General features: G+C 39.8%; 3 protein-coding genes across 7 annotated transcripts; all 3 read right to left on the minus strand.

The window, feature by feature from the left end:
* Window positions 1-9,703: 9,703 nt before the first annotated feature.
* CASP6 (caspase 6) lies at window positions 9,704-22,910 on the minus strand. Of its 2 annotated transcripts, none has more exons than XM_027599944.2 (7): window positions 22,537-22,910; window positions 16,951-16,993; window positions 16,270-16,396; window positions 15,772-15,848; window positions 13,876-14,051; window positions 10,941-11,100; window positions 9,704-10,329 (listed from the first exon to the last, which is right to left on the minus strand). In XM_027599944.2, exons 3-7 carry the CDS (start codon window positions 16,383-16,385, stop codon window positions 10,091-10,093), a joined length of 768 nt encoding a protein of 255 aa, XP_027455745.1. In that variant the 5' UTR covers window positions 16,386-16,396; window positions 16,951-16,993; window positions 22,537-22,910; the 3' UTR covers window positions 9,704-10,090. The 2 variants fall into 2 exon arrangements, with proteins under 2 accessions (XP_027455745.1, XP_027455744.1); XM_027599943.2 differs by having other exon boundaries at window positions 16,270-16,416.
* Window positions 22,911-25,754: 2,844 nt separating this feature from the next.
* On the minus strand, window positions 25,755-42,489 carry PLA2G12A (phospholipase A2 group XIIA). Of its 3 annotated transcripts, XR_003520627.2 has the most exons (5): window positions 42,139-42,489; window positions 32,563-32,639; window positions 31,208-31,373; window positions 28,533-28,980; window positions 25,755-26,941 (listed from the first exon to the last, which is right to left on the minus strand). XR_003520627.2 is itself a non-coding variant. In XM_027597910.2 (4 exons), the coding sequence occupies exons 1-4, from the start codon at window positions 42,347-42,349 to the stop codon at window positions 28,862-28,864; spliced, it is 573 nt and encodes a 190-aa protein (XP_027453711.1). In that variant the 5' UTR covers window positions 42,350-42,489; the 3' UTR covers window positions 28,437-28,861. The 3 variants fall into 3 exon arrangements, 2 of the variants coding, with proteins under 2 accessions (XP_027453711.1, XP_027453713.1); XM_027597910.2 differs by lacking the exon at window positions 25,755-26,941 and having other exon boundaries at window positions 28,437-28,980; XM_027597912.2 differs by lacking the exon at window positions 25,755-26,941 and having other exon boundaries at window positions 28,844-28,980; window positions 31,183-31,373.
* Window positions 42,490-50,173: 7,684 nt separating this feature from the next.
* Window positions 50,174-116,577, minus strand: CFI (complement factor I). Of its 2 annotated transcripts, none has more exons than XM_027597906.1 (14): window positions 116,392-116,577; window positions 95,713-95,754; window positions 87,535-87,814; window positions 85,741-85,894; window positions 81,886-82,067; window positions 80,928-81,041; window positions 80,717-80,827; window positions 70,207-70,248; window positions 68,981-69,016; window positions 67,025-67,128; window positions 66,756-66,859; window positions 57,124-57,401; window positions 53,039-53,143; window positions 50,174-50,924 (listed from the first exon to the last, which is right to left on the minus strand). In XM_027597906.1, the coding sequence occupies exons 1-14, from the start codon at window positions 116,527-116,529 to the stop codon at window positions 50,707-50,709; spliced, it is 1,908 nt and encodes a 635-aa protein (XP_027453707.1). In that variant the 5' UTR covers window positions 116,530-116,577; the 3' UTR covers window positions 50,174-50,706. The 2 variants fall into 2 exon arrangements, 1 of the variants encoding a protein (XP_027453707.1); XR_003520626.1 differs by lacking the exon at window positions 50,174-50,924 and adding an exon at window positions 54,912-55,035.
* Between the last annotated feature and the right edge of the window lie 599 nt (window positions 116,578-117,176).

The raw sequence follows: 117,176 nt of genomic DNA on the forward strand, positions 1-117,176 counted from the left end.
AATTATGATAAAATGTCATTTGAAATGTTTCATCTTAACTAGTACTCACTGAGACAGATACTGTTTATATGTCAAGTACTGATACATTATTTGTAATCCTATAATGCTATGAGATTAGCTATTTTTAATCCCAGTTTAATAATAAGGAAATGGAGGCATGGAGAGGCTAGTTGGCCCAAGTGCACAGAGCCAGATTTCAGCACCTACTCATAGTAGATGATAAATCTTTGTGCATTACAACTAATGGTTTTTAGTCCATTGTCCAGGATTTCACGGCCTGTGGGCCAGAAAGGGTAATGGTGATCCCCTGATATTAGAGATTTGCTATTAAAAAAAAACACCCCAAAGCCCCCAGTGTTTTCAGAGTTTATCTTTCAGTCAAATCAGATTCAAACTTCCTTCACCTGAACTGGAACAGCATACAGTGACCACTTGCTGTTTGTGTCAGTGTCTCTGCAACATGGAGATTTTGAATTACTTCCATTTTGGTGTCTTATTACTAAGCTAAGAATATGCACTAGTATGTTTTTATAATGAATATCACCAGGTTAAGCATTATGCCGAGTCCTTAGGACATGTTCTGCCGCCTTTGAACTCTATTCCCAGGGAGAGACAAGACATCAGTACGATCAAAGTTAAGAGAACAGCTTGGGAAGGGTGGGCCTTGCCTTTGGGGTGGAATTTGGAAAGAGGGGCAAGCATCGCAGGCAGGGATCTAACATGGGAGGGGTGGGGGGTCCTGAACTGGGTCTTGGCTCTGTATTGGTGGAATATTTCTCCAGAGGATACACAATGAAAAGGAGTAGATATCTTTTTTTAAATTTTTTTTATTGTTATATTAATCACCATACATTACATCATTAGTTTTTGCTGTAGTGTTCCATGATTCATTGTTTGTGCATAACACCCAGTGCTCCACACAGAACGTGCCCTCTTTAATACCCATCACCAGGCTAACCCATCCCCCCACCCCCCCTCCCCTCTAGAACCCTCAGTTTGTTTTTCAGAGTCTATCGTCTCTCATGGTTCGTCTCCCCCTGCAACTTATTCCCCTTCATTCTTCCCCTCCTGCTATCTTCTTCTTTTTTTTTTTCTTAACATATGTTGCATTATTTGTTTCAGAGGTACAGATCTGTGACTCAACAGTCTTGCACAATTCATAGCACTCACCATAGCACATACCCTCCCCAATGTCTATCACCCAGCCACCCCATCCCTCCCACCCCCCACCACTCCAGCAACCCTCAGTTTGTTTCCTGAGATTAAGAATTCCTCATATCAGTGAGGTCATATGGTACATGTCTTTCTCTGATTGACTTATTTCACTCAGCATAACACCCTCCTGTTCCATCCACATCGTTGCAAATGGCAAGATCTCATTCCTTTTCATGGCTGCATAATATTCCGTTGTGTATATATACCACATCTTCTTTATCCATTCATCTGTCGATGGACATCTTGGCTCTTTCCACAGTTTGGCTATTGTGGACATTGCTGCTATAAACATTGGGGTGCACATACCCCTTCGGATCCCTACATTTGTATCTTTGTGGTAAATACCCAGTAGTGCAATTGCTGGATCGTATGGTAGCTCTATTTTCAACTGTTTGAGGAACCTCCATACTGTTTTCCAGAGTGGTTGCACCAGCTTGCATTCCCACCAACAGTGTAGGAGGGTTTCCAAAAGGAGTAGATTTCTTGAAACAAGGTTGGACTGGGAGAATGGATTCAGATAATGGAATCAGGATTCTGGATTTAATATGGAAAACAGCAGAGTAGATCCAGCGTGGGCTAGAAAGTGTGTGCGCTTTAGGGTCAGGCAGGTTCTGCCACTTACCAGCTGGAGATACTAGGCAACGAATGTGACCTGTCCTCATTGAAAGAAGTATAAAATACCATTGACCTTATTGAGAGTGAAGTGAGATAAAATACTTTGAACATGCCTAATCTAAGCTGCTCTATAAATGTCACACCCGAATAGAAGTTCCAGGAGAACAGCAATTGTTGTTTGCTTTGCTCACTGATGCATCCATCCCAAGTGCCAGGAATAATGCCTGGCTCATGCTAGGTACCCAGGAAGATGGTGAAAGGCTTGTGGCATTTTCAGGTGTGGCACTGGGCAGAGTCTAGACTGGGAGAGTAGAAAGGTTGGCTTGTGAATCCTTGCAAGTAGTCCACGGGCAATCTGGGAAGATGGGGTAGACTAGAGCAGACATTGGCAAACTCATATATATATGCCTGCTTTTGTAAATGCAGTGTTCCCGGAAGTCGGCTGTTGTTCATTTACGTATTGCCTTCGGCTGTTTCTGCACCACAAGCAGCAGAGCTGACCAGTTACAGCAGAGACAGTGTGGCCGCAAAGCTTCACGTATTTACTCTCTGGCTTTTTACAGAAAAATTTGGATGACCCCTGAACGGGAATATGAAAGATAATTAGCAAAGAATACTATGTTTTTAGGGCTTCAGAAAATTTGTCATGTGAAAAACAAATTCTTAGAAAAGATAGCTTCCTTTGATTTGTATCTTCCTGCTTGAAGTAAAACAGAGTTTAATTCTTCAGATAAGGGACTGTGTGTAAGTCACCTTGTACTTTATGACTGGTGGAACTCATTTCTGAGTACCGAGGGGACAACTCAGTGATAAGAGGCAGGACACTCCAGCCTTTTTAATATTTAAACTGTAGTTTCTCTAAAGGAGACAAATGTCCCATTAATGTTTATGTTAAAACTTGCTGGATCAGTTAACTCGGAATATAAACAAAGTGTGCTCTTTCTACTCAGTTCCAAGTTGTAAGTCCAAACAGATTGGAACCAAAATTAAAGGAATCCAAACATTACATGTTAAATTTTATTACAAAAATATTGTCATTTAGAGACAATGGTTAAAATTCGGTTGTGTCCTGATTACTTCCATAGCTCAGATTTGATGGCATTTTGATACCCAGATAATGTCACCGCAGTTGGTGGGTTTGGTACCCACCGATCTCCCTGCATCTGAATAAGAGGATGTTACTCAGATGAACCCGTCAACTGATCACATTCAAGGGAAAAAGTGATTTTATTTTGCTTTTAGAGCTTTTTAATAACATTGGCTACTTTCTCTTAGGTAAGCAGAATTGTGTCACCGTTGCCTAGAGGGCCAGGCCAGTGTCCATGAGGTGAGCTGAGGAGCAGTTCTGTAGTCAGTAGCTCTGGAAGGTGGAGCCACAGTGGCGGCAGCGTGGTAGGCCCTGTCATGACCACACACAGAGGTACACACGTCCCGCTCACCGAGCATCTGGTTGGCACGCTCTTCGAGCCACACCTGAAAGCGTATGTGCAAATGACTGCTGTTTTTTTTTTTTTTTTAAGATTTTATTTATTTGAGAGAACATGAGGGGGAGCACGAGGGGGGAGGGAACAGCAGACTTTCTGCTGAGCAGGCCCACGAGGGGCCTTCGTGCAGGGGCTCGATCCCAGGACCCTGGGATCATGACCTGAGCCGAAGGCAGACGCTTAACCAACTGAGCCACCCAGGCGCCCCCAAAATGATTGCTTTTGAACTGGCAGGTCATAAGTTTCAGTCCTCAAAGCACAGACATTTTACCATCTTCAGCCTCTGGCAGGCTACTGACAAAGTTACTCCAGTTTTATAGATCATACGAGTAAGAATGGAATCTTGAAAGTAACATCTGTTATTCCATTAACACGGAGGCCCGTGAGTGGGACTGATGGCTGCCGGACAGGGTACAGTGACTTAGCGTGGAAGAGCGACGGATTCCGATTCGCGGGTGCTTAGCCCACCCTGAGAATTTAGCATGTTTTGTATTTCTTCCTCAGAATGCCCTACAGCAGTTCTTGAAGGCAATTTTTTAAAAGTTGGGTTTATTTGTTATTGAAGTGTAGTTGACCTACAGCACTAATGTTATATTAGTTTCAGGAGTACAGCACGGTGAGTCAGAAGTCTTGTGCATGAAGTGTTTTCCGTGATAAATCTAGCTGCTGTCTGTCACCACACAATACATGGTATTACGTATTATTAATTATATGTCCTGCGCTGTACATTTTGTTCCCATGTCTTAATTTATTTTGTAACTGGAGGTTTGTACCTTTTAATCCCCTTGCACCATTTTGCTCATCCCCTCGACCCTCCTGTCAGGCAACCAGCAGATGTTCCCTGGATCCGTGAGCTCGGTTTTTTGTTTTTGATTTCACATATAAATTAGATCATACAGCGTGTGTTTTTCTCTCTCTCATTTCACTCAGCATAATACCCTCTAGGTCCTTCCCTGTTGTTGCAGATGGCAAGATTTCGTCCTTTCTTACGGTTGAGTAATATTCCATTGTACATGTTATACAGGCGTACCTCAGGTACTGCGGATTCAGTTCCAAACCATCACAGTGACAGATATTGTAATAAAACAAGTCAAATGAATTTTTTGGTTTCCCGGTATATTAAGTTGTGTTTGCACTCTACTGTAGTCTGCTAAGAGTGCTGTGGCATTATGTCTAAAAAAGCAATGTTATAATTGAAAAAAATAAATATCGAAAAAAAAAAAGCAATGTACAGTTGACCCTTAACGACTCAGGGACTAGGGATGCCGCCCCCTGTGCAGTTGGAAATCTGTGTAACTTTTGACTCCCCTTAAACTTTAAAGATTAATTTATTTGAGAGAGTGTGCGCGTGCATGAGCGGGGGCGGGGGTGGTAGGCAGGAGCAGACTCCCCGTGGAGCAGAGAACCTGATTGGGGGGCTCCATCCCAGGACCCTGGGATCATGACCTGAGTTGAAGGCAGACCCACTGAGCCACCCAGGTGCCCCAACTCCCCCCTAAATTTAATGAATAGCCTACTGTTGACCAGAGCCTTAGTGATAACATAAAATGGTCAATTAACACCTACTTTGTATGTTATATGTATTATGTTACTGTATTCTTACAATAAATTAAGTTAAAGAGAACATTAAGGAAACCACAAGGAAAATACATTTATAGTACTGTACTTATCAAAATCATCTTCATGTAAGTGGATCTGTGCAGTTCAAACCTATGTTGTTCAAGGATGAGCTGTACCGACTTTTAAATAAAAAATGCTTCATTGATAAGTAAAATACTGTCTGAGCTTTCAGTGACTTGTTAGTCTTCTGTTGGAGGGATTTGCCTGATGGCTGCTGACTGATCAGGGTGCTGGTGGACGAAAGTCAGGGTGGCTGTGGCCATTTCTTTAAATAAGAAAATGACGGGGCACCTGGGTGGCTCGGTGGTTAAGCGTCTGCCTTCGGCTCAAGTCATCCCGGGGTCCTGGGATTGAGCCCCACATCGGGCTCTCTGCTCAGCAGGAAGCCTGCTTCTCCCTCTCCCGCTCCCTCTGCTTGTGTTCCCTCTCTCGCTGTGTCTCTCTCTGTCAAATGAGTGAATAAAATCTTTAAAAAATAAATAAATAAATAAAATCTTAAAAAAAAAAAGACCGTGACGTCAGTTTGCTGCATCGATGGACTCTTCCTTTCACAAACGATTTCTCTGTAGCATGTGATGCTGCTTGACATTTTACCCACAGTAGAACTTACTTCAAAATTAGGAGTCCATTCTCTCAAACCCTGCCACTGTTTTATCAACTAAGTTGGTGTAATATTCTAAATCCTTTGTTGTCATTTCAACAATCTTCGCAGCATCTTCACCAGGAGTAGATTCCATGTCAAGAAACCACTTGCTTTGTTCATCCCTAAGTAGCAGCAACTTATCTGTTCAAGTTTTGTCATGGGGTTGCATCAGTTCAGTTCCATCTTCAGGGTCCACTTCTGATTCCAGTTCTTTTGCTGTTTCTACCCTAGTTACTTTCTCCTCTGAAGTCTTGAACCCCTCAAAGTCATCCATATGGGTGAGAATCAATTTCTCCCATGAATCACACATGTTCTTAATGGCAGCTAGAATGGTGAATCCTTTCCAGAAGGTTTTCAGTTGACTTTGCCCAGGTCCATCAGAGGAATCACTTGTCTATGGCGGCTACAGCCTTACAAAATTTATTTCTTAAGTATTAAGACTTGAAAGTTGAAATGACTCCTTGATCCATGGCCTGCAGAAGGAATGCTGTGTTAGCAGAATTGAAAACCTTAATCTCACTGTACATCTCCATCAGAGCTTTGGGTGACCAGGTTCATTGTCAGTGAGCAGTCATATTTTGAAAAGAATCTTTTTTTTTTCCTTTGAGCAGTACGTCTCAAAAGTGGGCTTAAAATATTCAGTAAACCATGATGTAAACAGATGTGCTGTCATCCAGGCTTTGTTTTTCCATTTACAGAGCAGAGGAAGAATAGATTTAGCATAATTCTGAAGGGCCCTAGGATTTTCCGAATGGTAAGTGAGCATTGGTCTCAAAAATCACCAGCTGCGTTAGCCCCTGACAAGAGAGTTAGCCTATTCTTTGAGGATTTGAAGTCAGGTACTGACTTCTCCTGTCTAGCTATGGAAGTCCTAACTGGCATCTTCTTCTTCCGTCTTCTTCCAAACTGATGGCAGTTTCATCTACACTGAAAATCTGTTGTGTAGCCACCTTCATTAATTATCTTAGCTAGATCTTCCGGAGAACTGTCAGCTTCTCCATCAGCACCTGCTGCTTCATCTTGCACTTTTACGTACGGAGATGACCTCTTTCCTTAAACCTCAGGAACAAACCAAACCTCTGCCTTCTCTTCGGCAGCTTCCTCATTTCTCTCAGCCTTCATAGAATTGAAGAGAGTTAAGGTCTTGCTCTGGATTCAGCTTTAACTGGCTTAAGGGAATGGTGTGGTTTATTCTTCTATCCAAATCACTCAAACTCTGCCTATCAGGAATAAGGCCGTTTCACTTTGTTATCACTCCCGTATTTACTGGAGTACTAGTTTTGTTACTTTCCTTCAAGAACTTTTTGCATTCACAACTTGGCTCTGTGGCACAAGAGGCATAGTTTTCGGCCCATCTTGGCTTTTAACATGCCTTCCTCACCAGGCTTCGTTACTTCTACCCTTCAGTTAAGTGAGCAACCTGTGACTCTTGCCTTCACTTGAACACTTAGGCCAGTGAATAATCCTACAGTGGCCTCTAATTTCAGAGTTGTGTCTCAGGAAATAGGGAGGCCGAGGAGGGGAGAGAATGCCTAGTCAGTGGAGCAATGAGAACACACACATTTATTAAGTTTGCTGTCATGTATAGGTGTTATTCACGGCACCCTAAAACCATTACAATTGTAACCTCAAAGATCCCAGATCACCATAACAAATATAATAATGACAAAGTTTGACCTATGAGAATTGCCAAAATATGAGAGACACAAAAGGAGGAAATACTGTTAGGAAAATGGTGCCAATAGACTTGCTCAGTGTAGAGTTGCCACAGACCTTCAGTTTGTTAAAAACAAAACAAAAACTGCAAAGCACGAAGTATATACCACATCTTCTTTATCCATTCATCTATTGATGGATACTTAGGTTGCTTCCGTATGTTAGCAAATTATAAATAATGCTGCAGTGGGGCGCCGGGGTGGCTCAGTCGTTAAGTGTCTGCCTTCAGCTCAGGTCATGATCCCGGGGGTCCTGGGATCAAGCCCTGCATCGGGCTCCCTGCTCCACGGGAGGCCTGCTTCTCCCTCTCCCACTCCCCCTGCTTCTGTTCCCTCTCTCGCTGCGGCTCTGTCAAATAAATAAATAAAATCTTTAAAAAAAAAATTCTGCAGTGATCATAGGGATGCATTTTTTTTTTTTAAAGATTTTATTTATTTGACAGAGATGCAGCGAGAGAGAACACAAGCAGGGGGAGTGGGAGAGGGAGAAGCAGGCTTCCTGTGGAGCAGGGAGCCCGATGCAGGGCTCGATCCCAGGACCCTGGGATCATGACCTGAGCCGAAGGCAGATGCTTAACAACTTAACGACTGAGCCACCCAGGCGCCCCGGGGTGCACATATTTTTTTAAATTAGTGGTTTTGTGTTGATAACCCCAATAGTGGAATTCCTGGATCATACGGTATTTTCCATTTTTTGAGGGACCTCCATGCTATTTTTCATAGTGACTGCACCAGTTTGCATTCCCCCAAGCAGTGCAGGAGGGTTGCCTTTCCTCCACATCCTGACCAACGGTTGGAATTTGTTTTTTTTGATACTAGGCATGCTGACTGGTGTGAAGGTGATAGCTCATTGTAGTTTTGATTTGCATTTCCCTGACGAGGGATGTTGAGCATCTTTTCATGTGTCTGTTGGCCATCTGTATTTCTCCTTTGGAACAATGTCTATTCAGGTCCTCTGTCCATTTTTTATTTAGATTGGGTTGTTTGGTGTTGAGTTGAATGAGTTCTTTATATAATTTCAGTATTTTTTATCAGATAACCTGATTTGTAGATATCTTTTCCCTTTCAGTAGGTTGCCTTTTTGTTTTGTTGGTTTCCTTTGTTGTGTAAAAGCTTTTAGTTTGATATAGTCCGTTTTTGCTTTTGTTGCCCTTGCCCGAGGGCGGGTACTCAGACCAGTGATGAGAGCTAACTACCCTATATTTTCTTCTAGTTTTATGGTTTCAGTTTTCACATTCAAGTCTTCAGTCCACTTTGATTTTATTTTTAAAAGATTTTATTTATTTATTTGCGAGAGAGAGCACAAGCAGGGGGAGCGGCAGGCAGAGGGAGAGGGAGAAGCAGGTTCCCCACTAAGCAGGGAGCCCGATGCGGGGCTTGATCGCAGGACCCTGGAATCATGACCTGAGCCAAAGGCAGGCACTTCACCGACTGGGCCACCCAGGCACCCTTGATTTTATTTTTACATATGGTGTAAGAAGTGGTCTAGTTTTCCCAGCACCATTTATTGAAGAGACTTTCTTTTAAGATTTTATTTATTTATTTATTTATTTGGGAAAGAGAGAGGGAGACTGAGAGGGAGGGAGAGAGAATCTGAAGCAGACTCCACTCTAAGCACAGAGCCCGACTGGGGCTCGATCCCCTGACCCTGAGGTTATGAGCTGACCTGAAACCAAGAATCAGACACTTAACCGACTGAGCCACCCAGGTGCCCCTTTAAGAGACTGTCTTCTCCCCCTTTGTTCTTGCCATCTTTGTCAAAGATTATTTGATTGTGGGTTCCCTATTTTGTTTCATTAATCTGTTTTTGTGCCAGTAGCGTATTGTTGATTATTATTGCTTTGTATTATAGTTTGGAATCAGGGAGTGTGATACATCCAGCTTTGTTCTTCTCAAGATGGTTTTGGCTATTTGGAGTCTTGTGTGGTTCCATACAAATTTTAGGATTCCTCTAGTTCTGTGAAAAATGCCATTGGTATTTACATAGGGATGATACTGAATCTGTTGATCGTTTAGGAAGTATGGACATCTTAATAATACTAATTCCTCTAATCCATGATCATGGTATATCTTTCCAAAAAGCCCTTTTTTTTTTTTTTTTTTTAATGTGAGAGTTGAAGTCCTGTATAAAAAGTGATAATCCAGGGCCACCTGGGTGGCTCAGTCAGTTAGCGTCTGCCTTTGGCTCAGGCCATGGCCTCAGGGTCCTGGGATGGAGCCCTGCATCCGGCTCTCTGCTCAGCAGGGAGTCGGCTTCTCTCTCATGTGGCCCCTCCATCCCCACTCATGATTTCTCTCTAATAAAATCTTTTTTTAAAAAGTGGAAATCCATATGTAGATCAACTTGTATGACCAAGTAAAACAAATCTACTCTGAATTATACAAATGAATGTGAATTAGAAAAATTAAAATGAATTTCAAATATTTTATTAAGGGAAAACAACTAATTCTTGGGTTTCAAAAACCTTTAAAAACATTATAAAACTTTTATAAAAAACCCTAACAAAATACAAGTTAAATCAGCAAGGTATTTTGAGTAACTTTGTGATTTACTGTAAAAATCAAGTATTACAAATGCTTATGGATTTTTATAGTAATTCCCTGAGGATTTCATTTCACATATATTAAACCCTTTCACCATGTCTAATACCAATATGAACTATTTTTTAAAGTTCTCGTTAAACCTTTTAAGACATTTTAAATTGCTGTATCATAAATTTCAACCTAGTGATATTTACTGATATAAAAAGATAGAAAATCTGTTTTGAATATAGATACATAAAACAAAATAGTTCCTATCATTTAGATTTTGGGAAAAAATGCAGCTTTTTAGTTAGCATTGAGGCAAAGCAGGGAACCTGCTTCTTTCCAATTGCATTTGGGTCTTTGCAGAAGTTCACTCGGCGCTGAGAAACTTTCCTGTTCACCAGGGTGAGGAGTTCTGTGAACTCTAAGGAGGAGCCGAATTTTCCCAGCATCTCACACAAATCTTGAATGTACCATGAGCCATTCACAGTTTCCCGATGAGAATAATAACCTAAAAAGGAAGGAAAAGGGCAGGGTTTTTTGGCTTTCAGTTACTTTGAGTTTATAATGCACCATTACAGAAATATAAGTGCTCAAAAATTCTTGAATTCTTAAGATGTGCCCCTGACGGTTCAGAAGTTTTCTCGGTTGACTAGTCTCCTATGGGAAAAGGGATTCATTTATATAGTTTTATAAAAATGGGGTTAATTCTATGTAGTTTCCTCCATTTCCTAAAAATGCCCAAGACCACAGGAACCAGGCAGTGATTCTGACACAAGATTGGAAAGAAAAACATAGTTTGCTGCACGAGCAAGGAACATGGTAGTCGAAGTATTTTCAACAAAGCTTTCCAGGAATGTTATCATGACACTGTCACAATCAACTGGTAACAGGCAGCTCATATTCAGTATAACTTGTAACCTAACACGGTTCTCAGGAATGATTTTTCTCTAAGTCACTCTACACTTCAGAGATCACCCTGTGCCATGTGATCAGAGAACTCTTAAGACTGAACTTCAGGATCAAATCGCGGTATCTGACAGAAACACCAGTCTTAATCTCAGGTGAAACGTACAGTCAAGTCAGGGAAGCCAGTTCTGTTTGTATTAAACACCCACCCACCTTCTGCAACAGAGTAACACATGAGGAAGTCGGCTCCGGCAGGCAGTGTGTGCACCGAGGCCGCATCCACCTCGGTGATGTTGGCCTCCGGCTGGTCCGTCCGATGATCCACTACGTCCAAAGGAATGACGGGCACGTCGTGCTGGTCTCCCCGACACGCCTAGGAGATGAGGAGGAAACCCACTTTCCTGTCTTACCTACTCTCCTCTTCCCAGTGCTTCGTGTTTACTGTGAATGTGTCATTTCGCAGCAACCCAAGCCACTTTATAGGTACTTCGGAAACCATGTCCAGTTTCGGAGCAAATGAAGCTGACCGCTTTTGCCTACCTTTAATTAATGTTTTCAAAAAAAAAACCTGGCATCCTCAACTGTACACCAAATTGTGTTGATTGAAACGTATGCTATGGAGGAGAAAGCCTCTGTGGTTTTATTTATTTATTTATTTTTTATTTTTTATTTTTTTTTTTAAAGATTTTATTTATTTATTTATTTGAGAGAGAGAGAGAACGAGAGATAGAAAGCACGAGAGGGAAGAGGGTCAGAGGGAGAAGCAGACTCCCTGCTGAGCAGGAAGCCCGATGTGGGACTCGATCCCGGGACCCCAGGATCATGACCTGAGCCGAAGGCAGTCGCTTAACCAACTGAGCCACCCAGGCGCCCAAGCCTCTGTGGTTTTAAAGTTTCTTCTGGATTAATAACCACGCCATAGCACCAAGATGCACCTCTTATTTAAAAGCTATGGTCTTTGCCTAGTGTTACTAGTGAACCAGGGAATCCATGCCCCAAGTGGGTCGTGCTTGCCCAGCTGCTGCCAAAAACTGTCAAAAGGACACCACCTAACCCATGGAGACATCTTTCACTGTGGCCTTTCTTTTTGCTCGTGCTTTAGAGGGAAGTCTCAAAATTCTTACCCGCTAATCCGGACTCACACAAGGGCTGACATAATTTCTACTCTTAAATGACTATTACGGGCTGATTTTTGTCACCCTCTCCCATTTATATGTAGGAGTCCTAACCCTCAGTATCTCAAATGTGACTGTACTTGGAGATAATGGCCTTTAAGAAGGTAACTGAGGTAAAAGGAGGTCTATTGTGATTTTAATCTACTATCACTGGTGTCTTAGATGAGGACACAGACATGCACAGAGGAAAGACCGTGTGAAGGCACAGGGACAAGACAGCCACGTCCAAGCCAAGGAGACCTGATACCTTGATATCAGACTTCTCACCTCCAGCACTGTAAGAAAACGAGTTTCTGTTGTTTAAGCCACCCAGGCTGTGTACTTTGTTCTGGCGGACCTAGTGCACTTAATACGATGACCTAATAAGATTTGGTGGTGGTATTTTAAATGCAACCCTCATTCTGAAATGCTTAAAGAGTTATAAGCTATCTACTTATTTATTGTGCAAAAGGTGGTTCTATTAAAGCACGGAGACAGGGGCGCCTGGGTGGCTCAGTCCGTTAAACGACTGCCTTCGGCTCAGGTCATGATCCTGGAGTCCCGGGATCGAGTCCCGCATCAGGCTCCCTCCTCGGCGGGGGGCCTGCTTCTCCCTCTAACCCTCCCCGCTCTCATGTACTCTCTCATTCTCACTCTCTTAAAATAAATAAATAATCTTAAAAATAAATAAATAAAGCACGGAGACAGGATCAGGGCAGAAAGTGCTGCCAAGACTTACAAGCTTTGAAAGAAAAAAGTCGTGAGTGATTTCAGTTAAAGATCCCTAATATTCCATTTTTACAGGGAGATTTTAATCTTATATTAGGCTTCTTTTCAGAGCTTACTTTCCACTGTCTTCCTTTGTCTCCTGTAAAACACCTAGAATCTGATGCTCTCACCTGCCAACTCAGTTGCAGTCAGCTGAGAGCTAGCCTCTACGGAGGGCTTGCGTGTGCTAGGCACTGTTCCAAGTGTGTTCATTTGTTAGGTCGTTCATCCTCACAGCCACCCCATGAGGCAGTGCTCTTTTATCCCCTTTCACAGATGAAGACTTGGAGGCACAGAGAAATAACTGGGCAAAACATTTTCCTCCTTTGTGACTATCCCTGCGTAGTAGCTCGCTAGTTATTTCTGTTGTCTCTGACAGGGCTGGCTGCTCTTTTCATGAAGCAGTCATGTCATTATTTTCCCTGATTTTTCCCCTATTTGCTGGACCGCCCTCCTCAGTATCTTTCCTCTGTGCACGCTGTCCCTCAGTTCTGCTTTGCCCTCGTCTTTCAAGCCATACTTGATACTTGTAAATTCATCTACTCCCGTGGCTGCCATTACCATTCATCTCCTCATCATTCTCAAATGTATTTCTCCAACCCAGGCTGCCTAAGTTCTAGACCTGTAACTCCACCGTATGTGATGGATACTCCAAGGCAGTTGTCCCAGCAAGAAACGATGGATCATCCTTAACTTCGTAGAGACCCCCTGCTCCCTCCTCTCAAGGCTTTATGGCAGGTGGAATGTGGCCATGCCCCCATGCTGTTCATGGAAATACAGAACTGCTGCACTAGAACATTGTTCTGATTCCTTACTGATGTGCCAAATGTGCTCTTTCAGGGCCAAACATATTTTTACCCCTACTACCAGTTTGGCTGAGGGGAAAAGGTACCCACTGGCCTCCCTGCACGGTCTCTTCCGACAGAGACCCTTCCTCTGGTAGCTGCACCTGATGCTGGGCCCAGCCGGAGTGTGGCACACTGGGTATTTTAAGTCCTTTCAAATGTCAATCTATTAGTAAACTGATAACCTTTATTATTTATTCCTTGTTAAGAAGGAATTACTACTAATAGGAATTACTATTAATTGCAACTCTGACTGGCTGGGAAGCCAAAAGGCCTTTCCAATTATTGGAGAGTTACTTTCAAAATTGGCTTTAGTTCTTTATAATCACGTGTGCAAAACCATGGACTTTACAATTAAGATTGTAATATAATCAGTCTTACCTGAATGATAAATATCTTGGGTTTTCCAACTAGGCTCTGACATTTGTCTCCTTTGAACAAGCCAGTCAGTGTCTGAATTTCAATTTTGGCATCATATGCGTAAATGTGATTGCCTTCGCCATGACTCAGGAAAACACATAAAAAGCAATCGGCATCTGTGTGGCTAGTGGTTGACGCTATAAAGGCCACCAAAAGTTCACAGAGAAATGAAGATAAGATGTTTATTATGTACATATAAAAATTCAGTTTATTAATATGAGAATAAAGTTACAATGATGGAGGAGGAAAATTTATTACAATAAATGTAAAATGTAATGAAACAACCTAGTCTTTAATCAAACAGAATAATTTATACCATACTGTATCTGATTTTTAAAAACCTATTAAAAGTTCAAAGAGTTGGAACAAATTTCATTAGCTTTCCTACAGTGACATGGGAAACATAATGGGATGATTGTGGCAATAAAAGTGTCATTGAGCAGAGAGCTTCTGAGGGCCATCTGGAAAGCCCCCGCAACTACTCTGGGGGGGCTGCTGCTGAGGGGCTCCTGGGGGCTGCTGCACCTCCAGTGAGCATGCCGGCTTCGCTCTACAGCTGCAGCACTGACCGCAAGCAAAGCAGAAAACCTGCTAAGCAGCCAGTTAAAATGATTTACAGGTTAAAGAAGTCTGGTACGGAGGTTCCTCAAAAAATTAAAAATAGAGCTACCATGTATGATCCAGCAATTCCACTTCTGGTATTTACTGACGAAAACGGAAACGCTAATTTGGAGACACCTGCATCCCCCATGTTCACTGAAGCACAATGGCCACGATGTGCAAAGAACCTGTGTCCATCAGTGAATGAAGGAAGGAAGAAAATGGGATATAAAACACACACACACTAGATTATTATTCAGCCATAAAAAAGGAAATCTTGGCCTTTGCAACAACATGGATGGATTTTAAGGGCATCCAAGAAAGACAAACACCATATGATCTCACTTATATGTGGAATCTAAAAAAACCAAACCTGCAGATAGAGAACAGATTGGTGGTTGCTGGTAGGTAAGGTAAAGTGGATCAAAAGGTACAGACTTACAATTATAAAATAAGTCCTGGGGATATTAATATACAGCATAGCACCTATAATAATACTATATTATATATTTGAAAGTGGCTAAATTTTTAAAATGCTCATCACAATTTTTTTTTTGTAATTTTGTAAGGTGACAGACGGTGAGGACACTGGTGAACATTTTACAATGTATACAAATACTGAATCATTGTTGTACCTGAAACTGATATTTTTCAGTTACCCCTCAAATTTTAAAAAGCTCTGCAGTTTAAATACATAAATATAATAGTCCATTGCAAATGACTTGAAAACCGATGGCACGCAGTAATTATGATAAACGTAAGTTAGATTACCTACTGCACAGTGATGTAGAAACTCAGAGACAATATTTGTAAATCCACAATTAATATTTTTTAATATTTTGAAACCAGTAAAAAATTATTCCAAGATAAAAATCTTAACATATAAAAACAGCTTCTACTGATCTTTGTATATAATTTATGACCACGAATTAAATATTTCATAGAATTAAAACATGACTGCCCAGCATTTGTAGTATTTGCATTTTAGACTTTTAATTCCCAAATGAGAAGGTCATTTCATTCATTTCTAGAATAACAGATTGTAATGAGTGGTATATGCTAAATAAAAACTGGAGGCATAATACTTTGCAAGAGTCTCTGAATCTGGTGGGTAACATCCAAGCAGAGAGGCACAACCAAACCTGTAACCCACGCTAAATTAGTTGCTAAGACTTTTTTACAACACAGTTAATTATTTGGATGCTTTTATAGATAGGATGCTCAATCCCCTCAGAAGATAAACAGGAAACTACTTACCCTCATGAATTTTGAGCAGTAGTTCTTCTGCTTTAAGATCATTAAAGCATTTCACTTCAAATCCTAGTTCTGAAAACCTGGTGATAAACTGGATATTAGCTTAGGAGCTACTCAAAGTTGTCACATACCCATATTTACTAGGAGTACGTCTATACAGGTTTTTATGACCTATAAATTGACCTTTAGGGGGAAAGAAAAAATGAAAAATGACAATGATGGTTTTCCTTGATCACCCACAGTGGGAAAGGTTTTGCTCATAACTGATTCAAGTTAGAACGTTGCCATCTGCTATGCAAATACACATGTAATGATGCAGAGCCTGTTAATATTTAACGGAAGAGGGTTAGGAAGAAAATTCAGGCAAGTTCTCAAGGGACTCTGTGCCCAAGTGAGGCATAGCCTCAGATACTCTTGCTCTGTTATTTCCTCAGCAGGGACAAGTTTTGAGAAGTATCACTTAAATATCCTGTTCTCCTGACATGTAGATAAAACTAGTACCTGCGTCTAAGATTGTCTCTGTCTGCGCTGGTGCCCCGCCTTTCTGGCAACGTCAAATGCCAGAAGAACCTCTCGTGATTGAAGATTAAAGCAATCCCTCTCCTCTTGTGGTCCATTTTGTACTTTTCTGCCGGATCAAATATTTCACTGTTAATGAAAAGTTTTAAACAACAATCACTTTAAGTCCTATTGAACAATGAGCTCCTCCAAGCCCAAGATCATTGTGGAAGGTAGACAAAGGTCTGCTGTTTGCGCCTCATCTACCAGGCTGACACGCTTCTGCTGTGTGCTGGGAAAGCCTCACGGCCGTAGTGCTAAAGAAAACCCCAAAATATTTCTGTACTGACTGGTAAACGGCAGCCATCCTGAGCACCCCGACCCCCAGTCCTTCCAGGGGCGTCTTTTCTCCAGGATCCAGGAACCAGGGACAACAGCCTGCCCAGGCCCCAGCTCTGGCTCCAGGGCCTGCACCACACCAGTTACTAGATATTCTGAACAGCACTGTTAGGTCCGGAAACGACCAAGGGCAGCAACCAGTGTGCAGGTCGACGAGCCCCCTGTCCCAATGCTAACACGTGCGCTTCTCAGCTCTACTCGCTCCCTGGTGCCCTTCTTGCTTCTTGTAGACTGATCATGATCGGCAAAGGAAGAGGCCTTCATTAGGAAAGTGCACATTTTTACCTTTTATGGAAGGCGTCCGTTTCTGTCATGTTTTGTTCCTCACCTATTTTTAAAAAAAGTTGAATTTTGTTAATTTACTTTTTGACTTGCAGTAAAACACAGCAGGCCTCCCGCACTCTAAGCCCTTCAAGTTTTGCTTGGTTTAAAACTCAGAGTATATGGGGGCGCCTGGGTGGCTCAGTGGTTGAGCGTCTGCCTTCGGCTCAGGTCATGGTCCCGGGGTCCTGGGATCGAGCCCCGCATCGGGCTCCCTGCTCAGCGGGAAGCCTGCTTCTCCCTCTCCCACTCCCCCTGCTTGTGTTCCTTCTCTCGCTGCGTCTCTCTCTGTCAAATAAATAAAATCTTAAAAAAAAAAAAGTATATGAGAACGAGAAAAAGGAAGGGAAACTGCTTAAAAATAAGTGAACTATAAATTAACAGCTCAATTCTTTCTCACCCTGAAGTCTTATTTGAAAAAATAGGAAAAAGCATTATCAAGAGAAATGGAGAAAATATTATGCAAATGCATTCATTGCAAAATATACCTACAGTAACACAGTTCTGTGATTATGGACCAACACAAATGCAATATGGAACTGTTCTGCAGAAACTGTTTTTACAGATATTCCTTGTAACTGAGAAGGAATTAAAAACACAGGAAAACTGACACACAGTGTGTGGATAATACTGGATTACCCTATGACCTGGAAGAAGTTGAAGTTTGGAGCAGGGAAGGGCCAAGGGCAAAGGCTTAAATTTTAGATCTCCCAAATGACACATCTGCACTTACAACCCATCCCATGATGGGGACCCTCTGTTCCCAACCCATGATCAGACTTCCCCACCCTCTGGGCCACCCTTCACTGGACCCTTCTGCACCTGTGCTGTCCTATATACTAGCCACGGCCGCGGGTGGCTGCTGAGCACCTGAAATGGGGCTTGTGCGGCTAAGGAACTCCATTTTTAATTCAATTCAATAACCACACGTGGACAGTGGCTTCTGTACTGGACAGCACAGTCCAGCATCTTCTACAATAAAGGCCCAGACACCTATGACTCTGTTTTTAACCTCATAAACGTAACAGCCCAGAGGGGAGGGAAGGGAAGGGATAGTTATTAACATTATTAACAGCATAGCAAGAAGCTCCTCTCCCTTGAAGTCACCGAAGGAAGCACGACAGACCCTCCCACCCATCACCTTGTAACCAGGAGGGTCCCTTCTCTCCCCGACACCCGACTCTTCTAGCCTCACACCCCCTCACCGACAGCAATCTGCCCTGGGAGGGAGAGGATGGAATTCAACTCCGTGCCCTTCACCGTCACTTTCGGCCTATTCCTCCTGGAATCCACACAGCATCCACATCGAGCCAGGACTCCACAAAGGCCCTCTGCTGTCCAGGAGACCCCAACTCAGTTTTTCTCATCGATTTCTGCATCAGTTCCTGGCCTGGGTGATAAAATGTCCATTCCTGGATCCCAACCCAGATTTACAGAATCAGAATCCCCGGCGAGGGGAAATCTGCATTTTTCACAAGGTGATTTTTATACCAAACCTGTGGAGTCAAGAGCAGCCTCCCTAAAGCATCCTCCCTCTCCCAGGTTTCCTTCCTGCCCCACGCACTGCTCTCCCTGTATACCCCCTAAAGCCAGCCGCTCTCTGGAGGACCCCTCCGCCCCCACACCCGGCTCTATGGGTGATCCGCGGTCACCCACACGCCGCTCTACCAAGGTTACCTCGTACCTCATGCGCTGTTTTACTGAAAGGCTTACCATTCACACATCGATCGACCCGGGACACCTGCTACTCTACGAGGAGTATGTTCTACTCTTCCTACTCCATGACCTACTCTACCCAGAATACTGCCCACTCCAGGCCCTGCTCTGTGAAGGACACTTCCTTCTCTATGCACTTTCCTACCGGGGATACTTCTATTCCACAAGCTGCCCACCTGAGGCTACACCCTACTTTTCCTACTCCACAAACTGCTTTACACAGAAACTTCTACACCACAGCTGCTCTGCAGGGGATGGCACACTCTTCGTGCTCCCCGGGACCCCGTCTCCACATTCTGCTCTACCTGGGATACTTCTTCTCCACACTGTGTGCGACGGGAAACGCTTCCTGCCAAGACTGTGCTCTACCCAAGGGCAGTTTCCTTCGCGCTCGCCTCTCTGCGGGGCGATGGGACACTTCCCACCAGCCATTGCCGCACCCGCCGCCCCGCACACTTCCTCCCTGCGGGCGCCCTTCCTTCCTGCACACACGCCAGGGCTCCCCCGGGAGACTGCCTACTTCACTCCCTGCTCTGCCAAATGCACTTCCTAGTCTACGTGCCGCTGCGGGCGTACTTCCCACTCCACAAGCCCCTGTCGGGGTACCCTGTGCTCCGTACACTGCTCTACTGGGGAGTACTTCCTACTCAGACTCCCTCTACTCGGGGATACTGCCCTCTGAACTCCCTGCTTTACTGGGATACTTTTTGCTCCACACATCATTCTACTTGGAATAGCCCGTACTCCACACACTGCTCTCCCAGAGATCCTACTCCCCACGTTGCTCTACAGGGAATCTGCCTTGTAAGACAGTGCACTACTTGGGATACTTCCCTGGCACACACCTACTAGGACACTTTCTACCAGACATTGCTTCACCCGGGATACTTCCTCACTGCATACACCATTCTTCTGGGGAGACCTCCTCCTTCACACAGTTCTACCCAGGAAACTTCCTCTCCCTCCCCACACTGCTCTATCCTGAATACTTCCTACCGCACACCCCAAATACTGGGATTACTTTCTACTCCCCACACTGCTCTACTAAGGCAGAGGAATTTTCTCTCCTTCCATTTTCAAAAGTGGTCCAGGATCCACCTCCTTTTAATAACCTCACCTCTTTATCTTTAAACCAGTTATAATGATAAAGAAATAGAACATCTCAAACTAAACACATTCAATCCCCGTGTGAAGGACAGTCCCCTCATTCATTCCCCCAAAACCTGCCCAATTAAGAAAGCACTGATCTCTAACATGGCGCACAAAGGAGCAGACCCAGGAGCTCACCTCTTCTGGCTTTTGCTCCACATCGGTTAGTGAGCTGAAGACATCAAGTGTAGCGGATGGAAGCTGTGCCAAATGGCCGGTCACCAAACTAACTCAAGTCATCAAGGGTGAAAGCATTGGGAGATGGACACTTGATCAGGGGGGTCTTTAAAATTCATTTTTTATATACATGAGAAATGTCCTTGAGTTTCTCTCAGGCTCATATGGGACACAGATATGTAAATAAATAACATCCATGCAAAAGAAAAATACTCATTTTTTATAGTCTAAGGAAGGAATTGCACCCTTCCTCCTGGCCAGGTGTAATTTCAGCTGTGCATCTGGATGGTCTCAAACCCTGCCCTCAGCTTAGACGTGACCTCTGGATATAGGAAAGATAGCTAGTTTCAGGTAGCTCCAGATAACCTAAAATAACATTCAAAGTTAACAGATATGGCAATCTCTGAGGGATTTTTAAAGAGTGTTTTGTTGTTACTGTTAACACCATGGATGCGGAAAGAAACTGGGCTCTGAGAACTTTAGTTCGGACCCTTGCCATCTCAAAGCCCACTCTGATATTAGCGTGCACCCTGCCTCCCGCAGGAGCTAGTCAATGGCCAGGTTCTATTCTAGCAGTCTGTTCAATCAGAACAGAAAGCGATGGACACAGCTGTTAGAACCTAAGTTCCAAAACTGTACTGGAGTTGATATATTTGACCCAGGTTCCATCTACATAATACACCGTGACTCCGCTGTGGTCACTCTATAGACTGTATGTCCCCAGCAGACAAACTTTCAGGAAGGGCACACTTAACACGTATCATCATTACATGGCAGAAATCCAAATGAACTGCCTACAAGGGTAAAGGGTTCTGTCTTCATGGGAAAAGTAAATTTCAAGGGAGATACCTTGTAAATAACAGATTTGTAAATTCCTATGCATCTGCAATCTATTTCTCAAAAATGGTTCTGTCATTAAACTTGTCTGTTGACCTCTTTTCACTTTTCCTTGCCTCTCTGATTTAGGCAATTTTCCTTTTCACCATGATGCACCTACCATCTCTTTGCTCCTCGAACCAGTTTAATTTTTACAAAACTAATCACTTCTTTTTTCTCCTCTCCTTAATTTGATAATGCCTCCAGATAATCCTGCCAGCGCACATTTGTTGAGGGACTGACACTCCAGACTTTCTCAATCTCAGCTCCACAGCCCATGAGGCAGAGACAGAGTACTCCAGGCTTGTCCAACGGCACTGCAGTGGAGCTGGGATTCAAAGCCAGGTCCGCCTGGAAACTCCAAATCTCTGCACTCTGGTCACCAAGTTAAACCCCTCCTACCAGAGAGGCCAGCTCCCTTCCTAAACTAAGTGTTCATTTCTCCAACCTTCTCCATTAACCACGGTCATCGTCTTCATTCACTGCAGTACCTATGAAAACCCACCTATATTCCCTTATCAAAAATCTGTTTAATAATCCTATATTGAGTAAGCTATGTCGGGCCTAGAACACACTAAAAAGGGGGTGGGGTGGAGAAAAAGGACGCAGGTAGGAGAAGGAAAGCAATGAGATAAAGAGAATAGAGGGGCAAGTGCCCTGACTAGTGGTGGGCATCCTGGAGCCCTGCCCCTGCTGCCCACCCGTCACCACGGAATCCAAAATGGGAGTGGCCACCGGACCCTGCCCAGTCCGTCCAGGGCAAGGCCACTCCCTGAACGGCCAAGGTGACTTCCTACAACTTGCCTCAGGGGCAAGCCTGGTTTCATGGAGCAAGAAACAAAAAGCTCTGAAATAAGGTATTCTGCATCAACCGCTAGTTTCAACCTTTTCTTTCTTTCTTTTCTTTCTTTTTTTTTTTTTTTTACTATGGCCAGGCTCCAAGTTTCTAAAGCTATCAGTGATATAATTAGTAAGTGACAGGGAAGAAAGTTCTAAACGTACGTTTAGACGTTGATTATTTTGTAGAGAAAGATGTGGCTTCAACTCAAATCCACAAACAGTCGTGGATGTGGGAGAGACACTGGGGCTACCCAGCCCGCCAAGGCCTGGTTTTTGTCCCCAAGTAGGGGCATAACCAGGGGCCCCTGTCGGGCGCTCCTGCGGGCTGGTTATGCTTCCATGATGCATGCAACCACTTCTTTTTACTTTTAACTCACGAGTAGAAAACAAAACCAGATCCACCCTCCGAAAGTTCCAAAGGACCAGGTGCGGGGGGGGGGGGGGGGGGGGCGCCAGCCCCGGCCTGGCCAGCCTTCCAAGGTTTAATGGCCCGACTTCTGCAAGGGGATAACCAACCGCCCTGAGGACAAAGGCGGCCGGGGCACGCCCCAGCGCCGGGCGCCGCTACCCGGGGCCGCACCGAGCGGCGGCGAAGCTCTGGGCTGGTTTTCTAGACCAAAAAGCTGACAAGCTGCCCCCACCGGACTTGAGCGCTTCCCTCCAAGACCCGCAACTCTTTGGGGCCGTTCAGCAGAGAGAAAGCCCGCGTCTCGACTCCCGCCCGCGCGCCCCGCGCCGCCCTTGGGAAGCTCTCCGTCGCCGCGCGCCCCCCACCTCGCCCCCTCGGCCTACCTGCAGGGGGAGCCTCGCGGAGCTGCGGCCCGGAGCTCATCGCGTCCCCTCGCGCAGCGCCGACGCCCAGGCGGCCTCCCCTTCCTGCAGCCCGGAGCCCGCAAGCCCCCGCCCCTTCCTCCGCCGCCTCCGCCCCCGCGCCGTCCACGGCCCGCGGCCAGCCGCAGGCCGTCCTGGGAGTGGGTGGGAGCCGCGCCTCGGTTCGGTGCCTCCTGCCCGCCGAGTTCAGGCTCCTGCCCCTCACTCCGGAGCTCGCAGGGCCCAGAGCGCCCGGGGAGGGCCGAGGGACGCGGTCTCGTCCGCCTGGCGCCCGGAGACGAGCCCGGCCCTCGGGTTATGCCGGTTGCCACCCCGAGGAGACACGGCGGGCTGTTTCAGAGCACCTGTGCGGAGCCAAGTGCTCGCCGGCCCCGCCTCCAGGGCTCGCGCTTCCCGACCGCCTCCAAGGTGAAGGGTGTAGTGTTTTCCTGTGTCACGGGCAGTCCTTCCCCAGTGACGGTTACTTTATTGGACCTGTAATGATTTCTCTTAAATTCTCTTTGGGGAATTTGGGGCAAAGTAAAACTGGAGGCAGGCCTAGGATTTAAGTCTGGCTTTCATAGGTAAAGTTAATTCAGGGAAGCAATCATGCAGAAATTCGGATCCCGAGCTTAGGAGTGTACAGGTGAAGATTTGTAGAGCCAGAGCCTGTTGTCCTCACTCATAAAATGCCCGAACAGTGCGCTAATTGGGCGCGGCGGGGAGCTCAAGGCTGCATTTAACCGAGCTCCGCCTTACGGGGTGGTTGGCTATTGTGTAAATTTGCTTCAAGGAACAACTCAAGTTCGGATGAAAAGGTGGCTTCATCTTTTCTAACTTCTCTGGGCCTTGTCATTTAAAAAGTAACCATCTTCAGACTGAGAAAAATGTGTTAAGGCATCATTTCTAATACATTAAAATAAGTATAAGAAATCCGTCTAAATATTACCCTATTGGGGAGAGAAAAATAAAATTTAACGTGATAACTTTTCCCACGTGTGCGCGGTCATTAACAAGAATATGAAATCAGGATTTTCCTCATCCCATGCCATTTACTACTGTTCATTTCGCTGTATGCGTATTTCAGAAATCTATTTTAGTAACTTATTCTGTAGTTAAGATAGGAAATAACATTCTCTGCCTTATATGGTTTTGTAACGATAAAGTGAAATGACTACTTAAAACAGTGCCTGGCTTCTGTTACCACCATCTTTAGCTCATTGAAAGGATTGGCCTTCTTTTGGTTTCCCCATTACCTGGCACAGTTGCTTAGCATGTAGGAGGTGCTCAGTAAATATTTATCCATTGTATGAGATCCAGGATTTCAGCATTTGCACTTTGGACTTTATCCAGTTTGAACGTGTTATCTGACCACCAGAATTTCCTGTCCTTTTGCCTAATTTTCAGGGTCTCCTCTGCTTGAGTCCTGAAAACACTCCCTTTATAGGTGTGGAACAGCTGACCCACTTACCTGAAAGGAGCAGATGAAAGGAATTTGTTACCCCCCCCCAAGTATCTTATCTCAGAAAATTTTATTTTTATAGCATATGTATGTGGTTATATTTTAAAGTAAGATTTTGTCTATCTTAAGACGTAAGTACAAAGCATTTTGAGATACTTATTTCAGAATTATAAATGAGTGATTTTAGCATTTTAAAGCAATAGCTATCCCAACAAAATGGGTAAGTGCCTAGGACTGGAAAACAGGCTGCCTAGATTCTCACCCTGGCTCCATTTTCTTAGCTGTGAAACATTGTGCAAGTAATGCAACTCAATCTCCCCCAGCTTCAATTTCTTCTCTGTAAAATGGGGACCAAGCTTACTGAAATTTGGAGACAGTAACTGTCAAACTTCTAGAATAGTACCTGGCCCACAGTAAGCTTTCAGTACATTATTTTTAGCTACTGAAGACTACCTAGACCAGTTTTCAAACTGTGGTCCCTAAGCCAACAGTATCAACATCATCTAGGAACTTACTAGAAATGCAAACTTCTGGGACCTATAGAATCAGATCTCCTGAATGAGGAGCTAAGGGTGGGGCCCAGTAGGTGTTTTTATGCCAGAATCCAGTGATTCAACTGCACACTCATGTGCACTGACATAGACATTAGAATCCTACCAATCCTACCTTCGCAAAGAAGAAAAAAAAATCTAAAGCAAATCCATCTTATTAAAATAATTGATACCCTAAAGACTGAAAGTTACTTGACAGATGGCTTGAAATGTCCTTTCATAGAACTTACTGAAACTGAAGGTCTTAGCTGTCACCTATCCTAGAAATGAAACATATGGAATAAAAATCAGGGATGATCCTCAAATTTTGGTCATTTTTTTCTCAGTTTACCCCACTAAACCTTCTGGTGTTCCCTATATAAATCACAGAAATGTTAGATTTCTATTATCCTGACTCCTACACTTACAAGTTGAAAGCGAAAAAGGTTTGTAAAGTTGTCAGCAAGGGGACTTGAAAGGATGTTTTGGAAACCTATAAGCCTGAGGCAAAAAACCCTAACATCACTATGGCTTATATGCCAAGAGGATACTACTGATCCAGTTTTAGTTATTTTTATTAGTAACTATTAGTTATTTTTTGTATACTGGTTACACTAACTCATTCTTGCTTTTATGATTTGAGCAGATGGCTGGTTTTGTAAGGTTAAGCTGTGAGGAAAAACAGCAAACTAAAGGGGCTACTTCAATTATTATAACAAGTCATTATACAAGACCCAAATGAATAGTGCAAGTAGTATCTGTGAATTTGAGCAATGCAATGAAATATATGTGGAAGAATCTTACCTAATAGGTTTCATTCTACCCCAAAGTTACTGAAGTCAGTCTACTAAATAGTTGTTCTTACAGAGACTCCATTGTCTTCATTTTGTTAGATGTTATTCTTGTTTTGTACCAGGGTAATATACATTTTGATTTCCTGATAATCTTGTACTTCTATAAAGACTGACAGAAATACCACATTTTCATCTTAGGGAAAATTAGAAGCTAAGAAAACAACTATTTAATTAATATTACTAGTTTACAGGTTCACTGAAGGAAAGCCTGTCCCAGATGTGTTTGCTTTTGTCCTATTTCAATTGTCTTCCTTAGAGCTTCTTGGTGCCTCAGTTTCTCCACCTATGAAACGAACACAGCCTTATCTGTTGCTGGAAGAAGTGTGTCAAAAGGTTTTAAAGACATAGGCATTATTTGAAGGCAATATAGTTTTATTTAAAAATATTAGTATTGTATTTCTTGCAGAGAGCTGCTGAAAGCTAGTTTTGGGGTTTTCTTTTTGCTTGTTTTTTTTAATGAATTTATTCTACGGATAGGGAAAATACCATTCTCAAAATCTAAATACATGTCCTGTGGTACATGATTCAAGTGAAGATATCAGTAAGAACTCATGCTCAGCTTAATATATATATATATATATATATATATACACACACACATACACACACACACACACATACAGAAATCATTATAGATTGTACATGGGTTAACATACATACGTATTTCCTAGCTCTGTTTGCTGGGAGGGTCTAGCAGCAGTGACACCCCAAGAGCAACGAGCACATCCAGCACCCAGATACTGGTTTCTAAGTTCCACTAGAAACCATTCTCCAATAACAGGAACCAGTGCTCTTTGGAGAAGAGGCTGATTCTAGTGCTGGAAATACACAAGGCAAGCCCAGAGCAACATTCCTACTTTCTTGCCAGAAAGTATGGAAGTGCTCAAAAATCAAAAGGATGGGGGCACATTAAAGACGCACAGGAGCCAACCTGACATAACTCCCAATAGCCGAGCTGGAACAACTTGAGCAATAAAATAAACATTACCCAAAGTCTAAAAGAAATATACATGAGTCCATACTAATATAAATAATTGAATAAATGGGAGGGGTGAGGAGACAAATCCTTCTTACAGAAAAATACCAAGTACTATATAAAGATACTCCCCCTTCCAGGAGGTGGAACAGAGTCTTGTGCACCCCCACCTCCCACAGACTGACTGACTTGGGGACTGGATCCCAAAGAACAGAAGTATGGAAACGGAAAAACAGTAACTTCACGGTGGAGAAACCTGACAGACACTACTTTAACCAAGTATTCAGAGTTAACATATCAAGTTGATAACATTCAACTACTGATACAATTTGCTGAGAAGAACCCTTCATCACTTCTGTGGTTTTCTTCCTTAAATATCCATAACCGCCGTCCAATTCTGAGGGGAAACATCAGACAAGCCCAAACTGAGGGGCATTCTACAATACACCTGACCAGTATGCCTCAAAACCGTCAAGATTTTGAAAAACAAGCCTGTGGAACCATCGCAGACCAGAGGCTTATCAGACATGATGACTAAATGCAATGTAGTATCCTAGATTGGATCCTGGAAAAGAAAAATGACATTAGTGGAAAAACCAGTACAATCCAAATGAAGTCTAGAGTTTAGTTAATCGCAATTACCAATGTTGGTTTCTTAACAAATGTTTTCACGGTTATGTAAAATGTTAACATTAGGGGTAAGGAGTATACAGCAAGTCTGCATTATCTTTGCAACTTTTATGTAAATCTAAAATTATTCCAAGATAAAAATCTTAACATATAAAAACAGCTGCTACTGATCTTTGTATATAATTTATGACCATGAATTAAATATTTCATAGAATTCTGAGTCTGTCCTCTTGAGAAAGCCAATGCTGCCAAGAAAATCCATGAATTTATTGTAAGTTTAAAGTTACCTGGTCAAGTATTTCGATAGTAAATACTGGTAAAGATTACGGATAATGGCTTAAACTGTTACCTTTTAAAAAGTCTGAAAAGTATCAATTAAGGGTTCTAAACATTTATGTTAGAGCCCAGTTTGCTCAATTAGTCACAGGGATACCCTTGCCTTGTCTCACAGAGAACACATCTCTTAGCAGAAAAGCTCCATCATCTCAGTTTGGGAAGTTATTAGGTTTTTAGCAATGGTATCTATTTCAAAGTTAGGAATGTGGCCCCTTCTCCAGAACATATTTTTCTCTCTGCCCATTTCTGCCTGTACTGACTTAAAAAAGAACCACTTCTTCTGCAGCTGTCCTTCTCTGACATTCCAAGCAGTTATATTAATAACTGTGGCTATAGGTTACCCACAAGCTTTCTGTGGCTTGGGATCGTAGGCAAGGGAAAGTGGACAGCCAGTGGTAGGCAAAGAGCAGTAGAGGAGTACAGCTGTGCTTTCCAAGGGGTGCAAAAGCTTCCAACACATAGAGACGTTTTCAGAGGCAGCGGAGGTCCTGGGATTTGCTTTCAAATATCTGCTAGTAATTTTCAATGTAAATAAGAAATCTACAAAAGATAGTTCTTTGCATCTTGCTTTACCATCCCTTCTGACTCCACAGTTAAAAGACTTAAAAAAAAATATCAAGAACAATATTTATTAAGACCACTATTAGGAAAAGGTTACAGACTTTTTAAAAATATACCTGAATCTACTATGAGGACCAAGTGCTAGAGAATGAACACCAAAGCATAGCGGCATATAATGTTCTAATGTGTATGTGAAAGAACTTTTCATTTGTCTCATTAAATCCACCTTTTCTTCAATTTAGGCAAAGGTTATAGCAAAATATGATATTTGTCATATGGATGGTTCATAAAATGCAAGTGGCTGTGCTTCCGATTTTTGTTCATGTCACCTTCTAGACACATTACATAATAGCTAGATATCCTGGTTTGCTCCCTAAGAGGCCACCAGCTGATGGTTCCAATTTTATAAGAAAAAGAAACATGGAAACTCTGTCCTTATAACTAGTCTGGTCATTAATAGAAGTGCTCAATTGGCTACGGGAAAACAGCATGTTATGTGTTAATTAAAACAGAGAAAAAATAAAGTCAGAGCCTTCCAGGAATAAATGTATATTTAAATTTTTATAGTAAACAAATACTTCTAAGTGAAGATTTTCCCATATTTCCAAATAAGATAACGTTCAACATACCTTGTAATCAGTTTTACATTTGACTTCATTGTTTTGGTAAATACAGTTGTGAAAACTGAATTACAGACTCCTCCTTTTAAAATATTCTCCCCTTAACATGCACCTCTTTCTGAGGTTGGTCAAGACAATTCGGTACACTAAGGCAGCAACGTCCAGGAAGATCACCTCCCCCACTTTTTTCTTTAGTTTGAAGTTTTAATGTCAAAATAAAGTCTTAAAATAATCCTTTCACAAAAATAAGGCAGCGTTATGCTGTAAAAACAGTAGTTCTTTGTCAAAGGCTATCTTCTTCTGTCGTTATCTGCTGTCACCAACTGTGAGCATCGTCTTTAAAGATCACTTTTTTCTTCGTGGCGACACCTACATGCGGCTCCTTGGCTGTCCAGGTACGGTTTGCAGCCTAAATGTATCACACTGTCAAACAAGAGCTCCACTGTGGTTTCACAGGCTGCAAGGTAAGAAAGTGCTGTTACTGCTGGGCAACTGCAAAGCCCTGCTCTCCCTCCACATACATTACATGTTACAGCACAGTGTCAAGCACATCCTCAGTGGGCACTTAAACATCTGTTACGCCAACATCCTCCCAAACCCTCATAGGCCCGAAGCACACACATACAGACTTTCAGTGTCAGCATCTTGAGCATGTAGCTACTTTTTTGTTTGCCCGCAACTGTTCAACCCATTTTTTTTTCCTACGAGGCAAACGAGTCTCTCTCAATAACACTGATTAGTTCATCACTGTTACTTGCCCTTTTATCTGAAAAATACCACTATAAAGATGCCTTAGAACACTCTTAATTTTGCATTTGAAGGAAAGATATTTAGGTGTAGAAAAAATAAAGGTTAAAAACAGAGAAACCTCAAGACATTTAATTACGGCCAATGACTTCTAAGAACTGATCACACATCATTAAAGATGCTTAAGGTAAATGGACCCTAGTCTCTTTCTCTCTCTCTCTCTTTCTCAATATCCCAATTCGGCCTAGGAAGGGAGACCTAGGAATCAAAAGTGTTTTTTCTCTAGCAGGGCTTAAAAATTTTTTTAGGACTATAAAAAAGATAATGGATTTACTTTTCTTATTCTAAGAAGCCTGGAACATCCAGGTGAGATTATCTTCATACACTTCACTTCCAGAGACACAGCACAGAGTAGCTTTTAGTCACCCAAATACTTCCAGTTTCAAATATTCATGTTAAGGAAAAAACTCTTCGGGGTGCCCGGGCGGCTCAGTGTCTGCCTTCAGCTCAGGTCATGATCCCGGGGTCCTGGGATCGAGCCCCACATCGGGCTCCCTGCTTGCCAGGAAACCTGCTTCTCCCTCTCCCACTCCCCCTGCTTGTGTTCCCTCTCTCGCTGTCTCCCTCTCTCTCTGTCAAATAAATAAATAGAATCTTAAAAAAAAAAAAGGAAGTAACCATTCATTGCAAAATCCTGACATTTTCAAACTTTTCCAAAAGGCTGTGCCATTAAGGAACACAACCACCACAGAAGTGTAAAGGCTATAATTATTCAATAGGGCATTGAAAGGAAATTGGCTTCATCATTTAGCCGCATTGGTATGTCCTTAGATCAGAAGACAGGAAATACATCCATGTACGCTTCTGCTGTGCAACTAGTCTGCCTCAGCCCAAAGCATGCAAAGGATTCAAAGGCTGGGGGGTTCAAGCTGCACCTGCAGCGGAGCCTTCTTCCTTGACAGTTATTACTAGGAATTCAGAATCAGACCTATGACACTGTTTGGGGAATACTGCAGTAGACAGAACACAAGTTTTAAAATCGAAAGTATGCAACTTAGGACAAGTTACTTCTTTCAACCTCCTTTTCCTTTCTTGAAAAATGAGTATACCACTACCTACTTCTTTGGGTTTTTGGGGACATTGAGGAAAACATATCTAAAATATCTAGTATGGTACCTTATGAAAAATACTTAAAAATGTATAGTTTCCTTTCTTGCACCTTCTCTTCTGATTTCGATGTATGATAAATACTTCGGCTTGACAGTGAAAAGATTTTGTAACTTCTAGTATTTGTACAGTGATTTGTATTTCCACAAACATCTTATTGTATCTTTATGACAACTCTATGAGATGGGTAGTATTTTATAAATGAGAACATTGATGCACCTTTACCCTTTGCTGACTTTGCTTCATATCCCTTTGCTCTGAGTAAGACTGTTATCCTGAATCCTGTGAGTCCTCCTAGCAAACCTGGGAGTTGTTTTGGGGACCATCCTGACACAGATACATATGAAGAGACAGTTAAAGCTCAAATCTTCTAGAACTTCCCACTATAAATCCTGTGTTATACTTTTAAAATCACTGGATCCAGGGTTTCAAACTTTAGGTTCCGGATAATTAGAGACAGACTACAGGGCACAAGATCTCGGATAAATTCTTCTCTGCCTCGCATATCCTCTTCCCAAGGTTTCCTAACACTTTTTGATACCATCTTCCGAAGGTTTCCTAACACTTTTTGCTTCCATGACTATAAATCATTTGGAGATGACAAAGTCAATGACTCCTCACCTCAAAAAATTGAAGGGGCTGTGTCACAATAGATATAGTAATACACAGCGAAAGATTTCCAGTGGTAAATCCTGTACTGAAACATAAAGCAGTCAGGCAATAAAACTTGACAAACTGCTCTCACCTCCATCCTGCTGGATCATCCTTACCCTGAACATGCTGAGCTAGTCCTAGTGTCTTCTGCACATCCCGGCAGATCTTAGAGAGGCAGTACTGGAATTCCTCATCACAGTCGTTCTTGCTTTTGCCACAGGTCTCATAGCACCTGTCGTGTTGGTTGCAGCACTTTGTCAGGGAAGGGATGCCAACATTAAGCTGAAAGAGGCATTTGGATGGATTATTGTTGATGAAATTCAAAACTCCTCTGCGGAAGTACTGCATTCAAGTAGACTTAGAAATCAAGGACGATGACTGCTGTGTAATTTTCCAAATCCATTTCTGTCTACAAATATTTTCCATGTTATTTATACATCTGCCCATCACTCACCCGCATGCACCCATGTTCTCTCCCTCTCAGCCATGCCTCAAAACTCCCTATTTTGCAATATTCAGTTATCTGCTGGTAACAAATGTAACTTCCAATTGTCCAAAACACAAAACACAGTTTCAAAAACACAAAGGTCAGGCTAAGAGCAAAGATTGATTTTTGGACATTCCAATGTATTTTGTACCTCTCCCCCTGTAAAATGTACTTTATATGAAATATCACTGAAAACTTAAAAGTTTTAAGCTCCTACAACTTACAGTTTATGTTATTGTGGTTCAATCTTTAAGTATCTATTCCCTAAAGATACTGTTCCTTCAAATCTATAATTTATCTTTAACTGTTTTAAATAACTTTATATTGCAAAACCTGTGTCTAGGAATCACTCATAAACATTTTTTTTCCCACAACAGTTGGCTCAGATTCAGCCTCGTCTACAAAACAAACACAGCTACCTTCCTTAGCTTTCCTTTAATACAGAAAATATTATGCTTTATCTATACTTTTTCATCTAAGTAGCATTACTTCTATACTCCAAACTTTTAAAACATGTTTGCAACATGAGGAAATATCTTTTCAATAGTATTAACATCTACAAGATTAAAAAATAAAACATGAATTTTATTCCATTTAGTTTTGTTAGGACTTATTAAATGTGTTTTAGCTATAAAAGAATATAATAAACCTAATTAACATTATAAGCAAAATTATTTGTGACCCTGAGAACACACTGACCATCTTGAATTATTAGGAGTACTACGTAGTTGGGGCACCTGAGTGGCTCAGTCGGCCGAGCAACCGGCTCTTGATTTTGGCCCAGGTCACGATCTCAGGGTCGAGCTGCTTGCTGGGCTCCACACTCAGCAGGGAGTCTGCTTGAGATTCTCTCTTTCCCTCTCTCTGCCCCTCCCCACCCTGCTTGTGCATGCTTTCTCTACTAAATAAATAAATCTTAAAAAAAGAGTACTACATAGCCTACTGATCATAAAACTTCTCAAATAAGAAAATAATAATATTTACATGAACACCAAACAGTGGAGAGCCACATCCATTCGGCGGGGAGGGTTTATAACCATAACGTGGGAAGGGCTTAGATCCTATAAAATATAAATGGTATCATAATTAATTTTCAAATATAAAAAACATGCAAAAAGGTCTATGAGGTACTACTAGACTAGCCTTGGAAATATTTAATATTTGGGTACTGACATAAGTGAATGTCATTATTCTAAGCCTATACCATACAAAACACGCAAAAGCTTACTCTGGACTTCAGGAGATTTCAGAGGTTATATGCCAGACTGGGTCCATATGTATGAAAGATAAATCCACCCTCTTTCCCTGTACATTTTAACACTTACATTTTTTGGTTAAAAACTTATAAGGCAAGAACTGTATCTTCCCAGTCTTCAGCCAATACTCCACTGCACACAAACCTCAATAACCATTAACTAACCAGTTTACTCATAGAGCTTAAAGCTAAGGAAGATAAGGTCATCCAACAAACATTTAATTGCCTCAATGCCATTATAAGACATTACAGAACCACACATTCTAGCCTGCACTCCAACCAACCATTTCACAAATACACCTCTTTGCCAGCTAAGGAAAAAGGTCAGGAATAAAGACAGCTTGGTGAGCCATCTTACTCCAGCTCTATTCTCCCTAACAGAGACAATGGTTCAGTAACCAGGAGAAAGATGACATTATCACAGCAATCTTAACTGCTGCAAAGTACTTCAAAAATATCTGTCCTCAAGAAATATACAAATCACTTCAAGATACCAGTCACCTACTTTCTCTTGAATGTTTCCCACAATCCTCCTACAGTATCAAGAAATAGCCTATTCCATTGTGGAGTGGCACTAACTGTTAAATTCTTTCTTGTTTTCTTATGAGCAATCCTCTACCCCTGGGGAACACAAAACAAACCAATTACATATTTTACATGATAAACCCTCCAACATTTTGGACTACTGTTCATCTTCAATTCTAAAAGCAAAACATCCCCTGTTATTCCAAATATCTCCCCATAGTTCCTTACTTAGGAAAAACACAAAGTATCTACCAACTTTCAGTCAACTAATAATTATTACTAGAAGACTTAAATAAAGATGTTTACCCTCCAAAAGTAAAGTGAGGGGGAAAAAAAGCAACCCTTCCAGTAATCAACCATCAAAGTAAGTAACCCACTCAAAGTAAGGATCTAAAAATAGTTTGAGTTGCTAAGACTCACATGCTCGGCTGAAGTGATGAACTAGAGCCTAAAGAGAGTATAACTTCACGAAGCTTTAGCTGGCTCCACCCAGTCTAAAGAACAGTATGTACAAAGAGAATGGTTATGATGGATTAAGGAATGAGGAGGCCAATGGCAGAAGTTGGTTTTCTTTCTCTAGCACTGCCCAAGAAGGATGGTTGTTTCTGGGCCCTTGGAAAATGAAGGTACATACCTCAAGCTATCATGGATGAGTCACTGTGATCCTTCAATTCCTGCTTTTGGTCCTTCATTCTTAAGAAAACTGTTTATGATGGGGCGCCTGGGTGGCTCAGTTGGTTAAGCAACTGCCTTCGGCTCGGGTCATGATCCCAGGGTCCTGGGATTGAGCCCCGCATCGGGCTCCCTGCTCGGCGGGAAGCCTGCTTCTCCCTCTCCCACTCCCTCTGCTTGTGTTCCCTCTCTCGCTGTCTCTCTCTGTGTCAAATAAATAAATAAAGAAGTAAAGAAATAAAGAAAACTGTTTATGATTTGGCTTTCCACTTAAAAGGGCCCACAGAGGGAGGATATACTAACTACCTGAATATCTAATGGGCACCTCAGACTTAAGAGGTACCTCCTGATATTCATCCCCAAATCTGCTCCATCCATAGTTCTGTCTTCTCAGATAAAAGCAATTCCAACATTCCCAGTGCTCAGGAAAAAACCTTAGCCATCTTTAATACTCTCATTTTCTTATATCCCACATCCATTTCCACAGCATGTCCTGTTGATTCTACCTTCAAAATATTCAGGATCTAATCACTTCTTCCCACCTCCACTGCTACCATCCTGCTCCAAGCCACTGTGGATTATTGCCATAACCTCCTGATGTCTCCCAACTTCACTTTCCCCACTCCACAGCACCCCCACACACCACCTCCAGCCATTGTCTATTCTCAATACCAAACCTGAGTGATCCTATTAAAATATGTTAGATCAGGGCGCCTGGGTGGCTCAGTCAGTTAAGCATCTGCCTTCAGCTCAGGTCATGATCCCAGGGTCCTGGGATCGAGCCCCGCATCGGGCTCCCTGCTCCGCGGGAAGCCTGTTTCTCCCTCTCCCACTCCCCCTGCTTGTGTTCCCTCTCTCGCTGTCTCTGTCAAATAAATAAATAAAATCTTTAAAAAAAATAAAATAAAAATGTTAGATGAAGTTTTTCTTCTGCCAAAAGCCCTCCAATGGCTTCGCATCTTATTCAGAATAAAAGTCAAACATTTTCCAGTGCCTATAAACTCTATATAATCTGCACCCACACACAACACACTGTGACTTCTCTGACCTCATCTCCCACAGTCCTTTCACCTCTCTTCCTTTCTTTCTCACTTCATCCCATCACATCTGACCTCTTCGTTGTTCCACAGACACTGCAAGTCCGCTCCTGGCTTAGCGCCACTGAGCCTGCTGCTCTTCTATGTGGATACTCTTACTCCTGGTATCTACATAGTAATTCCTTCACTTTCTCAGCAATGCCTTCTCTGACCATACCATTTGTAGCACGCATTATAACCTTCAAACATTATATTATTAACCTACTTACTTTTTATCTGTCTCCCCATACTAAAATACAAATTCCATGAAGGCAGGAATTTGTGTTTCATACCTTCAAAGCCTCCAACAGTGCCCGGCATATGGTTAGGTTCTCAATAAATATTTGTTGATGAATGAATGAATGAATGAATGAATGAGCAGGTGACTTGGAAGGCAATTCCCTGTGGCAGTTCTAATACTCATGGTACTGCTGCTTATCCTTCAGTCTCCTTTGAGTTTGGCGAGCATTAATCAACCTCCAAAGACTGATCACTTCTAGTTTGTCACATCTCTTTAAAATGTGCCATCCCAAACTGAACACCAATAGGTGTGATGGGCCTATTTTGAAGTAGATAAAGTACTTGTATTAATAGAACCTAAGATGGTTAGCATATATTTTAGCTGTGTCTCAGTTCTAAGATACATTGGACAGTAGGAAAAAACCCATCAGTTCTTTCTAAAATAAACTCTACTGCTAGAGACTCAGCACTGCTACAGTTTAAATTTTGAGCCTAAATATTAGATTGTGAAATTCTGTCTTGTTAGTTTTAGCTCATCATTCAAGACTATTCAGCACAGTTTAAATTTAGGGCTATTCACCCAGTATTAGTATTGCTCCCAGACATTCACAAATTTGAGATACAGATATTAACCAAGGCAGAGGTCCGCAACACCCTGCCATAGATAAGCCCTCTCCATAAGCAGCCATGAAGTCATCAACCCAACCTTTTGGGTAGACCACTCAATCAGTTGTGACTTCATTTAAATCAAGTTTTACCCAGCTTACATTTCTCATGGGAATGTCATGAAAAACTAGCCATCAGATTTATGGTTTTCTTTGTCCTACCACACCAGAAATCTCTTCATTGAATGGGAGGGAAGCTGGATCAGCATGATATTCTTGGGGAAGCCATTCTAGTTCCTGGAAGCTTCATCATGATGCTCTCTCGTCAGGGGTTTTTAACAATCGACCGTTCAAAATGTTTAGAAACTCATCTAGCAATAGACATTAAGGAATGGGTTGAATTTTTAATCTGAAAAAAGTACAATAAATAAGCCAAAGAGTATTCAAAAAGTCTGGAAACAGGATAAGTAGTGTACTTACTAAACGTTATTTTTCAGGTTAACGACTGGACTTACTGCTATCAATTTAGAAGTATATCACTTAAAAAGGTATCTAAAGGTTGAAGCAACACATATTGGGCACATTACTTGAGAATGTAACTAACATACTGTTTATCTTGTTTCCAACTTTTTGGATACCCTATATGTTCCCCATCTGCCAGTCTCCAGATTTCTGGTACCTATCCCTCTTCCATGAGAATCAAAGATTACCTCCCTCAGACAACTGATCCAGGCCTAGAGTTTTAAAGGCATGTGGGTTTCTAATATCAAGTGTCTACTTTTTTTTATTGGGAAGATATTTCCCTCAATGTTTTAATATTTATACTACAGGAGCAGTTCTATTTTTCCTTCCCTTTGTATTTTATATAAATCTATGGATTCTTCCGATTTTGAGTCTATACAACACTTTTTAACATTTTGATGTATGTAATGACAATGATACATAGGTATGTACATATATATGTACTAATATACATATTTTCTCATTTTGTAAAAGATAATTACCTTTGAGTGGGAGAATGATCAGAAGCAAGTGAAGTCAGGGAGAAAAACCAAACAAATCAAAGCCTGCCTACTACAGGAGAATGGAGACGAACAGAGATGGTACAGAAGCAAATGTGTCAGCAAAACTGAAAATGGAGGCGGGAGGATGGGGGAGGCAGTTGTTTCAAACAGAGCCAGTGTCTAAAACTGCTCTCAGGAGGGAAGCTGATAAAATGCAGTGAGAACCAAGACCTACTGCACATGAACTACTGAATAATAACACCATAAAATAAATGCTGATAAAACTGGCTCCCGAGAATAAGTGGCAAAGGGGGCAGGTGACTGGTTTTTGTTTGGCTTTTGAAGGAATGTGCTAATGTCACTTCATCAGAGAGGCCTTCCCCGCTCACTCCATCTAAGACAGTGCCCCTTCCCCCCTTCCACAACCATTCCATACACCGTTGGTTGGTTTTATTCTTCTTTCTAACATTCATTGACCAAATTAACATAATAGGCAATTTCTTTTTTGTTTTTTTTTCTTATTATTATGTTCAATTAGCCAGCATATAGTACATCATCAGTTCTTGATGTAGTGTTCAATGATTCATGAGTTGCGTATAACACCCAGTGCTCACTACCAAACATGCCCTCCTTAATGTCCATCCTCCCACCCACCCCCCCATAATTAATCAGTTTCTATGAGGACAGGAACTTTGTCTTGCTCACCTAGAAGATGCCTGGGACATAGTAGGCACCTGTGAAATTGCTGGAGAAAAAAATGGGGAAATTCTTTCCTGAAATTAAAATATTCTTTATCTACAGCAAACAAACCAAAAACCAAAAACCAAAAAACCAACCCCCCAAACCCAAAAAACCCCAGAGAACTGGGAAATAACAGATTTCCCAAAACATTTTAAAGTGTTTTGAAGTTCTAAATTCACCTTTAAATTGAAATTACTATTTCTGAGCAAGACAAGTTACATAGAAAGTTGTTTATTAAAGATTAAGTTGCTATACACTTCAAAAATTATAAATATGTTAATATCATTTTAAATGTTGTTATAACTGTTGTTGTAAGATGCTAAACATTAAAAAAATTTAGCATTTCTACTGAGTGCCAATTTTTACGCAGTGCTTATGAACTGAACTGTGTCCCCCCAAAATTCCTATGTTGAAGCCCTAACTCCCAATGCATTTGCTGATGGGGCCTTTGGAAGATAATTAGGTTTAGATAAGGTCATGAGAGTAGAGCAAGGAAGAGACACCAGAGAACTTGCTTCTCCGACCCCCAGTGTAAGAAAACAGTAAGAAGGCAGTTAGTTGTCTGCAAGCCAGGAAAAGAACCTTCACTATAGAACAGTATTGGCCAAACCCTGATCTTGGACTTTCCAGCCTCCAAAACTCTAAGAAATAACTTCCTGTTGTTTAAATCACCCAGTCTATGGTATTTTGTTACAGGAGTCTGAACAGACTAATACACAAAGCAAGCAAAAACTGAGTAACAGAAGAAGCAATATCAAAGTCAAACCAAAATCCATGATGTATCAGAGTCACTAAAATTTGTAAGCAAATGCAGAAAGCTAAGAAAAAAATGAGATGAGAAGAATTTAAAAAACAAACCAAATCCACTGGGTACAACTACATGGAAATACTATTCATTGATTCTACTTTTTGACTGAGGCAAATGCTCCTCTCTTGATGCTTTATCATCTGTATGGACAGATAAAATCTAAAGATTTGCCTGGACTGAGGTAACGATAGATCTTTTCTACATATTTTTAAAAAAAATTTGATGTAAATACTTCCCAACAGATGAATTTCTTTCACATGATTGACACTGAAGCAGATGGGAAACAGAAAGGGAAGGCTGTTGGGTCAAAGATCTTAGCACTGTGCTTTATAGGAAATGCAGTGTAGAATTCAAACCTGCTTTCCTAAACACTTGAGATTTTAATTCATGATTTAATCTTCGGAGGGCCCTTGTGCTACTTCATTTTTCTAGTCCATTCACTCTCCTCATTTCCTCAAACCTCCAACACTTCCATTCCCATCTTCGCATTCAGCTGATGACCTTGATTCCTACTTCACTGAGAAAACTGAAGTGATGGGAAGAGAACTTGGACATCTATCCACCTAATCAGCATCTGTGCCCATATCCTCTACCTCTGTTCCTATTAATAGGGATAGGCCATCCGTGCTCTTGGCCAATCTATTTATGCACTGGAACCCACTCCTCTCACTTACCTAAGGACCTGACTCCAATAATTCTCCTTCATTTCTCCTTCAATAGTGTTTTCATTCTCTACCGAATCATTCTCAAAAGCATACAAATATGTTATTATCTTTCCTAGTGACTTTTTTCCATGGTCTGCCCTATTACAGTTAATGGCAACCCCATCCTTCCAAACATTCAGGCCAAAAACTTTGGGATCATTTTTTTACCCTACTCACACCTTCCTTCCAAGCTATCAGCAAATCCTTCAGGTTCTTCCCTCAAAATATATCCCCAAATCCAACCACTTCTCATGACCTTTCTTGCTATGAACCTGGACAAAAGCACCACCATCTTTTGTCTGAATTCCTGCATCTGTCACTCTGCCTCCATTCTTGCTCTCCCACCTCCCTGGACTCTTTTTATCCTTTGCACAACAGCCAAAGGGATCCTGTTAAGACATAAACAGAAATCACTGAATGAGTTACCTACCTATTCATAATTCTAAAGCATTTTACAAGCCAATTTTGTTTTCTATTTTTCAAAAGAAAACAGAAAGTTTTCTTTCTCAAATCCTCAAATCTTCTTTGCTGTCAGGGAGAAAAAAAAAATAGAAAAAAAATAGCAACCATCTAATTTGTTCCCCTAAGTAACTTTACTTCAATCTCAATAAAGTGTTGTTCTCACCAGAGGGAGGATGGCCAGAAGGGAGCAAGTCTCCATAAAGCCAATCCTTTTGATAAAACAAAGATAACTGAATGGAACAAGTGAGTGCCCTTTAATCTGATCACCCTCTCCCTACTACCAAGTCTTTTTTAAAGATCCCTTTACCTTTTATTGCAACTATTAAACACTCCTTAATTGCCATGCTCCTCTAGCTTTGGGATTTGTCTGTTTGTTTGGTTCTGATTTGATCACTTGCATTCCAAAATCTGGGAAAGGTTGAAACAGTGTTCCAGGGAGACTTCTCAAGTAATAGCAATTAAAGAACAATTTTCATTATGTTGGAATTATCAACATGGTGACTTGGAACCACACTCCTATGAGAAGACAGCATTTACTGACACAAAAGGATGTTCACTGAAGCATACCATTTCCTAAATTCTCAAGTTCATTTATGTTTTTTTGTGCTGGAGATCTTGCTTGAGACTCCACATGGTAAATTTAGTGAGGCTTGTTGAAGATAAAAAGGGTTAAGTAAAACAAAAGATTAAAGTCATCTTTATAATAGGAACAGTATCCATTCAACTTCAGAGCTATTTTAAATGTAAATAAACTCTAGAACCCCTGACTCATCACAAGTTAATGAAGACTACTCCTTCTAAGCCTTTCCTATCTCAGTAAATGGCAACCACATCCTTCCTTTGGCTCAGGCCAAAATCTTCGGTGTCATCCCTGACTGGCCTTTCTCCTCAGGTCCTTCACACTGGCCATTCCCTCTGCCTGGAGGGTTTTATGCCCAGATCATCACAGTGTCACCTTCAGCATTTTCAGATTTCTTCTCAAATGCTGTCTTATCAGTGAGACCTTCCCTGAACAACCTATTTAAAATGAGTAAACTGCCTCCCAACACTGCCACTGCTGTTTTTACTATTGTTCTCAAAACACTGGCAAACTTCAGACCTACATATACTGCATATTTGGCTTATTTTACTTGTTTTTTAGTTTACTGTCTCTCCCCACCAAAATGTAAGCTCCATGGACAGGAATTTTATCTGTTTTGTTTACTGCTCAATCTCCAATTGGTAGAACACTTGAGACGTAACAGGCACTCAGATATTTCTATAACGAATGGGGATGACTAAGTAAAATTATGACATCTGCCTCAGAAAGGCAACCATTTAATTTTCAAATAATTCACTTATTTCTCATAACAACATCCTTCCCGATTGCATACTGGTGGTAACATTTAGGCATAAATTTAGGAAGGAAACATTTTGCACTTCATAGCATACGAGATATGGCTCATTCTTTACCTCAATTAACATAAAACTAGAAATTATTTTGAGAATTACAGGCAGCAAGTGGCATCCCAGTTTTACATGACATAGATTTCTTTTAAATTCACCTCCATGCAATCTGGTTTTACCATTAGTCACTGAGTTCCCTATTACTTTAAGGTGCCAAGCACTAAATGAACTAGGCCCCGACTTCGTCTACTCTTACTGGAAACATGACCTCCCAATCAAAATCTTAAAATTTTGAATTTCCAAAGAGAAGCCTGAGTACTTTACCTGAGCTGCTACAATATTTAAACATTCAAAAAAAGCAAGTGCTTGAAAAGATCTCTGCTAAGACCTTGAGTTTATTATTACCAACGATGGCACCAAACAAGTTCTCAGATTCAAAAAGAATTAAAGTTAAAAAATATGAAAAGTAAATCAAAACAATTATAGTAGTATTAACCAAGGAAAGAAAATTCCTATCAAGTGATAGACAATTTCTAGAAGAATTATCAGAACTCTTTCTCAACAATAGAGTACACCAGAAGTCTGTACAAAGGTCGTAATTCATTTTCTGTGGCCCTGCAGGGAAAAAAAAAATTAAAACCAATTCTTGAAAAAGGTAAAACGTCATGATTACAATTCTCGGTATATTCTGCATGTTCGGCTGACTAACGGTGCTAAAATATAGGGCTAAAATCGTTCTGTTCCACTCCATTCCCATGATGCGTACGTCACAAAGTTCTGAGGCAACTTCGTGCAATAGCAAAAGAAAAAAAAAAGAAAGAAAAAGAAAACGTAGTGATTCAAAAGCAATGAAAACAGAACGGAGAGTACACCTCAGGTGACCTCCCACAGGCTAACAATAGCGGTGCGCACTTCTAACCTGATTGCTCAATCACAAGAATGGTAAGACCCTAGCAGTGGTTAAGTCTTTCCACGGCTAGAGGACAACGTCAAGGTCTGCCTTGCCTCCCAACACCTCCACGACCTCCGTCCCCGCAACACCCTGAAAGCGAGGACCTCGCAGGACCTGGGCTCCCTCTCACCGTCACTGCACTTATACTGGCAGAGCCCATCCTCGCCTCCCAGGAGGTCCAAGGCGGCGTTCAGGTACGTGTCTATCTTGTGAACGCCGTTCCGGATGGTCTTCAGGGTGGCCCGCCAGTCGGTGGTCTGGGCCTGCTCCTGGCACCTGAGAGCGGCGGGCAGGAAGAGGAGGAGGACGAGGGCGAACGCGGGCCGCGGGAGCAGGGCCATCCGCGCAGCACCGGGCCGTGCCCCCAAGGAGCCCACGGGGCGCCCTAGGCGGCGGCGCCAGCCCCCGACTCCGCGTCCCCAGCCGGCTCCATGCCCACGCCTCCTTCCGAGCTGGGAGGCGGGCCCTCACCGCCTTTACTCAGCTCTGGCTGGGAGGCGGCGCCGTCGCGAAGACGCGCGGCATGGCGCACGCGCTGGCCTGGGCCCGCGGCCCCCACTGTGCGCCTGCGCACAAGTGTGGTGCGTCAGAGGCCGGCGAAGCGGGAGCGCGGCGTAGGGGCTGCGAACTCCGGTCCAAGCGCTCCCCGCGGCGCGCCTCCGCCCTGCCTGAGGGCGCGCCTCTGCCCGAGGGGGCAGCCAAGTGAAGACCCCCCCCGCGACCTGCCAGGGTTCAGCCCAGCAGTCCCCACCCCCGCCCGTTCGTAGCGACAAGCTTTTCTGGGTGTGGACGCCGTGGAAGAAATGAGTTCCCTTAGCCCCTTACAGAGAGCGCTGCGAGGGGTCCAGCTAAGTTTCGGTTTGAAAACGCGAATCTGCGTGACCCGTGGACCGGAATCCGGAATCTCACCTCGTCGCGTGCTCGCCAGGTCCTCTGCCCGCAGTGGCCGCGGCTGCGGGGGCGGGACCCGGACCGCTCAACCCGAGGACGAGGTGGTGGTGCCTGACTGGCAAGCATGAGCGAGATCTCGTTTAGAAATTCTGGAGGAAGACACTGGTTTGACAATAAAAACTGTAAGTTTTCTTTCTGGATAAGGAAGAAACGGTATTCTACTCTACACTTGAATACAGTTTAAAAAAAACTTAATTGGAAATCACTGCTTTTCTGCTGACCATATTTTGAAATTTGATAACTCCGGTGAAGTTTCTCAGTATTTTTTTCCCTGCGCTGTGCAGAATCCTTAAATAATTATTGCAGTAGTTTTTTACCAGAGCTATAAATATCTGGTTATGTTAGTATCCCGGAAATTTCCTAGATTTTTACGGTAAGATCCAGGGCAGTATCGCAAGTCTTGGGAATAGATGCATCCTTTCTTATTAAAATTACCAATAAATTCTAGTTTGGCGTTTTGTGTTTGTTACAAGCTTCATAAGTATAATAAATGTGCACTAAAGAGTTCCTAAGAATTCTGTCCCCCTGTACTGAGAACTTACTCTGTGCCAGGTACTTCACATCATCTCACATTCAGAGCACCGCTTTACTGGGATGCAGACTTAAGGTGAGTTAGAAACAGGAAAAGAAGTCTCTCCTGGCAGACACACAGATGTAGCCCAACCCCAGGCTGCGACCCTCAGCCAGGCGCCCTTGGGCTCTGATCTGCCTGCTACAATGGGGGAAGGGGAGACCTGTGCCCTGGAGGTATTGTCAGCCTTCTTCGGTGAAGGAGTCAGAGTTCGGAGGAGTCATATGGCGGTATCCAGTCAAACTAGGGGCTAATTCTACCTTCACGAGATGCCAAAGATTTTTTTCTTCATGTTTGATAATTTTGAAATGCACATTTCAAAACATTCAGAAAAGGGACCATAGAAATTTTTTTATGTGTTCTGGAGCATTGGTTTTCCCATCTCTAAAGTGTGGGTGTTCAATTAGATTACCTCTGCGGTCCCACCTAATTCCACCACCCAAACCCTTAAACCAGGTTTGGTTCTTTCAAGTCTTCAGAGAAACTCTCCCATATGTGAATAAATATTCCACAAGAAAAGAGAGAATGTAGTAACTCGATTCCAACCCTCAGTTACTGAAGCCCCAAAACCTTTTTTTTTTTTTCTTTTTTCCTTTTCTCTATACATTAACTCCTTGGTGATCTCCTCTAATTTCTTATACCTTAACTACAGCCTCTGCTCTGAGGATTCAGATTTAGTCTTCTCTGTCTCAACTCTCTTTAGAGATTAAATTCTCAAACTCCAGTTCCTTGGACTGATAGAGTTGTTCTCGTTTTCTCTGAAACAAATTTCCTTTTCCACTGTGTTCCCCATAGGAATCATCACCATCTTTCCAGAAAACAAGAGTCTAAGTTTTATTTTTACATTCACTTCATATTCAGTCATTAGATATTTGTTGTTCTGCTGCAGTAATTCCAAGATTTACTTTTCCCCCTTAATTCCTGCTGCCAGATACTAGAGTTTGGCTATGTAACTTGCAGGGCTCAGTACAAAATAAAAATGCAGGACTCCTTGTTCAAAAATCATGAAGAATTTCAAGGTGATGACAGGAGAGCATTAGAGCAAATGTGAAAGACTTCCGAGTTCAGTGCCTTGTACGTGGGCACAGGATTCATGGACATGAAGCCGGCCCTGACTGGTCATATGATGTTAACTTCTAGATGACCCCCTTCCAACCTTCCTTCCTAACAGCATAAAAGGTTTGAAAAGAGCCTCTTTACAGGGCACTTTTCATCTAATCAGCAAATCTTGTTATTATTGTGACAGACACTGTTGGTTGCAAACCCACAACTTCCAGGTCTCTCCTGCTAGCAAATGGCTAGGTTGTCTAGATATACTTTGACTGGATGGGCAGGAGCTGAAGCCAGGAGGCCAGTTAGGATGTAATGAACCAGGTAAGACATTATTGTCTTACCGGCCCGGGGAAGGAGTAGTGGAGGTGTGAAAGTGGTCACATTCTAGATAGAACTTGATGGTAGAGCCAACAGGAATTACTGTTGGATTGAGTACGGTAAATGAAGGAAAGAGAAATCAATGACATTAAGGTTTGGGTTTCAGCACTTAGGGTAGTGAGTTCTCACTAAATGAAATGGGGAGGATTCTAGGAGTTGATTTCAGGGAAAATTTAGGAAATTAATTTCAGACACATGTTTGAGAAACTTGTTCTGAATTTGTAGTTCAGAGATGGGGCAAGGAATAGAAATTTATTTAGAAGTCATCAGCATAGAAATGACTTTTGAAGCCATGGGACTAGAAGAGATCCTCTAAAAAGTGAGTATGTGGAGAAGCAGAACCAAGTCTAGGTTGTAGGAGGTCGGGGAACTAGGAAGTGGCAAAAGAGGCTCAGAAGGGTCCTCCAAGTGCAGCTAGAGAGTGCTTTGTTGCAGTGTGTCTAAGAACAGCAGAACCGTCGATTTGGCTGGTGTGGAGGGAGATGAGGACCTGCTGTTGATTACTGAATTTAGTAACGGGGAGGTCACGGGAAACTTCATAAGAAAAGTGTCAGTGGAATACTGAGGACAAGACACATTTGTAGTGAGAGGAGGAAAAAAAAGGAAGAGGAATGGGGAAAAGCAACTTTGGTCAATATTATCCACACAAAATTATGAAAATATAAAATATGCTGTGTTTGTGCTAATTCTTGTCTGCATGATACATGTGCCTTGGAATGGGATCTTCTGGGTGGCTGAGACGAGGCTGTGTTTTCTATACAAAGCTTTCCAGTCCAGTTATGAGCTTAGTCAGTCAGAAACACCTTCTGGACACCCCGAATGGTCTCTTCAGTGTCATGGACATCAAGGAACATGGTGATATTAATGAGTAAGAATGCCAAATGTATTGGGGTTAAATGTAACATATTAACACAGAATGCTTGGAGGGTGGAATCCTCTGTGTTATTTGAAACAATACAAAATCAACAAAATACAAATGATCAAGGGCAGTTTCTGTTTTTTAGCCTTTTCCAATGTCTCATCAAATGGCCCAAGCAGTGTTATTGTGATGAAAATAAATGCCAAGCAGTGAAACCATTCCAGCCATAATGATCAATCTTTGCCCAGTGTAAAGGCGAGAACATTGGTTTCTAAAAAGGGCTCAAGTTAAGGGGAAATAAGTGCTAGTTTCCAGGCTCTGCCTTTAAAAAAAAAAATAAAAAATTAATAGCATGAATAGCTTTCAAACTAGGGACAATGTGAAGGACAAGAGATGGCTGCACCAGATCTATAAGCATGGGCTGGTTCCGTGATATATTCAAGATAACGGCTTTCCATTTCAGGTATTCTATCATCAGGCAAATTTGATCAGTGTTTTAGTCTGCTTGGGCTACTCTTAACAAAATACCACAGACTAGGTGACTTATAAACAGCAGAAGTTTATTTCTCACACTTCTAAAGCCTGGAGGTCCAAGATCAGGGTGCTGGAGTGGTCAGGTTCTGGGCAGGGCTCTCTTCCAGTTTGCAGACAACTGACATCTCTCTGTGTCCTCACATGATGGAAGGGGGGTGGAATTTCTGGGGTTTCTTTTATAAAATAGTAGTCCCCCCATCTTAAGGCCTCCACACTCCTAAGTACCTAAGCACCTCCTGAAGACCCCACTTCCTAATACTATCATATTGGGCATTAGGATTTCAACATGAGTTTTGGGGGAACACAGTAGTCAAAGCACAGCAATCAGGGAAGAGACTTTCAAGTGATCTTTGTGGGTAGAATGTAAGATCACTCAGCATACAGAGAGAATGTGCTGGATAGGATGGAAGGAACGCATTTGGGTGGGACTGCAGGGTTTTAGACCATCAGGATAAATTCAGGTGTGTGGTCTCTCTAGGTTGGGTTTCTGGCTACTTCCAAACCTCTGACTGATTTTCAGTTTCTTGTTCCCTACTGCATGCTATGTACATCTTTCCTAGGCTCCCATAGACCTCACAGCTTCAAAATATCCTTAACTAACGAAACCTGCTTCTCTTTCTCTGTTTCCTTTATTTCTTCAATCAATGGCAACAGCAATCATCTCATTGTCCAAGAGAAAACTTGGGAGTTATTCTAGACTCCCATCCCTCTCTCTAGTGCCCTGTCCTCTCTTTCTGTCCCCAGCTGCCATTCATTCTACTCCTTAATATATCTGGGATCAGTGCCATCCTCTTTAAAAGTGCCCTGCTGTAGTTTCTACCTTCACCGTTTTTCATTTGGATTGCTCCAATAGTCTCTTAACTGTCTCTCCTACCCCATCTCACCCCCTCCAGTACATCTTCCTCAATACCTCCAGGGTGAACTTTCCAAAGTCTTTCAGTGGTCTCAACTCTTTGGCATGAAGCCCTCTCTGACCTGCCCTTTTCTCCCTCTCCAGCTCCTCAGTTGCACCCTGTACACCCCCACCATCATGCTGCCCTGCTCTCGGTCCCCTTTCGTGGTTGGCTCCTCAAGCCACAGAACCTTTGCACTTACATCTGCCTGGAAATCTCTTCTGTAATTCAGGTTAAGCTCACCACTGGGGAGGCCTCTTTGACACTTCAGACTGATTTATGCGTCTCCCTTGACTTTTCCTCACCGTTGTCCCTGGCAAAGTGCAGCTTTATAATTTTTTTCTGTCTCCCTCATACCATAGTGAACGCCGAGGCCAGGGTTAAATGTAAGGTGATGGCAGCACTCCACATCTCGCGAGCTCGTGGCAGAGGGTCAAGCAGTAGTGCCCAGTGCCCTGCCTCTGCGTGGAGCCTGGGACCCGAGCTAGTGGCAGCGGGAGCCTCTGATGAGCAGTCCTACTGCGCTCTTTGAGCATTATTCCCAGATGCATAGCCAACTCTCTGGCTTTCCCGGAGATTCTGTGAACTGCGTGATATCTTTGAACAAATCTTTTTTTTTTTTTTTTTCATTAAACCAATTAGAATGGCTTCTGTGGTCAGCAGCCAGTCACTTCACTCCTGCTATTCCCAGGCTCTGTCACATGGAGTCACTATGGAGAAGCTGGCTCTTCATTCTTCAGGCCCCGATTCTGGTCCACTCTGCTGTGAAGCCTCCAGGTCCCAGGTCATGTGCAGACTGGCTTGGTCTTTCCAGGGGCCACGACGCTACCTTCTCCCAGCTTGCAGCCCTTAGTACTCATATCCGGGCATCTTCGGAGATGCTACATGCTCCAGGTTTGCTGGGCCAGGACATGGTGGAGGTTTTAAAACATGCCACAGATACTTTGACACCCCTCCCATCAAGAGATGGATTATATTTCCTCCCTTCAACCTGATCAGGTCTTGTGATGGAAGCAAAGCTAAATGACTTTCAAGGCTGGGTTTGTAAAGGCTGTTCTAGTTTGCGGGCTCTCCTGGGACACTTGTCAGCTGTTATGTAAGAAGTCTAGTGCCCCTGAGTCCTCATGTTGAGAGCCCAAGTGGAGAAGACCACATAGAGAGAGATGCCTGAGAAGCCCCACTGTTTGAGTTCTCCCAGCCCAAGCACCAGACGCATGAGTGAAGCCTTCCAGATGATCCTTGCCCCAGCCCTCCCTGTCTGATAGTAGCTACGCTAGAGGATGGAAGAAATGGCCAGCTGAGCCCCAGTCAATCCCCAGACACGTGAGCAAAATAATAAACAACTGCTATTTAAATATATATGTGGGGGTTCTTTCTTACACAGCCATAGATAACCAAATACTCTCCTGCATTCAATGACAAAAAGCATCAAAAATCCGGGCAGTATGGGAGGGGAGGAGGAGTTAGTATGTAATGGGCACAGGTTTTCAGTTTGGGAAGATGAAAAATTTCTGGAGATGGTATGGTTGCACAAGGGGAACGTACTTAATGCCCCTGAACTGTACACTTCAAAATGGTTAAAGCAGTAAAAAAAAAAAAAAAAAAATTGTATGTATATGTTACCAAAATTTTTAAAAAGAAAAAAAATCTGGGCAGTAAGCAACTTTGGAATGTACATAGAAATGGGCATTTGTCTTATTAAAACAATTGGGCTTTATCCAGGACTGAACCACAGGTATTGAAGGTAATACTTATGTGAAAAATATACCTGTCTTCAGGATGATGAGAACTGCATTTTAAATCATCATAATAAAAGCAGCTACTCTTTATTCACTGAGCACCTCCTCTGAACCAAGTGCTAGGGATGCAGACAGGAGGAAGACAGACAGTCTCTCTTCTCTTGTGTCTTACAGCATAGAAAGCAGAGAGCAGTAGTGGATATGTGAGCATTGTGGGGAAGAAGTAGACAAACCAGGGTCACGTGATAGAAAGAGATTGGTGCCTAATGTACAGTGGGCGTGCAGGAGAGCCCTGAGTAAATGCCATTTACTAAGAAGGGAGGAACTGGATAAAGAAGGGGCCATTTTGGATTGGCTAATGTTTCTTTACTTTTTTTTAAAGATTTTTTTTATTTAATCGACAGAGAGAGACACAGCGAGAGAGGGAACACAAGCAGGGGGAGTGGGAGAGGGAGAAGCAGGCTTCCCGCGGAGCAGGGAGCCCGATGCCGGGGCTCGATTCCAGGACCCTGGGATCATGACCTAAGCCGAAGGCAGACGCTTAACCAACTGAGCCACCCAGGCGTCCCTGTTGGCTATGTTTCTTTTGAAATGCTATTAGATGTCCAGATGGAGATGTTAAGTGCTCAGTGAAATACTAGTCTGGGATTTAGGAAGATCAGGGCTGGAGATAGGATTTGTGGGTCATTGGACTGTGGGTGGGATTTAGTAAGATCACTAGGAAAAAGACAAAGTGAAAGAAGTGACCAGAAGGAAGAGACTGGGAAGGAGGTGGAGACCAGCCAGGGAGGCTGGGGGCCAGGCGGAGAGTGTGATGTCCTGAGGGGCTGACTGTGTCTACTGCAGCTGGGGCAGGGGGAGAGGAGAGTAGCTAAGTGACTGTGGGTTTGACACCAAGGAGGTCAGTGGTTGTGTGGCAGTATCTGTGGAGGGGTTTAAAGAGAGGGTCAAGGAGGACTTGTGAAATGGAACTAAAGACAAATCTTTCAAGAGAACTTTTTTTTTTTTAGATTTTATTTATTTTTTTTGAGAGAGAGAGAATGAGAGATAGCACGAGAGGGAAGAGGGTCAGAGGGAGAAGCAGACTCCCCGCTGAGCAGGGAGCCCGATGTGGGACTCGATCCTGGGACTCCAGGATCATGACCTGAGCCGAAGGCAGTCGCTTAACCAACTGAGCCACCCAGGCGCCCTCAAGAGAACTTTTAATACTTTAAGAAGCAGAGAAATGGGACAAGAGGTGTGAGGTCAGTTATTTTCCTGTGACAGGTACTGTGCAAACATTTCATTTAGTATGTGGTTTTATTTTTTCAAAATTCTAGTTTCCATTTTAAAGGTAGAAAATGAGACACAAAGAAGATGGTAAATTGCCCAGGGCCAAGTAATTAGTAGATGGTAGAATTGGGGTTTGAATGCAGGCTTATGTGAATCCAGTGTCATTCAACTAGCAAAGCCTTTGGTATAGTCAATATATCCTTCCTATATAAAGAGATAATTTAATCACATTTTCTAATAAGTAAAGTATGTATGCCCAACTAAAATATTTCTTCAATAATTACACAGCAAAGTTCCAATATGGAAGAAGCTTTGTAGAAACCTTTAAAAATATCCAATAAAATGTGCTTTATTATTTTTTTTCCTAGAGAAGTACTAATTATGCAGTACCATTTCAACTAAAATCCAACTCCCAAGAGAAAAAGAGCAGAAGAGGGAGATCACAATTTTATACATTGTACTGAGAAATAAGAGACCTTCCCACATGATGGCTAATCCAGTCAAAATAATTGGCCACTTTGGTGTAAACACCTGGGTACTCTGGTCTTCCGCAGTTTTCACCCCAACTCACAACACCCCAAACATAAGTCACATTGTTGACATCCTTACAGACTAAGGGGCCTCCGGAGTCCCCTTTACAGGTGTCGATGGAACCATCATCTGTACCTGAAAAAGACAAAGGAAAAAGAAAATCACACACGTACTTCCATCTGTCGAGGCTGCCATGCTGACTTCCTGTCTCCTCCAATGTGTGTACCAACTTTGGCTTTCTTACACTTTGCTAACGGGGAATAACGCATACTCTCCCTCACACCCCTCTGGGCCCATAGAGGTGGAGAGATGCAGGTTGGGACACACTTTGTCTTCTGCTCATTCTCCATATTTAGTGAGGGCTTCCCGTGCTTCCTCTGTTGTGTATGCAAGTGTATATTCTTGACGAGATTGCAATCTGAAAGTAGCATCCAATACTCAGTGGGGGAAATAATAGAAATACTTCGTGCTTATTGAGTGCTTAATATGCATTAGTCAGTCATTGTTTTGATCCTAAACCACACCCCTAATGAGATAAGTATCATTATTATCCTTATTTTCAGATGAGACAAATAAGGCCCAGGGAGGTTAACTAATTTATCCAAGGCCATACAGCTACTAAGTGGCAGGCTGGACTTGAACTCAGGCAGGCAGAACCCTTCGAGCTTTCCCTCTTAACTGTGATAATTGCCTCCTGGTAGGTTTTGTGCTAGTCTCCCCTTTTGTCCTCTGTCATCCTGAACTCCATTTAAGAAGGGAGAGCACAGGGAATGGTCTGTTTACTTTCTTCTCACTCTTAGGACTTTCTAAGGTTTTTTTAAATCACTGATCCCAAAAGTTATAGGATGTCAATTACTTTGCCTTTTTCTGGAATACACTATTTATAAGTGGTTTTAATAAAGCATCCTAAATGCATTACCCTGGCTGGTTCCCTGCCTTTGCGTCACCACCAAAAGCAGGAACTGACTTGTAGCTGTGTAACTGTTGTTAGCGATATGGGAAACAAAGGCAAAAGAAATGTAGCTTAAATTGAAGTCTCCTACAGCTTGCCACCCACTGATAGATAACCTGAAAGTAATTGACATCCTATAACTTTTGGGATCAGTGATTTAAAAAGACCTTAGAAGACGGTGACCTTCCTCAAGAAAAGTGTGGTCGCCTCAGTGCCTTAATGTTTAAAAGTAACTTCATCTTGGCAGCAGCGGCCCCTCAAGGTCCTGAAAGCCTTGCTTCCAGATTCCTTGGAGACTGGTGCTATCCCTCACCCCCACTTATTAAAAAGTAAACAATCAGTCATTCCTCACAATCCTAGTACAGCTCTTTCTGCCCACGGGTTCTGTCTTATGAATAGGGAAGGGGTTAAGTTCTAGGCAGGAGAGATAGGAGGGCCCTGACTCCCCTGACTGGGCTCTGGAACTATTCCTGGCAGGTGGAGACGCTGAGACAGAGAGAAACGAGAGAAAGCAGCAAACCAAGACACAAAAATCTCAAGGCCACAAGCTTTCCGGTCAGTTCTCAATTAAAGACTGCCACTAAAAGCCCTCCGTGGCAACCCATGTGGGACCCCTCTCACTCTAGAGAGCTTCTTCTTTCCTTTCTGCTCTCACCTTCACTTAATAAACTTTCACTTCACTTCACCCTTTTGTGTCTGCGAGATTCCTTCCTCCTCTCTGTGAGACAAGAACTCTGCAAGCTTGCAACATTGGGTAGGGGCACTAGGGCCACTATGAGAGTAAAGGAGATGGTGGCAGGGGTCATCAAAAGTGCCATGGGATTGCTGAGGAGGGAGGATTTACTTCCAAGCGGACATGTCTGAAATGAGATCATTCAGATTTTTATTCAGAAAAAGGTTGGGTTTTGATCCTGGATCTGCCAGTTCTTATAAGACTTTGGGCAAATTATGTAACTGCTCTGCATCTCAGTTTCCTCATTTATGAAGATCCCCAGTTTTGCAGATGGGGAAGACTGCTCAAGGCCATGTGAGTCGTAACTGGTAAAAATTGGGATATAAACCCAGGCAGCCTGGTTCCAGAGTCTGTGCTTTTAGGCGCCTTTCTATACAGTGGCATAAGGAAGATTCTTCCTCTTTCTATTAGCATGAGGGATTGAGTGAAGGGCTGAGGAAGCCCCAGCCAGGAGGCCCGATGAAAGGGCCCAGGGCCCAGAGCGAGGAGGCAGATTTGGTGAGGAGGGGAGATGTTTGGTAGGGGGTATAGGTACAGATCTTAGGGAAACCACCCCGTGCTTACCTGCACAGTCCATTTCTTTTTCAAAATAGCGACCCGGATAAAACCTGGAGCAGTTGTTGATTAGACTAACTTCACCCCACTTAAGTAAATAGACTTTTTGGTTATCTGAGCAAAGGGAAAGAACAGACATTTAGAAGTCACCAATGAGAAATCTAAATAAATACTCTCATCATTTAGGAAACCATGAGGCATAGAGATTATATATATTCCTTAACACATACATCAACTTTTGAGGAGAGCTCATTAACATATTTAATCACACACTGCTCCTATGTCCAGTTTCTCCAACTGTCTTTCTAAAAATAGTTAAGGGGCAAATAAATAGAATCTTTAAAAAAAAAAAAGTTAAGGGGCATTCCTGAACACATGCCTGAAGTTGTTCCTATTTCACAAAGACCTGGATGCTCTGAGCTGAACAAGATAAACTCCCTCCCCTTTGATTTCTGAGTCCAGCGTGGGAGCTGGGTAGGAGTCAGTGATCGGCATTTTCTCACATGAATAGGTCCTATCATCTTACATCCCGGATTTCCTGGAAAGTGCTTGTTAGAGTGAAAACGGCCTTTTGATAGAAGTTAAGTGAAGAAAATATATACGAAGTTATCAGTGTGTATGTTTTTGTGTGTCTGAAGAAGTTCATTTCCTAAGTGATTTGAAAGAGGATTTAGGATTTCCTTTTCATCTAAGTTAGAGATGTGGGGCTTGAATGTTTTTCATCTAAGGAGAGAGAAGTGGCAGATACTGTTGCTGATCGACTGTCCAGGAAGATAAGAAAAACTTAAGAATATGAGGTGAGATGTCTTGGGTGTAAGGAGCGAGTCTTTGCCCCATCTCCCCTCCTCCTTTCCCCCAAGCTTTCAGCAATTTTTATGCTCTAGGAGAGCAAGGACTGGACCTGATTGATGGATTGCTATGCTAGCACCCAGCCTCATGCTAGCACAAAGTAGTTGCTTAATAAATATTCATGTAATTTATTCATCCATGAACTCCGTAATCCAATTATACGCTAAACAACTTATGCCAAATGACTCACCCCCTAACTTAATGTATAAACTATCAGGGGGCAGAGGCTTCTGGATATCTTGAGAGGACACCTCCACAGACCCTAGCACTGTAGGGGGTATGTAATAAACTGTGAAAACTAGTATTATTCTCTTCTGAGAAGCAGGGGGAGACAAAAATCCACCCAAGTATAGGGCAAATTAGGAAAGAGTTTCTTTTTTTCTCCTTCAAGTCTTACTTCAAGTTAGTTTTAAGATGCTATCTTCAGGTTAAGAGCTTCTTTTTTTTTAAATTAGTAATTTATTATTCCTTCTAACTCAGGAGAAGCATTTAAAAACTGGGAACTCCTGTACCGTGTGAACAATTTTTTTTTAAAAGACAGTCTTTTATTTCTTTTTTTAATTTAAGATTTTATTTATTTATTTGACAGAGAAAGAGACAGCGAGAGAGGGAACATAAGCAGGGGGAGTGGGAGAGGGAGAAGCAGGCTTCCCGCTGAGCTGGGAGCCTGATGCAGGGCTCGATCCCAGGGACCCTGGGATCATGACCTGAGCCGAACGCAGATACTTAACAACTGAGCCACCCAGGTGCCCCCTGTGTGAACAGTTTTTAATGGCTCAGGAAATTACTCCCTCTCCAGAACTCTTGTTTTGTATACTTCTTTTTTTTTCTTTTTTAAAGGGAGAGTGTGAGTGGGGAGGGGCAGAGGAAGAAGGAGAGAGAATCTCAAGCAGGCTCCACACTCAGAATGGAGCTTGATGTGGGGCTTGATCCCACAACCCCGAGATCTTGACCTGAGCCACAGTCAAGAGTTGGATGCTTAACCGACTGAGCCACCCAAGCACCCCGTTGTTTTGTATATTTCTCGAGGCACCTGTCACATTCTGCTGTCCGATGGTGGCATTCACATCTGATGGCTCCTCTGTACTCAAGTCCCTTGAGATCTGTAGTCTCTATACTCCTTGTTGACCTGGTCCATATTGTTCATCAGGGAAATCCTAGCACATTAGCATTATTATCTTGCAAACATAGTAAGGGCTCAAAAATGTGTTAAACTATATTTGATTAATAAGTAAAACAATGCATAAGAACATATCTACCAGTTTATAGGAAATACATGGAATAGAAGAATATGTGAAATGCCACATCAAGGATACAATCAGCCAAATTGAAGGTGTGAAAATTCCAAAATAAGAATGACCCAGTTTCCTTAATAAATACATTTTAAATAAAAGGAATGGGTAACTGAGATTAAAAGAGACTTAAGAAAAATAGCCACCAAATGCAATGTGCAGACTTTGGATCCCAATGGAAATAATCCTGATTGTAAAAATACTTTGTAAATAATTGAGGAATATTAAACATGGGATGATGGTTATTAGATATTATTATGGGATCACTTTCATTTTGTTGTGTATGAATGGTGTTGTGTTTTTGCTTTCATTTTTGTTTTTAAGTCCTTACCTGGTAAAGATATCTATTGGCATATTCGTGGATTAAATTACTTTATATCTGGGTTTGATTTAATATGCTCCAGGAAAGAAAATGTATGGGGTAGAGGGAATATGTTCAATAGCTCCCAATTGTCCTTCAGATCCACTCTCCACCCTTCAATGCCCTGCACCCTACCCAAAGAGCCTGATCTAAGGGACTGCCTCAGTAGGAATCTCTTAGCCTCTGGTTTTCAATAAAAAACCCCAGCAGAAGAAGGGAGGGTAAGGAGAGAGGATAAGGAGATTGGGGTTGGCCATAACCTTCGATCCAAAGTCATTGCTTCTCTCAAGGCAGCCTGCTCTACCTGAGGTTCTTTCTCTTGGTAACTTCTTCCTTTCACGTCTTCGGACCTAAGAGAGGCTGTTCTGGTACTGTTGGTCCCAGGTTGCTGCAGAGCCCTTGTGGCTCCCCGACCCCTATCCACATCCCTGTAATTAATCCCTTTATAAACAACCCTTCCTAATTATCCTATTGAGCTTGTGATTGATTCAGAGAGATAAAACAAGAATGGTAGAGTGCTGATAACTGGAAACTGGGTGGTGAATAAGTAGGTTTATTATACTCTTGTCTCTACTCTTCTGTATACTTGTAAGTGTACATAATAAAAGCTTTTTTTTTAAGGAACAAATGTAAGGATATATGCCTTCTGGATAAACTAATTACTAATAAAATTTAGTCTTGGGTATTCAAACATACTACAAATCCAGGTTAATTTATATACATATTTTATACTTTTCCATGTGGCAATTTTAAGTAATGTGTTGGAGTATGAGTCTATAAGACCAATGTAGTGAAGTTATTTACAAAGAGTATGTAGGAGGTCAAAAGGAAGCTAAATTTCAAAGTTAACTCTTCAAGATAAAGGAAAAAGCATTGGCTAATTTAATTCTAATCTAACTTCTTCTTTAGCCAGTTTTTCTAATAATTTGTCCCTAAGTGTCTACATAGCTTATTCATACAAATGTTCACCTCAAGTCTTCTTAGAAGCTCAAGAAATAATTCTTTATGTTTTCTTCCTCTTTGTGGGATGTGATGGGGAGGGTGGGGCAAGGAGAATGGGGGAGTAGAGGAAAGAGCACAGGGTTGTGGGATTACTGACTCACTTATACTTTGACTGTTCCTTTGGAAACCACTTTATCTTCCATCCATGTCTCTCTAACAAATCCAGAAAGTCCATGTTATATATGTCCCCCGTCACTCTACTTTTTTTTTTTTTTTAAATGTTTACCCCTCAATGTATGCTTCAAGATCACAGACTGTAGGTGTCCTTTGAAACTCTGGATCAGGATCAGCTACATAATTTTCAGGGCCCAGTGAAAAATAAAAACGTGAGGTGGGGGCTGCTGCAAAAATTATTAAGAATTTCATGATGATGACAGCAGAGCTGTACACTAAGCAAGGGGCCCTTTGGAGCCTGGGATGCTGGGCAACTGCACAGGTCTCACACTCATGAAGCTAGCCCTGGCTGAATGCTCATTTTTCTGGATTTGCTGCTATGTTTCTCCCTGAGTACTAGGAAATTAGCTCCTGTCCATTTCTATTCCCACTTATTTCAACCCCTGGATTCTGATCAAAAAATTTAAAACATATACCTTTTTCTCGACCCCAGCCAGAAACAATGCATTTGTCGTTAGGTTGAAATAGATATGAAGACCAGGGGACACAGGCAGGGATGGAATTAGGCAGGTCACATTCTTTTCGGTTTGAGTGTTTTTTCAATTCAATCAAAGCTATGTCATTTTCATAGGTGGTTCCGTTGTACTTTTCATGAATAATAATATTCTTTGCAAAGTGAACAGTTATGTCCATCTCAGGTCTTAACGAATCTAGAAATGATGACCATATTTGGTAATGGTATATTTTACTGATGCTATAACAGAAAAGAAAAGGGAGATAAGATATATTGAGGAAAAATACCAACTATAAACATGAACATCTGATGCTTTATCTTTATAGCCTCCCTTTTAAAGGACTTTCTTCCTTTTTCCAGATTTTAAAAATTCTTGCTGTCATGAAGCAGTGTGATTAAATTTATGGGGTAGAATTAAAGTCAGTGGGTAAATGAAGAGAGGAATAATCCATCTTAACTGCTCCATATCAGGGACATAAAGAACTCACTAACAACCAGAGATACCCAGAAGTGGAATGAGTTGGCTGCCTCTGGAGTGAGAGCACCATCACTGAAGGTGTTCAAGCAGAGACCAGAAAGCATGTAGCCAGAAATGTGGTTGAGGAAATGAGGAAATCAGGACACACGTTCTCATTACTCTGCCAAACCCAGAGGTTCTCAGGATGAAGACCATAGCAGCCATTATCCTGCGTTTAAGACTGACTTCATCTTTTTTTTTTTTTTCATCTTAACATTGCATTGTAATTTATTTGCTCACAAGCTTTCTTCCTGTTGGATTGTGCTACTGGAGGTCAAAGATGGGATCTAATTCATCTGTGGATAGATGGCTGCAATCTAGTATTGTACCTGGCATATATTCGCTGCTTTAAAATTTAGTTTAGATGGTTAATGAGCTAGATATTGCTTGTTCTTATGCTTCACTCAATTTTCATACTAATTTTCACCTCATGGGTTCCAGCAAATTGGCATTTACCATCATTATCTCAGGTCATCACCTAACAGTTAAACAGTGTTGTTCTAGGAACCAAGGAGGTGTTCAGGATGCTTTCATTTATACTTAATATTCCAAGAATACTGTGCATCATATTAATTTTGGTTGTTTTTTTAGGATCAGAGGTCATGAATATTGTTTAAAGGTTAACGCTGTTTATTTCATTCAATTACTAACAAATACTTAGTGTGCACCTACTATTACCAGGCACTGTGCTAGCCACTGGGATACTGAAATGAACAAAAACAGAAATAGTTCCTGCCTTCATGGAGCTCAGGATCTAAGGAAAGCTACAGTATTAAGTGGATAATGACAATAATGAAGATACTGTATTCTAAAGTGAGAGGAATGAACAGCACATGGGGTTCTGAGAACTTATCAAGAAGGCTTTGACTTAAGGGAGTCAGGGAAGAGTCTCTGAGGAAGTGAAGATTGAGCTAAGATCTGAATAAAGAGTAGCACTAACTAGAGAAACAGGGTAGGAAAAATCATTTCAGGCATGAGAAATAACATATGAAGGTCTCTCTGCAACAGGGAGCAAGGTGCACATGAGTAGCTGAAAGAAGTCCAGAGCAGGTAGAAGCAGACAGCAAGAGTTGAAGCTGTGGGGCAAGATGAAATTGGCAAACGTAATTAGGGGTCAGATCATATGGAGCTTAATGGGCCAATGTTATTTAGATACTCTAGAAGCAAACAAGCCTGGCAAAGCAAGTGTCTGACATTTTCAGTCTCTCTAAGGGAGAAGTGGGCCCTTCCTCCCACCAAAATTCATGAGGACTATGCATTAAAAAAGTAGAAACAACATAGATCAAGACTACTGAGAGTGGTGGTCCATGATGGCAGTGTAGGAACTCACCCTGAACTCACCTTATCCCATGGACACACCAAATCTACACCTACATATAGAGCAATACTCCTGAGGAAGAACAGAAGGGCTAATTGAACAGCTCTGCACAACAACAGAGGGACCACATAGAGAATGGTAGGAGAGACAGAGACATGGTAATGATGGGAACTCCAGACTTGATTCGATGACCTGGAGATGCTGGTGAGTGCCATTGTCTATGTTTCCCCTCCACCCTGATAGCACAGATGGGAACAGGGGCCCTACACTCTGGCTGACCTACAGCCTCAGTGACCCAGATTCCTAGCCCTCACAGCTCCAGCCAGCCCCTTTATGTGGGCCCCTGCCTGCACCCATCCCATCTCCAGCTATCTCACTGAGGCTGCCCCAATTCAGTGCACACCCAGATACCCCCCTGTTTGTGCCCACTATATCTCCAGTCATCATACCAAGGTGGCCCAGGTGGAAAGTACTTGAGGACACCTCCAGCATGCACCTGCTTCAGCTCCAGCCATCCCGCCAGGGCAGCCCCTATATGGAGGGGCCAGCCTGCCTGCCCCAGCTCCAGTTATCCTGCCATAGTGGCCCTGGTGCAGAGCACCCTGGAACCTGCCAACCCAGGCCAGTTCCAGCTCCAGCTCTCCAGCCAGGTGGTTCCAACATGGAGCACCCTGGGACCCCCAGACCCATGCCCACTCCAGCTCCAGCTGTTCCTGTAGGGTGGCCCCAGTGCAGCATGCCCTAAGACCCCCCTGGCCCATGCCTGTTCCATCTTTGGGCAGTCAACCAAACCTCCAGCGCACACAGTCTACACAGGGAAGCACCTACACAAGACCACTCCTTCAAGCTAGTAAAGGTAACAGTTCTGCCTAATTCACAGAAACAGAAAAAGTCAAACACAATCAGGAGACAGAGGAATATGTTCCAAATAAAAGAACAAACAAGATAAAACCCCAGGGCTTAAAAAAAAAAAAAAACCCTAATGAAATTGGAAGTGAGTAATTTACTGATAAATAGTCAAAATAGTGGTCATAAAAATGATCACCGAAACTTGGGAGAAGAATGGAAGAACACAGTGAAAACTTCAACAAAGAGTTGAAAATATGAAAGAACCAAAAAGAAGTCACAGAGCTAAAGAATACAATAACTGAACTAAAAAATACTCTAGAGGAAATCAATAGCAGATTAGATGATCCATAAGAACAGATCAGTGATGTGGAAGACAGAATAGTGGAAATTACCCAAGCAGAACAGCAAAAAGGAAAAAAAATTTTTTTTAAAGTGTAGTTTAAGGGATCTTTGGACAACATCAAGTATACTAACATTCACATTTTAGGGGTCCACAGAGCAGAAGAGAAATAGAGGTGGGCAGAAAATTTATTTGAAGAAATAATAGTTGAAAACTTTCTTAACCTGGGGAAGGAAACACACATCCAGGTCCAGGAAGCACAGAGAGTTCCAAAACAAGATGACCCAAAGAGATTCTTACCAAGGCATATTATAATTAAAATGGCAAAAGTTAAAGATAAAGAGAAAATTTCTTTTTAAAGAATTTTATTTATTTATTTGAGAGAGAGACACAGTGAGAGAAGGAACACAAGCAGCGGAGTGGAGAGGGAAGAAGCAGGCTTCCCATGGAGCAGGGGAGCCCTATGTGGGGCTCAATCCCAGGACCCTGGGATCATGACCTGAGCCCAAGGCAGACGCTTAACGACTGAGCCACCCGGGCGTCCCTAAAGAGAAAATCTTAAAAGCAGCAAGAGAAAAACAATAGTTACAAACAAAGGAAGCCCATAAGACTATCAGCTAATTTTTCAGCAGAAACTTTTGCAGGGCAAAAGAGAGTGGTAGGATATATTTAAAGTGCTTGAAAAGGAAAGCTTACAACCAAGAATACAATATTTGGCAAGATTATCATTCAGGATTGAAGAAGAGATAAAGAATTTCCCAGACAAGCAAAATCTGAAGTTCATCACCACTAGACTGGTCTTACAAAAAATGTTAGAGGGAAAGCCATAACTAGAAATAAGAAAATATATGAAAGAAAAAAATCTTACTGATATAGGAAAATATATAGTAAAGGCAGTAAAGTAAATGGCTACTTGCAAAGTTAATATGAAGGTTAAAAGACAAAAATAGTAAAATCAACTATAACTAAAATAAGCAGTTAAGGGATACACATAAAAAGATACATCTTTTTATTTTAAGACATCAAAAAATTTAAAATATGAAGGAGGGAGTAAAAAAATGTATTGCTTATAGAATGTGTTCAAACTTAAAGTGACTATCAGCTGTGTGTGTGTATATATATATATGGGAAGAGAGAGAGACTTTAGGTTAATATATATGAGCCTCATGGTGAGCACAAACCAAAAGCCTACCATAGATATACAAAAAATAAAGACAAAAGAACCCAAACATAAAACTAAAGAAAACCATCAAGCCACAATGGAAGAGATGCAGAGAATAAGAGGGGAACAGAGAAGAACCATAGAAACAACCAATAAACAATTAACAAAATGGCAATAAGTACATACCTATCAATAATTACATGTAAATGAATTAAATGCACCAGTTGAAAGACATAGAGTGGCTGAATGAGTTGAAAACAACACTCATCTATATGCTGCCTATGAGAGACTCATTTCAGATCTAAAGACACACACAGACTGAAAGTGAAGGGATGGAAAAAGATGTTCCATGCAAATGGAAACAAAAAGAAAGCTGGTGTAGCAATACTCACAACAGATAAAATAGACTTTAAAACAGAGACTATAACAAAAGATAAAGAAGAGCATTACATAATGATAAAAGGTAAATCCAAGAAAAGGATATAACATTCATAAAGATTTATGCACCCAACATAGGAGCATCTAAATATGTAAAGCAAGTATTAACATACATGAAGAAAGGTACAGTAATACAATAATAGTAGGGGACTTTAATATACCACTTACATCAATGGATAGAGCAACCAGACAGAAAATCAATAAGGAAACATTGGCCGTAAGTGATACATTAGACCAGATGGACTTAATAGATATATACAGAACATTTTATCTAAAAACTACAGAATACACATTCTTTTCAAGCACACAGGAATGTTCTCCAGAGTGCATCATATGTTAGGCCACAAAACAAGTCTTAATATATTCAAGAAGAGGGCGCCTGGGTGGCTCAGTCGTTAAGCGTCTGCCTTCGGCTCAGGTCATGATCCCAGGGTCCTGGAATCGAGTCCCACATCGGGCTCCCTGCTCAGCGGGAAGCCTGCTTCTCCCTCTCCCACTCCCCCTGCTTGTGTTCCTGCTCTCGCTGTCTCTCTCTGTCAAATAAATAAATAAAATCTTTAAAATATATATATATATATTCAAGAAGATAGAAATCATATCAAGCATCTCTTCTGACCATGTAAGTATGAAACTAGAAATCAACTACAAGAAGAAAACTGGAAAAAACACAAACACAAGGAGGCTAAACAGCATGTTACTAAACAGCCAATGGGTCAATGAAAAATCAAGAAGAAAAAATAAAAAACACCTTGACACAAATGAAAATGGACACACAACAGTCCAAAATCTATGGGATGCAGCAAAAACAGTTTGAAGAGGGAAGTTCATAGTAATAAAGGTCTACCTAAAGAAACAAGAGAAATCTCAAATTAACCATCTAACCTTATACCTAAAAGTGCTACAAAAAGAACAGAGCCCAATGTTAGTAGAAGGAAGGAAATAAAGATTAGAGCAGAAATAAATGAAATAGAGACAAAAATAGAAAAAAACCTATAGAACTAAAAGCAGATTTTTTTAAAAGGTAAAAAGTTTGATAAACCTCTAGCCAGACTCATCAAGAAAAAGAGAGCCTAAATAGGTAAAATCAGAAACAAAAGAGAAGTTACACTCACCGCAGAAATAGAAATGGTTATGAGATTACTATGAACAACTATACACCACCAAATTGGAAAACCTAAAAGAAATGGATAAATTCCTAGAAACATAAACCTTCCAAAACTGAATCACGAAGAAATAGAAAATCTGAATCAAGACTGATTACAAGTAATGAAATTAAACCAGTAACTTAAAAACTTACAATACACAAAAGTTCAAGACTGGACAGCTTTACAGGTGAATTCTGCCAAATATTTAAAGAAGAGTTAGCACTTATCCTTCTTAAATCGTTCCAAAAAATTGCAAAGGAAGGAATACATCCAGATTCATTCTATGAGGCCAGCATTACCCTGATGCCAAAGCCAGACAAAGACACTACAGGAAAAGAAAACTACACACCAGTATCTCTGATAGACATAGATGCAAAGACCATCAACAAAATATTAGCAAACTGAATTCAACAGTACATTAAAAGGATCGTTCATCATGATCAAGTGGAATTTATTCCAGGGATGTAAGTATGGCTTAACATCTACAAATCAATCAATGTGATACACCATATTAATAAAACAAAGCATAAAAAATATGATCAGCTCAATAGATGCAGGAAAGAAAATTCAACATCCACTTATGATAAAAGCTCTCAACAAAGTGGATGTAGAGGAAATGTACCTTAGCATAATAAAGGCTACGCATGACAAATCCACAGTTAACATCATACACACTGCACACTGGTGAAAGCTTTTCCTCCCCTAAGTTCAGAAACAAGACAAGGATGCCCATCTTGCCACTTTTATTCCACATAGTACTGGAAGTCCTAGCTGCAGCAATCAGACCAAAAAAAAAAAAAAAAAAAGAAAGAAAGAAAGAAAGAAAAAGTAAAGGCATCGAAATTGATAAGAAAGATAAAACTGTCACTATTTGCTGATGGCATATATGTGTGTATATATATATATATATATATATATATATATATATATATATATATAGGAGAAGAACTCTGAAGACACCACCAGAAAACTATTAGAACTAATAAATGAATTCAGTAAAATCTCAGGGTACAAAATTAACATACAGATATTAATTGCTTCCATACACTAATAACAAACTATCAGAATAAAAATAATCCTATCTACAATTGCACCAAAAAGAACAAAATACCTAGGAATAAATTTAAGGAAATGAAAGACTATAGGACGTTGATGAAAGAAATTGGAAGTGACACAAATAAATGGAAAGATACACCATGTGGATTGGAAGAACCAATGTTGTTAAAATGTCTATACTACTCAAAGCAATCTACACATTTACTGTGATTTTTTTAAATAAAAAAACCAATGGTATTTTTCATAGAACTAGAAAAAAAGAATCCTGAACTTCTTATGGAACCACAAAAGACCCTAAATAGCCATAGCAATCTTGAGAAAGAAGAACAAAGCTGGAAGTACCAAATTCCCTGATTTTGAACTATACTACAAAGCTATAATAATCAGCACATTATGGTACTGGCCTGAAAACAGACACATAGATCAATGGAATAGTGTAGAGAGCCCAGAAAAAATCTCACACACATATATGGTCAATTAATCTATGACAAAGGAGCTAAGAATATAAAAGCTAAAATAAACATGGGATTATATTAAACTAAGAACCTTTTGTATGATGAAGGAAACTGTCAACAAAACAAAGAGATAACCTACTGAATGGAAGAAGAAATTTGCGAATCATAAATCTGACAAGGAGTTAATATCATATCATATATATATGTATATAACTTACACAACTTAATATAAAAAAACAATTAAAAATGGGCAGAGACAAACTGTAAGAGACTCTTAATCTCAGGAAGCAAACTTGAGGGCTGCTGGAGTGGGGGGCAGGAGGGATGGGGTGGCTGGGTGATGGACACTGGGGAGGGTATGTGCTATGGTGAGCGCTGTGAACTGTGTAAGACTGTTGAATCACAGACCTGTACCCCTGAAACAAATAATACATTATATGTTAATTAAAAAAAAGAAAAAAATGAGCAGAGTGCTTGAATAGGCATTTTTCCAAAGACATCTAGAGACATACGGATGGTCAACAGACACATGAAAAGATGCTTGACATCCCTAATCATCAGCGAAATGCAAATCAAAACCATCAGAATGGCTAGTATCAAAAAGAGAAGAAATAACGAGCGTTGGCCAGGATGTCAAGAAAAGGGATTTGTGCACTGTTGGTGGGACTCTACATTGGTGCAGCCGCTAAGGAAAACAGTATGGAGGTATGGAGGTTCTTCAAAAAATTAAAAATAGAACTACCATGTTATCCAGCAATTCTGTTCTGGGTATTTACCCAAAGAAAATGAAAACCAATTTAAAGGCATATATGCACTCCTATGTTCACTGCAGCATTATTTATAATAACCAAGGTATGGAAGTAACCTAAGCGTCTATCGATAGCTAAATGGATAAAGAAGATGTGATGTATGTATACAATAGAAAAGTTTTCAGCCATAAAAAAGAATGCGATCTTGCCATTTGCAACAACGTGGATGGAACTAGAGAGTGTTTTGCAGGTAAGATAAGTCGGACAGGGAAAGACAAATGCCATATGATTTCACTTATGTGTGGAATCTAAAACACAAAACAAATGAACACAAACAAAACAGAAACAGATTCACAGAAAAAGGGGGAGGAATTGGGAAGCGGGCAGAATAGGTGATGAGGATTAGGAAGTACAAACTTCTAGTTATAACGTAAATAAGCCAAGGGGGTGTAATGTACAGCATAGAGAATATAATCAATAATATTGTAAAGGCTTTGTATGGTGGCAGAGGGTACCAAAAATTACGTTTCTGCTGCTGACTAGGAGCGTAACTTTAGCCAATTTATGTACCTTCTCAGTCTCAGTCTGCTAATCCACAAAATGGGAAGACTAATATTTACCTCTTAGGGCTGTTAAGAATATTAAAACAAAATAACATCTGTGAAAATGCCACACCCATTATCTGGCCTGTTAGAGGCACTCAACAAATGACATTTCATTCATTCTAAAAATCAGCACTGAGGCTGGAAGCCCAAACTCTGTCCTTCAGCTGACCTTGACTTGTTATCAGCACCTTTTGTGTATTGCCCTTAAGCTACTGGTATAGACTGAATTGTGTTCCCCTAAAATTCGTATGTTGAAGACCTAACCCCCAACATTAGTAGATTTGGAGATAGTCTTTAAAGAGGTAATGAAGTTTAAATAAGGTCATAAATGGAGTTCTGACCCCATACGATTGGTCTCCTTATGGGAAGAAGAAGAGACATCAGTGATGCCCGCATGCAGCAGACGAGCCAGCCAGTGCTGGAGCAGCACGTGAGACAGTTAGCGTGGAGCTTTGAGCAGTTCCTTTACTGTCTGGAACACATATCAAATACATTTAAGGGTATGTGGAAGGGGCAAAAAAGATTTGTGCATTTGAAGCCTTTAAATGCATGAGGCTCTTTAAACAACATCCTTGTTGAAGATAGACCAGAGAAAATGCCAGGTAAGTATCAGCTCTTCATAAACTTTTCAGTCATAAACTCTTCTCAACAGTTTGGTCCTAACTCTACAAAACGTAGGTAGTATCTACTTGCTTTCCCATCATGCAAATGAGTCACGTGACATAACTTGATACCTATGGGTTTGATCTGAACTTGCCATCTGGGATCACAATTTGGTCTGGGGGCGGGGTGGGGAGAAGAACACAGATGGCCTCTGGGGTTCTGATCATGAATGCTGGAGGGGATTTAGCTGTCAAGAGAGTGGAATTTGTCACGTTTTTATCTATCATCTGCCACAATCTCTATTACCCACTTTCATTATTTCAGGGAATCCAAAATCTTTTTGGAGACATTTTTTACCTGACACAGTGTGCAGCAGTTACAATCCAACACCCTCCGATATAAATTCCTCCACATTTGATTTTCTCATTGTCCTTAATTGCCACCTGCCACGGGAAGTCTCCCTGTAAGAGACATTAGTGTGGTCACTGTCATTCGACCAGACGGTGATAGACAGGTAGCCCTAAGATATGCCCATTGCAAGACTCCCAGTCTCTTATCATTACATATCTCCCCCACCTTTCTTTGTTTTTCAAACTTGGACTGCTCCTGGGAAGTAACAGGTTTACCATGTGTGCTGGCTTTCCTCCTACGACTCGTTTCCTTCGAATGGGCACGCTGTTTTTAACTCCACAGGACACTTTAGGGAGAATTGACTTTATCCGTTTTCTTTCTTCAAGAAAGGAAGAGATTGTATCATTATGATTTTGAACCCATTACTTCTTGCTAATTTATGCCACAAAACCAGCAAAGTCACTGCTAAAACAAAACAGCCTGAATTGACTAATAAATTCTTTTAGATGCTAATTGGTACTGTTGACCTTGTTCAAAAATTCTGGCTTAATATGAAGATTGCTTGATTCTCTGAAGTTCTGCCTAAAGGTACACTGGTGGCAGAAAGAGGCCAACTTGAAGGGTTAAACATTTTTATCTCTGCCTTTGGCAGAGAGATAAAAGATGTCAAATGGCCAGGCATACTCAGGATGAGGGTCTCATTCAGAAATCATCAGAATGAGCTGACAACATGGGCACCTATATCTTCTCACTTTCATAGTTTTTACTTTACAGAGGCTGTTCATATGGAATTATTTTCAATAATATTAACATTAATGATGTTAACATTTGAGCACTTTCTGTGTCAGTCCTCGTGCTAAATATTTTGTATGTAGTTTATTTAATCTAATCATCATATTAACCCTGCGAGGTAATGTGCCAGGGACCCATGGACAATCCAGGATCAGTGGGCGAGGGGGTATTCTTTTGGTCACTTGACACATGATGATATTTCCTTCCTCTGTGAACATTTAGATGTGGCACACTTGTCACAGAGACACCTGGCAGAACAAGGCTTGAGATGGGAATTGGCGGAAGAACTCATGAAAAAGGAAGAAAGTGAAAATATAAGCTGTTTTCCTTATTCTTTCTATATATTTTAGTACATCATGAGTATCTTTACAAACTTGCTCCTTAGGCCCAAATGAGAAAGGAAAATTAATATCACTGTCAATTACTTTGGGCATATAAGAAGGAGGTGGGTCTTTAAGGGAGAGAAATCGTGAGTGAATATGGATGGGTTTTTGTCTGTTCGTTTTGTCCCACCCATTCTAAGAACCGGGTTGGGGGAAAAATGTGATGGTAAGTTTTAAATTTGTGCTTGGACCTTTAAAAGAAGAAAGACCTCATCTACTGAGGATTGTGGAAGCAGCTCAGGCACTATCTGAAAACCAATGCTACGTTGAGTAGAAAATAAAGAGCCTTTGGTGAAAAATCTCCTCGGACTGATAGCTGTATCTTCAAAATCTAAATCTTTCAATCATTGCTGATGAAAAAAAATTGTTAATTAATTTTGGGGTCTGGCAATTAGAAGAGAGTCTGATGTGAACTTCAGCTTAAATTCCCCTAAAACAGGGAGCTATTTTATTCCCAATTTGTAGTTGAGGTTAAGTTATTCACCTAAGGTTACACAGTTAATAAATAAATAACTGAGTCAGGATGACTCAAGTCTGTCTGACCCAAAAACTCTTATTAATTACTGTCTCCTCAGGGACTTAATACTTAATTTAATTTAGCTCTCAGTGCACAACTGGCCGGGATACAGATCTTCACAGACCTTCTGTTATCAGGATTGAAAACATTGAAAAAGAACCAGCTCAAGTAAAGTCTATTATTTTTATATTTCAAAATGTCATGGGTCATGCTCGAAATCTGGTTGTTTTTGACAAAACTGACATGACAAAGCTCATAGCAAATAAAAAAATGTTATGTAGCTCTAAAATATTGTTTTCACTTCAAAATTAGCCTTGTGAATTAACCCATTTTTAAAAGCAGTTCTCAAGAAACATTTATGTGTGTTTTTCTTAAGAGTGATAAGAAGAGTAATGTTATTTTTTTCTATTTACATTGATAGCAAAGGTAATTGTTGCTTGAATTAATTATATATACACACATACATACATACACACACAACATTAAAATGCAGATGTAAATCAAGGAAGCACTCGTAAAAAAGAATAATGTTAATTTACCTTCATCCATATCAGCAGTCAAAAATTCTGTTTCTTCTATAATAAAACAAAAAGTTCCAATGTTTATGGTGTGTTTATAATAGAAATTAAATAATTAAAATTATTTCAACTTTGATCATAATTTTGTCTTAAAACCTGTTGTCTATTGATTGATTGATTGATGAGAGAGAGAGAAAGCGTGAGCACACACACATGCATGGGCATGCATGAGTTGGGGAGGGGCGGAGGGAGGAGAGAATCTTAAGCAGTCTCCATGGACACAAACTTGATCTCATCACCCTGAGATCATGACTGGAGCCAAAATCAACAGTTGGATGCTTAACCCACTGAGCAACCCAAGCACCCCAAAAACCTGTCTTCTGTTTAAAAAGGACAGTACAAATCCACAAAGCATACCATCTTATTTCCTTTCTATACCTAGGTAATTGTGAAGGCTCAGGATGAACTATGTAGAAATTTTGCAGGTACCAACTAGAGGTGTCTCTTGGTACAAGTGAATGGTGAGACTCATGGTGCTGTAGTTTTCTGCATTTAGAATAGGCAAAATGCTTGGGTCAGAGAAGGAAAGCTTCTTTTTCAACTCTGATTCACAAAGTCCTTACATAAGGCAGGGAACAGTTACTAACACTGACTGAAAGAGAACTCAGCTGACATTAGAAAGGCCTCTGTGCCTGCACTAACGTGAAAGCTGAGTTATTGCTCACACGTGGTTATATCATGCGCAATTAATAGCTTCATTAAAATATAAGAAGAGGGGCGCCTATGTGGCTCAGTCAGTTAAGCATATGACTCTTGATTTCCGTTCAGGTCATGATTTCAGGATCATGAGATCGAGCCTCACATCAGGCTCCATGCTCAGCAGGGAGTCTGCTTAAGATTCTCTCTCTCCTTCTCCTTGTGCCCCTCCCCCAGTTCACTCTCTCTCTCTCACACACACACACAAACACACACACGCTCTCTCTCTCTCTCAAGTAACTAAATCTTTAAAAATATATATAAAAAGACAGCAGTAGCTTTGTTTTGCTTCAATTCTGCAATATTCCAAGAATTTAAATTTTTTACCTTGAGCCACATGTAAGAAAAACAAAATTTACCACAGCAAAGGATAATTTTTGAGAAAAATGAATACCATATCAATGATATTATACATATATCATAAAACTATAATACCTTATCCTTGTTTTCAATTCTGTAATATAAATTTTCTACTATAACAATGTATTTACCTTTAATTTCAGGATGTCCTTTAATTTCAGGATGTCCAGTTCCTAAAAACAAAACAAAACACTCACTGTAGCAAAGAGATAATGTTCACCTGGATAAAATATACATGAATCATTAATATCTCAGAATTGGTATAACAAGTTAAGTTTTTTACAAAGATAAAGGGGAATCGCAGTCTGTCATCTTTCCTTGATTTTTAATACCACATAACAGATGTTTCATATTGCATTTAAACACATACCAATTTCACTACGGCAAGGAAATAATTTTTACTTGAGTTTTATTTTTTTATTTTATTTTTCTTAAGATTTTTATTTATTTATTAGAGAGAGAGACAGCGAGAGAGGGAACACAAGCAGGGGGAGTGGGAGAGGGAGAAGCAGGCTTCCCGAGGAGCAGGGAGCCCGATGCGGGGCTCGATCCCAGGACCCTGGGATCATGACCTGAGCCGAAGGCAGATGCCCAACGACTGAGCCACCCAGGCGCCCCTTTAATCTCTCTTTTTTAAAGGATTTTATTTTTGAGTAATCTCTGTGTCCGACATGGGGCTTGAACTCACAACCTCAAGATCAAGAGTCACATGCTTTTCCGACTGAGCCACCCAGGCACCCCTTTACTTGAGTTTTAAAAAGAGATGTATATTTTGGATATATTTGAACCCATACGGACAGCAAATTTATTATACAGTTATACAAAATGTATAACCCTGTTAAACTTATAATTATAAAAGGTGGGCTTTCCAGGATACATGAAACCAAGTTATACTCCAAACTTCCCTTGGTTTAGTGATTCCTATCTGTCCACTGAAAGAGCAATGAATATATTAATATTTTTATTTTTCATCTCTTCTCTCATTTGCTCTTGCTTAGAGAGTGAAAAATCAGAACAACTACTGAAAGACAAAAGGTGGTGCTCACTCTAAAGAAGGGTAAACTGAAGTAATAATGACAGTTGACTAAATGTATTTTTGATATGGATTCAAGTAATTGATTTTTAAAAAGTAAGTTTTATGTTATAGTTACTCCCTGGCAGTGGGATTTTTTTTTTCCCCTGATAAGCCAACAAATTCTGTGTTTTGACCTTAAACTTTAGAGTTTTGAATTGGGAGAAGGAGGAGAGGGAGGGAAAAGGAACAGAAGTGGAGGAGAAAGAAAAGAAACCCCAAATATCATTATACTGAAAAAGTGAAATCAAACTGTAGACCTTCAGAGGAAGACTGCATGATCTCACTTATATGTGGAATCTAACAAAACAAACTCATAGAAAAAGAAGTCAAATTTGTTGTTACTAGGGGCAGGGGTAGGGGGTGGGGAATTAGGTGACTGTCGTCAAAAGGTACAAAATTCCAGATCAATAAGTGCTGGGGGTGTAATGTACAGCGTGGTGACTATAGTTACCATTGCTGTATGGTATACTTGAAAGTTGCTAAGGGAGTAAATCCTAAATGTTCTCATCGAAAGAAAAAAAATGTAACTATATGACATGATGGATGTTAACTAAACTTACTGTGGTCATCATCTCTCAATATATGTCTGTCAAGTCATTATGTTTTACACCTTAAACTTATATACGGTGTTGTATGTCAATTCTATTTCAATAAAACTGGGAAGGAATGACTCTCAAGCTTTACTGGCAAGAGTCATGACTTACGGTCTTCCTCCTTAAAAAATGTTTGGAAATTTCTTTCTCTCCTCTCTTTACTAAGGTTTTAACTATATTTAATGGACATAAAAGTATTTTGCTCAACAGCGTATAGAAACTTCAAAAGAAATAATATGATTTGAGATCCTAAAACGTGTTTTTACATTTAAAAACTGATGTCAATGGGAAGTTAAGACTTTAGTAAAGTCAAATAATACCAAGCAATGGCAAAACATAATTATTATCAATTCATTTATCCATATATATCTCCACCATGTATTTAATGCTTACCTGTAAGGCACATGTGGAATATAAAAATAATTAGATTGTTTTCAAGAACAGGGCCTGGCACACATAGTAAGAACTTAATAAATATTCACTGAGTAAATGAATGAATATAATAACTTCCAGAAAGCACTGATGTAAGTAAGAAGTCAGTCTGTGTGACACAGAGTAGGTACTTGGTAAATATTTTTACCATCAGAGGTTTTCCAATGAGCACCAAAAAACAAAGAGCATTAACTCATTGCTTTGAAACTTGGTAAGTAGAGGGAAAGAATTAAAAACTATGCTTTCTTTCTACTATGAATTGCATTTCATGGAAACAAAATAGTTGATGAAGGGAAGTTCTTCTCTATAGAAAACCAATTAATAAATGCAGAAGGAATGCTGAATTAGAAATCACCATCTTGGGGCGCCCGGGGGGTTCAGTTGTTAAAGCGTCTGCCTTCGGCTCAGGTCATGATCCCAGGGTCCTGGGATCGAGCCCCACATCGGGCTCCCTGCTCCGCGGGAAGCCTGCTTCTCTCTCCCACTCCCCCTCCCGCTTGTGTTCCCTCTCTCGCTGTGTCTCTCTCTGTCAAATAAATAAATAAAATCTTTTTTTTTTAAAGAAATCACCATCTTATAATTCCTATTGACAAATTGGATCTAGGCAACAATCACACAGGCTACTAAAAACCATTAAGATGAAAGGTTGTGGGGGAACTTTTTAAAAAGGAAAGATCAAGCTGGTCCGGTGATCAATTTTAGCATCATTAATAGTGGGATACCCAGAGAACTTATTTTATGTAATAGAAAGGACACAGCACTACCCATCAAGAATTCTTGCCTAAGGGACCCCTGGGTGGCTCATTCGGTTAAGTGTCTGCCTTCAGCTCAGGTCACGATCCCAGGGTCCTGGGATCGAGTCCCACATCAGGCTCCTTGCTCAGCGGGGAACCTGCTTCTCCCTCTGCCTGCCACTCCCCCTGTTCATGCTCTCTCTCTCCCTTCTTCCCTCTCTCACTCTGACAAATAAATAAATATAAAAAAAAAATCTTTGGGGTGCCTGGGTGGCTCAGTTGGTTAAGTGACTGCCTTTGGCTCAGGTCATGATCCTGGAGTCCTGGGATCGAGTCCCGCATTGGGCTTCCTGCTCAGTGAGGAGCCTGCTTCTCCCTCTAGCCCTCCCACCTCTCATGTACTCTCTCTCTCTCATTCTCGCCCTCTCAAATAAAGAAATAAAGAAATCTTTAAAAAAAAAAAAGAATTCTTGCCTAAAATATTGAACTTTGTATCTCATCACATCTCTGTAAATCCAGAATAAGGAACATCCTGTAGGCAAATGACCAAGTTTGTTTAAAAATCAATGGCATGAACACATGCAGAAGAATGAAACTGGACCATTTCCTTACACCACACACAAGAACAGACTCAAAATGGTTGAAAGACCTAAATGTGAGACAGGGGTCCATCAAAATCCTAAAGGAGAACACAGGCAGCAACCTCTTCGACCTCAGCCGCAGCAACTTCTTCCTAGAAACGTTGCCAAAGGCAAGGAAAGCAAGGGCAAAAATGAACTATTGGGACCTCATCAAGATAAAAAGCTTTTGCACAGCAAAAGAAACAATCAACAAAACCAAAAGACAACCAACAGAATGGGAGAAGGTATTTGCAAATGACATATCAGATAAAGGGCTACTATCCAAAATCTATAAAGAACTTCTTAAACTCAACACCCAAAGAACAAATAATCCAATCAAGAAATGGGCAGAAGACATGAACAGACATTTTTCTGAAGAAGACATCCAAATGGCCAACAGAAACATGAAAAAGTGCTCAATATCGCTCAGCATCAGGGAAATCCAAATCAAAACCTCAATGAGATATCACCTCACACCAGTCAGAATGGCTAAAATTAACAAGTCAGGAAAGGACAGATGTTGGCGGGAATGTGGAGAAAGGGGAACCCTCCTACACTGTTGGTGGGAATGTAAGCTGGTGCAGCCACTCTGGAAAACAGGATGGAGGTTCCTCAAAAAGTTGAAAATAGAGCTACCATACGATCCAGCAATTGTACTACTGGATATTTACCCCAAAGATACAAATGTAGGGATCCGAAGGGGTACGTGCACCCCAATGTTTATAGCAGCAATGTCCACAATAGCCAAACTGTGGAAAGAGCCAAGATGTCCATTGACAAATGAATGGATAAAGGAGATGTGGTATATATACACAATGGAATATTATGCAGCCATCAAAAGGAATAAAATCTTGCCACTTGCAATGACGTGGATGGAACTGGAGAGTGTTATGCTGAGCGAAATAAGTCAATCAGAGAAAGACATGTATCATATGACCTCACTGATATGAGGAATTCTTAATCTCAGGAAACAAACTGAGGGTTGCTGGAGTGGTGGGGGGTGGGAGGGATGGGGTGGCTGGGTGATAGACATTGGGGAGGGTATGTGCTATGGTGAGCGCTGTGAATTGTGCAAGACCGTTGAATCACAGATCTGTACCTCTGAAAGAAATAATACATTATATGTTTAAAAAAAAAGAAGAAGTAGAAGAAGATAGCAGGAGGGGAAGAATGAAGGGGGAAATCGGAAGGGGAGATGAACCATGAAAGACGATGGACTCTGAAAAACAAACTGAAGGTTCTGGAGGGGAGGGGGGGTGGGAGAATGGGTTAATCTGGTGATGGGTATTAAAGAGGGCACGTTCTGCATGGAGCACTGGGTGTTATACACAAATAATGAATCATGGAACACTACATCAAAAAAACTAATGATGTAATGTATGGTGATTAACATAACATAATAAAAAAAATCAATGGTGTGAAAAAAATTGGGGGTGGATAGGTAGGTAACATTTTTTAAATTGAAGTATAGTTGACATACAATGTTATATTAGTTTCAGGTGTATGACATCATGATTCAGCAATTCTATATATTATGCAATGATGACCACAGTAAGTGTGGTTACTATGTGTCATCATGCAACATCATTACAATATTATTGACTATACTCTCTATGTTGTACTTTTCAATGACTTACTTATTTTACAACTGGAAGTTTGTACTTCTTAATCTCCTTCAACTAATTCCCCCATCTTCCCCACCTACCCCTGGCAGCCACCAGTTTGTTCTCTGTATTTATGTATCTCTTTCTAATTTGTTTATTTGTTGGTTCATTTGTTTTGTTTTTTAAATTCCACATATAAGTGAAATCATATGGTATTTGTATTTCTCTGTCTGACTTATTTCACTTAGCATAATACTCTCTAGGTTTATCATGTTGTTGCAAATGGCAAGATGTTATCCTTTTTTTTTTGACCTGAGTAATATTCTAGTGTGTGTGTGTGTGTGTGTGTGTGTGTGTGTGTGTGTATCACATCTTCTTTATCCATTCATTTGTCAATGGACACTTAGGTTGCTTCCATATCTTGGCTATTGTAAATCATGCTGCAATAAACATAGAGGTGCATATAGCTTTTTTGCATTTGTGTTTTTGTTTTCCTTGGGTGAATACCCAGTAGTGGAATTGCTGGATCATATGGTAGTTATATATACATATATATAATTTTTTTTGAGAAAACTCCATACTGTTTTCCATAGTGGCTGCACCAACTTACATTCCCATCAACAGTGCACAAGGGTTCCCTTTTCTCCACATCTTCACCAACACTTATTATTTCTTGTCTTTTTCATATTAACCATGCTGACTGGTGTGAGGTGATATCTTACTGTGGTTTTCATTCGCATTTCCCTGATGATTAAAGATGTTGAACATCTTTTCATGTGTTTATTGGCCATCTATATGCCTTCTTTCGACAAATGTCTGTTCATTCCTCTGCCCATTTATTAATCAAATTATTGTGTGTGTGTGTGTGTGTGTGTGGTTGAGTTGTATAAGTTTTTATATATTTTGGATATATCATTCACAAATATCTTCTCCCATTCATACACCTATTTGTTTTGTTAATGGTTTTCTTTGCTCTGCAAATCTCTTTATTTTGTTTTAGTCCAAATAGTTTATTTTTGCTTTTGTTTCCCTCACTTGAGGAGACATATTAGAAAAATGTTGCTAAAGCTGGCATCCAAGAGATTACTGCTTATGTTCTCTTTTAGGAGACTTATGATTTCAGGTATCACATTTAGGTCTTTATTATTTTTTTAATTTAAATTTGATTAATTAACATACATTTATGTCTTTAACACATTTTGAGTTTATTCTTTTTTTTTTAAGATTTTATTTATTTATTTGACAGAGAGAGACACAGTGAGAGAGGGAACACAAGCAGGGGGAGTCAGGGAGGGAGAAGCAGGCTTCCCGCGGAGCAGGGAGCCCGATGCGGGGCTCGATCCCAAGACCCTGGGATCATGACCTGAGCCGAAGGCAGACGCTTAACGACTGAGCCACCCAGGCGCCCCTTGAGTTTATTCTTGTGCATGGTGTAAGAAAGTGGTCCAGTTTCATTTTTTTGAATGTACATTTCCAGCTTTCCCAACACCATTTATTGAAGAGACTGTGTATTCTAGATTGTGTATTCTTGCCTCCTTTGTTGTAGGTTAATTGACCATGTAAGCATCAAGCATGTAAGCATGTAAACATATGGACTCTCTATCCTGTTCTATTGATCTATGTGTCTGCTTTTATGCCAGTACCATAATATTTTGATTACTATAGCTTTGTAGTATATCTTGAAATCTAGGATTGTGATACCTCCAGTTTTGTTCTTCTTTATCAAGATTGACTATTCAGGATCTTTTGTGGTTCCATACAAATTTTAGGATTCTTTGCTCTAGTTCTGTGAAAAATACCATTGATATTTTGATAGGGATTGTGTTAAATCTGTAGATTACTTTGGGTAGTATAGACATTTAAAAAAATATTTGTTCTTCTAATCCATGAACATGGTATATCTTTCCATTTATTTGTGTCACTTTCAATTTCTTTCATCAATGTCTTATAGTTTTCAGAGTGTAAGTCTTTCACCTTCTTAATTAAATTTATTCCTAGGTATTTTATTCCTTTGGTGCAATTGTAAATGGAATTGTTATCTTAATTTCTTTCTCTGATAGTTTGTTACTAGTATATAGAAACCACAAGTGATATCTGAATGTTAACTTTGTATCCTGCAATTTTACTGAATTTATTTATTAGTTCTTTTTTTTTAAGGATTTTATTTATTTCAGAGAGAGAGAGAGAATGAGAGATAGAAAGCATGAGAGGGAAGAGGGTCAGAGGGAGAAGCAGACTCCCCGCCGAGCAGGAAGCCCGATGCGGGACTCGATCCCAGGACTCCAGGATCATGACCTGAGCCGAAGGCAGTCACCCAACCAACTGAGCCACCCAGGCGCCCAATAGTTTTTTTGTGGAGTCTTTAGTTTTCTTCTTTTTTAAAAAGATTTATTTATTTATTTGAGGTGGGGCGGGGCAGAGGGAGAGAATCTTCAAGCAGACTCCCCACTGAGTGCAGAGCCCAATGCAGGGCTCCAACTCAAGACCCATGAGATCATAGCCTGAGCCTAAACCAAGAGTCAGATGCCCAACTGACTGAGCCACCCAGACATCCCTAGAGTTTCTGTGTAAAGTATCATGTCATTTGCAAATTGGACAGTTTTATTTTTCCTTTACAAATTTAAATGCCCTTTCTTTCTTTTCTTTTTCTTTCTTTCTTTCTTCTTTCTTTCTCTTTCTTTTTCTTTCTTTCTTTCTTTCTTTCTTTCTTCTTTCTTTTCTTTTTTCTTTCTTCTTTCTTCTTCTTCTTCCTTCTTTTTTCTCTCTTTCTCTTTTTCTCTCTCCTTCCTTCCTTCCTTCTTTCTTTCTTTCTTTCTTTCTTCTTTCTTTCTTTCTTTCTTTTTCTTTCTTTCTTTCTTTCTTTCTTTCTTTCTTTCTTTCTTCTTTTCTTTTCTTTTCTTTCTTTCTTTCTCTTTCTTCTCTTTCTTTCTTCTTTCTTTCTTTCTTTCTTTCTTTCTCTCTCTTCTTTCTTCTCTTTCTCTTTCTTTCTTTCTCTCTTTCTCTCTTCTTTCTTTTCTTTCTTTTTCTCTCTTTCTTTCTTTCTTTCTTTCTTTCTTTCTCCTTTCTCCTCTTCCTCTCTTTCTCTCTTTCTCTCTTTTCTCTTCTCCCTCTTTCTCTCTTTCTTTTCTCTTTCTCTTTCTCTCTCTCTCTTCTCTCTCTTCTTTCCCCTCCTTTCTCTCTCCTCTTTCTCTTTCTTCACCTTTCTCTCTTTCTCCTCTTTTCCTCTTTCCTCTTTCTCTCTTTCTCTCTCTCTCTTTCTTTCTTTCTTTTCTTTTTCTCTTTCTTGTCTGATTGTTAAGACTCCAGTACTACATTGAACAAAAGTGGCAATAGTGGACATCCTTGTCTTGTTCCTGATCTTAGAGGAAAAGCTTTCAGATTTTCACCATTGTGTATGATGTTAGTTGTAGGTTTATCATATATGGCCTTTATATGTTGAAGTATGATCCCTCTAAAATCCACTTGGTTGAGAGTTTTTATCATGAATGGATATTGAATTTTGTCAAATTCTTATTTTGAATCTGTTGTGATGACAATATGTTTTTCTCCTTCATTTTGTTGATGTGATGTATCACATTGATTTATTAAAGGATATAGAACCATTCTTGCATTCCTGGAATAAATTCCACTTGATCACAGTGAATGATCCTTTTATGTATCATTGAATTTGGTTTGTTAATATTTTGTTAAGTATTTTTGCATCTATGTTCACTAGGGATATGATGTGTAATTTTCTTTTTTTGTAGTGTCTTTGTCTAGTTTTGGTATCAGGGTAATGCTGACCTTGTGAAATGAATTTGGAAATTTTCCTTCCTCTTCCTTTTTGGAATAGTTTGAGAAGAATAGGTATTAACTCTTCTTTAAATGTTTGGTAGAATTAACCTGTAAAGCCATTTGGTACTGAACTTTTGTTTGTTGGGAGTTTTTTTTTATTACCAATTCAATTTCATTACTAGTAATCAGTCTGTTCAGATTTTCTATTTATTCCTGGTTCAGTTTTGGAAAATTGTATATCTCTAAGAATTTATCAGTTTCTTTTTATGTTGTCCAATTTGTTGCCATATCATTTTCATAATAGTCTCTTATAATCCTTTGTATTTCTGTGGTGTCAGTTAGTTTGCCTTTTTCATTTCTGATTTTATTTATTTGACTCTTCTTTCTTTTATTTCAATGACTCTGACTAAAGATTTATCAATTTTGTTTATCTTTTCAAAGAACCAACTCTTGGTTTCATTGGCACTTTTAGTTGAATTTAATTTAATTTTATTTAGTCTTTATCTCATTTATTTCTGCTCTAATCTTTATCATTTCCTTCCTTTTACTAACTTTGGGCTTTTTTGGTTCTTCCTTTTCTAGTTCTTTTAGGTATAATGTCAGATTATTTATTTAGGATTTTTCTTCTTTCTTGAGATAGGCCTGAATTGGTATAAACTTCCTTCTTAGAACTGCTTTTGCTGTGTCCCAAAGATATTGGACCATTGTGTTTCCAGGTGGGTAACTCTTACACTTGATCTTAGCCAAAAGGTCAAGAAACATAATTCTTAAAGAATAAAAGATACGTTAAAAACTTAATAATCAAATAGAATGTTAGACTCTTTTGGATCTTGATTCAAACACACTGTTCTAAAAGGACATTTTTGAGAGGGGTGCCTGGGTGGATCAGCCAGTTAAGCATCAGATGACTCTTGGTTTCAGCTCAGGTCATGATCTCACAGTTGTGGGATCAAGTCCCACACAGGGCTCTGGACTCAGCTTGGAGTCTGCTTCAGATTCTCTCTCCCTGTCCCTCCTGCTCACTCTCTCTCTCTCTCTCTCTCTCAGATAAATAAATAAATAAATAAATAAATAAATAAATAAATAAATAAAATCTTTTAAAAAAGATATTTTTGAGACAGTTGGGAAAACTTGAACATGGGCTGTTATTAAACAGTGTTAGGGAATTATTATTATTAGGGATACTAATGAGAGTATATTGTGTATGTATAACATGTTTGTATCATTAGAAATGTATGTAGGGGAAGTGACATGATATCTCAAATGTGCTTTAAAATACTTAAACAAGGGGCACCTGGGTGGCTCAGTCCTTAAGCATCTGCCTTCAGCTCAGGTCATGATCCCAGGGTCCTGGGATTGAGCCCTGCATGGGGCTCCCTGCTCAGCGGGAAGCCTGTTTCTCCCTCTCCCACTCCCCTGCTTGTGTTCCCTCTCTTGCTGTGTCTCTCTCTGTCAAATAAATAAATAAATAAAATATTTTTAAAAAATAAAATAAATAAAATACTCAAGCTGAACAAGACTGGCAAAATATTGATAATTGTTCAAGCTGGGAGAGAGGCACATCTTGGTTCATTCTAATAATCTATTTTTGTTATGTGGGAGCCTTTCTGATAAAAAGTTCTGAAATAACAAATGTATTTAATAAATGAAAATATGAGAGAACATTCCATAGTTCTTCGAATGCCCACTCAGTAGTATTCTTACTGCTAACACTCCCCTATACCCACTTAAGATTACAATTTACCTAAAAGAAAGTTTCAGAGTCCCCAGATCAAGTAATGGGAAAACGTAGCACAAAACCTTAATTACCTTCACAACCAATTTCATCTTCTCCTGTAATGCAATCCACCTCACCGTTGCACTTATATTTGTTTGGAATACAAACACCAGATCTACAGAAGAAACTTTTGCCTCGGCATCCTACACAAACATAAATAGAAGAAGGTTTTTATTTTTCTTTCTTCATACTTAAAATCCAATAGGATAGAATCTGAAATTCAATGGGGGAGTCTTCTTCTACCTGTACAGCACAGTTCGTCACTCTGGTCTCCACAATCATTGATACCGTTACAGGTTCTCTTTTGAGGAATGTATTTCCCGTTCACACAGTGAAAGGAGTCATTTGTTGGAGGAGCTGTAAATTAGGAATTCTCTTTGTGAATTTTATTTATGGAGTTGTAGGTGACATCCTGATCACATTTGGAATAATGAGGACATTAATATAAAGTCAGGCATCAAATAGAAAATGATATTAAATGTATTGGTAGCATCAACATAATATATATGGTTAATAAAAAAAAAAAATGTCAATGCTGGTTTATGGAGTCCCTTTCATTATCTCTGAAAACCAGTATTTACTGTGGAGGTCTGTACTTGCTGAGGTTGGGGGAGGGGGCTCAGGGTCACGGGCCCTTGCTCACATCGGCAAACACCAGTGTTCACCCATTCCTTTCGAGCTGCTGCACGAATCCTCACTTCCATCCCATGACTTACTTGGGCAGTGCAATTTATATTTTGATGGTATTTTTTTTTTTTTAAGCACCAAAAAAGGCTTTAGCCTTTAAAACCCTATGTATGACTAAAATATTCCCATGTCAGGACCGAGGAGGAAAGTGGCAGTGACTGTCCTGAGACTGTGGTCACTTAAATATTTTAAAGACATTTTTAAGTGTGTAGGCTGGGCCTCTCAAAGGAGATATTGAGGTTTCTTCTGATGTTTGTATTACTTATGTTTGTGGTATTATCCAGATGTTTCAGCAAGCATAGAGGAGTCAGGCAACTTTGCTCCCCATGTAGGAACCTGGAGAGAAGTAATATTTGAATGCAAAACGGTACAATAGAGGAAAAGCACCAATTTAGGTTCTAAAGCTTAAATTGTTTGTTTACTAAAGCCTAAACTTGTTTGTTTACGACCAACGTGGTGTGCAATAAACAATTTTGAAGGAAGCTTTGAAGTTTCAGGCAAGTACTCTACCAACCTGCATTCTGTGTGTAGCAAACCACACCAGCGAAATTCTTGTCATTTTTAGTTCTTCTCTTAATAAAAGTACATTCAGCCAAACTTGTCTCTAATCCTCGACAACGCACTTGGAGACATTCAGTGGAATTTAAATGGAGATTTTCAGGAACCTCAAACTTTTTTTGAATATCAAAAGCACCTCTACAAATAGAATAAATGAAACATTAAGATAGAATGATTAGTATTTTGCATTTATAACCTTACTGTACGAGGTAAGGAACTAAAGTAATTTCCTCTAATTTTCTACATATGAGTGATACACTGAACAAGATGCTTAAATTCTGAGCCTCGGTATCTTCACCTGTAAAAGGGAATATGATAATCTCAGCTAGTTTTGTAAATATTAATTAAAACAATCAATTTAAATTGGTTAGCCAGAGTTCAAACGTGGCAAACAGTCAGCAAATATTAGTTTCCTCTTCTCTGTTTCTTGTTAAGGAGAACTCCTTCTTCCACACTCTTGATGTTTCCTTCCAACCTGAGATGAGTCATTCTTGGCTTCTCTCTATCTCTTAATTCCTTTTTGCTCAAGGAAAGGGAGTAAATAATCAATCAGGGAATTTTGGAATTATAAATCAGGCAAGGTTAGCTTACCTTTTCCATCTTTCCTTTTGGGGACCTTTTCACATGCCTCATGCTGTAAGGCTTACCTGGTTGGCCCCATTGTTGCTTAGAATTTGGGAGGTTAAGTTGGTTTAATTATAGCAGGTTCACTTTGTTTTTATGCCAAGCCATGTTCTCAATTCAGCCTTGACAGTATTAAGGTGATATTTTGGCATCTATATGCCAGTGCTTGGATTTCAAAATTTGTTCAGAATTTGTGCTACCTCCATGATTCAATATACTAGAGATGATGAGTTACAGTAAACTATTCTTCTACAACATTCAATTGCTCCCTGCTTCTCTTTAGAAGGAAATGGAGGAAATGGTGTTAAAAATAAGAAGTTGAGCAAAGATGCTTCAGGTAAATATAAACAATAACAAAGCAATAATGGCAATATAAATATTAGATCAATTATAATGAAGGCAAAAAGAAGATAATTAAAGGGAATAAGAAAAGCATTTTTAATGATTTCAGATCAATAATGATGATAAAAAGGAGTTATAAAACTGTGCCAAACAGCATCAGAATATGAGAACAAATGAGAGCCATTGGGGCAATCTCATAGGTAAATAATTTGAAAAAAACATCTCAATTTAAAACTATCTAAAAATACTAGATAAAATGCATTCAATGAGCTCTTCTTTTTTCTTTTTTTTTACGATTTTATTTATTTATTTGAGAGAGAGAGCATGAGCGGCCAGGTGGAGTGGAGGGAGAGAGAGAAGCAGACTCCCAGGTGAGCAGGGAGCCTGACGAGGGGCTCAATGAGCTCTTAAAGAAGTAAAGGAAATACCCACTCGCTAAAATAAGAGAAGTCTGGGGGTGCCTGGGTGGCTTTTGGTTGAGCGTCTGCCTTTGTTTGGCTCAGGTCATGATCCCAGCGTCCTGGGATTGAGCCCCGCATCGGGCTCCCTCCTCAGCGGGGTGTCTGCTTCTCCCTCTCCCTCTGTGATCTCTCATTCTCTCTCAGATAAAGAAATAAAATATTTAAAAGTAAATAAATAAAATAAAATAAGAGAAGTCTGTCCATTAGCTCATGCAAAATATGATAAGAGCAAAATACTGGGACATCAAAGATGGAGAGAGTTTCCCATTAGGTTGAATTATAGGTAGTAGGTCACAAACTGTCAAAAATCACAAATATCTTGTGGCTCCATTTAATAAGATACTCTCACTAATGAACTACTAGCAGATGTGGTTTAGGAAGAAGGAAACTGAATTTAGAATAAAGTTGAGAGATGCAAGAAGCAGCAACAAACCAAGATGTTGGTAAACATGAAATAAATCTGAGTAAGCACTAGCTGAACAGCAGTAATAATAATAACTTATTATATAATGATAGCAATTAACTTCAGGGATATATAAAAATAATGTGCAACTAAATGCTGGAAACTCGGTAAAAATAGTGACATTCCTTATATTATTCCTAAGAGGGTGAGGACTTCCTAAGTCAAGAATTTATAGTATAGGGGCGCCTGGGTGGCTCAGTCGTTAAACGTCTGCCTTTGGCTCGGGTCATGGTCCCGGGGTCCTGGGATGGAGCCCTGCATCGGGCTCCCTGCTCCATGGGAAGCCTGCTTCTCCCTCTCCCACCCCCTGCTTGTGTTCCCTCTCTCGCCGTGTCTCTCTCTGTCACATAAGTAAAATCTTTAAAAAAAAAAAAAAGAATTCATGGTATAAATGTGAAGATAACCACTAAAGGAACAGAAATAGGATGTATATAGTTTACAAACCAAGTAGAGGGGGCTAGTGGGATTAAAAAATACAACAACTTTATTAACCCAATAGAAATTAGAAAAGGAAGAAACAAATACACAGAAAAAACAGGGTAAATAATAATACTAAAATAAGATAGGGAAAATAAATTCAACAATGTAAATAATCAATAATGTAAATGGACTAAGCTCTTCAGACAGTTATTGTCATATTGGATTTTTTTTTTAAAAATCTAGATACATGGTGTTTATAAAGGACACATTTAAAAGATAAAGACATAAAAAGCTTGTAAGTAAATAAATAGGAAAAGATTTGAACAAAGCAGTTAACAAGCTTACTTATTTTAATGGACAACATATTTAGTATACAGAACCCTGCACATGAAACATTTAAAATATACTCAGCACAAAATAAATAAAATAAAATATACTCAGCACAAAGCAAGTGTCAACAAATATTTAAACAATTGTCATCATATAGAGACTATTCTCTTACCACAGTACAATTAAATAAGAAATCTATAACAAAAAGTTAACTAAAAGCAAATACATATTCATTAGGAAAGTAAAAAAGAAACTTCTAAATCAAAAAAGGAAATTATACTGAATATTAAAAAGTATTTCAAATTGAACAATAAATAAAACACCACTTTTATGCCCCTGAGACTTATGGCATGCAGATGAAGCATTATCTAGAGGGAAATTTGTACCTTAAATGCTTACATTAGAAAATAAGAAAAGTTGTAAATCAATGAGTTAAGTAAGCATTTAACTCAAGGAATTAGAAAAAATACAATAGAGAAAAGAAGAGAGAGAGCCAAAGGGAACAACAAAATTAATGAAGTTGAGAGAAAGTAACAAGAGACAATTTGCCTATAAAATAGAAAATCGAAAACACAGTCAAATAGATCTCTTCAAGGTTGATCAAGAAAAAAGAGAGAAGGCATAGATAAACAATATTAGGTATGAAAAAGTGGACATAGTTATAGACAAGCAGAGATAGTAATGAACATATTTACAACTCTCTGGAACTGCAAAGGATTCATATCCAGATACTTAAACAAACTTACAGGTGCTCGGTGCTCAGTGGTGTTCTAAGTGCTGGTGAAACATGAACATATTTAATTCTCATAACAGTGCTATGAGGCAGGCAGTTATATTCTCAGGTTACATATGAGGAAATTAAGGCAGAGAAAGACTGGGTAATGAAAAAGCAAATAGGTGGGGTGCCTGGGTGGCTCAGTTAAGCATCTGCCTTCAGCTCAGGTCATGATCCCAGGGTCCTGGGATGGAGCCCTGCATTGGGCTCCCTGCTCAGCAGGGAGTCTGCTTCTCCCTCTCCCATTCCCCTTGTTTGTGCACTCTCTCTCTCTCTCTGTCAAATAAATAAATAAAATCTTAAAAAAAAAGAAATCTTATCTTAGAAAAAACAAACAAACAAATAGTTGGAACAATAAAACCAATCCTGGGAAAATCCACTGACACAAACACTCACTGTTGAAATCCAAGGTCAAGACAGGCCACATTAGCCTCTGTCATGCTCCAGGGTTTTTTACATATGAACATTTTCTTATCTTGATCTACAAGTTTTACTTCAACAATTCCTTCTGAAGTGATATTTCCATACTTTATGGAAACACTAAATTGTCCTAAAATTTAAAAAAACCGAAAGAATGAGCAATATTTAAGCATTCACCATTTCTCCTCTTGATGAAAAGCCTTTAAAATAACAAAAGAGATAATTTCAAATTAACATTGAACACCATGAAGGTTTTCATTAAATAATAGTAAGCAATTATTTCATAAGGCAACCCTGTGAAGACTACACTGATATTTATCCTCCATTTTTACACGTGAGGTTAAGTTGCTCGCTCCAGTGGGGAAGCCAAGAATCGGAAGCTACCATATTGATCTGACTTCCAAGTCTGTGCTTTTCAGAGTAAGCCAAACCATTAGGATGTAAAAAAGTTTTATGTATTCTCATATATTTAAGGCATTTAATGCCTCAAGAGAACAAAAGTCTGCCGCTGACAAAATAATCTCCATTATTGCTTCCCTTCTTTCCCACAGGCAGTAGGGAGCTCTCTTCTTCCTGTTCCACAATGCTTCAATATCGTCACTCATCATCACACACATATTTAGGCTACTGTGTGCCACGATATGTCGTGGTACCTTTAAAAATAAAGTTTTGAGTGCCTGGGTGACATTCGGTTGAGCGCCTGACTCTTGGTTTCAGCTCAGGTCCTGATCTCAGGGTTGTGAGATCAAGCCCCAGGTCAGGCTCCTCACTAAGCGTAGACTCTGCTCGACTTTCTCTCCCTCTCCCTCTATTCCTCCCCACTGCATGCTCTCTCTCTCAAATAAATAAATAAATCTTTAAAAAAGAGAATGTTTTGAGTATTTTTTATCAGTTCATGAAATGCCAGTGATAATTGATATCAGAAGATAAGCCTGAGGTTCGCTATCATAGTTAAAATTTCATGAGCTCTTTTTGTGTGCCAAACACTGTGTGAAGACCTTTACATACATCATTTTATTTAATTTTCATGAGGGTCTTGTGAGTTAGGAACTAGTGTTACTCACATTTTACCGATGTGGAAAATGGGGTCTGACAGTCACATAGCTTGTCAATAACCGAGGTGGGGTTGGAGGGGCTTGCCACTAAATCTGACAGTGAAATCCCTAACCTTAACTACTCCACAAATCCATCTATCAGCATCCCAGCCTCCTCACTGCATTAGGAACCTGGATGGAGTGTAGACAAGCTCTTTTGTCTGATGTGCCAAGTTTGCTAGGTTAGAGCATGTCCTAGGTCAGCAGTGGCCCAAGCTCCCCTTAGATCAGGGCCAATGGGGTTGGGACTCCCTAGGGGTCGGGGCTGGTGGGATGGATGCTGGAAGAAATTACTGGAGATGGAGGTCCAGAGGCGCGTCAGTATCCCTCTCACGTAAAGACTTGTTCACTGGGTTCTGAACCGACTCAATGGCTCTGGGAATAGTTCTGCTATGCAGGTAGAAGTGAGGGCGGGATAATTTTGAAGGCCTGAGCAGCAGAGAATGGCACAGGCACTAAGGGGAAGGACTGGCCTCAGGGCCTTGTGCTGTGGTCTCAAAGGCTGACTATATTCTGGTGACCCTAATTTCTTTAGTTAGCACCACAATTACAATTGAGGGTCTAGGGAGGAATTTTGAACTGTCATCATAACATTTCATAGCAAAATTATTTTCTAATAGGAAGTATGGTAAACAATTTCCTTCTTATATCATAGATTCAACTAGACTTTTCCTACCTTCAGCTGTGCATGCTCCGCTATTTAAAAATTTTGCTCCTGGACGAAGACATTCAAAACTCTTTTGCTGACAGTAAGTTGGGTAGGTTTTCCCGTTAGTTGAACACACTGGGGTACCATTCTTTGGGCACTGATAAGGGAGTTTACAAATACAGGTCCCATCGATGCATTTCTGCCATGGTTGGCAGAAGACTTTCTTGCAGGAGAGATGTGTGTATTTTTCAGTTAAGCACTTTTCTTCTACCAGATGCTTTTGAGGTGTGTTTAATATTGAAGAAAGCTGTAAAACACAAAATAAACACTAACAAACTAAAATCTTCTTTTTGGAGTTAAGTGAAGGAAAGGAACAAAACAGACTCACCTACCCCACAGTACAGATGAGGTGATGCGGTGTGGTGGCTTACGGAATCACAAACCCGACTTCTAGTCCTAGCTTGGGTACTTACAGCTTTATGCCCTTGGGTAAGTTATTTACCCTCAAGAATTGTGTGTTTCCTCATCTGGAAAATGGGGCTAATATCTTCTATTTTGCAAGGCTATTGCAAGGATTAGAAATTATATACATATAATGGTTGACAGGTACTAGGCATGAAATCAATGGGAGCTATTATTATCCTAAAGCCAACATAAAATTCTGCCTTGGAAGAAATCAATGAATCTCATAAGTATATTAAGAAGTAAAAAAAAATGGTGCTAAATATAGTCTTGTGGAATGAATTGGTTAATGAAATAGGTTAATTTTATTAATAATGCAAAACCATTTGTTAAACTCCTACAGCGTATAAAGTTTCTCTAAGATGAACGTACATGGGCTCTGTCTTCCAAGGGCTTGATATCTAGGCAATAATACAGAAACATAAGGGGCACCTGGGTGGCTCAGTCGTTAAGTGTCTGCCTTCGGCTCAGGTCATGATCCCAGGGTCCTGGGATTAAGCCCCGCATCAGGCTCCCTGCTTGGCGGGAAGCCTGCTTCTCCCTCTCCCACTCCCCTTGCTTGTGTTCCTTCTCTTGCTAGCTCTCTCTGTCAAAAAAAATAAATAAAATATTTTGAAAAAAAGGTAGAAACATAATAGCTGGGGAACAAGGCAGATTGTGGTAATTGATATAGCAGTGGTACAAATACAACACAGTACTCTTGGAGAACCAGAGTGGAAGAGAGTTAGTCTTTCTAGGGGAATTTAAAAAGGCCTCATGGAGGTGGTAGCATTTGAGCAAGGTGAGGAAGGACAGATGCTAGCAGAGGGCTGGTGCTAGCAAAACACAGGAAGGATGGTGCAGAATGTATTTAGGGAATCATGAGCAGTCCCAACTGGTGGGCATATGGGGTTTTGTATGCTTCAAATGGGGTGGTCACTGGTCAGGAAACTGTAAGAGGCAGCAGGAGTGGAGTATGAGAATGGTTTGGAAAGACACTCAAGCAAGCAAAAGCAATAGGAGTGGACAATTTAATCTATGTAGGTTTGAGGGTGGGTCCTAGGTTTTGAGGTTGAGTGATGGTGAAGATGTATAAATGCTATTATGAATTTGGTTGGGACCTGTTGAGTATGAAGTGTCTGAAGGACATGCATCTGGAAATACTTTGTGGAAAAGGGATATCTGGTGTGTTTCTAAAGCTTGGAAGACAGATTATTAGCTCATTTATTAGGTAACTCAATAAATGAATTAGTAAGCACCACTCTGTGCCAGAGAATGGCCTAAGGCTAGGGCCAGAGGAATAAAACTCTCTATCCAATCCAAAGAGAGACAGGCAAGCCTGACTGACAATTTTTCTGATAGAGATGGGCTGGGGATGCCATCAGGACAGTGTTCTGGACCCTGGCCTGACTAGGAGGCTCTGGGCACATTTCTAGAAAGAGCTAATCTGGGCTGAGTTCTGAGGGTGCTGAGCAGAAGTCGCTGGCAGAGGAGGTGGTGGGTAGGCACTTTAGGCAGGACTGTAAGAAAGAGAACAGCAGGCTTGACTGAGGCTGGAGAATAGAAAGGGAGGGTGGTGGGTAAGAGAGCAGGTCCTGGGGGGAACCATTTTAAGCAAGGAAGCAAATATGCATTTGAGGAAGATCTTGGAGATCAGATCAGACAGGCAGGAGGCCAACTAGACCTGCAGGAATCCAGGGGAAATATGTGGAGGGCTGGGAACAGACCAAGTGGGTCAAAAATGACTTGTGGAAAGCCAGTGCTGGCTCCGTCCCCTAGTTGGCCCATCTGGAGGATGAGCGTCTTGTCCTTTAGTCTCCCCAGCCCCCAGCAACAAGTCTTCCTCTTTTTCTCAGTGTCCTCCAGCTGCAATAATAGACAGTGAGGGCAGAAACAAATTGAACAATCTTTAAATGCTGTTGTGAAAACAAATGAAAACCAGTCAGTTAAGACTATGCAAAAACTTGCCGCAGCTCTGAAAGTCATTCCATTGAATATGCTTTTCAGTAAACTTTACTAAATCGCCACAGATACAAGAAAATTTGACAAACTGGTCATTCACTACACTGGTTTTTGACACACTGATCTTTGAAGAAATCTATGAGTCACATACTTTTCATGGTTGCATGTACCTTTTTTGTGGCACTTTAAGTAGAGTTGAAATTTTTGTAATTATTTAGCTCCTATAGCTTCCACTGAGAAGATTGTAAGTGCCCTGATAGCAGGAAATGTCACCGTTCTACATATCACCCTTATATTGAAAGAGAGACATTCCAATTGGGTGCAAGGAGAAAGCAGCTTGATTTTTTTCAGGCTTTATCCCTTTAAATCCTTTCTGAGGACTCATTTTCTTCTTGGTCTTTGGACAGAAACGTGGGAAAGTGTCATAACTTTCTAGTCGTTCTTGGATTAGAGCAAAAACAAAAACCTAAGACTTTTAGTCCCAGGAACAATTGTAAAACAACAACTACAATATCTAGTTCTCTGTAATCACCGAAACTCTGATTTTCATTTCAGATGAAAGCTTCTTCTCTTTCCCAGCTCAGACTTGCTTTAAGGGCTATGGTAGACCTGGTATTCATTGAAGGGTGAAAAAATGCCCAACGAACACAGAACACTGGGGAGAATTTATATTTAAGGAGCTGAAGATGTGCAGCAAGTAAAAGAGAGTTTGCTTCCCTGCCAGAGAGGGGTCCTTTGCTCCACGTGTCTAATGCTGCAGAGAGCTTCAGAGGATGAAGACTGAAAAAGGGCCACTGAATTAGATGAACAAAGATCACTGGGACTCTTCAAAGAAGTAGTCTTAGTTGAATGTTAGAGGCAGAAACCAGGCTTACGTGAGTTGAGGCCAGAATGGGAAGTGAAGAAATGAAAGCAGAAGTACAGGGTAGCCATTTGATTGGCCTCGTGCTTTGACATGGAATACTGAACACAGGCTTTAAAAAAGTCTCTGCTTCCGGGGCACCTGGGTGGCTCAGCTGGTTAAGCATCTGACTCTTGGTTTTGGCTCAGGTTATGATCTCAGAATCGTGAGACTGAGCCCCTCATGGGCCTCTGTGCTCAGTGTGGAGTCTGCTTGAGATTCTCTCTCCTTCTCCCTTTGCCCCTCTTGCTCATGCTCTCTTTCTCTCTCTCAAATAAGTAAATAAACCTGTAAAAAAAAAAAAAAAATCTGTGCTTCCTCTCCAAGGCCCACTAAAGTTAGGGTAAAAGAATTTTTTAAAATAAGGTGTAACCAATACACTCAAAGCGAATGGGGAGATTGTTAGAGGCAGTTAGTTAGGTTCTAACAGGATACCTGGAGGCCAGCAAAGAAGTCAAGGCCAGCTATCAGGAAGTCAGGGGCCTGTCCTGGCAGCACTCCAAAACAAAGCCAAGCCAGATTAAACCAGAAAGGCCCAAGATGGCTGATAAGATGGATGGGTTGGATCAAGGCTTCAGGGCCCTAGGTCTCCACAGTCCACCTAGCAACGAGAGACTTGAGGTGTTATCAAAATTTTGAAAGCTGGAAAGCAGGTGGGCTGGTGGTAATATATTTAGCAGACCAGATGGAACTAAAAGGCCTAATGAGGAAAGGCCATAAGAATAAAGCAAATTCACCCCACAGACCCCAGAAAAGTTTAGGAATTAGTACTTTTGAGGGGCGCCCAGGTGGCTCAGTCATTAAGCATCTGCCTTCAGCTCAGGTCATGATTCTAGGGTCCTGGGATCGAGCCCCGCATCGGGCTCCCTGCTCCACGGGAAGGCTGCTTCTCCCTCTCCTACTCCCCCTGCTTGTGCTCCTGCTTTCTCTATCTCTTGCTCTGTCAATAAATAAAGAAAAGAAAAAGAAAAAGGAATTAGTACTTTTGAAGAAGATGGAGTCACTAAAAATCCAGGCAATTGTTTAAAAGAAATGTTTGTATAAACTTGTTATAAAGGAATCTGATATAAATAGCAGAAGAAAAAAATAGCAGAAAAAACAGTAATGATTTGAAAGTGGTTGTCTCTGGATGGAGAAAATCAGGGTGAGGATGGGTGTGATAAGGATATTTTATAAGCAGAGATAATTGGTTCATGATCTTATCTGACTGGTCAGTATCTACGCCCAATAACATATTTACATTAACAATTAAACATTTTTAGTATTACCATGGTTTTAAGCCTCATTTGCCTTTGTAAACTATACATGGATTAATTTGATAAACATAATTAAATGAAAAAGAATATCAGTGTGCTTTCAGCAGAGAAAAATTAAGTATTAGGCTTTGAAGGAAAATGGTTGGGATAGTAGCATAAAGGGACACAGAATAAAGAGAAACTTTGTTGTTGTTAGGATATAGGAGATTTCATAACCACCATAGGCTAAGATCAGGAAACTAACAGAATAGGAAAGACTGAAGCTTTAAGAGGAAGGGAGCAGTATTGTTGAAACACAACTGAGAAAGATATAGGAGAAGGTATGATCAGGGAATGGTGCAGAAGTTTGCCTTAGAAATTAAGCAGTTTCCTATTCTACAACTTTTGATTGTAAGTTAGAATCAATTTTATAATAATATTACATTTTAAATTTCAGGTTGATGGTAATGGCTAACACCAACACAGTGGCTGTTGACAATGGCAGTAATCAAATGAGAGCTAGAAAGTTATCGTGGGGCACTGGATGGGGACAGAAGAGTAAGGTTTATTTATCTGCTATGTAAAACATGATGACAGCCAGCTTTAATGCTGAGGGGACTGGGTAAATTACATGTGTCTATGGGTCCTCAATGCCTAGAGTAGTGGGTGGATGATGTCTAAAGATATTATTAAAGGGTTTATAAATGTATTTGTATACCAGTCTTTGCCTGAAACAGATTATAAATTACACCTCATACAGTTATGTGAACTCATCTTTCAATGTATGTAGATGCTATTAAGATTACTAAGCAAAATTATTTAAATCATCATTGAAAATTATAGGACTTTGTCCCTTCCTTCCCTTCCACAATAACAGATACTAAAAGAACAATTACTATTATGTATGTGGTTGATGATATAGGATGGGGTGATGGATCAAAACGTTTTTTAGTGTTTATCTTTGTGGTAAACATTAATAATGTTTACTAAAATCTTATTTAACTCTACTTCTGGGCAAATGGGAAGATTGCATTCCTTTCTGAGGTTGGACATGGTGGTGACTTGTTTTGGCCAATGAAATGTAAGCTGAAGGAACATATAATGCTCGATGACCTGTCCTGACATGGTGATCATGGAGGACATGTATTGCAGAGGACAACATAGGACCAAAGCAGCCCACAATGCTGGGCCAACACATGGAGGGACAGTTTCCCTAGAGAGTCACCCAGACCCACAGTGGACTTTGCATGAGTAAAAACTAACTTCTGTAGTGTGAAGCCACTGAGATTTTGGAATTGGCTCTGACTGCTGCATAACCTAGCCAATACTGTGTAACATAGGCTAGGTATCTAGATATACATAGCTATCTATATCTAGATAGTCCTCATAATCCCAAACCTTGAGAACCACTTATCTAGAAAGTAGGGGACCTAAATCAATTCTGTGTATGAGCTATGTGTGAATTGATTGAAGCATGCTAAAGTAGTTTGTTTTTTTTTTTTTCCTCATTTTTATTTAGCCTGGAGTAATGAGCTATAAAAGACCTACCAAATACATGGATCAGGTATTCCCATTATGGCCCTAGACCATCTGCATCAAAACCACTTAAGGTGAATCATCTTGTAAATGCAGATTCTTTGAACTCAAACAATAGATCTTCTGAATCAGAATCTCTAGGGAAAGACCTTGAAATTTGTAGCTTAAACAAGTTCCATAAGGATTCTTATGCTCCCAAGGACTGACAACCACTTCTGTTGACCAATAACTTCTAAAGTGGGTTACATATAACCTGCGAGTGTGAAGATAATCAGGTGGGGTAAAATAACAGAAATTATATAATTGTTTTATTAAAAAAGTAGGAAGAAATTAATCCTTACTAATAATCAAGTATGGATTGGCATGTGTGCCTGCACTCATAACATATTAATTCAATATTTACTGAGTGCCTACTATGTGCCAGGCACTGTTCTAGGTCCTGGGGATATAAGAGTGAACTGCACAAAGTCATAGAGCTTACATTTCTAGTAGAAGACAGACAAAAATGAATAGAGAATAAATACATAGTATAACATAAGGTGACAAATGCTATGCAGGGTAAGAGGGATAGATACTGGGGAGTGTGAGGGGGAGGAATTCTATTTTGTATAGAATTGTCAGGGAAGACTTTGGGGGAAGTTTTCCTTGGAGCAGAGATATGAAGGGTGAGTGAGCAAGCCAGGCAGGTATCTAGATGTGAGGTGTCATGGTCAGAAGAATTAGCCAAATCTGTAGGGGAGAAGCATATGTGATGTGCTCTTGGTCTAGAGAGCAGGTGTGGCTGGAGGGAGTAAGAGGCTGGAAGAGAACAGGAGGAGATGAGGTCAGAGAACTGGAGGGATGGGTGATCAATCATATAGGACCTTGTAAGTTACTGTAAAGACCAGCTTATTCTCTGAATGAAATATAAAGCCAATGGAGGGTGTGAGCCCTCCAATATTTAGAAGTTGGGCAGATGATAAAGGAATTTGTAAAAGAAATAAGAAAGATGTGGTCAGTGAAGTAAAAGACAAATAAGTAGAAAATTGTGCACAGAGGCAAAAAGAAGGAAGGAGTGACCAGCAGCCGCATCTAATGCTTCTCTAGTTAAATGGTGACCTTGAGAAATGTAATTTTGGTGGAATGGTAGGAACTCAAACCTGGCTGGGCTCAAGAAATAATGGAAAAAAGAGAAACTGGGCACAGCAAATTTTTGAGAGTTTAGATGTAAAGGGAAACAGAGAAATGGGGTTGATAATTGGAAGGGGATATTGAGTCAAGAGAGGGGTTTCGTTTTAAGATGGAGGATCATATACACATGCTGGATTAAGGAATATTACAGATTATACGGTTTAGTTTTAGCTAAAATAATCTTCACAAGTGGGTACGTGGCTTAAATATTCATAGTGTGAAATGAATGCTGGATTGAAAATAATGCCCAAATGCAACACCAGTGGAAAAGCAAATGGCAGAATCTACACTTCTAACCCTAGTAGAAGATGTTCATCAGCCACATCATGGGGTTAAAAACATGAAAAGTTAATTAGATATGACAAGAAGTCAGCCCTGTCCCCCCAATTAGTAGTATTAAAATGAGTACTTGAAATAAAGATTTATATCTAATATCATTAATGATGAACCTCTCCCTATGTGTTTATTGTGTGTTGCTCTTTCTGAAGTATCTTTTGCAGCTAATATGCCATTAAATCGAATGAAAAATTTTAAAAATAATGAAGTGTGTTTAATGACATTATTCCATTAAAACTGATGAAAATTATTAAAATATTATTTATGTGCTTAAAATTGTATTTGTCTTTTAAGGTGCATTATTTATACAGCTGTGTATTTATTATTAGAATCACATGTTCAAAAATTTTTAGCAATTATGACTATAGTCTACTCATCTACAAAACATGACTCAACTCCTTTAGTTACTGTTGCTTTTTTGTGTATTTGGATTTGTTTGTGCTTTGTTTTGTTTTGGCCCTTTCCTTGGTATTTGCAATAATGTAGCAATTATTTAGATGTTAATTTTGTCTTTTTATTCTAAGCATGACTACAATGACAAAATTTTAGATAGATGGTTGGTAATTAGAAAATAAGAAATAAACAATCTCCTATATACAGCTGTATACAGCTGTATAAATTTACCTGTGTCATCTTTGTCCATTTTCTTTGTTCTTCATCTGTATCCTATAAACAAAGGAAAAAGAAAGATCAACTATGACCAAAGCACAGAAAAGGCCTCCACTGCCCCCTTCTACTGCTAAGTAGCAGTGTGATCTTGGGTAAATGACTTTCTGATTCTGTTCTTCTGTAAAATGTGGAAAATAAAAATATTCTCACAGAGCTGTTCTAAGGATCAAATGCAAAATACATGGGAAAACACAAATAAACATTTAAGACCCTATAGAAATGCAAATATGATAGTAACTGTGGTGGATTGCAAGTGGCCCCAGTTCCATCTTCCCTGTGTTCCAGTCCTTTGCTGTGCTTCTCACTGGGGGCAGGGTGTATTTTCTTAACTCCAGACTCTGGGTCTGGCCATGTGACTTGCTTTAATTAACAGGAGGTCAGCAGATGTGACACAGGAGATTGGAAAGTATCTGTCCAATTGGGTTTGTCCTTTTGCTTCTCTGCCAGAGCTATGAGAAGAACATGGCCAGGCTAGCAAAGAAGAACCACTCTAGCTGAGCCCAGCTTAGATCAGCTGATCACCAGCCAACCTGCAGACTAGTATACTAAATAAAGTCTTATTCCACTGAGATTTTATAGTGATTTTATTTTTATGGCATTAACTGACTGGTACAATCATCACTTCCCTGGAAAACACTGAGGGGAAAAATGGAAAAGATTGAAAAAGAGTAAACAATATAGTATTTGGTCTGTCTTCCAGAAGTGAATAAACAGCTCATATCCTAAAGTTAAGAACCATATGAAAAGTCTTTCCATTGGAAGAGTTTTAGGCCCTCTGTGGCCTCAGTTTCTTCTCATCCTGGTCTTCGCTAGCAATTTTTTTCAATTTTTTCCTCTCCTTGGATCTGTCTGTCTTGTATTATACTTGTTTCTGATATAAATCATGCTCTGATACCCCAACAACCAGATACTTAACCAGCAGCCATTCTATCCAGATAAAAAAGTAATGTTTCTTTACTAATACATAAGGATGAATTGTTTTAATTCACATAAATTATTTGAATTTTGTTTTATTTTTTAAATAACTACCCCATTTGTCCCAGGTCCAGTATGTTGTTGCTGGAAATGGTAGGAAAATGGTTGTATGGTATGTTCAGGTAGGGTGGGCACTTAAATCTTGTTCTTAAAAAATTGGGAATATTACTTTGGGGTCAAATCCATTATTTTTGCCTCAGAGATTTAAAAAAAAAATCATTGGCCTAGTTTATTGGTCTTGTTTTTTATTATGAAGGTAAGATGGCTGAAATTTTGTTGTTTTCATTTTAATTAATTTTTTAAAAATAGGAAACACAAAGGAATATTATAAACAGGTGCCTATAAAACATATATTTCCTTTTTTTCTTCTCCATTCAACCTACCCAGGCCAACCTCAGAGTCAACCATTTAATATTTCATTGTCAATCTTTCCAGAGATCATCATTGTACATGAGCCTATATTTTATTTTCTAACTCTGCCCACCCCTACACCAGTGTAATTTGTAACCAGTGGCCCTTTCCAATGTTTTGTCATTATAACCAATGTTATAGTGAATCTTTTTATATAATACACATCATTTCCCACATATAATAAATACATGTCAGTACTTATCTGAAATTGCGAAATTGCTGAATAAAAAAATTAGCAGTTTTAACTTTGAAAGATACTGCCTAATTTCTCTCTATAGAGGTTGTTTTTGTTTGCATTCACAACATCAATATATGGCAGTGCCTATTTTCCATAATCTTGACCACAGAACATAATACCTCAGTAAATGTTTTTATCTTTGCCAATTTGATATATAAAAATGTTATCTGAGTACAGTTTTATTTGCAATTTTCCCCAATGAGTGAGGCTGAACATCTCTCTATATGCTCAAACTTTAAGATTTTTATTTCTCTCCTTGCACTAACCGTATCTTTTTCTGATGTATACTGGATTGTTGTCTCGTTTTTTTGTTTATTTGTTTGGCTTTTTTGTTTTGTTTTGTTTTGTTTGTAGGAACTCCATATGTTAAAGAACCCAGCACTTTGGAATATGAGTTGCAAAAAATTGTTCATCTATTGACTAATGGCAAGCCTAGTGTATTTGACACACAAAACAGATACTTTTTTAAAAAAAAGATTTTATTTTAGAGAGAGCGAGAGTGCAAGCAAGGGGAGGAGGGAGAGAGAGAGAGAGAATATCAAGCCGACTCTGCATGAGCATGAGCATGGGGCCCAATGCCAGGCTCAATCTCACTACCCTGAGATTATGACATGAGTGGAAACCAAGAGTCCGATGCTCAACCAACTGAGTCACCCAGGTGCACCCAGAACAGATACTTTGAAAACATTACCCCACACAACAAAATTATTTTTAATAGAAACCATGAAAGAAATGAACAATAAATTATGCAGAAAAATGAAAACAGCAAACGTTTTCTTTCATTGAAATTCATATATATATAAAACCATGTTTATAAAAAATAAGAATAAAAAATACAATACAGTACAAATAAGGAAAAAACATATTTTTAACTATATAAATGTATTTAATGAAAAAGGAAAAGAATATACCTATATACAGGTCTGTTATAGTAATGAATAATAATACTGCAGGTTTTAAAAAATATTTTATTTATTTATTTATTTGAGAGAGAGTGAGAGAGCACAAGCAGGAGGTGGGTGGGGGGGAACAGCAGAGGGAGAGAGAGTAGCAGACTTCCCCCTGAGCAGGAATCCCAACACGGAGCTCAATCCTAGGACCCTGAGATCATGACCTGGGCTGAAGGCAGATGCTTAACCGACTAAGCCAACCAGGTGTCCCAATAATATTGCAGTTTAAGAACAATTAAATACATTGATAAAAAAGAATAAATTTCATTTTAAAGATATTATTCAAATTTGGTAAAATGTATGTACTATTGTTTGCACTTGGCACACCTTCTGGTCTGCACTGTTTTACTATTTTATATTTTAAAAAACAAAAATTCCAAATGGCCATTAGAATGAAAAAACTGAAAACTCAACTTGTTTCTTCACCCCTTCATCCTTACAATTCACTGTGACAACACTGTTTATTTTGAATCTATTTACATTCAGAAAAATGTGATAACACAGAATTTGGAGACAAGAGCTATACCTAAAATGAGCTTGAACAATTCCAGTGCATAATGTATATGTGACTGCCTCTATCAGGGTTGAACTGAGAGCTGACTGAATTAACTTAAACTTATAACACAATGTCTACTAAAGGATACATTAAAAAAAAATGCCCATTTGAAGTTTACATCTGTATTTTAAAAACTCAATCTCATTAATCCCAGCAATTGTTAACTGTACTGTCTAATACAAGAGCCACTAGCCAAATGTGGCTATCTAAATTAAAATTAGTTAAAATTAAATTAAATAGGAATTCTTCTGCGTCCAGTCAAGATTGAATAATAGGGACCAGATTTACCTTTCAGCCTAAAACAACCAAGAAATGGATGAAATATAGAAAGCAATGATTTTCAAGATACTGGACATCAGGCAAAGAAGGGTAATATCCTGAGAGTTGAGAAGTAAATGAAGAAGCCGTATAATTGATTGCCTTAAGAGAGTTCCAAGACTGTGGTGCAGAGACGGAACTTGAGCTGAACCTAAGGGACTCCCTGAGCTGAGGAGACAGATCTGAGAGTCTGAGGAGACCAAAGCAGCTATTGTTCACAGAATCGAGTACTGGAAAGAAGTGAGTGGAATAGAAAGAGAACTTTGGAACTCCTTAGCATATCCCCTCTGAGTGTTCAGCGAGTATTCATCAGCAATAATGGGTGTGAAGAAACTACCGCAGACTGGGGAAAGAACTACCCAAAAAGAATTCTAAGTGACAGGGCCCACATTCAAACAGGGCCATGAATAGTGCTTGTTCTCATCACTTGTGATTCATAGGGCATTTTAAGTGTACACAGAAGGATCTTGCCTCATAGTGTGGAATAATTAGTCCTAGACTGAGTACTATTCTGGTCCTATGTAAGAATGCTTAAAGGTAAGACCTGAAAGGATCAAACTGTTTTCAGTAACTTAATTACATCTCAGAACAAAGTTCAAGAATATTTATAGGGATACAAAAATACTCAGCATCCAGCAGCATAAAATTAATATTATCTGCCATGCAATAAAGAATACTAGACCTGCAAAGAGGCAGCAAATATGACTCCTAATAAGAAAAATCAATCAACTGAAATTCACCCAGAACACTAGCATAGATGTTAGAATTAGCAGGCAAGGATATTCAAGTATTTATTATGACTGTAGAAACAAAAATGTATGAGATCCAAATTAAACTTCTAGCGTTGTAAATTACAGTATTTGAGATAAAAACAATATGCTGGATGGGACTAATGACAGGTAGGACTTGGCAGAAGAAAAGATTAAAAAACCTAAATATTTATCAAACAATGTATAAGTGAGCTGTGGAACAAGTTCAAGTGGCATGGTATGTGTGTAATTGGAGTTCCAAAGGAGAAGTGAGTGAGAGGGGAACAAAAAATGTATTCGAAGTAATAGTGGCCGACACTTTTCTAAATTTGATGAAAAATATAAATCCACAGTTCCAACAAGCTGAAAAAAACCCAAGCAGAAGAAGCATGAAGGAAACTCCATGAAGGCATATCATACTCAAATTGTCAAATACCTGTGATAAAGAGAAAATCTTCAAAAGAGCCAAAAAAAAAAAAAAAAAAAAAGAGAGACACATTATGGGCAAAGGAACAAAGGTAAGTGTGACAGCAGAAGTCTCATCACTAATGCAAGTAAGAAGACAGTGGAGTAGCAGTTAAAAAATACTGGGGTGGGGGAACCCTGTTGACTTATACTTCTATACCTAACAAAAATATCATTAAAAGTTTAAGGCAATGCTGGCCTCATAAAATGAGTTTGGAAGTTTTCCTTCCATTTATTTCTATTTTCTGGAACAGTTTCAGAAGAATAGGTATTAATTCTTCTTTAAATGTTTGGTAGAATTCCCCTGGGAAGCCATCTGGCCTTGGGCTCTTGTTTGTTGGGAGATTTTTGATGACTGCTTCAATTTCCTTAGTGGTTATAGGTCTGTTCAGGTTTTCTATTTCTTCCTGATTCAGTTTTGGTAGTTTATACATCTCTAGGAATGCATCCATTTCTTCCAGATTATCTAACTTGCTGGCATATAGTTGCTCATAATATGTTCTTATAATTGTATTTCTTTGGTGTTGGTTGTGATCTCTCCTCTTTCATTCATGATTTTATTTATTTGCGTCATTTCTCTTTTCTTTTTGATAAGTCTGGCCAGGGGTTTATCAATCTTATTAATTCTTTCAAAGAACCAGCTCCTAGTTTCGTTGATCTGTTCTACTGTTCTTTTGGTTTCTATTTCATTGATTTCTGTTCTGATCTTTATTCTTTCTCTTCTCCTGCTGGGTTTAGGCTTTACTTGCTGTTTTTTCTCTAGCTCCTTTCAGTGTAGGGTTAGGTTGTGTATTTGAGACCTTTCTTGTTTCTTGAAGAAGGCTTGTATTGCTATATATTTTCCTCTTAGGACTGCCTTTGCTGCATCCCAAAGATTTTGAACAGTTGTGTTTTCATTTTCATTGGTTTCCATGAATTTTTTAAATTCTTCTTTAATTTCCTGGTTGACCCCTTCATTCTTTAGTAGGATGCTCTTTAGCCTCCATGTATTTGAGTTCTTTCTGACTTTCCTCTTGTGATTGAGTTCTAGTTCAAAGCATTGTGGTCTGAAAATATGTAAGGCATGATCCCAATTTTTTGGTACCAGTTGAGACCTGATTTATGACCTAGGATGTGATGTATTCTGGAGAATGTTCCATGAGCACTAGAGAAGAAAGTGTATTCTGTTGCTTTGGGATGGAATGTTCTGAATATATCCATGAAGTCCATTTGCTCCAGTGTGTCATTTAAAGTTTTTATTTCCTTGTTGATCTTTTGCTTAGATGATCTGTCCATTTCAGTCAGGCGGGTGTTAAAGTCCCCTACTATTATTGTATTGCTGTTGATGTGTTTCTTTGATTTTGTTATTAATTGGTTTATATAATTGGCTGCTCAGGAGGGGGGTGGGGGGATGGGTTAGCCTGGTGATGAGTATTAAAGAGGGCATGTATTGAATGGAGCACTGGGTGTTATATCCAAACAATGAATCATGGAACACTACATCAAAAACTAATGATGTAATGTATGGTGATTAACATAACATAGTAAAATAAAATTAAAAAAAGTTTAAGGCAAATAACAACCTCTTTAGACACAAAAGCTGAAAAATTAATCATCAGTATATCTGCCTTACAAGAAAACTTAAAAAAAAAAAGTCCTTTAAGCAGAAGGAAAATTATGCTGGATGGAAATCTGGACCTACCCAAAGGAATGACGAATACTGGAAATCTATGGGAATACTTGATATGAGGGGGAGGTCAGTGAAAACAGTAGCTTTTATCTCTGCTTTGCACCTTTTCTTGTGGTATCTCTGACTTTGTTATCAGAGTAATATTGGATGCATAAAATGAATTAGGAAGTATTCACTCCTTTTCTTTTTTGAGGGAAGAGTTTGAGAAGAATTAGTATTAATTCTTCTTTCAATGTTTGGTAGAATTTATCAATGAAGCCATCTGATACTGGACATTTCCTTGATGAAAAATTTTTTTAAATTACTGATTCAACTCTTGTTATATGTCTGTTCAGATTTACTATTTCTTTTTGATTCAGTTTTGGTAATGTGTGTGTTTGTAGGAATTGTCCACTCATCTAGGTTATCTAATTTGTTGGCATATAATTGTTCATAGAACTCTTCTTATCATTCTTTTGATTTCTGTAAGGTCAGCAATAATGTTCTCACTTTCTGATTTTATTTGCATCTTTTTTTTTAACAGTCTAGCTAAGGTTTGTCAATTTAGTTGATCTTTTCAAAGAACCAACTTTTAGTTTAATTGATTCTATTTTCGTACTATTTATTTTTTCCATCTACATTCTTTTTTTCTCCTTCTTCACCATCTTCCTCTTTTTTTTTTTTTTTTTGGAGGCTAAACAGCATGCTACTAAACAACCAATGGATCAGTGAAGAAATCAGAGGAAGTAAAAAAATACATGGAGACAAACGAAAATGAAGACATAATGGTCCAAAATCTTTGGGATATAGCAAAAACAGTTCTAAGAGGGAAATGTATAGCAATGCCGACCTACCTCAAGAAACAAGAAAAATCTCAAACAATCTGATCTTATACCTAAAGGAACTAGAAAAAGAACAAACAAAGCCCAAAGTTGGTGGAAGGAAGGAAATAATAAAGATCAGAGCAGAAATAAATGAAATAGAGACTACAAAAATAGAGAAGTTCAATAAAACCAACAGTTGGTTCTTTGAAAAGATAAACAAAATTGATAAACCTTTCACCAGACTCATCAAGAAAAATGGAGGACTCAAATAAATAAAATCATAAATGAAACAGAAATAATTACCAACATAGAAATACAAAGCATTTGACAAAATTCAGTATCTGTTCGTGATAAAAACTCCCCATTCTAATCTTTATTATTTCCTAGCTTTGGATTTAGCTTGTTCTTCTTTTTCTGGTTCTTGTAAGGTTTAAGGTTAGGTTTTTTATTAAGGATCTTTGTTCTTTTTTCATGTAGGCATCTACTGCTATAAATGTCTCTGTGAGAACTGCTTTTGCTACATCTCATATGTTTTGGTATGTTGTATTTTTGCTTTCATTCATTTCTAAGTATTTTCTAATTTACTCTGTGATTTCTTTGACCACTGGTTATTTAAGAGTATATTGTTTCATTTCCACATATTTGTGAATTTTCCAGTTTTCCTTCTGTTACTGATTTCTAGCTTTATTCCATTATCTTTAGAGGAACTATTTCTTATGACTTCAATATTTTAAAATTTTTGGAGACATGTTCTGTGGCCTTCTTGTGGCCTTTGCTGGAGAATGCTCTATGGGCACTTGAAAAAAAATGTGTATTCTGCTTCTGTTAGGTGTAGTGCTCTATATGTCTCGTTAAGTCTGGTTGATTTATAGTGCTATTAAAATCCTCTATTTTCTTATTAATCTTCTGTCTAGATTTTCTATCCATTATGGAAAGTGGGATATAGAAGTCTCCAACTATTATCATAGAATTCTATTCTTCCTTTCAATTATGTCATTGTCTCATGTATTTTGAGCTCTACTGTTTGGTGTGTATATGTTTAAAATAAAATATTTTAAATGAACTCTTTTGTCAATATCTAATGTTCTTTGTTTCTCATAACAAGACAAAATTAAGGTTAATTTTGTCTGATATTAATGCTGCCACTTCCAGTTCCCTTTTGGTTACTATTTCATGGAATACTGTTTTCCATCCTTTCACTTTCAATCTATTTGTCTTTGGATCTAATGTGAGTCTCTTGTAGACAGCATATAGTTGGACCATGGTTAGTTTTTAAAAAAATAAATTCTGCCAATCTTTGCCTGTCACTGGAGAATTTAACCCACTTACATTTAAGTTGTTTATAAGGAAGGTCTTACTTTTGCCATTTTGCAATTTGTTCTCTGTATGTATTATAATTTTGTTCTTTATTTTTTTAATTTTTTATTGTTATGTTAATCACCATACATTACATCATTAGTTTTTTTTTGTTTTTTAATTTTTTTGTTTTATTGTTATGTTAATCACCATATATTACATAATTTGTTTTGGTGTAGTGTTCCATGATTCATTGTTTGTGCATAACACCCAGTGCTCCACGCAGAACGTGCCCTCTTTAATACCCATCACCAGGCTAACCCATCCCCCCACCCCCCTCCCCTCTAGAACCCTCAGTTTGTTTTGCAGAGTCCATCGTCTCTCATGGTTCATCTCCCCCTCTGACTTACTCCCCTTCATTCTTCCCCTCCTGCTATCTTCTTCTTTATTTTTCTTAACATATATTGCATTACTTCTTTCAGAAGTACAGATCTGTGATTCAACAGTCTTGCACAATTCACAGCACTCACCATAGCACATACCCTCCCCAATGTCTATCACCCAGCCACCCCATCCCTCCCAACCCCCACCACTCCAGCAACCCTCAGTTTGTTCCCTGAGATTAAGAATTCCTCATATCAGTGAGGTCATATGATATATGTCTTTCTCTGATTGACTTATTTCACTCAGTATAAGACCCTAGAGTTCCATCCGTGTCGTTGCAAATGGCAGGATCTCATTCCTTTTGATGGCTGCATAATATTCCATTGTGTATATATACCACATCTCCTTTATCCATTCATCTGTCGATGGACATCTTGGCTCTTTCCACAGTTTGGCTATTGTGGACATTGCTGCTATAAACATTGGGGTGCACGTACCCCTTCGGATCCCTACATTTGTATTTTTGTGGTAAATACCCAGTAGTGCAATTGCTGGATCGTATGGTAGCTCTATTTTCAACTGTTTGAGGAACCTCCATACTGTTTTCCAGAGTGGCTGCACCAGCTTGCATTCCCACCAGCAGTGTAGGAGGGTTCCCCTTTCTCCGCATCCCCACCAACATCTGTCGTTTCCTGACTTGTTAATTTTAGCCATTCTGACTGGTGTGAGGTGGTATCTCATTGAGGTTGTGATGTGGATTTCCCTGATGCCAAGCGATGTTGAGCACTTTTTCATGTGTCTCTTGGCCATTTGGATGTCTTCTTTGGAAAAATGTCTGTTCATGTCTTCTGCCCATTTCTTGATTGGATTATTTGTTCTTTGGGTCTTGAGTTTGATAAGTTCTTTATAGATTTTGGATACTAGACCTTTATCTGTTATGTCATTTGCAAATATTTTCTCCCATTCTGTTGGTTGTCTTTTGGTTTTGTGGACTGTTTCTTTTGCTGTGCAAAAGCTTTTTATCTTGATGAAAGCCCAATAGTTCATTTTTGCCCTTGCTTCTCTTGCCTTTGGCGATGTTTCTAGGAAGAAGTTGCTGCGGCTGAGGTCAAAGAGGTTGCTGCCTGTGTTCTCCTTTAGGATTTTGATGGACTCCTGTCTCACATTTAGGTCTTTCAACCATATGGAGTCTATTTTTGTGTGTGTTGTAAGGAAATGGTCCAGTTTCATTCTTCTGCATGTGGCTGTCCAATTTTCCCAACACCATTTGTTGAAGAGACTGTCTTTTTGCCATTGGACATTCTTTCCTGCTTTGTCAAAGATGAGTTGACCATAGAGTTGAGGGTCCATTTCTGGGCTCTCTATTCTGTTCCATTGATCTATGTGTCTGTTTTTGTGCCAGTACCATACTGTCTTGATGATGACAGCTTTGTAATAGAGCTGAAAGTCTGGAATTGTGATGCCACCAGCTTTGCTTGTCTTTTTCAAAATTCCTCTGGCTATTCGGGGTCTCTTCTGGTTCCATACAAATTTTAGGATTATTTGTCCCATTTCTTTGAAAAAAGGGGATGGTATTTTGATGGGGATTGCATTGAATGTGTAGATTGCTCTAGGTAGCATGGACATCTTCACAATGTTTGTTCTTCCAATCCATGAGCGTGGAACGTTTTTCCATTTCTTTGTGTCTTCTTCAATTTCTTTCGTGAGTATTTTATAGTTTTCTGAGCACAAATCCTTTGCCTCTTTGGTTAAATTTATTCCTAGGTATCTTATGGTTTTGGGTGCAATTGTAAATGGGATCAACTCCTTGATTTGTCTCTCTTCTGTCTCGTTGTTGGTGTATAGGAATGCCACGGATTTCTGTGCATTGATTTTATATCCTGCCACTTTATTGAATTCCTGTATGAGTTCTAGCAGTTCTGGGGTGGAGTCTTTTGGGTTTTCCACATACAGTATCATATCATCTGCAAAGAGTGAGAGTTTGACTTCCTCTTTGCCGATTTGGCTGCCTTTGATTTCTTTTTGTTGTCTGATTGCTGTGCTAGGACTTCTAATACTATGCTGAATAGCAGTGGTGATAGTGGACATCCCTGCTGCGTTCTTGACTTTGGGGAAAAGCTCTCAGCTTTTCCCCATTGAGAATGATATTCGCTGTAGGTTTTTCATAGATGGCTTTTATGATATTGAGGTACGTACCCTCTATCCCTATACTCTGAAGAGTTTTGATCAAGAAAGGATGCTGTACTTTGTCAAATGCTTTTTCTGCATCTATTGAGAGGATCATATGATTCTTGTTCTTTCTTTTGTTAACGTATTGTATCATGTTGACTGATTTGCGGATGTTGAACCAACCTTGCAGCCCAGGGATAAATCCCACTTGGTCATGGTGAATGATCCTTTTAATGTACTGTTGGATCCTATTGGCTAGTATTTTGGTGAGAATTTTTGCATCCATGTTCATCAAGGATATTGGTCTGTAATTCTCCGTTTTGATGGGTCTTTGTCTGGTTTTGAGATCAAGGTAATGGTGGCCTCATAAAATGAGTTTGGAAGTTTTCCTTCCATTTCTATTTTTTGGAACAGTTTCAGGAGAATAGGTATTAATTCTTCCTTAAATGTTTGGTAGAATTCCCCTGGGAAGCCATCTGGCCCTGGGCTCTTGTTTGTTGGGAGATTTTTGATGACTGCTTCAATTTCCTTAGTGGTTATAGGTCTGTTCAGGTTTTCTATTTCTTCCTGGTTCAATTTTGGTAGTTGATACATCTCTAGGAATGCATCCATTTCTTCCAGGTTATCTAATTTGCTAGCATGGAGTTGCTCATAATATGTTCTTAAAATTGTTTGTATTTCTTTGGTGTTGGTTGTGATCTCTCCTCTTTCATTCATAATTTTGTTGATTTCGGTCATTTCTCTTTTCTTTTTGATAAGTCTGGCCAGGGGTTTAGCAATCTTGTTAATTCTTTCAAAGAACCAGCTCCTAGTTTTGTTGATCTGTTCTACTGTTCTTTTGGTTTCTATTTCATTGATTTCTGCTCTGATCTTTATTATTTCTCTTCTCCTGCTGGGTTTAGACTTTATTTGCTGTTTTTTCTCTAGCTCCTTTAGGTGTAGGGTTAGGTTGTGTATTTGAGACCTTTCTTGTTTCTTGAGAAAAGCTTGTATTGCTATATACTTTCCTCTCAGGACTGCCTTTGCTGTATCCCAAAGATTTTGAACAGTTGTGTTTTCATTTTCATTGGTTTCCATGAATTTTTTAAATTCTTCTTTAATTTCCTGGTTGACCCCTTCATTCTTTAGTAGGATGCTCTTTAGCCTCTATGTATTTGAGTTCTTTCCGACTTTCCTCTTGTGATTGAGTTCTAGTTTCAAAGCATTGTGGTCTGAAAATATGCAGGGAATAATCCCAGTCTTTTGGTACCAGTTGAGACCTGATTTGTGACCTAGGATGTGATCAATTCTGGAGAATGTTCCATGGGCACTAGAGAAGAATGTGTATTCCGTTGCTTTGCGATGGAATGTTCTGAATATGTCTGTGAAGTCCATTTGGTCCAGTGTTTCATTTAAAGTCTTTATTTCCTTGTTGATCTTTTGCTTAGATGATCTGTCCATTTCAGTCAGGGGGGTGTTAAAGTCCCCCACTATTATTGTATTGTTGTCAATGTGTTTCTTTGATTTTGTTATTAATTTCCTTATATAATTGGCTGCTCCCATGTTAGGGGCATAGATATTTACAATTGTTAGATCTTCTTGTTGGATAGACCCTTTAAGTAGGATACAGTGTCCTTCTTCATCTCTTATTACAGTCTTTGTTTTAAAATCTAATTTGTCTGATATAAGGATTGCCACCCCAGCTTTCTTTTGGTGTCCATTAGCATGGTAAATGGTTTTCCACCCCCTCACTTTCAATGTGGGGGTCTCTTTGGGTCTAAAATGAGTCTCTTGCAGACAGCATATTGATGGGTCTTGTTTTTTAATTCAATCTGATAGCGTGTGTCTTTTGATTGGGGCATTGAGCCCATTTACATTCAGGGTAACTATTGAAAGATATGAATTTAGTGCCATTGTATTGCCTGTAAGGTGACTGTTACTGTATATTGTCTGTGTTCCTTTCTGATCTATGCCGCTTTTAGGCTCTCTCTTTGCTTAGAGGACCCCTTTCAATATTTCTTGTAGGGCTGGTTTCGTGTTTGCAAATTCCTTTAGTTTTTGTTTGTCCTGTAAGCTTTTTATCTCTCCTTCTATTTTCAATGACAGCCTAGCTGGATATAGTATTCTTGGCTGCATATTTTTCTCGTTTAGTGCTCTGAAGATATCATGCCAGTCCTTTCTGGCCTGCCAGGTCTCTGTGGATAGGTCTGTTGGCAGTGTAATGTCTCTACCATTGTAGTTTACATATTCTTCTCCTGAGCTGCTTTCAGGATTTTCTCTTTGTCTCTGAGACGCGTAAGTTTTACTATTAGATGTCGGGGTGTTGACCTATTTTTATTGATTTTGAGAGGGGTTCTCTGTGCCTCCTGGATTTTGATGCCTGTTTCCTTCCCCACATTAGGGAAGTTCTCTGCTATAATTTGCTCCAATATACCTTCTGCCCCTCTCTCTCTTTCTTCTTCTTCTGGGATCCCAATTATTCTAATGTTGTTTCATCTTATCGTATCACTTATCTCTCGAATTCTGCCCTCGTGATCCTGTAGTTGTTGATCTCTCTTTTTCTCAGCCTCTTTATTTTCCATCATTGGGTCTTCTATATCATTGATTCTCTCTTCTGCCTCATTTATCCTAGCAGTTAGTGCCCCCATTTTTTATTGTACCTCATTAATAGCCTTTTTGATTTCGACTTGGTTAGATTTTAGTTCTTTTATTTCTCCAGAAAGAGTTTCTCTAATAACTTCCACGCTTTTTTCAAGCCCAGCTAGTATCTTTAAAGTTATGATTCTGAACTCTAGGTCTGACATCGTACTAATATCCGTATTGAGTAGGTCCCTGGCAGACGGAACTACCTCTTGTTCTTTTTGCTGAGGTGATTTTTTTCGTCTTGTCATTTTGTCCAGAGGAGAATAGATGAATGAGAGAACAAAATGCTAACAGGTTAACAACGTCCCCAGCAAATATACTCTATACAAATCAGAAAAGACCTGAAACCAGGGGAAAAGAAAGGGAAAGAAAGAAAAAAGAAAGAGAAAAAAAAAGAAAAAGATAAAAACAAACAAAAACAGAACAAAGAAAAACAGAATATGATCAAATATGTTCAGGCTAGTGCATAGATCAGTGCCACAAACTAGATTTTGGGCGTATTCTGGTCTGTTAGAAGAAAGTGCCTCCTAAAATTTTAAAGGAAGAAAACTTATATATTTACAAAATAAGGGTTGATACAATGAAGGGATGGAAGATGAATGTAAAGATGAAAATTATAAAAGATTTTATAAAAGGAATTGATAAGATAAGAAGTTGTTTGAAGAAAGAAAGATCAAAAAAAAAAAAAGTAAAAAAAGGGAGAGAATGTGATCAGGCAGGAGACTAGAACAAAGCCATACACTAGTGATTTAGGGTATATTTTGATCTTTTAGAAGAAACTGTACCTCAAAATTTTAAAGAGAGAACAACTTATATATATATATGCCCAAAATAAGGGTAACAACTATGAAGGGATAAAATATGACTCTAAAAATGAAAAATAAAAAATGTTTTTTTAAAAAAAGGGATTGATAAGATGTTGGTCGAAAAAGGGAAAAAGAAAAATTAAAAAAAAACAGTTAAAAAAATTAACTTTGAAAAACTAATGAATCATGGTAAAAAAGCCATGAATTCTATGTGCAGTATTCCCCTAGCGCTGGAGTTCTCCCATTCTCCTTGATCAGTAAACTTGGTCTTGGCTTGCTGGCTGTTTGTGCTGAACTTCTGGGGGAAGGGCCTGTTGCCGTGGTTCACAAATGTCTTTGCCGGAGGCAGAATTGCCCCGCCCTTGTCGGTCCGGGCTAAGCAAGCTGCTCGGGTTTGCTCTCAGGAGATTTTGTTCCCTGCAAGCTCTCAGTACAGCTTTGGAGGACCAGAATGAAAATGGTGGCCTCCCAATCTCCACCCGGAGGAGCTGAGAACTCGGGGCCCCGCTCCTCAGTGCACCCCCAGAGAAAAGCAGTCACTCCCGTCTCCCTGGTCTCCAGCCACACTCCATGCTCACCCGGCCTCTGACCGAGTGTTTCTATCTCTGGCACCCAACCCCGTGTGGAGTCTCCAAACTCAGCAGATCCCTGCGGTGCGCTCCCGCGCCGCTCCTCCCGGGGGAGGAAGGGGAGTCTCCCCGGCTCTGCCACTTGTTGGGTCCCTGCTGGAGGAGCAGTGGCCCGACTGGGCCACGGATCACAGTTTATGGCAACCCCGAGCTGAGAGCCCACGCCTCAGCTCCGTCTCTGCAGCCGCCTTCCCGGCTTCGATACCTGGGAACTCTGCTGCACTCAGGCACCCCCAGTCTTTCTGTGACCCCGAGGGTCCTGATACCAGACTGTCCCGCGAGGGTTCCACCCCAAGCTTAGCTACTGGATTGACGTCCCTCAGCGGAGTCGACTTCTAAAAGTTCCAATTTTGTGCTCCGCGGCTCTATCACTTGCCAGAAGTGGCTGACAGAGGCCCCCTCCCCCGCCGTCTATCCTCCCAAATATCGCCTCGGATTCACTTCTCCGCATGTCCTACCTTCCAGTAAGTGGTCGTTTCTCTGTTCAGAGAGTTGTTGCTACTCTCTTCCTCAATCTCCTGTTGAGTTCATAGGTGTTGAGTATGGTTTGATCCCTATTCAGCTGAATTCCTGAGACCAGACGAAATCCAGGTCTCCTACTCCTCCGCCATCTTGCTCTGCCTCAATTTTGTTGTTCTTTATGTCTTCTATTACTGACTTCTTTTGTGTTTAGTTGATTTGTTTGTAGTGAACTGTTTTGCTTTTCTTCTCATGGCTTTTCTGTATATTTTAAAGATTTTGTGTGTGTGTGTGTGTGTGTGTGTGTGTGTGTGTGTGTGTGTGTGTGTGTGTGGTTGACATGGAGATTATACTTAACATCTTAAATGTATAGCAATCTAGTTTGAATTGATACCAACCTAACTTCATGAGCATATTAAAAACCCTGCTCTTATATAGGTCCACCCCCTCTTTTATGTTATGGTCACACATTACATCTTTAGGCATTGTATGCATGTTAACATAGATTTATAATTCTTTTTTATACATTCTTTTAAATAATGTGAAATAAAAAGAGGAGCTATAAACCAAAAATAAAATTACACTGACTTTTGTATTTACCTACATAGTTATCATTATTGAAGTCCTTTATTTCTTCTTACAGCTTCTAGTTACTGTCTAGCATATTTTTATTCAGCCTGCAGAACTATCTTTCTTAGAGTGGATTTCCTATCTACTAGTAACTAACTCTGTCAGCTTTTGTCGATCTGAAAAATGTCTTAATTTCTTTTTCATTTTTAAAGGATAGTTTTGTTTGATATAGGATTCCTGATTGACAGTCTTTTCTTTCAGGCTTTAAAAATGTCATCCCACTCTCTTCTCCATGCCTCCACGGTTTCTAATGAGAAATGTACTTCTAATCTTATTGAAAATCCCTTCTTGCATTCCTGGGTGGCTCAGTCGTTAAGCATCTGCCTTCAGCTCAGGTCATGATCCCAGAGTCCTGGGAGCGAGCCCCGCATCAGGCTCCCTGCTCAGCCAGGAGTCTGCTTCTCCCTCTCCCACTCCCTCTGCTTGTGTTCCCTCTCTAGCTGTCTCTCTCTCTGTGTCAAGTAAATAAAGAAACTCTTTAAAAAAAGAAAATTCCTTGTCCATGACGAGTTGCTTTTCTCTTGCTGCTTTCAAGATAATCTGTTTTGTTCCTTGGCTTTTAACAATTTCATTATAATGTGTCTTGGTGTGGATTTCTTTGCATTATCCTTTTGGGGGCTGGTAAGCTTCCTAAATCTGTAGATTCATATATTTTTTCAAACTTGGGAAGTTTTTGGCTATTATTTCTTCAAATATTCTCTCTAACCTGTTCTCTCCTCTTCTGAGGTTCCTATTATGTATATTTTGGTGTTCTTAATGGTGTCCCATAGGTCTTAATCTCTGTTAGTTTCTCATTATTTTCTTCTTTCTGCTATTCAAACTGGATAATTTAACTGATTTTCAAGTTCACTTACTCTTCTGCCTGCTCAAATCTGTTATTAAAACTCTAGTGAGTTTTTCATAGAAATAAAATAAAAAGAATAAGAAATTCCTCTAATCAACTACCGAAAACTTCTAATAGACTTTGCAAATTGGCTCTGTTCTTCAGTACCCCTTCAACACTTAGGCCATTTTCAATTCTCTCTTAGCCTTCACTTCATGCTTGCACTGAGCCTAGAGATCATCTAGAGGTGCAGGCTTAGAGTATTCTTTAATCTTTTCTGAGCATGCATCCTGCCCTGGGCATGTGTGTTGCTTTTTAAATTCCCAAGTATTCACAGGGACTTTTGAATGGTCTAATTTCCCACAGAAACTCTTTCCCTAAATTTTCCTCCCAAGCTTTGACACTCTACCATTTGTCTCAACTGTAATCTTTTGTCCCAGGTTGTTTGGTGCCTCACAATGTTTTTGTTTTTTAAAGATTTTATTTATTTGTCTGAGAGAGCACAAGCAGGGGAAGCAGCAGGCAGAGGGAGAAGCAGGCTCCCCGCTGAGCAAGGACCCTGATGTGGCACTTGATGCCAGGACTGCGGGATCATGACCCAAGCCAAAGGCAGACACTTAACTGACTGAGCCACCCAGGCGTCCCTATGTCACAGTGTTTTTGAGGAATTCCCACTGTCTTTCCACTCTGAGTGAGTTCTGAGTTAGGCAAAACAAAGACAAATATGTTTGATCAGTCTTTCCAGTATCCCCCAGGCAGGTTAGAACAGACAAACACCATTCTTTTTAAATAAAGTCTGCTCTGCTCCTTCCGGAGCTAGGAACAAGAGTTCCTCATGTGGACTGTCATCTTCAAGACTGCACTGAACTGGGGACAGGGTAGGGCAAGGGCAAGTAGAAATGTCACAAAGCTTTCCTAACATTTTAAGTTGCCTTTTCCTTCATTCAGTGTTCATTTGGAGGCTGTAGGCCTTTGATTAATAACTGGAGTTCTGACAAAGTTGGTTCTGACAGTCTGCATGATTTGTGTGTGTGTGTGTGTGTGTGGGCATGTGTGTGTGGAAAGACAACAGTTTGGATTTGCCTACTCTGCCATTTTTGCTGACCTCACTCTCTGCATTGCATGTTGCTTCCTGTGCATATTGTCTTTCCATTACCTCATCACTCTGCTGAACATCACTCTCATTCTTTCTTTCCAAAATATTATCAATATAAACTTAGGTTTGTAATAAACTTTTAGGGTAAGTAAAAATTTAAGGTTTTGGTCAGGGTTTATGTTACAGCACAATACTCCCACAGTAGTAAATAACGATATTGAATGAAACATTTGGCTTCCCTATTCTTTAATATACCTTGGTTATTAATACAGCAGCCAATCCCTCTGTGTCCTGGTTTTATCTCCCAGAGAAACCTGAGTCCCCTTATCTGTATGTCTGGGCAGTAAAACCAGAATTCTCATTTCTGCTTTCAGAACAACCTAAGTCTATCCTACTACCAGTTCACTCCTGCTATTGACATAATCCACCTTCAAATAAGTCCATCAAAAATTTTTGATATAAAAAAGGCATAGGACTTTTTATTCCTTAGAGGGAAATCTGGTCCTAGCTTTCAAAATAACAAAAATTTCTCCCAGATGTATGTATTTTATTTCATTTAGAAAATGTAGACACATTTTAAAACTTCTTTGAACACATTTATGTTGTCTCTATGGCAACTTCCATTTAAAAATGGTTATCTCTCAGCATTCCATTTTCTTTTATAAATTAATATTTTAAGAAGTTCTGAAATTCTCACAAATATGACAATTCCTATAAAATGCTGCTTTTTAAAGGAAAGAAGGCAACTTTATTATTGATTGATTATTCAGTAAAAGAGGCTCTTTCCCTTTCTGTAAGTGAAAAATACTATTTTGTTTTGTTTTTTATTGTTTTTGTTATGGGAACCAAAAATGTGGCTGAAATATCTTTTCCTCAAAAACAAATTTTTCTTTATTCTAAAGTAACACACATTTATTTGGTATTTTTAAAAAATGAATAATGAATAAAACAGAATTTCTGAATTCTGAAAATTCATAAATGTATAAAACAAAAAATAAAAATCACCGTAATCTCATTACCTGAGATACCAACTGGTATCTATTTGATATATACCCTCCAGGAACTTTTAAATTGCTGTTTATATGAGCAGCATATCTGTGTATTTGTGTGTGTGCATATGTACACATACACACAGATACATGAATGTGTGTATATTTTCTTCTTTAACAGAAATAAGATTTTAGTAAGGACTTTTTTCTCAATAAATATAAAATGCATCATTTTCATAGCTACATGATAGTTCATTTATAGATGTACAATATTTAATCAAGTTCTTATCAATGAGCACTTAGTTTATTTCCATTTGTTCTCTGTTACAAGCATTGCATATATATTTTAGAAGTTACAGGAAACTTAAGTTTAATTCTCATTTCTTAGGTAGTTTTCTTTAAATACTTGCTTCTCTAAGCTGGCATTAAGACAAAACAGTTTTTGTAATCTTGTTTCAAAATGCTTTGATCACAAAAGTGATCATCAATAATTGTCTAAAATATCTAGAGCCTTTCTAACCTTAATAGATGACCTTCCAACCTGGCTATAATCTATCATACCAGTTTTGACTGCCCAAGTTCCCCACAAGGTTTCCATTCTAATCAAATGGATTTATTCACCTGGAGGAGATGAGGGCTTTACTATTCTTCTACCATAGCACTTGCTGCTTTTCCAGGCTGAAAAGGGTGGAAATCACTCTGTTTCTCTACCCTAATCCAGAATTATGAATCCAGCTCAAATCCCACTGGTCCATAAACTCTTCCTGACCTCTTAGCAGGAAGGGATTTTAGCTCTCATCAAAGTCCCTTGGCACATGATATTTGTAACATTTTTGGCAATTAGATGTAACATTTTGGCAATTAAAACAGTTCCTTCTCAAAAGTTATTTAAATCTTGTTTATTGTTTCCTCATTGTCATGTTTATGTCATCTTTCTACAACTGTACCGAAGGGCTATTGGAGATCAGACATGCTCTTTGCCCAGCACTATACTTTGCATGTAGAAGGAGTTTGGTAAATATTTTTTGATTTAATAGGATTACTATAAATTACAGATCTATATTAGTAAAATTCTCATTCAGTTCAATCTCTAGCACAGATAAGGGCGCACGAAAAAAGCAATTTCTTAAAGCTCTTTCATCAAGATATTAACATAAAATCTTTATTACTGACTATATACTGCTGCTGTTGGTATCTGAACTGTGTAATCTCTAAGTCAAAATAGTATCTTTAAGATTTTTTTTTACTTTTGAATTATTTATTTTAAACTTTATTTTATTGAAATTCAATTAACATATAACGTATTGTTTCAGAAGTAGAGTTCAGTGATTCATCAGTTACATATAACACCCAGTGCTCATTACGTCATGTGTCCTCCTTAATGCCCATCACCCAGTTACCCCATCCCCCCACCCACCTACCCTCCATCAACCCTCAGTTTCCTATAGTTAAGAGTCTCTTATGGTTTGTCTCCTTTTCCGATTTCATCTTATTTTATTTTTTCCTCCCTTCCCCCATGTCTTTAAGATTTTGCTTACATTTTTATGATATTTAAAAATCTAATTAAAATAGTCTACATAAATATTGAGTTACTTACCTTGCAAAAACTTATGCAGAAGCACAGATGTAACAAAATAACATGAGCAAGCTTCATGTTGGAGACTCTCAGGGTCTGTCTCTCTTCTGCACCCTGGGTATTCTTTTGAAATTTAATTTTTAACCTTTGGAAAAACATTTAGAAAAAGCAAGTGTCCTAAAGAGCTTTGTACTTTTGAACTTAGAGAATTTGGCTAAAATCCAGAGTTTTACCGTAACTGAAACCAAAAAAGACCTTCCCAGTAAATAGCTGAGGGAGGTGACCAATAGGGAGTATGTTTCCTCCAGAGGAAACTGATTTCCCCACTTTGTTACTAGACAATGCCTCAATTCTGTTTTCTAGGGAAGACAGAAACTACACTGGAAGGAAATTTCTTATGTTTCTGGTAAAACAAAATTATGGTTTCCCTTAAGGTTGAAGACAAGGAGATAAGAAGTAAAAGTATATCATATTGAAAGCTGTGATGAAGACATTAAAAATCCTCAACAAAACAGTGCCTTTACCATGCATCAGTTATGCTGTGATCAAATTATATCTTCTGAGCATAGAAAACTTTGTGAGGGTTCTCCCAGAGCAGACATGAGACAGAGTTGGGGGGAAGATAACTTACTAGAAATTAACTCCTGTGAAAATAAGGGAGGAGAAGCAGGAGTGAGCAGAGAGAAAAGTGAGACTGGAATGCAGGTTTAACAAAGCCCTGGGCAACTCATGGGGAACTCTGGAGTGAATGTGGCCTATCAGGTGTCTCTGGGTCAGACAGAAATGGCTAGACCGTGAAACCCTGC

This window comes from Zalophus californianus, chromosome 2 (genome assembly GCF_009762305.2).
Source record: "Zalophus californianus isolate mZalCal1 chromosome 2, mZalCal1.pri.v2, whole genome shotgun sequence".
Lineage (NCBI taxonomy): Eukaryota > Metazoa > Chordata > Mammalia > Carnivora > Otariidae > Zalophus > Zalophus californianus.

Excerpts from the sequence above, each read along its gene's own strand:
- CFI (XM_027597906.1), bottom strand. The coding sequence starts at position 116,529 with ATGTTTTTCCAAAGGTTAAAAATTAAATTTCAAAAGAATACCCAGGGT. Across the intron at positions 82,068-85,740 it reads CTTGACCTTGGATTTCAACA|AGGTGCTTTTGATATTCAAA; the intron begins GTGAGTGTTTGT and ends TTCTATTTGTAG. Across the intron at positions 57,402-66,755 it reads ACTGCTGCACACTGTGTCAG|CATCAGTAAAATATACCATT; the intron begins GTAAAAAATGTC and ends TTTCTGTTATAG.
- PLA2G12A (XM_027597910.2), bottom strand. The coding sequence starts at position 42,349 with ATGGCCCTGCTCCCGCGGCCCGCGTTCGCCCTCGTCCTCCTCCTCTTC. Across the intron at positions 32,640-42,138 it reads CCAGTATAAGTGCAGTGACG|GATCTAAGCCCTTCCCACGT; the intron begins GTGAGAGGGAGC and ends TATATTTTATAG. Across the intron at positions 31,374-32,562 it reads CTCCACTGTTTGGTGTTCAT|CTTAATGTTGGCATCCCTTC; the intron begins GTAAATATTATT and ends TGCCTCTTTCAG.
- CASP6 (XM_027599943.2), bottom strand. The coding sequence starts at position 22,576 with ATGAGCTCCGGGCCGCAGCTCCGCGAGGCTCCCCCTGCAG. Across the intron at positions 15,849-16,269 it reads AGAGACAATCTTAGACGCAG|GTTTTCAGAACTAGGATTTG; the intron begins GTACTAGTTTTA and ends GTTTATCACCAG. Across the intron at positions 10,330-10,940 it reads GTGTTACTCTGTTGCAGAAG|GTTATTATTCTCATCGGGAA; the intron begins GTGGGTGGGTGT and ends CTTCCTTTTTAG.